This window comes from Bacillus rossius, chromosome 13 (genome assembly GCF_032445375.1).
Source record: "Bacillus rossius redtenbacheri isolate Brsri chromosome 13, Brsri_v3, whole genome shotgun sequence".
Classification (NCBI taxonomy): domain Eukaryota; kingdom Metazoa; phylum Arthropoda; class Insecta; order Phasmatodea; family Bacillidae; genus Bacillus; species Bacillus rossius.
The window spans coordinates 1,510,922-1,655,100 of record NC_086340.1 but is presented as its reverse complement, the minus strand read 5'-3'; the positions used below and the strand labels follow the sequence as shown (position 1 = coordinate 1,655,100).

Sequence of the window (144,179 nt, the reverse complement as noted above, 5' to 3'; positions counted from 1 at the left end):
TGTGTGCAATCGAAGCGTTCCTCCAACGAACTGCTCAGGCTAGACCTCGCTCGTGAAGGTTTCAGAAGGGCGCTGAAACAAGACTGAGTCGAGGAACTCCCTAGGTGCAGGGCTGCCTTGTTAACCAGGAACAGGTGTCGGTGATTGATGATGATGAAGATGAACCACTAACTACTGGTCAGAGCGGCCCCGAGCAACGCCGCGGTAATGGAAACCACACTTTCAGCGCGCCCAGGGCTCTTGGCCTGGTGGGGGGGAGGGGGGGTAATGGTAATGCGGTCCGATGCCCGCGTGGTAACGCCGCGATCAAACCGGGTTACAAGCGCCGTGAGGAGAAGCTAGGAGGTTACTGACGTCAGTTGCTCCTTTTTCAGGGTTCTGAACCAGGTACGAACATGACTTGATGTAAGTTTTTGGACATACGCCATTGCTAAGAACTTTTTCTGTTGAAGAAAAACTAATAAATAAAATAAATAAAAATACACAAGAAAGACAAAAAAAATACAATAGTTTTACCAAAACAGAAACAAGCTTGTTTCTGTTTTGGTAAAACTATTGTTTTTTTTTTTGTTTTTTTTTTTTGTCGCGTTTCAACTGCTGTGCTGAATTATTTTGGTTTCAATATTTTTGTGTTGTCATCATTTGTGTGTTTTTTTTGTTCACTTAGTACTTTTTTCTTTGTTTTTTCTTTGTTTGTTGACCATATTTCTGTTTCGGAATATTTTGTGGTGTTTATATTCTTGTTGACAACAATTGTTTGCTTAATTTTGTGTTTTTTTTGTCTTTCTTGTGTATTTTTATTTATTTTATTTATTAGTTTTTCTTCAACAGAAAAAGTTCTTAGCAATGGCGTATGTCCAAAAACTTACATCAAGTCATGCACTCCCATTGCACAAATCTTTTAAAGATAACAGGTTCGAACATGTACCGATCTGCTTCAAGAAAATAAAATGCAGAGCAAATACTTTTAATCCTGTGATCACTTAGCACGTAATGTCCGTGGCCACAAATTAAAAAAAAAGTAATAATATCACTTTGTATGATACATAGGGACCGGAAAAATTCGCGGGTTCAATGACCTGTAGGATGAACATCATAGTTCTACGTACACTCGGTCAAATGCCACCCACTCATTGGCTGCTGTCTTGTGAGACGTTCCAGCGTAGCAGCCTGTGATTCGATAAAGCTTTGGTCGGGTGTTTCTCATTGGCCCAGAGTCATCCAGGTGAGTTGTGAACCAATAGCAGATGCAGCACTGAGGTAATAACGATTTGTATTTTAACCTATCGCGAAATGAATTCGCGAATTTTTCCGGTCTCTACTTTGTAGCATTGTCAGTGCCTCGTGGTTGGCTGGGGTTACTCCTAGCACATGTCTGCTGTCAACCCACCAATCACAGCCAGCCTGTGTCCTGAATGGCCCGGCTAGACAGCGCAATGACTAGAGACCTGCAAAATTCGCGGTTTCGATGGCCTTCAGGATAGACTGCACATACCCCAGTACACTCGGGCAAATAACGCCAGTTCATTGGCTGCCGACTTGTAAGTCGTCTCTGCTGGTTTGTCTGTGATTCGATCCTTCTTTGGTTGAGGGTTTATAACTGGTTTAGATTCGTCCAGATGAACAGTAAGCCAATAGCAAAATCATCTAAGTGGTATATGTGTTTGAATTCTAGCCTATCACTGACTGAATCCGCGAATTTTGCAGGTCTCTAGCAATGACTTCTAGCGCGTGCATGCCTTATTGCAGTCTAACTAGCGATCAGGTTGTTTTCGCGAGAGGAAATGAAACATGTAGGCTAGCCTGACAGTGAACAAACCGGGCTGCCTGTATGTGAGAGCCCGAGGCGGGGACGGGAACACCCTGTATAACCGGAGCACAGCTACGCGCGCACCTGCCTCGCGGCCAACAGGTGAACTAGCCGCGGGGCGCTGGTCACGTGCCTCTGGCAGCTGCCCGCCTATTGGCCGCCGCAGCGCCGCAGCTCTTGCCAGGCCTACACGCACCAACCAGCTCCGTGCTCGAGCGACCAGCGACTGTTATTGTCTGTAAAGTCGGTTTACGGACGATAATTTTACGCGATAACATCATAAGAAAACATTGATGAAAAATTGCATACTTTTTTATTTTCAAATATTATTTACAAATAATTTGTTTAAAAATAATCACGAACAATTAGTTAATACGCCCGCCTTAACATGTTTGATATTATAGAAGATTTTCTCGCACGGTGGTTTGGCCGGTTCTTTGCACGCTCGGCTCAGGCTCAACGTGACAATTTTTCGTGCGTGCAGCCGATGTTCATCGATTTATAAGACGTTATCACGTTAAAAAAAAAACAACTTATTTTTATACCTTAAATATTTGATGGGTTGTAAAGCTATTTAATTTTATTGCATCAAAATTATCACCTTCATTTTGCTTTTGTGACATAGTCTATGTCTTATTCAAGTGAATTTATTTTTTTATTTTTGTTGATAGATAACTTGAGTATTATATTTGAATTCGTTTCAAAAATCAAAAATGGGCCGAAAATGATGTTGGGTGCTAGTTATAAACAAAAACATCCCCTAAACGAAAAAAAAATTAAATAAAAATATGACCTATATAAGGAAAAAAATAAAGGAAAATGCCGACCTGTATAGCCGTAGAAATAAATTTTTTGAGTATATAGATATAAAATATTTTTTTTAAAGAAAGGCACTAAATATTTAGCACGAATATACTAGTTATGGCCATGAGTAGGGGTGCCATTTTTTGCAAAATTATGTGAACACCAATTAGCCGGCATTAAGGCATTCCCTTGCAAGAGAAGCCATCGCCCTGTCTGGCCGGGCCATTTACGACACTGGCTGGCTGTGATTGGTGCGCTGACAGTAGACATGAGCCTGGAATAAACCCAGCCAACCACGAGGCACGGACATTGCTACAAAGTTTTATCACACTGCTGGTCTGGAAGTCTTCTCGCGAGAAGTACACGAGTGGTTAAGACCTTCATAGTTGGGGGCATGCATATTTCGCGAAAAGATTCCGAGACTATTTGAAAGTTAAAACACTATAGCAATGTCTGTGTTTCGTGATTGGGTGATTTTATTTCAGATAACCTACATGTAGATTCTTAAATCATTAGTCACAGTAACTCAGTGGAAATAATTTTTTTTTAAATTAAATGTTACTGAATTATATAAATTGTGCCTTAAGCAATTAATACTAAGTAGTTATTTAATTAAATTTATTACAAATAGCCTAGTGTATTAAATCAAAAATAAATATAACTTCTAACGCTCATACATAAACACACACGCTTTTTTTGTATTTGTTTGTAATAATTCTTTTTCATTATTTGGATAGCATATTGAATATACTGCACGTAGCACAAAGATAGTAGTAGCACGCACGCATAAGTTAGATTTTGTGTTAATTTAAAAAAAAAAAAAAAGTAGTGTGTATAAATATGTAAATGTATAAGAAATAAAAAATAAATTATTATAATGTGCGTGAAGGGAATTATACTACAGATGTTCCAGTGAGCAGATACAACTCCTGGCCAATAAGCAGGCAGTTCCAGCAGAAGCTGTTTCCGCCATGGTTAGAGACCGGAAAAATTCGCGGGTTCATTTCACGATATGCTATAATCCAAACAACTGTATCTTTATATTGCTTCTGTGCTTGACTCACAGTTTATCTGAAGATCTCTGAGCCAATGAAAATCCTTCAACCGAAAGAGTATCGAATAGCAAGCGTCCCAGCTGACAGGTGTCACGAGTCAATAGCCAATGAGCAGGTAGCATTTGCCCGAGTGTGTAGGGGATTGCGGAGTCTATTCTAGAGGTCATCCAACTCGCTATTTTTATCCAGTCTCTAGCCATTGTTGTCGTCACGTGATGAACACAGCTCAGCAGATGGCTGGGATGTTAATGTCGTCACCCTCTTACTGCAGGAGTCGAGTCGACGCCTTGATCACAGTCTTCGCAGCGCAGATGCGGATCGAAAGGCCCATTTGACGCAATTACTCGCAGGCTTGAATTACTGCGGCGAGGCACGTTGAAAGATCTTCTTCGCGCTCCACCCGAGAATCGCCTGTTTAACTGTGTAAACTTCCGCGCCTGGGGCGAGGTCAGTTTCGGGCGGCAGTTCCAGAAACACCCCCTGGCGCAGGTGTCGAGGTAATTTCCCTTTCAAACGAGCGCGATGTGCCAAGCGGAGCTCGCCGGACAGACAGAGCGAGCCACTTACACGCCCGGGCTGACGCTATCGCAGCAGATGTGGAGATACCGAACAGCTGGTATGTTCCCGCGACAGCTATCAGCAACGTTAAAAACTCGTACATACAACCGCAAAGAAATTATACGACATTCACTTCTATTCTAAAACTAATCGCAGTACACTTTATCCAAGTCAGATTAAGGTCTATACAGGTTATAACATGTACCCCATATTCCCATATAATTATTTTTAATAAATAAAAGACAGATATTTGCTGTGATATCATACTAAAAATAATTTTTTTTTTGTGAAACTAAAACATTTGCGAAAAACAGCTTTCTTAAGATATTTATTGAAACGAAAGTACGAATCGTCTGATGGTATACCTGATTTTCTCCGAATTAAATAAAAACTAAAAGAAAACCTAATTACAGTTCTATTCATTTTTTGGATATACATACGATACATTTTGATACATCCTGTTGTCATTTTACTTACAAAAAATTTACCTGGCTTTTGTTACGAAAATTTATTTTAAAATAAGTTTATAGAAATTTCGGAAAAGGTTAATTTCATTAAAACAAACATTATCTTGGATCAAACTTTCTTATCTTCCAAGATGATTAATGGCATTAACGTGAATCATTATTCAGATGTTAAAGTTTGCTTTAGTAAAAGAATTATCTTAAAATATTTCATCTAAATTACTCTGGTAGAATGTATAGGAATTTCACATTTAATTACAGGTTTGTCAAAGATTCTTAAATATTCGTGTCTGTATGTTGCTCGAAAATAATAGGTATTGGGTTACCACATTGTTTATTATTTCATCAATGTTTTGTTATGACGTCACGTTAAACTATCGTCCGTAAACCGACTTTACAGACAACCAATTTGTTTTTGTTTAGATGGATGAAGTCTCGAGGCCAGCCAAGTGACGAAGTGGAACTAGAGTTGCAACAAGTTGTTGTTGTTGACGCCTACCATCCAGCGACGTGTCTGCGCCCCCTCGTTCAACCCCGGGAGCCGGCTAAGTGCCGCGACACGGCCTCGTGGCTGTATTAATGGCGGCGGTCCACCCGGGTGCCGTCGAAGGCCGCTGTCTGGTGGTCGTCTATCGCGCGGTGCATCGTCGCGCGGGATGTCTCCTGTGTGCGCCCTCGGCCTGCGGCGTGCTTGCAACACTGGTCGCCGCAGTCGCGCTGTTCCCCGGCCCTCCTGTGTCTGCGCTCTTTCGGGAGTCGTATTGCGGATCTCACTAATCCAGAGCCCAGCATCTGGACTAGCCTCGGAAGACAGGTCCACTCCGCTGTGTGCTACTTGCGGACCGCCGACTGCCAACTCTTGCCAACCATGCTGTGATTGTGTAATTGTGGAAAACGCTGAAAATTATTGGAATTTGATTGGAAAATTGTTAAAACTGCTCCTTTGGTAAACCTGTTCCTTAGCAGACTTGACAGATTTGCAGTAGCTAGAGTTTCGTGACAAGAGTCCAGGCACTACCCGACCAGTACGTACCGACTTCGGGAAACTGGTGACCACCGGTGTCTAACCACCGCAGACAGGCTCTTTTTAACTTTCATCTTTATATAACGAATGCAAAGTTTCTTAGGTTGTATTTTATATATTTGTTCCTCAGTTATTATACATTTACATATGTTTACAATCGTCAAAATACCGCATGTAATTTGAAGTGACTTGATGCACTCATATGCAAGTTTGCTTTCGTGAGTGCTAAATTTCCTGGTTGATTAAGTGAACATTGTTAACAAAGTGTAAAAAAATGTGAAATATATTATTATTATTATTATTATAACCAACTAACTTTGCCACCGGGAATGAGCCAGTCCGGGTAGGAAACCAACACCGACCCCCCAGAGATGAATGTAGTCACAGCTCGCTGCGCAACGTGTATAAATTTAGAATTTAGCCTAAAAGAGTTTAAATCGAGTGTCTGAAGCGCGAGGCCTCTGGTCCGCTCGCCGAAGAACCGCGGGCGAGTGTTTGTGTACACCCTGTGGGCGTCGGCTGCCCGAGACCAGCACAGCACCGCCCGTCGCCCGGCAAACGTATTTTAAACACATCATATCATACCGCGACTTACATTTTTCAAGTTATACCTAGGGACCGGAAAAATTCGCGGGTTCAATGACCTGTAGGATGAACTCCATAGTTCTACGTACACTCGGTCAAAATGCCACCCACTCATTGGCTGCTGTCTTGCGAGACGTCCCAACGTAGCAGCCTGTGATTCGATAAAGCTTTGGTCGGGCGTTTCTCACAGGCCCAGAGTCATCCAGGTGAGTTGTGAACCAATAGCAGAGACAGCACTGAGGTATAACGATTTGTATTTTAGCCTATCGCGAAATGAATTTGCGAATTTTTCCGGTCTCTAGTTATACCTCTTAAGGCGCGTTATTCAAAATAATTATGAGAGTGAATTTTTACGATGCGCGCGCAGCATGCAAGGAAATTTTCACAGGATGGAAAAAAAAGCGATGTACATACCAAATAAAGGCCTCATACAAATAAAAAAATAATATGTATGTTTCCAAATTTTATACTTAAATGACTGAGAATGAATATAATTAAGAACATTTATTTATCGTGAATATTAGTGATGCGAATTGTGTTTAAAAACTTCTTGCATTGTATCTATATAAGTGAGATTAGGTTGTATTTCTTTAGGCGCGTTCTGAAAAAAAAATGTTGAGAGTGAATTTTTACGATGTGCAACAAAATTGACAAGACGAAAAAAAAAGGCTGCATTCAAATAAAAATTACATATGTGAATTTTAAACTTATACTTTAGTGATTGATGTTTAATACTGGTACATGTCGTAAAAATTTGTATTTATTGTGACTATTAGTGATATAAATTGTGTTCATAAAGCTTTTTCTAGTGTTTTTGTATAAGTGAGGTTATGTTCCCGTATGTATAATTTATTTGCATTATAAGTTATAAATTATAAAATATTATCTTTTTAACAAAAGATAAATATTAACAATGTGTAATAAATATTTTGATATTTATTGACTTTCATCTTTAATTAAAATTGCTCTGGATTATTTACTAAATTAAATTTTTTTTTTATAAATGTTGTCCTTTCTTTCCTACCAAAGGTTGATAATGCTTCACTCCTCCCACAACTGTGGTTATTCGCAGATACGCAACTCTTGCCAAACATGTTGTGATTGTGTAATTGTGGAAAACGCTGAAAATTATTGTAATTTGATTGGAAAAGTTGTTAAAACGGCTCCATTGGTGAGCCTGTTCCTTAGCAGACTTGACAGACTTGCAGTAGCTAGAGTTTCGTGACAAGAGTCCAGGCACTACCCGACAGTCAGCCTTGCACGTATATGAGATATGTTTTTTTTTTTTTTTTTTTTTTAAGGAAAAAAACATCCCAGCGAATTACGTTTCTGAGTTGAGACGGGTTAAATGGCAGGAAACAGAAACTGGCGCGTGATAAAGCAAATTAACTTCCTCGGGGGTGGAAAAGTAATTAATTTACGTACGCTTCGTCTGCGTCCAGATAGCATCACGTGAGCAGACAGGTCTGTGCCGGCGGCCGGAGCCAGGCTCGCCTCGTGTCTGCGACACTATCTGCGGAAACGCTACTCCGCATGCCGAGAGACGTTTTTATAATATTCCGAGACAGGCGGCGGGGGAACCGCTGCTCGTGGCCGTGTGAGTAATGGCGTCCTGGGGAGCAGCTCTGAGTGTTTCTCTTGTGTCCACATGGGCCCAGGTGACCATGCGTGCGGGCATTCCCCATGTGCGTGACTGCGTGCTGACCTGGTGGGGCATGTTCTTTCGGCTCATGTTCTGACGTCCAAAACATTGGCTCAAGTCTTAAACGCCGCATTTCATTAGAAGTGACTGTTCAACGACGGAGGTTTTAATTCATACTTAGTAATCATCATCAGGACATTTAAGAGGTATCTATATCTTGAATATAATTAAATAAGAATATCAAATATTTAAAAGTTGTCTAATATTTAGATTGCTTAGCAACATAAAATTTATAAACAATTTTTTTTTTTTTTTTTTTTGATACGTAAAAATACCGAAATCGGGAACTATTTTAATAAAAGGCGCCCTGCGCGAGGCTAGAAAACTGTTTCATCGCGTAGCGGACGTTTCGCAACCAGCGATACAATTGAAACTGCAAAAAAATACTACAGATAGCAGCACCATCGCACAAAAAGAGAACCTCCTTTCTAATTTTTGTAAAGTGATTTTAAGTTACGATTATTTCTTGTTATGAATATTAAAGTGTATGTACATAATGTATCCCACGATACTTTCTCTACCATAAGTTTTCATGTGGCACACCAACACGCACGGTGTGTTACCCCCCCCCCCCCCCTTTCCGGTGTTCACAAAAACTACTATATACGAGTTAGTGTCTGGACGAAATCAACGAAAAAGTGAGCTCTGCGCATGTGCGGAGTTCGGGCAACAGTTAGGTCATGGATAGCACACGGATAGGACACGGATAGGACACCGAAATCCCTTCCCTAAAAACAAGGGACTGGCCGTGTCCTACCGTGCGCTAGGAATACGGTTAGGGTACAAGTGTAGCATATTCAACACCTAAACCTTTATTATTGTGTCTTGTAATACCGGCCTTGGAGTCTGTTCAGTCACCATTCCTGAGCCTACTTTCACATAAATGTTAGTATCTCGGACCTTTGCGTTGGTTGGTTAGAACCTACTGTAATTTTATTTTATTTTTTGCAAAATCTGTGTCTGGACACCTCCCGAGCGCTGTCTGTTTACTTACAACTGTTTTGTTACAGCTACCTTCAGCACGAGTTCTCATTTCATTGCTTCAACCACATGTCTGAACTCATTCGTTTATTTGAAAGTAACATTCACGTAACTATTTTATATCATGCAAATTAAGGTACGGTACAATTTACTACCCAGATATTGTGACCGATAATTGTAGTTTTAATATTATTTGTATTTTATGTAGGTGATTTAGTCTTTACATCACTTATTTAATATATAATATTTAAGTTACAAAATATTACAACAATTGGTTATGATTAGAGCCACGGAATTTTCGAGCATTCATTTAGTCGCAAGCTAGAATGCAAACCTCCACACTGTCGCACTGTGTACATGATTGGACCGCAGTTATCTGGACACGCCCCTCTACGACAGTGAGCCAACGATGTCCAGCTAGGAGAGAAGTAAACGAATCAGGTAGTGCCAAATAACAAGGATAAAAAATGTCCTCACTAAGAAATCAACCAATGGGAAAGTAAACATGGGTTGAGCACACCTATAACTTTTAATTCTATCCTGAGGCCAGAGGAATCCGCGAAATTTCCGGGACTCTAGTTATGATTAGAGACCGGAAAAATTCGCGGGTACAATGACCTCCAGGATAGATTCCAATATCCTCTGCACACTCGGGCAAATGCCAACTGTTTATTGGCTGCTGACTTGTGAGTCGTCTCGACTGGGTGGCCTGTGATTCGACACTTCTATGAGTGAGGGTCTCTAATTGGCCCTCAGTCCTCCAGATTAACAGTGAACCAATGACAGAAGCAGCACTAAGGTATAATTATTTGAATTTTAGCATAACACGAAATGAAGCCGCGAATTTTTCAGGTCTCTAGTTATGATGTTCTAAGCGTGTTACGTAATAAATTAGTATTTAGTATTAGTGATAGTATTCGTGATAATTGAATAAATAATTCGTGACTCGAGTACTTAGTGTGTTACTAACAGTTCAAGCCTGGGGTGCGCTGCTGTCGAAGCAACGGCAGGTACCAGCGCAGGTCGGACTATGAGTCACGGGTGGAGGGGGGGGGATTGGGGGGGTGACTGGCGTGGTGATGGAGCAGCCAGCCGAGTGGACCGCTGCAACACCGCGCCTCACTGGGCCGTCAGCACCAATAGGACAGCTCCTCTCTCCTCGCCTAGGGCCGCACAAACCCGGAGCAGTCTGCCTGAGTGCAAGCCCAGGTCTTTCCTAGGCACTCCACTGTGTCATAGTTAGGGACCGGAAAAATTCGCGGATTCAATGACCTCTAGGATAGCCTCCATTATCCTCTGCACTTCTCAAGTAAACACGCGTGTTCATTGGTTACTAAATTGTGAGGCGTCTCCACTGGGCAGCTTGTGATTCGACGCTTCTTTGGTCGATAGTCTCTCATTGGCTCAGAGAGCTCCAGTTAAACCGCGATCCAATAGCAGAACCAGCAGAATTATACACATGTTTGAATTTCAGCCTATCACTAAATGAATCCGCGAATTTTTCCGGTCTCTAGTCATAGTTGTTGTTCTACTGAATTAATGTGTACTTAAAACACTATGAAAATTTAGAGATATTAATTAATTAAAGTGATGATAAATTTGATTAAACGTAAATTAAGTTTACGTTCAAAATATTAGGTAATTTAATACGTTTGTATCAAAATTAATTTAATGAACTTTTCAAACAATATCTCATGACGTTAATTATTATGATGAATATTTTTTTTTATTTCATCCTGATGTGTTGCTCTGGCTGAAATGTTGCCGGAAACCACAGGGATATCAAGAAGCAGATGTCTTGCGATTGCGTTTTGTGTATCGTCGGTAATTTACAGTTTGATCGTCAGACTCATTGGACGGGTCGCTAACTGCCTGGAAGGTAGGCAACGGGCAGCTCACCTGTGAGAGACTTGTTGCGTAGCGTCAGCCTGGCTGTCCGCTGAATCGAGACAATCCTGCAGCAGAATGTTGGAAGGTGAGTTAATTATCACCGTGTTATTCGATTAGTTATGTATTCGAAACAAAATTAATAATTATCTGTTACTGTATCAATCCCTAAATATTATTTGTTTATTAATTATTAGTCCCATAATTTATTCTAACGAGAAAAAATTATTTTTAATAGTAAACAAACAAGTTTACCACTAAAGTGTCTTAACATTATCATTGTAAGTCTGGAAACATTTATTTGTAGTTATTAAGTCCGTACATTTTTCAAGCTATATATACTCTAATATTTTAACAGAATAGTCCATGCTATTCTTTTATATTTTTGTCAGTACACCATTGTTTTGAGACGATTTTATCACCGCTGATAGTAAGTTTTAATTCAAATCAGTTTGATTTACCTAAGCTGTTGTAGGTTCAAAATTTTTCTTGAATTGATTTTAAGTAATTAAACATGACTTATCATCAACAACACTTAGCCATAAATGATTTTTTTAAGTATAATTTCGTTTTAAATTATAGGTTTGTGTTGCACGACAATCAAATTTCGTGGTTTATTAAAAAAATGTCCCAAGATGATGTTTGACGCAGAAGTATCATATCATCACATGCGACCACTGTAAGTGATCTCATCTCGTAGGTAGTAAAAATATGACAATTTTGCGAGCGAAAAGTATTCTGAAGTAGAAAAAATTAAATTATTAAAAAATCCTCGTTTTGTTAATACATATATCAGGCATTTCATCATTTTAGCCTGCTTGTGACAATTTCTTTTATGAATTGTTAAAACCATAAATGTTTACCCTTGCAACAATTTTTCTTACAAAATGTATAACTGAAGTATAACCTAAATCCACAGATTTAAAACTTTACCTTGAGACAGGCAGCTGGAGTGCATGTATGTAATAATATGGTCCTGGAAATTAGAACGCCAGCCCTCTTACTGATTACGGGAATACTTCATCCGCAATCAGTGCAGTGACTCATCAACGCATAGCGGTTCCGCGGTTCATTCGACTCGATGAAACTGGTGCGAGATTGCGTCAGAGTGCCAGGCGCATAGTCCTAGTGCGGAACTGTCACAGAGCTGATGCGCCTCGGCGCACCTAGCGCAGGTCTGAAGGCGTCTCTGCAGCGAGGCAGTGCAAGGCATGCTGGGTAAACCCGACAACCCCCCCTCCCTCCGTCCAAAGTCTGCCGTCTCCTCGGAGTCCATCTTCAAGTCCCTCCCCCCTTGTCGTATAAGTGTCCAGGTAGCGTCGAATGCACTGCCGAGCTACATTTCAACAAGATATCTCTTTCAGGCCGCCCGTGGGTCGCTGGGTAGTCAACTTGACGGAACACTAGCTGTCGATGATCTTGCTCGAGTTGCGTTATTTTAAAATAATATCATTTCGATATTGTTTATGCCTTAGGATTAGATTATAGCACTCTTAAATAATATCCGATTATTTTTTAATGTTCCTTTTTTTTTTACTAAGTTTCATAAAAAATATTCGGCAAGAGTGTAAGTTTAAATCGCCATGTAAGAAGAGTAAATGTTCTCGTATTTTGGTGAAAATTCTAAAAATTCATCAATTATACCCAATGTTAAGAAATAACTTTGCAATTCTGTGACTTCTCCGGCAATATGTAGTTGTTACAAACATTCGATTTTTATGACATTACCTTGTATAATTTATCACGATTGTCTATAGCATTTTATGTTTCGTTACAAGTCATCTAGTAAGCGATATAAGTCTTCCAAGTGCTCATTACAATGTCGGTCTACCCTTTGTCACAATTATATACATCTCGAAAAAAATACTTAGTGGATAACTTGTGATGATTCAGGACTAAAAGTTAAATTCAAGAGCGCTATCGAAGTCAGGTGTGTATGTGTGTTCGTGAGGCGGGATGATAGGTGCGACGCTCGGTGGTGCTTCTAGCGCGGTGTCGCCTCTATGCGCAAGGCTGCAGATTGGCGCGCAGTCTTCTCGCCGTGCACAAAGCAACCGTGAGACTTGGGCGGTGATAAAATCATGATATGGCTGAAAAATTAAGATAAAGGTGTTATGCAAATCTATTGAGTGATTTCAAGAATCTGTCCCGGATGTTTTATGGGTAAAAATTATCCTGGAAAAAAACGCGTTTTGACCATTTTCACTCTTATAAAATTGCAGATTTAAAAAAATTAATCCATTTTCAGTGTATTCTTAAATGCTTTGGGTATAAAGACACCACTTGCATTCTTGAGCAGTATTTATTTTTCAACTCGTTTGTTTTATCTGAAACTCTGCGCACCGTGTGTGTGCCCACGTAGTAACAACAATGACACGATAAATGAAACACCCAAGATGACGCGAGAGGCAGCCTGGCGTGACCTCATACAACTGCGACTCCTACACTAATTGCTGCTTAATGTTGTTTTGTAATAAAAAAAAAAGTAATTTTTACATCGACGAGTAGGATATGCAAACAAATTGCTGGTTTGCCACCCCACAAATTAATGGCTACCGAAATAGAGCGAATTATTTTCATCGGTTTTGCTTGCCTGATAATAGCCTATGCTTTACTTCTCACAATCAATGCAGCTGCGTTAACAACGCATTATGAAAGCTGCTATCTAGCGGACGGGCCCGACACTACTTCGGGAAGCTGGGTCTCAAGTTGAGCGCCGCCGGACCTTGGCTGGGCGCAGGGCATGCTGGGGCGGCCCAGCGCGCCGATAAAAAAAACAAAAGGCTGACGACGTGGGATTGTTGAGGGGAGGGGGAGGCAGAGTCGGCAAGACGGATGGACCGTGTGAACTCGCGGCCGACCGGAGACCTCGCGCCTCTGTTCCATTCAGCGTCTCCCCGTGACCTCGGTGACCTCGCCATCTTCAGTTCCGTTCCCCGCCGACAGAGCGAGAGCGCGCGGCCGCCATCTTTGGTTCCGTTACCTGCGGTTACGCAGTCAGCGTTGTATTTAGTATATAGTTTCCTTGTGGGCAGAGAACAATAATATACCTATGCTTGTTAAATTCATTCCTGGTTAATGGGTAGAGACCGGGAAAGTTCGCGGATTCATTTCGTTATAGACTAGAATCCAAAAACGTTTGCCTTTTTCCTGCATCAGTGATTGGGCCACAGTTTATCTGAATGACAATTGGCCTTAAACAAAAGAAGCATCGAATCACTTGCGTCCCAGTTAACAGGTGCCAAGAGTCAGTAGCCAATGAGCAAATGTAATTTTCCCGCGTGCATAAAGAATCATGGAGTACATCCTACAAGTCATTGGACTCGCGAATTTTTCCGGTCTCTATTAACGGGTCGTTAATTAACTGTGAACCTTCCGACTATAAATTAAATTGCTACACGTGACGAGAAAATTCGAGCATGTACTGGACACACAGAGTTTTAGTAAAGTAGCACACGCATATCTAACATATCACGCACACTTTCACCGTCACCCGTAAACTTGAAAAACATGCGTTTCGTAGGAATCTTTATACGCATTACTTAACAATCTTTCAACAAAAATATAGGATTAAATTTTATGTTTTTTTTTAATTACGTGGGAGTTTAAAAGGAATCTTCATCTTTGAAGTTAATTTCCATTCAATGTCGTATTGATTAAACATTTTAAAATCTGTACTTTAGAAATTAACGAATTACAACAAGTACAAAACAAACAATTTCCAATGCTAAATCGAAACGATTGTGTAATTGTTTTTCAATTACAGGGATGGGTAATTCAAGAGCAGAATACCTGCGAAACTGGACGACTCACTCACTTCTTGTTAATAGTCGCGCATACGTCTGCCGGCGTTAGCAACATCTTCAAGTAACGTAATGCAGTAGCTTGGCTTCTGGGTTGTAGCCGTGTATCCTTGGCGAATGATTCGCCGACGTTTCGGTCGAGATTGCATTCGCCATCATCAGGGAGCGGTCACCTGCTCAGTAGGTAGGATAACTGGCTACACGGCTACAACCCAGAAGCCAAGCTACTTCAGACAATGGCCGTGAAAGCCTGCGAACATTATTAACGTAATGTAGATTTACTTTCAAAGTTATCGATAGGGACCGGAAAAAATTCGCGGGTTCAATGACCTGCAGGATGAACTCCATAGTTCTACGTACACTCGGTCAAATGCCACCCACTCATTGGGCTGCTGTCTTGTGAGACGTTCCAGCGTAGCAGCCTGTGATTCGATAAAAGCTTTGGTTGGGTGTTTCTCATTTGGCCCAGAGTCATCCAGGTGAGTTGTGAACCAATAGCAGAGGCAGCACTGAGGTATAACGATTTGTATTTTAGCCTATCGCGAAATGAATTCGCGAATTTTTCCGGTCTCTAGTTATCGAGGGATTTAAAAAAAAAAAAACAATTGAAGAACCTATTGTATTTCAAATGTTTGGTTTTGAAAATCTTTTTTTTTTTTTTTTTGTGAGTTGCGTGGCGCGTCCTTCCTTTGTCGCGGTGACTCGGGGCTTCTCGGCTCCCATGATGCCCTGCGGCGGGCTCCTAACCACAGGGCGCGCCGCGGCGGGAACACGCCATGACGCGGCGATGTGGGGCCTCGCTGGGCCCAGAGTCCCGGGCCCGGCCTGTGATTGGCCGTCCGTCTGGAGGGCCCTGCCCCCGGCCAGTAGTCCCTGCCGCACTGTCCATGCGAGGGGAACAACATAACCTCTAATATGTAGAGACCGGAAAAATTCGCGGGTTCATTTCATGATATGCTATAATCCAAACAACTGTATCTTTATATTGCTTATGTGATTGACTCACAGTTTATCTGAAGGACTCTGAGCCAACGAAAATCCTTCAAACAAACGAGTATCGAATCGCAAGCGTCCCAGTCGACAGGTGTCACGAGTCAATAGCCAATGAGCAGGTGGCATTTGCCTGAGTGTGTAGGGGGTTGTGGAGTCTATCCTAGAGGTCACCCAAATCGCGAATTTTTCCAGTCTCTACTACTATGTTTTAAATCGTGTCACAGTAGCAAAGTTTATTTTTGGTCTGAGTTATCTCAAACTTTTCAATTTTTTTTTCTCCTCAATTTTTGAAATTAAATAACACATCAAATGCTGAGCGAAAATTTTTAACTTGTTGTTATGTTTGTACATTTTTTAAAAAAATTATTATGAACATTTGTAAATTATAATCACAATAATATTAGTTACATAACGAAACTAATGTTCAGGTTTTTTAAAGCAATTTTTTACGCATTTTATATTTTTCGCATACGGCATTCGTATTAACATAATTTTAGTTATTTAATTTTCATAACCTCTTTAATCGGCCATGTGCTATCGTTGAGACGAGAAAATGATTTTTTTTTTTTCCGTTTTCGCCAGGCACGATTTTGATTGGCCGATCGCACACGACGTACGACGTTATCATGGAACCAATCCTATTTGCAGGATTCTTGTTGGGCATCCCAGTCGCCCAACTCGTCAAACGAGCACGGCTGCGCTGGTGACGTCACAACAGCCACGACATGTCGGAAGGTGCTGGAAGCGAAGGTGTGTCAGCGGGACAAGTTATATCCGGGCAAAGCATAGCCTGGCCTCACCACCACCGCCTCCTAGAGCTGAACCCGCCATGGTGTGCCAGGAGCACTACTTTAGTTCTTGAAATCCATCCTGACACACCTCTTGCTGAGGTGAACCAGGAAGGGAGTTTGGCCTTTGGTTGTTCCATGTTTCCATGAATGGTATAGCCCATCATACCTAGGGACTGGAAAAATTCGCGGTTTCAATGACCACTAGGATAGACTCCACGATTCTCTATGTACTCGGGCGACTATCACCTGGTCATTGGCTACCGACTCGGGACACCTGTTTTACTGCGATTCTTACGATTCGATACTTCTTCTGTTGGGTGTTTGCCATTGGCCCAAGAGTCTTCCAGGTAATTTGCGGTCCAATCACAGACGCAGCATTAAGGGGCCCGCCTACCCGGGCACACATACGGTGTGCAGAGCTTCAGGAAAAACAACGCGATTTCAAAACTACTCAAGATATCCGAGTGGGGCCTATTTACGAAAAGCATTTAAGAGTTCGCTGAGGCCCGAAAAGTACTTTTTATTTTGGATCATGTTTTTAAACTGTATTTCTAGAAGAGTTAAAATGGATGAAACGCATGTTTTCAGAGTAATTTTTAGGTGTAAAACAAGTGGTACAGATTCTTGAAAGCACTTAAGGGACTTGCATTATCTTCATTTCCCCGTAGTACAAAAATACGGTCACCGCTCAAATTTCACAGTTGTCCTGTGACGACGAGAAGACAGTGCGCCAGTCCAGAGGAGACACCGCGCTAGAAGCACCAGCGAGCGTCGCGCTTATAATCCCGCCTCACTGACACACATACACCCCTGACGAAGCGGGCCCCTTAAGCTAAATTTTTCCGATCTGTAATCATACTATTCAGAGGGCCTCTACCAGAAAGTGACTTATCCGTTCTTGTCCTCACCCGCGGTGCCAGCAGCCACGATGAAGAGGGACAGCGGCTGTCGGCAGGGCGGCTCATGCAGTAGTTGTGTCCTCACAGGTCGAGTCACCGCCGGCGGTAATTAATGACGCGGCGCTCAGGGTCGCCCCCCCCCCCCCCCCAGGTACCACGACCCTCGTCCAGAGATAACGTCCTCTCAACCCTCTGAGGGGGGAACCTAACCTCCGCTTATCTGCGCCGAGCAAGTCTCCGTGTTCCTAAAGTCGAGGCGGGCCTATAATTTCCAGTTGGCGCGTTGTCGGTGGTTCTGCTGTGATAGTTTTTATTGAGTCGTCCGCCGACAGATCCTGGGTCGTGGGAGAGCGAGGGAGGGATGCTGTGTTTCCTGAAAATGGTTTCGGATCGTGAAGAAGAAAACAAAAAAAAAAAGGAGGGGAGGAATTTTAGGGGCTGCGTGACAACTCGGCGCATTGGCTTTCATTTCCCCACCTCCCCTTTCCACCGAGCGGGGCCCTAGATAGTCGCTGTCACCGGGAGACTCCAATTCCGCTGCGCAGCTCAGTCACGTCCTTGCAGTAGAAGCGTCTCAGCTCCTAATCGACGAGAACACAGTTTCACTACAAGGCTTCTGTTGCAAGCATTCTTGCCTAATATAAGGCTTGAGCTTCATAAACAATTTCAAAAATAACAATTCGTGTGTAGACTATTAAAAACAATCAGCATTTGTTAAAACTTTGGCAGTGAGAGTATTTTTTAGTGCTAACACCTCCAATGACTTGACCTGAATTCTATACTGGGCAGTTTTATTTTTTTCGTATTATGTACCATCATATTACGATATTTTGGACTTTTAATTTTTAAAGCAAAAAGAAACCATATCAATAAAAATATTTATGTTGCTTATTTAATTGTTTTATAAGGTTGCCCAATTATAAATTAAATTTATTTTTGGTTCGGCCTATAGATAAGCGTGCTTTATTAATTAACTGAAAAATAGTGCTGTTTTTAGATTTATGAACCCGTGTGCATAGAACATTAAAAAAAATAATGTACAGAGCATCCTATATATTCTATAATATCTTAAAATGAAAGCTAGGACTTTTTTCTTATTTAAGCAGCCAAAATATGTTTAATGTTTTCTATTCACTGCATCCAGTATTTCGTATAATTTCTACATAAGAATTATATTATATAAGAATATATATTGTATAAAAATGACATAGCCATGAGGCTTGCAATGGCCCTGCGCAGGTATGTTCTGTGCTGTGCCGCTAGGGAGACTGCCATAATGTCAACATACATGTTTACTCCCTCGAAAAAATTATTTATTAAACAAATTTATTCGCCCCTTACGCTATTAACAGACGTTTCAAAAATATTTAAGTGATATTTGGAAGGTTTGCAATAACTTTTAATGGGCTTGATATTGAGTGTTTTGCGAACTCTTTTTGACCACTTCTTACTGTAAGGGTTGGACGTATCAAAAATTGTTTCAGACAGAATATTTACATAAGAATTTAAGTTTTTCAATATGTAACTTCCAACGGATTTGTTACTGCACCTAATAAGTGAGTTATGTTTTTTTTTTTGTCATTAAAACTTTTTTTTTTGGCCTTTGTGCTAAAGGTTGGCGTAAATTAAAAAAAACTTTCAAACAAAAGTTTCTTATCACTAGGAACTTCAAACGGATGCAATATATTTTATATTAAGGATTTTATAATTTATTGTTCAGTTTTCGAACAAACCTTTTCCATTATTATCCCCTTGGTCCTATTTTTCCTATTAGCAAATTCGATCGTAATTTTACATCTCAATATTTATGTAACAGTCTGGCAGTTATTTGTGAAAAATTTCGTTAGTTACAGTATCTTAATAAAAAGTGATTTATTTACACAAATTTTAGAGATTATATATTAACTTTAGAGTAGGGACCAAGAATCAAAAAAAACTATGAACAAATCTTACTTAGGTCACTACACGCTAGACTCCTATAAGTAGTCTGACCTGTGAAGTGGTTAGCTATAGTCTACTGAGAATAAAAGTTAATAGCTTCTCATCAAATGCATGACATTCGTTGTGTACCCATGCTAAGACAAAATGTTTAGTGGTTACAACTATGAAAATTATTTCACGTAATGAGTTTAAGACAACTATATTTTAATACCGTGTTTTGGCTTAGGCTTCAGTAATGTTCTGACACACTAAACTTGGCTAAATAACGAGTCCATGCAGGAACCATCGATAATGTTTTTTTTTTCTTTAGTATGAGCATAAATGTTCGTAATGTCTTCTTCAAATGAGAAAATTATGATGTTATCTCTATGAACGCGAAGTTTTCCATTAAGATAAACATACCTACTCTATATTTAAATCTACAGCATAGAAAATTAATGATAACCATATATCTATGTATATATATATATATATATATATATATATATATATATATATTAATAGAATACAATTCCCGGACGTAGTGGCAGCCAGCATCTTCGTGGGAACAACAGACAACCACATTCCTCGTCGAAGCTGTCGAGCGACCACCCCCCCCCCCCCCTTCTCACCCCCACGAACCAGAACATCGGCGATACTCGGTGCTGCCCCTGGCGACAGAGACTTCGGCGACCTTAACCTCCCCCCCCCCCTCCCCCTTCTCTTACCTAAACACAACCCACCCATTTTCGCTGACATCCCGCCCTTAGGGCGACAGCAGAAAAACAACAGATCGCATCGGGAGGACTGTATGGGGGTAGGGTTGAGGGGGGGGGGGAGGAGGCGTCAGGGAAAAAAAAAGCCAATCGACTATTTCCCCGCCGCGTCTTTATGGCCGCCGTCAGTTGTAAAGGCGGCGGTGTACGACTCAATCGGAGCAGTTTCTCACGAACCCAGGACCGTAAAAGTTCGGCTTTCCTTCCCCTTACCCCCTTTTCTCGTTTTATCAACCCATCCCCGCGTCGAACCCTACAGTCGGCGTCGTCGGCCATTGGTCTGGAAGAGCTTCCCTCCCCTCCCGCTCCAACCAGGACCGCGGTGTCTCGGCAGTGTGTTTTACTACGTCGATGACCTTGAGGTCGGTGCGATCCAGGGCCGGACATGTGTCCGTGTGCCCGGACTGCGGCCGGACAGCCCCTGTGGCCGGCTGCCGCTCGGGACAGTGGTTCCCCGCTGCCTTCTGCTGGCCTCGCGAGTCCTGGTGCGAGGACCGACCAGAGTCACTCCTGCGACTTGTCTTCCGCCCGGCGTCAGCGGTTACTGTCTCCCGCGATGTGTCAATTACACATCAAAACCTCAACTGGTTTGGACGATTTGGCAAGCCATTCCGTACGTCACGTCATACTAAAAAAAAAAAATATTTGTAATAAATGCAGGAAAACTGCTATCGATATGTCCAAGTCATTGGAAATAGGCCTATTCAGAAAAAAAACTTACCAACATTTCTCTTTTTTTCCTTCAAATAACTTTCAACGAGTTTCTGATGTTACGACGACAGTGATGTTTTACACCTTCTGTCTGTATTTCATTTTTTTTTTTTTTCAGGATGTATGTGAGTGCATTCGACACGCTAATTCGTGCTAATTATCCGATGTAGCTAACACCGAACTATTTCCAAGTAGTTTTAATGTCTCGAGAATTAACTACGTATACTATAGAGACCGGAAAAATTCGCGGATTCCTTTCGAGACAGGCTGGAATCCAAACTCGTTTAGCTTAATGCTGCGTCAGTGATTGGACCGCAATTTACCTGAAGGACTCTGGGCCAATGGCAAACACTCAACAGAAGAAGTATCGAATCACAAGAATCGCAGTAAACTGGTGTCCCGAGTCGGTAGCCAATGACCAGGTGATAGTTGCCCCGAGTACATAGAGAATCGTGGAGTCTATCCTAGTGGTCATTGAAACCGCGAATTTTTCCAGTCACTAACTATACTATAAGTATATTTCTTTCAATGTAATTTTTTTAAAGATGAGTCCGCAGCAAGGGTTGTTACAGTTTACGGTCGATGCTGCAGGGTTTGCCGGACCCGAAACACGGGGAGGTGGTTGTAAACCGGGTGCAGGGGGGGGGTGGCGGGGGAGGGAGGGGGAGTCCTGGCAGTCGCCGCGCAGTGCAGGCTTCGCACCTGATGTATAATTCCCTAATGAATGTCATTAGGCGGCGCGCCGCGAGACAAATTGCCACGTACGCCGCGGGACGCGCAGCCCGCACTTAGCCGGACGTCACGCCGCGACGCGCCGTCATTTCCTCCCGGGTCGAGATAAATTACTATCGTCGCCCGCCGAGTCGATACTTTCTGCCCCCTCCCAGGGTCGCGATGACCCTCCCCCCACCCCTCTCCCCCAGGAACCGCGAGTAAGCACACGTGATGCCGCGCGGGAGTATTATTTCAAACGGACTCGCTAATTACACGGGCCGGCCGCTGACAAAAACAAAACGGTAGGAAATTGCTGAGGTCTTTTATTACACGACCCTGTTCCCTACTTATTTATTATTTTTTTTGTTTTAAAGACGGGTCCACTTTTCTCGTGGCGCTGTTCAAATACTTCTCCGCCGGACTCTGCTACTACTGGCGCGGTGGTGGGGGCAGAACAGGCGATAATAACACCAACTGCAACCGTCAGAACTTCTCTTTCACTGAACTTGTGCCTTCGGTGGTATCTTAAGGCCCCCGCCTACACGCGGTGCGCACAGCTTCAGGAAAAAACAACGCTGTTTGAAAACTACTCAAGATATCCGAGTAGTGTTTGTTTACGAAAAGAAATTAAGAATTTGCTGACGGCCGAAAAGTAATTTTGATTCCGGATTAAGTTTTTAAACTTTATTTTTAGAAGAGTTAAAATGGCTAAGAATAATTTTTAGCCATAAATCAACCGGTACAGAGTCTTGAAAGCATTACACCATTGTTTTTATTTCTTCGCAGTATAATGTAACTGTCACAACCCTGTGCGCGCCAGTCCAGAGCCTTGCGCTTAGAGGCGATACTGCGCTAGAAGCACCAGCGAGCGTCGCGCTTATCATCCCGCCTCGCCGACACTGATACACCCCTGTGACTAGGCGGGTCCCTTAAGTCGTTCAAACACCGACATCATTTATTACTGGTGGGAGTTTGGTTTTCGTATCGTCGAACAACGCGTTGGAGACTATCATTTGTGTATCAAACAATATTAAATTAAATACATAAATAATTTATCAAAAGATATAATTTTGTCATTTGTCAAAATACGTACGTGATGATAGGTATACTTCATGAATTTTTGTCAATGTCATTGTAATTTTATAAAACTATTTTCGAAGTGTCCAAATTCAACACATGAGACACACGCGGTCAAAGTGTAATAACTTTTCAAAATACCAATTATGTTCATCCCAACGATGTTCCTAGGACACCATGGTTTATCTACAGACATTATAACTTCCAAAATACTGGACTATTGTTCTTTGAAAACCACAAATTAAAAACAAAAATTGTAAGCTAGTCGTTCAGTACTCGCCAGTAATGAGCAAATTCACGTGTTTGCGTGTTGTTCACGTTGCAAATAAACTTAAAATACGTAACTCGGACACCCAATTTAAAGCAGAATTATTTTTTACCTTGCCGAGGTGATAAATAGAGACCGGAAAAATTCGAGATTTCAATGACCTCTAGGATGGACTACATGATCCTCTATGCACTCGGGCGAATTGCATCTGCTCATTGGTTACTGACTCGTAGCACCTGTTAACTGGGATGCTCGTGATTCGCTACTTCTTATGTTAACATTTTTTTTTCATTGGCCCAAAGTCCTTTAGATATACTGTGGCCCAATCACCGAAGCAGCAAAAATGCAAACTTTTTGGATTCTAGCCTATCGTGAAATGAATGCGCGAATTTTTCAGGTCTCTAGTGATAAACGTACTGATCAATAAAATATTTGCTTTTCAAAGTACTTACCAAAATTTCTAGACACGAATCACACACGTACTTTCTGCGCCCGCCGTATGAATTCGCTGCCTGAATCGTAACCGTTGCTTGCCGCCATCACCCGCAGATGGCAGCACGAAACAAACTGAGTTTTTAAACTAATATAAACGGCTCCGATAAAAGGAAAAAAACACTTGAAAAAATTCTAATTTCCGGCTTTGGACTTGATATTCAACAAGGAATTTTATTAAAATACTGTACATCTTGACTTGATGTAAGCTTTCGAGCATACGCCATTGCTAAGAACTTTTTCTGTAGAAGAAAACTAAAAAAATACCCAAAAGACAAAAACACAAATCAAGCAAAAAATTGCTGTTGTCAACAGGATATAAACACCACATAATATTCCATAACCGGAATATGGTCAAAAAACAAAGAGAAATAAAGAAAAATGGACTGAGAGAACGAAAAAAAAACCCACAAATTATGACAGCACAAAAATATTAAACCCAAAAAAAAATTCAGCACATCAGTTGAAACGAGACAAAAAAACACGACAAAACGAAAAGACGAAACAAACACAAAAGTTTTTCCAAAACAGAAACAAGCGACGTTTCGGGAACTGCTATCTGCTCCCGTCCTCAGGCAGAGACGCAGATGGTAGGAAAACACAGTTGTGACATCTTGTTAGAATTCATAAACTGGTGTTAATACTATAAATTTTCTGCATATGTTAGAAGTTATATGTCTATGGAATTACTTAAATATTAACCTGAAATTTTTTTAACACATATTATAACACTAAGTATATGTTTACATATTTTTTTGCTTAAACAACTGAAATCACTCTGTTAATAATTACTACAAACATACCTATCGTATTCAGCTGATTCAACATTTTTATTATAAAATATTATATTATAATTGTGTTAAAAAAAAAATATTTTCCAGTGACGAAGTTTGAAACACCTCCCTTAAGGTTAACAGGTTAACAAGCGTGCTCTACCGCCATGCTACCGAGCTCGCAGAATATGTAATAATAATAATTGTAATGCCAGATTTCTTAGGTATTTCAAAACTTGAGATTACCTTTTTACTGTGACTATTTTAGTTCACAAATATACTCCGGGGTAATTTCACTATTATAAAGTTTCATTTGACAAACCAATACGTTTGGCATTTACCCTTATGTTTACGAAAGTGACTATATACGGGTTTATATTGCTACACTTACATCGACTTTTCGCGAAATTATTCCTACCAAACGCCGTATACCGAAAGCTATGATGTTTAACCATAAAAAAAATTATTTAAAATAACAATAAAGGAAGTGACGAATAAACCTGCAAGAAAAAGGCAGTTTAAATGTTTTCTCGCTCCTTTATAGTTATTGACCATGCCCGGCTATTGGGCCTTTCACAGGCCGTCAAAACGATTCGCCACTTTCTTTACGACCAGATGAGGTCGTGCTCTGCCATCAAAAAAATAATCAATATTCGCCGGGCAGTGTGTTTTGATACTTACTCCTTGCCTCCCATTTACGACGCGAACATTTCAGCCGATAAAAAAATAAGCGCACCGCATCTAAATCGAGCGCCCATTTCTCGATGCGGCAAAAAAAAAAAATTTGGCGTATATTTTAATTTTATGGGCGATCTCGCGGCCGCCTCGCTGATTGTGACGCAATTATTATCACTCGGCCGCTCGCGAGCAGATTTACTGCCCGTCCGTCAAGAGCGCCTCGGGGTAACGACCCGCGCACCTGAGCCGCCAGAATGCGCTGCGGTCGGCGGGCGGTCGAGTGTGGCGACAGTCGCGTGCAGGTGTGCGCGTCTCTTCTCTCTGTTGCTCTTTGTTCCATAGACTACACCACTCTGTCTTCTGCGACTACTGTCATAGACTAGTGGTTATACAGACACACTCTGTCTTCTGCACCTAGTGCCATAGACTAGTGGTTATACAGACACACTCTGTCTTCTGCACCTAGTGCCATAGACTAGTGGTCCTTTAGACACACACCGTCTGTTGCTCTTTGTTCCATAGAATAGTGGTTATACAGACACGCTCTGTCTTCTGCGCCTAGTGCCAAAGACTAGTGGTTATATAGACACACTCTTTTCTTCATTGCCATGTTTCATAGACAAATGATTATTAAGACACACTCTTGCCATCGGCGCCACTAGAGATTATATAAACACAATATGTCTTCTGCGCATTGTTAAAAAATAGACTAATTTTATTTCCTAACATTTTTCTCACAGTCGGTGCATTTGATGCACTTCGTATAGTATCTCATTTCGTGCACTGATGAAGGCAGACTGGCTTGAAAGACAAATAAAAAAAGTAATAAAATGGGTGCGTGTACTTAGGTACGCGCATGAGAAGTTATACTTCTTTGGCATCATTAAAAAATAGTTTTTAATTACATGCAAAAATATTGCGTGGAGTCCCTCCACGTGGAAGAAGTGAAACTTCATAATGTGGAAATGAAAATAGGATGGGGTAGAAATTGATTTTTAATGAAATCATATTGTATCAAATCAAACTAAAAAAATAAAGGAAATAAATTTGTAACGATTCATAGATTGATCTTCAGAGAGAGAGAGAGAGAGAGAGAGAGAGAGAGAGACCTATTGAATGTCTATAAAACTAACTTTTTTATGAGAGCAGATTTTCATGAAATAAATCATGAAATCATTCAACGATAAAAGCTGTTTATTTAATTAAGCGGACGGGTTCGCCCCAAGGAGAAAATTGACGCGGCGAGACCTCGTGGACATAGAGAAATGACACACACTCACTATTTATGTGTCTATGAAACATGATTTTTTTCTGCAATTTAAATTGTAATATACAAAAAGGGTATTGAAAATTGAAACAAATATGGCGAAACTACAAACTGTCAGGATCTTTATTTGTTTCTTACTCTCTACTTAGTTCCTTACAATACATTCACTCTCGCTCTCTCTCTTTCTATTCCCCCTCCCCAGGAGCGTTAAACGTTTAACGCAACCTTGTTGGAAGTCGCATTAGAAGTATGACTTCAAAAAAATTACGAGAACTTAATGTTTTATCACATCTACTACGACGGACCCAAAAAGCTCAGCCGTCCCGCACAGTTACGACACCGCAAGTATCAGGCAGTCATGACAAGCAAAGAGGTTGCCTGGCCGTCCCCTTGCAACTAACTAACTACCTTCACTCCTGCTTATAAGCGCCTAGTACTTCCTGCTACTTGGGCATCGCCGGCTAATGGCGGCGGTCGCTTTTCGTCGCCGGGCTTTATTTAACACGCTCTTTTGTCACCGGGTGTATGTCATACTTTTACACTACGAATCCTAGGGTGCAGTGTGGCCAGAAACGTGACTTAATTTCCGGTACGCCCGTTGCGTGAGGTGGCTCGCGGCGACACACCGCTGCCACTCCGCTCTGGTATCAGGCGAACATGTAGCACGAGGAGGTTGGTTCGTTTCCCTCCGTACCAGCAGCTACTTACTGCATACGTGCAAGGAACAATTTTATTATTGTACGAATGCAATATTTATGCTACACGTCCACCAGTAGTAAGAGGTGATGTAGAAAGTAGCCAGTCAAGTACCTTGTTACGTTCAGAAGGGTAACTAGCTACCACAAGGCCTTATCACTTTAATGATTGAAAGTAAGCATAAAATAATTACTTTGTATCTATACGGTTTTAAAGATTATGTAATGGAATTTTATTTTAAAAAAATTTGTTTTAGCCACTAAATTAAAAAAAAAGGGGGGGGGGTTGTTTGTAAAGTCGGTTTACGGATGATAATTTTACGTTTTAACGTCATATCAAATTTTTTAAATTGCTGTTTTTAAAAAGCCCGCCTTAACCTGTTTGATATTATAGAAGATTTTCTCGCACGGAGTTAGTCGGTTCTTGCACGCTCGGCTCAGGCGGAACGTGACTTTTCGTGCGTGCAGCCGGCGTTCATCAATTTATAAGACGTTATCACGTCAAAAAAATCGGATATCCTTAGAAAGCTAGTTTCTCAATGAATGCGGCCTTATAACTAAAAAAAGATCCTTTGGTTAAAGCTGCCGCGGTAAAGTACACATCCGTAATATTTGATAGAAACAATAGTAAATGTTACGGTACCAGTAAAATTGCAGTAGTGGTGTGTTTGTAAATGAATCCAATGCAATACCCCTCTACATATTTCGTAGAGACAAAATTTGAAAATGCGTTTTACTGCGAATTTGAGTAACTTCAAAACAATAAATTAGACTTCTTGGAAAGTCATATGTCTTGCTAGCTTGAAACTTGTTTTCTTTATATGAAGATAAATTGTTAATATGTGGAGAGAAAAAAGGGGGTTGTCTGTAAAGTCGGTTTACAGACGATAATTTTACGTGATAACATAATAATAAAACATTGATGAAAAATTGCATACTTTATAATTTTCAAATATTATTTGCAGTTTTTGAAAATTTAATTTAAATAATTTGTTTATATATACTCATGAACAATTAGTTAAAAAGCCGGCCTTAACTTGTTTTATATTATAGAAGATTTTCTCGTACGGTGGTTGGCCGGTTCTTGCACGCTCGGCTCAGGCGGAACGTGACAATTTTTCGTGTTTGCAGCCGGCGTTCATCGATTTATAAGACGTTATCACGTCAAAAAGTTATATTAAATATGAGTTTTTGTGGCTATAATTAAAGGAGATTTTAAGCAACCGGGAAACTCTGGCAGTTGTATGTACATAGTCCCTATACCTCTTTGTCGTTTATGAGTTCCTGGTACATTCCGCCGTCGAAGACTGTAAGAAAGCGCGTGAAACCTTCCTTCCTTCCTTCCTACGCCTAGTTTGTGAAGAAAGAGTAAGTAATTAGTTATATTTTTTTGCATTTGTAATTTTGTATTTTTGTCGGTGATTTAAATAACTGATAGCTTATAAATAAAAGTTTTTTTTTCTAGATTACTATTATTTTATGTATACATTTATTTATATGACCATTTTACTTCATGATGTCATTCTGGACGAGAGGGTAGTGGCGTAATTTTAGTTTGGAGTATTATCAAAGTGTATCACCATCACGTTCTGGCAACTTCTTATCCCCTGCCTTGGCGTGTCTCGTCGGCTAGTGAAGCCTGCGGCGGCCTGCGAACTAACGGCGATAGTAGTAGTTCAACTCATCATTGACATTGGATTAAATTATAGTTATGTATAAAAGTAGGTATATTAAAAAAAATTGTTTCGTTTTAAACGTCGGGTAAATTTGAATTTTTTTTATTTTAAATTTATTTATTTGGAAGCTTTGAAGGTTTGAATACATGACAAGTAGGTACTTGACTCTTTGACGCAATTCCATATATTATGTAGGGACCGTTAATCTGCAGGCTCCGGTTCGATGCCCGCGAAATTTCTATGCTTTTTACATTTTCATTTTAATATTTATCGTAAAATTAAACTATTTATTTCAGAAATTAAATATGTTCAAACAGTTAAATTACATAATCAGGTGAGATTCAGAATAAAATAAACGTTTACGAAAATTCTACTCTGCTTTATATTTATTATCAGAAGAAACATTACATTGTTTTTTTTTTTTTTTCAATTTTACAATTATAATCATACGTTTTTAACAGAAATTAAATACATTCAAAGAATTCCACGCAGACGCAGCTCCGTGGTCACGCATTTCCGTTTCACGCGCACGCAGTTACTCCTGCCAAATGGCGTTTACCGAGAGCTGAGATAACCTCGCTGGCTCCTGTGCGCACAACGTCCTGCGTGTTATTACAGTTTACGGAGCACATGGTCTGACGCAAGAGAGTTGCGTTAAGTTGTAACGTCTTGCGTAGTGGACAAACCGGGCCTCCGGGCTGCGTGAGGAATAGGGCCTAAGAAACTGAAGGCACTTGGCCGCGAGATGACATTCCTTCTCGACACACAGCTCTAAATATTGATATTTAATGCCCTTGCGGCCGAGAGAGCTGTATTTGATGACGTCGTGCGACTCGCATCACACGTCAGCGGCGCAAAGCCGAGCTTCACGAGCTCTGACGTCATCATCCACCCCCCACCCCCCTCACAGCCCGCGCCCAGTAGCCGCGATGCACATTCAGGTACATCCATGCCACCGAAAATTATTTTACTTCATATATTTCTGCGCATAAGTTAATCATTATCATGAATGATTAACACGTCACTTAAAGTGAAACGAACATATCAATTTCAATAAAATAAACAGGTATTTTTCTTTTCTTTTTAAGCAATTACAAGGTTTTTGACGCACGGGTTTCGCTGCGTCCGGTGCGTACGGCAGGGGAAAATTTTGAAAGAAATTTCCCTCCATCGGGGAAATATACCTGCGTGTTATGCGTGACCGAGCGGCGCCTTTCTGCGCATGCGCATTGCTGTGTCGACGCCGAACCCTTCCCCTTCCCCCCCCCTAAGGTCAGCCTCTGAGGCTCTGACGGCATACATGCACCGTTTACTTTTTTTTTTGTAAATGGAACTGTAACAATCTGGGAAAAATACCAGCAATTTATAATTTTTTTTAGATTTACTAAAGCAATTGTACCGCTAAAAAGAAAACTTGGCGCGCGTTACAAAACTTACTTGAATTTTCCATGCAAATAATTAGTAGGATTAAAATAATGAAAGTAATGGAGTGATATTGTACATACGGTTGGTAGAATATAAATTTAACAATTTAAATTTTTTAAATAAATATTCAGCAAGTGTGATTTAATTTATTAAAATAGTAGAAATAATATTTTAATGAAAATAAAAATTTATTATTAAATTTATTTATTTATTATTATTTATTAAATAATGCAATAATTTGTAATTCATAATGCAAATAAATCATACATGCGGGAAAATAACTTCGCTTATATAAATACACTAGAAAAAGTTTATAAACACATTTTCTATCACTAATATTAACAATAAATAAATGTTTGTAACTATGGACCGTATTCTATTAATCAATATCAATCACCAAAGTATAAAATTTAAAAGCGCAAACACACACACACACACACACACACACATATATATATATATATATATATATATATATATATATATATATATATATATATAGTTATTTGTATGGAGTTTTTTAATTATATGAAAATTTTCATTGCTTGTGCTCACGCATCTTAAATATGCACTCTCATCATTTTTTTTTCATAACGCTCTTAAATAGGTATAACTTCAAAAAAAAATATATTCGCAGAGTTACTGGGTTTGTATTCTTGCCTGGGCCAGTACCTGCATTGGTTAAAAGTTATTTGTAAACTGTTCCTTCACTTGCTTTTCAATACTAACTGCGCGCGTTAATACACATGATGAAACCACAAATTGTTGAATATTAGATTTTTTTTTTTTTCGTGGTATAGAAATTTATGCTTGTATAAAATAATAATCGTAATTTAAAATTATGCGCCAATTTTCGTATGCCCGACAAGCACAATTCAGTAGCCTATGTATTGTTTCCAAAAACGTATTTCATATATTACGAATAATAATCCTAGCAATATGTTGTGAAAATTATAGTATTTTTCTTAAAAGTATTACAAACTTTTTTTTTTTTTGGAAACTGATTTTGCAAATTAGTCCTTTTTAAAAGTACCGGGAAAAAAATATGTGCACCTGCTCTGAATACTCGTGGAATAATGTCAACATTAGTAATCTGCAGTCGCTCACATTAGGCAGGCCTACATTCTCCCAGGGAGGTCACTGCGGTTGAAGGAGCATGTTGATTAGTAGAGACTCAGAAATTTCGCGGGTATTTATAACGGCCTTACAATTTTAAAATAATAAAAGTTTCGTAACGTGGCTGCTTTTCTAGTACCAACCGGTCATCACAAGAGTCTTAGTCTCAGCGTTCGGCGCATACCGTACCATCTAGCGATTACATTGGGTACTATAACTTCAGTCTCCGGTTTCCCCGCTAGGTGTCGTTATCTGTGCGTTTCACGTGCGCAACACCTGCCGAAATAAACTATTCTTTGATATTTAAAAATAAAGGAAAAATTATTATAATTTCAACCTACTAATACCTTATTTGTAATGCAATTTTTTGCTATACACCCTTCTAAAATGTTACGGAATGTATTTCCTTTACAATTCTTGCCATGGTCAGTATCGGTTTCTCACACAGTAACTCTTTCCTCTACAATGTAATTATCGTTATGTATGTAGCAAAATTTTCTTTCTCTCCCCATTTGGTTATAATTTATTGTCATTTGTCAATAGTAATATTAAATTAAATTTGAATTGAATTATCCAATACCGTAATACAACAATATGGGAAACACTGGTCTAATAATCATTGGCGAAGCACGAATTAATTTACTGAATTGCTTTCAAGATATGTTCACTCCGCGCACTTAAACAATTTGTCAAAAAATAATTGTAGTTAACACCTTAAACCGCCAGTTTTGATGACATCCGTTTTCCCGCGTATTTCTTTTAAGTTTCCTATATTATCCCTATATTAATATTAGTTCTTATAAAACGTTAACAAATTACACGGTCATAATTATTTTATCGGAGCATGATTAATGTAATTGGAGCCGACCGTTATAGGAACAGTCAGCCTATCTCGATATAATATGAAAGGTAACAGTTATACTGCGTAACGAAAACAGCTGAGTAATTGTATATATACACAAAATTTATACTTCCGTCAAGAGTAAAATCAATTTAATTAGTTTTTTTAGTATATTAATTGAAAATATAAATTAATTTTTAAGTAAATTGAAAACAAGTATATATGATCTACACAAATTATTTTCATTTATATATTTTTCATAAGATGTTTGTATGATAAATGGCATTTTCTTTACATAAAGTTTATTCCAAAGTACTAAATATAGCTTCCAATAGATAGCGTTGTCTTATTGTGTTTGTTCCATTACACATGGTAGAGCGCAGCACCAGACATAGTACGGCAACGAATTTGCAGCGACACTTTTAATGCTATCTGCCAAAAAAATAAATATAACTACCTAATTTGAACGTTTGGTTTTAAACCTATTGTTCAGCAAGAATAAAGGGTATTTAATATTTACCACACACATTCATAAATAACATTACAAATAATTCACACATTCATAATGGAAGCAATGGCCTCTTCAATTCTGTATCTCAACTCGGCACTCTGCGGAACATAGAAGTGATCTTGATCTTAAATATAGCCCAAAAAGAAAAAGAATAGCGTGGCATTATGTTAGGTGAACGTACAGGCCAGCGAAAAAGAACTCTGTCGTCTCGACCATTACGACCAATCCAACCACTGTCGCACAAACGAAATGCACGTGGAACTGAAACTACAGATTTACTCTCAGCAAATTGTGGGACACAAAACGCTTTACTCTCAGTATTCGCCATTTTGTGCAGGTGGCGCTGCAAGCGAGAAAAACAACAAAGCAGACTAGCGCATGCGTGTATCTAAAACTTTGAGTTAGGTACTCTTTAATTGTGACCTTGAACGAAGACTCTACAACGCTTACAGTTGATACTATTAAAATTTATAACTGAGATATTCTTTTATGGACATAATGTAATTTTGTTTGTAGTTCATATATTTATAATATAATCTAAAGAAATAGTTAACTCAAGCTTCTGAGTGCAGCTGGGGGCCTATCAAGAGAAAAATTCTTATTACTTAATGAGTTAATGCAGTGGTGCCCACAAGGGGGGGGGGGGGGGGGGTAACGACGCAGACTGCGTCATTAAAATTTCAGGGGGGGGGGGGGTGGTTAAAAGACGAGAAAAATGTATATATTATTTACATAATTATAACTTATAATGTGAAAATACGTTTCTGGTGCTTTGCTAATTGAAAGGGATCTTGTAAATCAAATTGGCAACCCCGCACTTTCCTCAACAAAAGCAGTTTGGCATCTGTCGGTTCAGGATGGAAATATTACCTGATATGACCAAAATTATTATTAGAAAATCAATTTTAATTAATGCAAAATGTGTTAAAATATAATACTAAAAAAGTATAATATTATAAAATAATTGAGTAAATCATTGAGAAAACGGCATAAAAAATTTCGGGGGGGGGGGGGGGGGAGGGCGCATCATTAGGTTAGGGGTGGAGGTGAGTCATAGTGTTTGGGGGGGGGGCATTTTGGTTAATGAGTTAATGAGCTACAGAATGAAGCATGCAAAGTAAACTACAATGGCATGTTGCAAGGATGGAGACACCATGTTAAACGTCTTAAATAATTGGAAGAAAAAAAAACAGTACATATTAAAAGTATGTTTGAAAACAACAAAGTCACCACCAGATGCTATCACAAAAAAAAATTTATGTATTTAGAACGAAAGCAAATCAAAACTTATATTTTTTATGACGATATGTTCCTAAACTAAGGGGGTAGGAACTAAACTTCTATCCTATTCGTGACCATGATGCTAGAAGTGCAATGCAGCGTTTCAGAATCCCTTTCGCCATTTTTACGTCAGGTTTGGAAAACGAACGTACCTTCACTTTAAGTTTTATGCTAGTTTGAGGAACAATTAACTAACTTCCACGTGTAGTTTCCGTGGTATTTGCTAGTGGTGTCGCATGCGCCCGTCATACTGCGAGGCCTGAGCTGCGTGTACGACGCTCGCGGTATCAACACGAGATGCGCTGTATGTCAGTAGTGGGGCGCGGTGGTATCTGCAGCAGAAGAGAAACACCAGGAGAACAAGAGAATACGAACGCGCGCTGGCGTGTTCGCGCGCAGAGGACACGCCATTGTTCCCGGGTTGTCGCTGCGACCGGAGGGCGTAACGCCCTCGTGTGCGTGACGTCACTCACTGTCGACACGAGCTCGCGAGGAGAGAGTCCAGAGCTCTTGTCTCCCTGTCCACGTCACACACACACACACACACGAGTCATCCGAGACCACACATTATCTTCGAATGACCTTGAACACCTCTATGCACAACTTTAATATTAAATTATTCGTATGCGTGTATTATTATAATTTTCGCTCTTTTACCACCGTTCGTGGTTGGGGAATTTGACGACTAAGTATGGCGTACTGATCTTCAGTTCTTCAAACCTGCTTCACAAAAATGTAAAAATGTTCAGTGAGTCGAGAATATCAAGCGGACAAGGTAGGCCTACAACAGACATTATATGCGTACATGTATGTATACATATACACACAATGTAAAACTGATGCCGTTTATATTTATGATTAGTATAAGAAGTCAGTAGCGGTCGCACGGGGGATTTATCCCCCCCCCCCTTTTCTCAAACCTGGGACGTTATGGGGGGAAAATGCAAGATCTCGGTGAATGCAGTATGTTATTTTATTTTTGAGTGATGCGATTTGACTGTTACAACACCTGGAATCACAAACCACAAAGGCAGTGATGCATGTGAAGAATGATAATGTAACTGTCCAAACCATTTGTGGTAGATGTAAAATTTTTGAAAAAAAAAATAAAATTAAACCGCCACCTGAAATAATTTTTTTTTATTCACTATCGTTCCCGTCAGATCAGCTACTACAGCTTCGTCAGAAGCCCCAAGAGAATATTACGTGGAATGTTACTTCCCACAATTTATGACGCTCAGTTGGGCAATTATTTCTGAGAGAAACTTTTGATGTAATGACAGTTTCTTCGGATTTTACTAACAAACGGTTCTTGAGAATCGTGACTCATGACCAACACGCGGTCTCCATCAATCAGTAGATAACACCGAGCAGCAGCGATACGAGCGATACGAGCGAGGAGTATAAGTACCTCCGTGGTGGGGACAGGTCAGTACTCCTCTCTCTCTCTCTCTCTCTCTCTCGCCATGGCAGCCAAGTTCGTGCTTCTGCTGGCCTCTGCGGCCCTCTTCGCTGCGTGCTGCGGTAAGAACACACTTCCACATATTCATCTTTGAATATATATACTGTATAGAAGTCGCGAGTGGATAGGATTTACTCTACGTTTTTCAGGAGCGTATGATGAGCAGCTTGGGAACTTCACCGCTGCAGTGCGCTGCCGTAACGCCCTGTATCGTCTTAGTTGTTATTTACACGTTAGAGCGCAGCAATGTCGCCCGCTGTCATTCCCCACACCCCCCATCTACCATTCACTGCAGCTTAAGGTCGTTCAGAGGGAGGGGGAAGGGGTGTTTGAAGAGTTCGACACTTGTCCGCTAGGGACCACCACGAGTCGATGCCCTAGAGATGGTGGCGATTGCGGCGGTGAATTAACCAACTACCTCAAAACCGTATTAGAAATTTTAACCTGGGCTGGCGACTTCTATACAGTATATATATTCAAAGTATTCATGCTCAGCAGAGTTTTTTTCTCGCAAGAATGGTGATTCTTCAGTTCTTAGGCTCACGCAGGGGCTGGGGGGACCCCTAGGTCCAGGGCCCGTTTATTTTTATCTCAGTGTATGAAATAAAAAATAAATACTCGCTTGTGGTTATTTTAAAGTAAAATAATTTTATAAATAAAGCTTAGTTTGGACTTATAAAATAGTAACCGTAATTATACCCTGTATTTTCAGGTTAAATAACATTCTGAAAAGAGTGTATGAAAGAAATAACCTTGTAATTATAATGTAGCACGTGACTGTAAAATTGTGGGGGAGGGGGACGTCTCCGATCCTGGTTCCAGGGCCCGTGATCGAATGTGGGGGGCATGGGCTCATGTATCTGTGAGTGCAGTTTCTAAGATCCGCGAATGTTGTTGGAAAACTCTTGTCTCAGTGTTCAAATGTAGATTTAAAACAATTGACAATAATCACTGCGACTTAGAAGCTGCTACTCACTACCTACTACTCGCGCAGCAGCGCTCTACTTGGGTAGAGTGTGTTTTCATTATTTACCATGCAGGAGAGGTAGCATGCATCATGTGCTAGGAGGGGGATTAGCCAGCCACGGCAACTTTTAGCCATGACTAACTCCCCTCACTGACTATTCTAGACTAAAACTAGATAAGTTGGGCCCAAGTAAAACTTGCATATACACATGGGCGCAAGCAGTTTGGTCACGGGAAACAGAGGGATGGTCCACGAAGAAGAGTTGGACAGGGCAGAAAGCAGCTACTAAGCAAAGGGGGCGGGAACTTGGACATTTATGTCCGCATTATAGTTTTGGGTGGCACTGGTTTTTCAGGGGACGACTTTCCGTCGTTTCCCTCCAGGTTGCCAGCCGGCGAATGAACAAGGGCCTCATGCACCATCTTTGGAAGCCCGTCGAGATACTTAGTTACCTGTCGAGTGCGTTGCATCAGCAGGGCGACCACGGAAACTCTTCTAGTCTCATACCGGCGTCTCGTGATTTACTGAATTGAATTTGCTTTCAAGATAGTCTCACTCCACGCACTTAAATACATTATATACACTCCAAACCGCCAGATTCGATGCCAACATTTATCCCGCGTATTTCTTACAAGTTTCCTTTTTTTATCCCTAATTTACTACTTGTTCTTAAAGATTGTAATTAATTTGTGTACCATTAATATTTATGGGGCCGACCGTTATAGGAACTCATACTGGCGTCACAAGCGAGCCACGGGGCAGACATGGCGGGGGTTGGCGTCGCGCATGCTAGATGCGTGGCGGTGAGGTCTGGTGGACGAGCCACAGGCCGCTGCGATGGGGAGTGTTACCTCCCGGAGGGCCAGGTAGCACTGGTGCAGCATGACCACAGCAGGTAGCACTGGTGCTGCTTGTCCGCAGCAGGTAGCACTGGCGCAGCATGTCCACAGCATGTAGCACTGGGGCAGCATGTCCACAGCAGGTAGCACTGGTGCTGCTTGTCAGCAGCAGGTAGCACTGGCGCAGCATGTCCCCAGCAGGTAGCACTGGGGCAGCATGTCCACAGCAGGTAGCACTGGTGCTGCTTGTCCGCAGCAGGTAGCACTGGCGCAGCATGTCCACAGCAGGTAGCACTGGGGCTGCATGTCCACAGCAGGTAGCACTGGGGCTGCATGTCCACAGCAGGTAGCACTGGGGCAGAATGACCACAGCAGGTAGCACTGGGGCTGCATGTCCACAGCAGGTAGCACTGGGGCAGCATGTCCACAGCAGGTAGCACTGGGGCTGCATGTCCACAGCAGGTAGCACTGGTGCAGCATGTCCACAGCAGGTAGCACTGGGGCTGCATGTCCACAGCAGGTAGCACTGGGGCTGCATGTCCACAGCAGGTAGCACTGGTGCAGCATGTCCACAGCAGGTAGCACTGGGGCTGCATGTCCACAGCAGGTAGCACTGGGGCTGCATGTCCACAGCAGGTAGCACTGGTGCTGCTTGTCCCCAGGTGCCAGTGTCCGCGACTACGTGAACTGCAAGTCGCAGCCCGGAGACTTGCTGCTGTACCAGGACAGCGTGTACAAGTCCTCCAAGTACCTGCAGAAGGTCACCCAGGAGCTGGCCCTGTCCACGGGGAACGCCGTCATTCACTGCATCACCGTCATCAACTCCAAGCCCTCCACGCCGGCCGCTGACGTGAACATCCTCGGCGGCGGAGTTGGGTTCAACTACGTCCAGCTGCAGTTCGTGTCCCAGCGGAGCCACGGCATCCACTACAACGTCTCTGTCGCCGGCAAGTGAGGCCCGGTGAGTGTCTCAGTCCTTCATTCCTGCGTTACTCTGTTAGCTACCCTGTCTCGGCGGAGAATACGTCACCGGTTGGCACTAGATATTTGAAAACATTGCATAGCTCATTACTAAGGGCAGGCATTTTTCGCGAAAAGATCTGAACACTTATTAGACTGGAACAAGGTATACCCGCAACCTGTGGTTTCTTCCTCGTGATTGGCGGCCGTCTGGCGAGAACAAGTCGTTGCCTTATTTGACCGAGCCACTCAGGACGCGTTTGCTTCCGCACTGAATCACTGTAACTGGTGATCTAACAATCGACATGTACTTACCTGGAAGACAACTAGCCCAATCACAAAAACACAGACGATGCTATAGTGTTTTAACCTTCATCTAGTCTCGAAATCTTTTCGCGAAATCTGAATGCCCCTACTCATTACCTAAGATTTCCTTCTTCTTTTTTTTTGACATGGTACATGATATGGCAGTATTTCTGATATTGATAGTAATTGGCAACACCTATTAATTTTTCTTGTGAAGTAATTGGCGTATTTTTAAGAAAGATTGTATGTATAGTTATATTATTAACATTTACTGTTTTACAAGCTCAGAAAATCTTTTTTGTTGTTGCCCCTGCTATCTGAAGGCAAAATTTCACAAGTAAATAATGAAATTTTTTTATTTAGTTTCTAGACCTTTTCGGAAAAAGGGGGGGGGGAGGGGAATGATAGTGTCCGATTTAAATCTATTTGTTTTCTATTCTTCCGCAATTTGCATTGCGCACTTTGCATTCCTTTCGCCGCTCAAGACAACATTTGTGGACTAGGGAGCCTATCATCTCTATTGAAGTCGCCCAATTAACATGGGCGATTATTCCACTCCGACGATCAAGTAAATTAATTTTTTTTTTGTTAATGTCAATTTATAGAAATTTCAGGATATTTAGGAATTTGATTTGTGATAACGAAATTTAAGTTTGTAACCAAAATGAGATATGCAAACGGGATACAAAGCAGTCATAGGTTCCAGATGCAGTAATTAAGGTCTTGTCTTGGAAACTACATGTACTTAAACTTTTTTTATTGATACTTTTTTTAACACAGCGTTTATTTATACTAATTATTGTGTATTTTATTTTTTCAGGAACAGCCACTACCGAGCATAACTTCTCCATTTTCCCCCCACTTACAACGAAGAGCCATATTATTGGACTGAGTTGAGCTCTTTGTGTTTGTATTGTAATGAAATTAAAATAAACATTGTTTACCTAAACTATTTGTACCTTATTTTTATAAGTATACTAAAATACAGAATGTGATAAATGAAGGTAACCATAACTTGTGTTGACAACACAATACGGCATTGTAAACAACTGTGATTCCTCTCTAGACATTAGGTACTTATGGGAACAGTTTACCTAGCTTTGAAACGATACACTTACAAATATTTTTAAAAAAATAGAAAAAAAATTGTGTACTCTCTTTGTATATACGTATACATATAATTAAATAAAAATAATAAGAACAAAAATGCAGTAATTTTCCAATTATATAAATGGTATAATAGCAAAAGGCGAGAGTACTAAATATTTTTATAATGTTCTAATAAAATCAATGCATTATACACCAGATCTTGTGGTAAGAGTCATCAGAGTTGTAAACATTATACCTATGAAAAAAATTTTATATATGAAGCGCAAAAATTCCAAATGTATGTGGTCGCATATTAAGTCTTTGGATATAAGTAGTATATGGTACTACTTTTGATAACGCCATGAATGTCTGTGAAATAGTACAGTCCAATCTAAGATACGTTTTAAGAACGCTTCTTGTTTTAAAGTCTTTTCCACACATATGTTTGTTCTTGGAAGATAAGCGTATTCCACAACATGGTTATCAAGGAAGAAGAATATTGATAAAAGTTATTTTAGTCGGCAACTTATATCTATGTATACTGGGAAATTACGAGGGTTGACTGAAAATTTTGCGATCTCAACATAAAAATGGCAGCACTCGTCAACAAAACTGCGAAGTGGGAATCAGCTCCAAAGAATGCAAATACTGTTCCTTTGGCCGGGAAATTGAGGAAGACTGTTTTCTAGGATAGTCATGAAACTATCTTAGGCCTAATAAGCTATCTTGAAAAAAAAAACATGACAGGAGCATACTACGCATCATTACTTGACAAGCTGCAGGAAGAAATTGCAGAAAAGGAATTATATTTGCATAAAAAAAATGTTTCACCAAGACAATGCACCAGCTCGCACCTCAACGGCTGCCATGGCCAGTGGCGTAGCCAGGATTTGTGTATGGGGGGTGTTAAAAAGCATGGGCTTTAAATATTTGTAATGGTAAAATTTGTATTAATTTTAATATGAAATTTGTTTGAGTGATGAATAAGAAATTAATTACAGATTTGGAGCTAAGGGGGGGCTGGGGTTGAACCCATAACCCCCCCCCCCCCCACCCTGGCTACGCCCCTGGCCATGGCGAATATCTTCGAACTGCGGTCTGAACTCCTTGACCACCCTCCCTACTCACCAGATCTAAACCCAATTTTGACTTTTTTCCCCTATGCTAAAAGTTGCGCTCGGATGACAGATTTCTGTCGAGTGAGGAGGCCATCACGTTCGTAAACAACTATTTCGCAGAGACTCACGCAAACGATTACTAAAAAACAACTGCACGTCCAAAATTGATTAAATCTCAGAGAATATATTCCAAAGTATACGCAAACACATTCCAAATTTTCATTGGCGAGTGCTGCCATCTTCATGCCGAGGTCGGATAATTTCCAGACAACCCTCGAACATTCGCAGAATTTCACTTGAATCGCACAATCCAGCAAATATTTTAATAACTCGCATTTATTCAAGTATAACCGAGTTATGTTGTTCGCTAGTACAGCGAGAGCTCTTCAGTCCGTTATTCTATAGTTCGGCACATTCCGTTATCCGGGATGTGGTACTAATTGAACCACACACGTTCAGATTTATTTTCCCGGGGGTACTTAATCTTGGTCTCCTGGTCTCCTCACAGCGCTGACCGCTGCTACACTTCGCTCAGGGTTCATCCTTACATTCCAGTCTACATTCCAGCACAGCGTTTCCTGGTTTGAGCGGGTTGCAGAGCACATTTTAACACTTGGTAATCGATACACAGAAAACATTTTTATGCACTTTTTTCAAAAGATTCCTTCGGAAACAATTTGCCATGAACTAATAATAATTTGTAATATTACAAGAAAACTAATTTAAATTGTTACAACACATAGCTATGGTTATATTTTCATGTATTAAATACGGTTTTTTTGGAAACAATTTATATAAAGTCGCACTTACGAAAAAATTTTAAATATTGTTTGAAGTTTAAAACAATCACAATTTTTTTTTTTTTAACCGTGGGAAAGGTAATCGCATATGTAACAATTGGCCTTTTAATTTTTTTTATCATGCTTATAAATGCGCGAACGGTTTGAAAAAATAAATTTTAACCATTGGAGGTACTGGGACAACACAGAGCATAAATGCTCGGGTAATAATCCGAATCCAGTAAGTATTTTGTAGCGGTGCAGTTGTTTTCCCTCCCAAGCTCGCTAGTCCGGCACGGCGTGGTCCCGGTGGAGTGAGGAGGGGGGAAGAAAGGCGCCCAGCGAGCGTGCACGCGACAATGGCGGGGAAAGGCGACGCGACAGCCGCGACAGGCGCGACAGCCGCGACAGCCCGCGACGAGCTGCTATAAAGCCCCGTCGCTCGCCCTCCGTCGCTGCATCGCCAGGAGTCGTCCGCCACGTCCTCCAGGCCAGGTGAGCCAGAGCAGAGATGCCGCCGTGACTCCACGTTGCCTTCCGCGACCGCTCGCCTGAGACCACGAAGACAGTCCTGACCGCGACAACTGCTTTGTGGTGTCCCATAACTCAACGTCAAGTCGATAACAGCTGATAGCCCAGTAAATTGCTGTTCTGAATTTTAAAAAAAAAAAATGTTGTTTTCGAATTAAAGGGCAATTTTTTTAAATTATTAAATACCCACCCGGCACCAAATTATCAGATACTGAGACTAAACATTTTTGCTACGTGATCATAAAAATAAAATCCCACATGTTAATTAAAGCAAACGTGTTAGTTGTTACTGTGTCAATGAACGATGCTGGGTTGCAGCCGTGTGAGACGACCTTGCAGCGCGTGTCCCGGACATGGCGGCTCCCAGCGCCCTGCTGGCGCTACTAGCGCTCCTGGCGGCCGCGAGCCTCACCGCCGCTCGACTGGACGACAGCGCGCCGTCCCAGCCTCTGGCGCGGGTATGTAGTCCTCTATGACCAGCTCTGTCGAGTGCAGCGGCGAATACAATACTGCCTGGCACACGTCTTACAACATGTGCAAGGTTTACTTTGATAGTGTAACGCCCCTCGTGCCGAAAAAATTATATTATTTCAAATTAATTAAAAACACATTGGAAAGTGCTGGGCAAAGTATTAAGAAAATTAAAGTTAATTACTAGAGGGGACACGAGGCGGCGAACAAGACAAAATTTACACTCCCTGCACACTAGTAACTTGGGAGTTCGTGGATCGTTATGTAGAAGAAGGTATATGATAAATAAATACGCTATATAAACAGCTTGGTCTATAGGTTTCCCTGGTTTATTTTTACGAGGTTTTGTTTTAGCATTTTTTCGACATGATAATAAAAATCTTAGTAATTAACAAAGTTAAGGGGGCGCCCCTACATTATTTAAAACAATACATATTACACCTTAACAAACAAATGATTACATTAACAAAATTTCAAGTAAAGCACCAAAATTTGACTCTCCCAACGATTACATATATTATTAGTTTCCTTGATTTTACGTGTTCTTGAGGATTACGTTCTTAAAGCTCTGCTCGCTGGTATATTTTAATAAATTTAGTTCCTTCTATGGGCGCTAGGACAACAAATATAGAATCAAACAATTCATTTTTTTGGAAAATATAATAATTTAATAAAGTAACCAGAAGCATATATATTTTTTAATATAAAAAAGTTTAAAAATTTTAACTTCTACATTAAGTTTTCCTTGTGGGAAGACCTACATGTTATGTTGAAACGTTCCTTTGGTAGTTAGCTAAATGTTTATACCTATATTTTTACCAAAAAAAATTCAGTGTATTTGGTAGAAAGGACAGAGAGCCACGGAGGCAGGACCTGTGTCCTCAGGAGCGGCGCCAAGGAGCGGCGGTGTCCTTCGTGCAGGCGGGCCGCAGGAGGCGTCCCGCCCCCTACAGGCCGCCCTCGCCGCCCCCGCCGCCGCCCGCCGCCTCCGACCGTTCGGGCCGTTGTGAGTAGCCGAGTGCCCTCTTCACTGGTACCCGCCGCGGACCACCCTGTCCCGGTGGTTGAAGCATTACTACTGCCAGCCACGCATATTCCCACACACTGGCTTATATAAGTGTGTGTCTAATCGAATTGCATCGAGTCATGTACAATTGAAAATTCCGAAGTATAAGCACTGTTTGTAGAAATTTTTTTTTTCTCTTAAAGGTGAGGCTTTAAACCACCTGCACAGGGTGAAGAATATAAATAACATAAATAAGAACAAATAAATAAGAAAATAAGAATATAAATAACATTCATAAAAAAAATTGGTTGTCTGTAAAGTCGGTTTACGGACGATAGTTTAACGTGACAACGTCATAACAAAACATTGATGAAATGATTGATCCAGAAGAAAAGGAAATATCATATTCGGTCTGAGACTGAGCCGTAATAGGCTTCTGCAACCAAACCATTTAGGCATTAAAAATATTATATCTATTCTTTGAGGAAGTAATTTTTTTTAATTTGAATCATTTTTATTGCGACGCTGACCGCAAGACCACGAGGCCATACATGATAATAAGTAGTTTAAAATGACATATATATATATTTATTTATAAAAATTTTGTTCACGGTAGGGGAATAATATTATTTCTTTTTAATAACTCGATTTTATAACAAATACGCATCCCAAATACACCAAACTTATTTATAAGGTGTTACAATATTTTTTAAAACATTGTGCAAAAGATTCCGGTTGTAATTTGAATTATTATGTGTAACTGTAAAACACCATTGTTGGTTCAAAACGTATTTGAATTTTCAACATTACTTTTAAATAACCGTACCGATTGTGCTGAAAATCGGTGGACGATCGTTAAATTACATAATATTAATAATTCAAACGACGAAACTATGATTAAAAAGTCAAATCGATGGTTGTTCCAATCGAGTGGAAGAGAGATGCCACGCATGCGTACAATGAGCAAATAGGACACATCCGTAGTGGGACATCCGTAGTGGGACACTTTTTCGTGCGTGCAGCCGGCGTTCATCGATTTATTAGACGTTGTCACGTCAAAAAAAAAAGTTAAACTCACGTGAGGCGGGGCACACGCCTCAAAGCAGTCGCCAAGAGAGTGAAAGAGGACTGGTCCGCTACTCGGTGGCTGGGGGCAGAGCGAGGCAGCTGGGCTAGTACAGGGTGTTGTTGCAGTCCTGCCGCTGTTCACGGTGGTGCAGTTCGCCAACCAGGGCTGCGCCGCGGCCTCGGGAGACAACGGCACCTGCCTCACGGCGGCAGAGTGCGACAGTCGCGGCGGCACAGCCAGCGGCCCCTGCGCCGGCGGCTACGGCATCTGCTGCGTGTGTGAGTGTCATCTGCTGCGTGTGTGAGTGTCGTCTGCTGCGTGTGTGAGTGTCGTCTGCTGCGTGTGTGAGTTTCGTCTGCTGCGTGTGTGAGTGTCGTCTGCTGCGTGTGTGAGTGTCGTCTGCTGCGTGTGTGAGTGTCGTCTGCTGCGTGTGTGAGTGTCGTCTGCTGCGTGTGTGAGTGTCGTCTGCTGCGTGTGTGAGTGTCGTCTGCTGCGTGTGTGAGTGTCGTCTGCTGCGTGTGTGAGTGTCGTCTGCTGCGTGTGTGAGTGTCGTCTGCTGCGTGTGTGAGTGTCGTCTGCTGCGTGTGTGAGTGTCGTCTGCTGCGTGTGTGAGTGTCGTCTGCTGCGTGTGTAAGTGTCACCGGTCACTGTCCAGACGACAACACACCACCGGCCCGAGGCATGGTTCATTGCCTAGGTGCAGCAGAGTCACACACTTGATAACACTGACTGACAGACAGCACAGAGCCTAACCCGGAGCGTCTAGAAGCGTGACATTTCGCAAAGCAGTCCCTTATGCGATGCTGGTCAGCACTAAGGAAATATATATATTTTTTTTTTTAAATTCACCCCCTCAGGGATGGAAGTTTGTCACTTTTGAAGTTATAAATATGGAAGTTGGTGTTTTAGACTTCTGTTTATAAATACAAGTATTTTGTATCAGAGTTTTTTTTTTTTTTTTGTAATTCTTCAGAAATGAGGAGCAAATACATTCCCATCGGAAACACGGCTTGATTTCCAAATAAAATTATTTTGATTAGTCTTTTACAAAAAACTTTTCTCAAGTTAAAAAATTATTGGCAGGCTCAGCAAAAAAAATTTGAAAAAAAAAAACAAATTGGTAGCTAAAAAATATTATTTTTTCTTTGGTCACTAAAAATTGTTTATCACAATTTGTTGGATGACTGTTGAATCAATGGAATGTATGTACTGTAAACTACTGCTTTAGGCAGCTAAGCTCAACACAAAATCATTTTCAACCCCAGCAAAAGTGCACCGCACGGAGCAAAGAGCTGAATTAATGGCCCGGGAGGCAAAAATTTATTTAGTTAGTTTTGCAGTCATTTTTCACGTATTTGTAATAGTTTCACCTTTTTCGTATTTTGAGTAATTTCTGTGTTCTTTCACCTCACCGAAATCTTAAAATTTACTTAGTATTTATTATAAACATCGGTAATATACTGTAAACTGTAACTTAAAAATATTCATTAAAAAAATTTTATTTAATTTTTTTATTAGTATTACACATTCCCACAGTTAAATGTAAGCAATTAGCAGTGTCTTGTGATATGTAGTTATGTTCTAGTTCTTATTTTCACCATGCATATTTAGAGGTTTACAAATATAGAATATATAATCATTTTAATCAGTAAGCTCAATTTTAAATGGTATTAGTATGAACTACATATGAAATAACAACCTGTGAACTCGTCCCAGCAATAAGTTAGAACTACAGAGTGAGGAGGAGGGAAATGATGCAGTGCTGGTGGTGGGTTGGCAGTCCTGGCGACCTGCGGACAGATGACCAGCCAGAACTGCACCTACTTCGTGAACAGGGGCTTCCCCTCGCCCCAGACCGCCACCGGCTCCTGCCAGCTCACCATCAACAAGGCGCACCCCGACATCTGCCAGTACAGGTCGGTACTGCCAGTCCGTGTGGGTGCTGTCAGCTCATGTAGGTACTGTCAGGTCATGTGGGTGCTGCCATTCAGCTCATGTGGGTACTGTCAGATCATGTAGGTACTGTCAGCCCATGTGGGTGCTGCCATTCAGCTCATGTGGGTACTGTCAGATCATGTAGGTACTGTCAGCCCATGTGGGTGCTGCCATTCAGCTCATGTGGGTACTGTCAGATCATGTAGGTACTGTCAGCCCATGTGGGTGCTGCCATTCAGCTCATGTGGGTACTGTCAGATCATGTAGGTACTGTCAGCCCATGTGGGTGCTGCCATTCAGCTCATGTGGGTGCTGTCAGCTCATGTAGGTACTGTCAGGTCATGTGGGTGCTGCCATTCAGCTCATGTGGGTGCTGTCAGATCATGTAGGTACTGTCAGCCCATGTGGGTGCTGCCATTCAGCTCATGTGGGTACTGTCAGATCATGTAGGTACTGTCAGCCCATGTGGGTGCTGCCATTCAGCTCATGTGGGTACTGTCAGATCATGTAGGTACTGTCAGCCCATGTGGGTGCTGCCATTCAGCTCATGTGGGTGCTGCCAGCTCATGTGGGTACTACCATTCAGCTCATGTGGGTGCTGCCATTCAGCTCATGTGGGTGCTGCCAGCTCATGTGGGTACTGCCAGCCCATGTGGGTGCTGCCATTTAGCTCATGTGGGTGCTGCCAGGTCATGTGGGTACTACTATTAAAAAAATAACCGCCCAGACAAACACAGTGGGTTAAAAAACAACGAAACAGTTTCAAGAATAACAGTAATTGCAGATAACCCTGAGCGCACTGTAAACACAGGCGGCGCAGTGCTACGACCTGGGGGGCCAGGTTCAAAAACTGGAGTAACACCTGGAAGAACCTGGTGGGTGCCGGATCACACAATGTGCCTAACCATATAATTTCTGATGCCGGATTACAGACCTGCCGCTGTCCCTGTAAGTGGGAGGAACGCTCGGTTGAAAGGCCGCTGCGGGTCCCCCCCCCCCCTTTTATCCTTCCCAGTTTCCAACTGTGCAACTTTACAAACCTCACTATTTAGAAACCATCAAAAGATAGGGGCAGGCAATTTTCGCAAAAAATCCTGAACGCCTATTAGACTGCAACATGGTATATCCGCACCAGAGGTTTATCCCTCGTGATTGGCAGCCGTCTGCGAGAGAAGTTGCTTACGAGTTTGCTTCCTCACTGAGTTCCTGTGATTGGTGTTGTGACAACCGACATTCACTTGAAGAAACTCGCCCCTTAACGAAAAAATTGACGATGGTATAGTGTTTTAATTTTCAGCTGGTCTCGGAAACTTTCCGCAAAATTTGCACGGTCCTATCCAAAGATTGTAAGTGTTGCTGTGGCCGTACGCCCCGTTGTGCGTGCCGCGTAGCTTGTGAGACCCGCAAAGTGGACTGCCAACATGTATGTGTGGACTCTCCCTCCCTCGACTGTAGGCCAATCAGTAGATACCTGAAAAAGTTCGCGGGTTCATTTCTGTTTTGCTAAAATTCAAATAATTATACCTTAGTGCTGCTTCTGTCATTGGTTCACTGTTAATCTGGAGGACTGAGGGCCAATTAGAGACCCTCACTCATAGAAGTGTCGAATCACAGGCCACCCAGTCGAGACGACTCACAAGTCAGCAGCCAATGAACAGTTGGCATTTGCCCGAGTGTCTAGAGGATATTGTAGTCTATCCTAAAGGTCATTGAACCCGCGAAATTTTCAGGTCTCTAACAATCAGCCAGCAGCCAGCAGCAGCGCCGAGCCTCTCTGGACGTGGAAGTGGAGGGTGAACAGCGGTAGTCTCGCCCCCTGAGGTCCGGCCTTGTTGCAGGCTGGACTTTGACCAGTTCGTGGTAGCCGGACCCGAGGCGGTGAACCACGTGTGCAGCAGCGACCAGTTCATCGTGTCTGGCGGCGGCCGCGCGCCCGCCATCTGCGGCACCAACACGGGCAACCACAGTGAGTACCAACACGGGCAACCACAGTGAGTACCAACACGGGCAACCACAGTGAGTACCAACACGGGCAACCACAGTGAGTACCAACACGGGCAACCACAGTGAGTACCAACACGGGCAACCACAGTGAGTACCAACACGGGCAACCATAGTGAGTACCAACACGGGCAACCACAGTGAGTACCAACACGGGCAACCACAGTGAGTACCAACACGGGCAACCACAGTGAGTACCAACACGGGCAACCACAGTGAGTACCAACACGGGCAACCACAGTGAGTACCAACACGGGCAACCACAGTGAGTGCCTCGCCGCGCATGAAGAGGGAGCAAGCTCACACCAGACCATGTCAGAAAAAAAAGGGGGTTGTCTGTAAAGTCAGTTTACGGACGATAATTTTACGCGATAACTAGAGACCTGTAAAATTCGCGGATTCATTTCGCGATAGGAGAGAGTCCAAATACTATTGACATTACTTTGCTTCAGTGATTATGCCACAGTTTATCTGAAGGACTCTGGGCCAATGAAAAATCTTTAACAGAAGAATTAGCGGATCACGATCATTCCAGTCAACAGGTGTTACGAGTCGGTAACCAGTGAGCAGATGTAATTTGCACGGGTGCATATAGGATCATGGAGTCTATCCTTTAGGGATTTGAAATCGCGAATTTTACAGGTCTCTAGTGATAACGTGATAAGAAAACATTGATGAAAAATTGCATACTTTTTTTTCAATTTAAACAATCTGTTTAAATATAAACACAAACAATTAGTTTAATAAAAGCCCCGCCTTAACCTGTTTGATATTATAGAAGATTTTCTCGCACGGTGGTTGGCCGGTTCTCGCACGCTCGGCTCAGGCGGAACGTGACAATTTTTTCGTGCGTGCAGCCGGCGTTCATCGATTTATAAGACGTTATCACTAGAGACCTGCAAAATTCGCGGTTTCGATGGCCTTCAGGATAGACTGCACATACCCCTGTACACTCGGGAAAATAACGCAAGTTCATTCGGCTGCCGACTTGTAAGTCGCCTCAGCTGGTTTGTCTGTGATTCGATCCTTCTTTGGTTGAGGGTTTATAACTGGTTGAGATTCGTCCAGATGAACAGTAAACCAATAGCAAAATTATCTAAGAGGTATATGTGTTTGAATTCTAGCCCTTCACCGAATGGATCCGCGAATTTTGCAGGTGTCTAGTTATCACTTCAAAAAAAAGCCTAGTTATTCGTGTGTACGGCAACAAGAGTCCCTGAGACGCGGCCGCCATGTTGCAGTGTACGTGGACGCGGGAGCCGGCCCCAGCAACCCCGTGACCTTGACGATGGTCACCAGCGGACCCTCGCTGGCGCGCACCTGGAAGATCAAGGTCTGCCAGATTCCCTGCAGCGCGCTGTACCGCGGTGAGCCAGCCGCGCCGTCACTGCAGTGCTGTGGACAAGAGGGTGTTTCTGAACCACAAAATAAAATGTACTAATAGGTAGGGACACCTGTATTTCGCGAATACATTTCGTGTCAAGATATTTCACAAAATATTGTAGCTTTTCTCCTGTGGTTATTGGCTGAGGTCGGTGAGAGGTGTCGTCCCGCTCTTGACGGGGCCGATGAGAATGTGGTCACCGTACTGCTGCACCCTCACAATTTGCCATGACTCTTAGAAAAAGCTACAGTGTTTTGTGAAATACCTTTACATGAAATGAAATCGCGAAATACAGGTGTCCCTACTAATAGGGGATTAGGCCTGCGTATGGCAATTCTAAATATTTGGGTACCGTTTTGGTTTCACATGACACAACACTTAGCTCCGGCTACTTGTAGGAGTCAACACCTGTGAACTTGTGTAGTCCTCGCGTGAAATAATAAATTATTTCCCCGCGGCGCTTACAGACCAGAGTCTGGAAGATTTGGTTTATGTCTAGACATGCCAAATATTAGGATAAATAGTTCAAAATTAGTATTGTATCAAAAATATGGGAGAAACCAACATCGCGGGGCCTAATTCCCTCGCGACGTATGTTTGGACGTGCGCCATTGCTGTTACAATGAACGTAATAGAGAAACCAAAAAAAAAATTACAAGAAAAAAAACATCATCATGGTCTGTTTAAGCCTGAGGACGGGAACAGATCTCTCAGTCACTTCACAGGAAGTCTGCTGTGTTCATCTGTTCTGTCCCATCGCCGGGTTCGCCTGCGCGTCTCTGTGTTGTCGTGTTGTCAGCCACGATACGTCACAGAGAAAAAGGTTTGTTTGAATCAAACAAATATTTGTTTACATATGGCGAAACAAATATTTACTTGTTGCAACAAAATATTTTGTTAGCTAAACCAAACATGGTAAGTAACAAAATTGATTTGTTACACCTAACCAAATAAACAGTTCAGTTGACAAAATCATTTTGTTGAGTCAACGGAATCTTTCTCACTACAAAATATTTGTTTGAATTAACAAAATATATTTATTTCGCCATATACAGACAAATATTATGTTGAGGCAAACAAACCTTTCTCTCAGTGGATGGGTACGTCCATCCGCGGAATGTAACGTGCAGTCTACGTGTATAACTGTTTGTGTTCCCCGTGACGCGGTGTGCAGCTGACGACGGCTGCACGCAGTTCTTCACGGGCGTGTCGGGCCAGATCAAGTCCTACAACTACGACCCGGGGGCGGGGCTGCAGCTGTCCAACCAGGACTACTCCTCCTGCGTCAGGGCGGAGAGGAACTTCTGCGGCATCCAGTACTCGTCCTGTCCGGACCCCGGTGAGCGACAACAATCCCTGGGGGGCACTCGATCTCGTGCCTAAAAGGGGTTGTCTGTAAAGTCGGTTTACGGACGATAATTATACGTGATAACGTCCTTTATAAACAGTTGACAAAACAGTTCACGTGTATCTTTGAATATATATACTGTATAGAAGTCGCCAGCCCAGGTTAAAAATTCTAATACGGTTTTGAGGTAGTTGGTTAATTCACCGCAAGCAATCGCCACCATCTCTAGGGCATCGACTTGTGATGGTCCCTAGCGGACAAGTGTCGAACTCTTCAAACACCCCTTCCCCCTCCCGTTGAACGACCTTGAGCTGCAGTGAATGATAGGTGGGGGGGTGCGGGGAATGACAGCGGGCGACAGTGCTGCGCTCTGTCGTGGTTGGCACCCCCTGTGTCACACCACCACAAGTCAGACACCCGTCTGGGAACAGCCTTAAACACTACACGTAAATTCTTAATCTTTTTCAAATTATTATTTTGCGGGCTGCTCCAATAAACGGGTGCCCCAAAATTCTTAAGGAAATTATTCAAAGACCTTTTGGAAAAGGAAGAGAAAAGAGTAATAGTATTTAAAACGAAAAACACGTAATTACTTAAAATGCCAAAAACTTTAATAGGACTACTTGCGCATGAACATGGCAGGCAATTTAATTGAAGACAAAATCTCAAAAAGATTACAATAATACCTATAACCTTTTGCCCTATAGAACTACAGAGGCTTTTAATAGAGCCACGTTTTAGTATATACCAATAAATAAATACTGTAATAAACCCATAAATAAAATCAGACATTGATGAAAAGCTGCTCCAAAAATATATATATATATATGTATATAAATAATGAATTACAATTCTTTTTAAATAAAAGTTAATAAAAATAAATGTCACTCTAAAATGTCTTAATTACACCCGGGTGATTTTTTTTAATTTTCGACGCTTCGCGGCAAGCATGATACAAGGTTCGTTAAAATTGGTACCACGATGGAACATACACTCGAAGTTGTGGGCAGGGTCTTTTTGCAAAAGTTATTTTTGAATTATTCACTCTTATTTTGGCAAAGTCCAAATCAACGACCCGGGATTACAGGGGCAAAAGTTCTGGGCCGGAATCACTTACTTGGACGAACGATGTACGTTGAATCACACCCCGGACCTCCTGGCCTGGAGTTTAGCGGGCTGTAATTTAGCAGAGGTGCTAAATGCTTCATATTAACTCTGCAATCAACGGAAAATGTAGCGTGAACTCTTCTTCTTCTTGGCGGCACCCGTGACGACGTAAGTATTCCCCAATGCTCAATACACGTCAGCTGATTTTATTAAAAAAGTATTCGCGAGCTTGCCCAGGCCCAATACCACGAGCCATCATCGCGCCCGTTACGCCCGAAGCGCACACACGCCACACGGCGATCAGCTGACGACACTCCGCCTACAGCTCATTCTGTCTTTTTTCTTGACGTATTTCCCCCACCACCTTATAGCCTTGGAACAGTCCATTTGCATGCTCACAGCGGGGAAGCGTCGCACACAGTATTTTGATTGAAAGTCCAAAGCGTTATTATTAAATATTAAGAAACTAAACCATTAACATAAAAAATAACATAATATAAAAACATATTTAAAAATAAGATTTACAAAACTTATAACAAACCAAAAAAAGAAAGGGGCAAATATTAAAACTAAAATTACGTAACAGCCATAATTCAAAATTAATTAAAATAAATCTAAAATCAAGTGGCCATGCCGCCTATGGCCACAGCTCTAACGTGTAAATAACAACTAAGACGATACAGGGCGTTACGGCAGCGCACTGCAGCGGTGAAGTTTCCAAGCTGCTCATCATATGCTTCTGAAAAACGTAGAGTAAATCCTATCCACTCACGACTTCTATACAGTATATATATTCAAAGCGTGTATGTAGGTTGTGTGCTGCCGCTGTCTCTCTTCTACTCGGAAGCATCGGCCGATGGAGTGGAAGAGAGACAGATGCGTCACAAGCCGATCGTGCTTCTCTATCGCTTGTTCCGCGCTCTCGCTTGCACGCTCGGCTCAGGCGGAACGTAACAATGAGTCATGATTTTTTCGTGCTTGCAGCCGGCGTTCATAGATTTATAAGACGTTGTCACGTCAAAAAAAAGTTATATTATGTGCAAAAAAACAAGAAATATTAAAACCAAAATAACTTAGTCTGCAACCCCATCAAGTGCCATGTTGAGGCTTCCATCACAGCAGCCGGCGTGGCCATAAGGTCGTCCTGCACGCTAGCACTGGGTTCTTTCTCGCCTCTATGGCTGGAGCGAACAGGCATGCCAACTGCAGCTCTTCGCGATTAGGTGGAGGGAAATAATATGCATCAGAAAACAACGACAACAAACACATTTCTTGGTCCACGCCTATCTCCTCTAGTTTTGCCAATGAAACTTTACACTTACATCACAGCCGCATCAAATTGCTTGATTATTTTTCATATTTATTCCTATTTCCAAAGTAATTAACAAGTGGTCTTTCGCGCCCTGCGTCACGAATAACTTCTTGGCTTCTGGATTGCGTGTCTCAGAGTGCCTCATTGCATCCATCAAGGACACTTACCAACTGGAGTTGGTCACCCTTGATGATGACGCTCTAGAACACGAGGCACTTCATCACTTACAACAATGTGACCACAGTCCAGAAGCCAAGAAGTCGTTAGTAATTGTTTAGTAGTGTTCAATTTTCAACTAAAATCAAGATTTTTGAAAATCTAAGTTGGTTTCTGTTTCCGTAAGAGCACCCATTTTTTTTTTTTTTTAAATTATATATGTGACTTGAAGTAAACAAGGGTAATGTCTTCTATTTTTTTTCCCTACGCTGATGATTGAAAAAAAAATTGCCAAGAAATATATTTCTAGCAATTAAAAATGTTTAAGCACTTATATATAAATCTTAGTTGCGTACCCCCCTGGTGGATACCATCATACTCTTCTGCTGTAACAAGGACAAGGCGTCTCAATGAGCGCGCGGGCCTGGTTCGCCCGTGTTGCAGTGAACAACCGCACGCAGGCCTTCACGCTGACGGGCAACACGCGCCAGGGCCCAGTGGCGGCCAGTGTGGGCACGCTGGGGCCCAACTCGTGCACCTCGGACTGGCTCATCATCCCCTGCGCCTCTAACGTGGGCCGCGTGCAGCCTGCGGGCTCCAGCACGTGTGTGGACCGGCTGTGTGGCGGCACCTTCAACACCGAGGCGGGCAGCCTCACGCCCTCGGCCGTCGTCAGTGAGTGCTGACTCCTGGTGTCTCTAGCACGGGAGCAACACTTAGTAGCTGCGGTAGCTCTAGCACGGGAGATAGACCTGGTATCTGCAGCTCTTACACGGGAGATAGACCTGGTAGCTAGTTGTAGTGTCTTACACGGGAAATAGACCTGGTAGCTGCAGCTCTTACAAGGGAGATAGACCTGGTATCTGCAGCTCTCACACGGGAGATAGACCTGGTATCTGCAGCTCTCACACGGGAGATAGACCTGGTAGCTGCAGCTCTCACACGGGAGATAGACCTGGTAGCTAGTTGTAGTGTCTTACACGGGAAATAGACCTGGTAGCTGCAGCTCTTACAAGGGAGATAGACCTGGTATCTGCAGCTCTCACACGGGAGATAGACCTGGTAGCTGCAGCTCTCACACGGGAGATAGACCTGGTAGCTGCAGCTCTCACACGGGAGATAGACCTGGTAGCTAGTTGTAGTGTCTTACACGGGAAATAGACCTGGTAGCTGCAGCTCTTACAAGGGAGATAGACCTGGTATCTGCAGCTCTCACACGGGAGATAGACCTGGTAGCTGCAGCTCTCACACGGGAGATAGACCTGGTAGCTGCAGCTCTCACACGGGAGATAGACCTGGTAGCTGCAGCTCTCACACGGGAGATAGACCTGGTAGCTGCAGCTCTCACACGGGAGATAGACCTGGTATCTGCAGCTCTCACACGGGAGATAGACCTGGTAGCTGCAGCTCTCACACGGGAGATAGACCTGGTAGCTGCAGCTCTCATACGGGAGATAGACCTGGTAGCTGCAGCTCTCACACGGGAGATAGACCTGGTAGCTGCAGCTCTCACACGGGAGATAGACCTGGTAGCTAGTTGTAGTGTCTTACACGGGAAATAGACCTGGTAGCTGCAGCTCTTACAAGGGAGATAGACCTGGTATCTGCAGCTCTCACACGGGAGATAGACCTGGTATCTGCAGCTCTCACACGGGAGATAGACCTGGTAGCTGCAGCTCTCACACGGGAGATAGACCTGGTAGCTAGTTGTAGTGTCTTACACGGGAAATAGACCTGGTAGCTGCAGCTCTTACAAGGGAGATAGACCTGGTATCTGCAGCTCTCACACGGGAGATAGACCTGGTAGCTGCAGCTCTCACACGGGAGATAGACCTGGTAGCTGCAGCTCTCACACGGGAGATAGACCTGGTAGCTAGTTGTAGTGTCTTACACGGGAAATAGACCTGGTAGCTGCAGCTCTTACAAGGGAGATAGACCTGGTATCTGCAGCTCTCACACGGGAGATAGACCTGGTAGCTGCAGCTCTCACACGGGAGATAGACCTGGTAGCTGCAGCTCTCACACGGGAGATAGACCTGGTAGCTGCAGCTCTCACACGGGAGATAGACCTGGTAGCTGCAGCTCTCACACGGGAGATAGACCTGGTATCTGCAGCTCTCACACGGGAGATAGACCTGGTAGCTGCAGCTCTCACACGGCAGATAGACCTGGTAGCTGCAGCTCTCACACGGGAGATAGACCTGGTATCTGCAGCTCTCACACGGGAGATAGACCTGGTAGCTGCAGCTCTCACACGGGAGATAGACCTGGTAGCTGCAGCTCTCACACGGGAGATAGACCTGGTATCTGCAGCTCTCACACGGGAGATAGACCTGGTAGCTGCAGCTCTCACACGGGAGATAGACCTGGTAGCTGCAGCTCTCACACGGGAGATAGACCTGGTAGCTGCAGCTCTCACACGGGAGATAGACCTGGTAGCTGCAGCTCTCACACGGGAGATAGACCTGGTATCTGCAGCTCTCACACGGGAGATAGACCTGGTAGCTGCAGCTCTCACACGGGAGATAGACCTGGTAGCTGCAGCTCTCATACGGGAGATAGACCTGGTAGCTGCAGCTCTCACACGGGAGATAGACCTGGTAGCTGCAGCTCTCACACGGGAGATAGACCTGGTAGCTGCAGCTCTCACACGGGAGATAGACCTGGTAGCTGCAGCTCTCATACGGGAGATAGACCTGGTAGCTGCAGCTCTCACACGGGAGATAGACCTGGTAGCTGCAGCTCTCATACGGGAGATAGACCTGGTAGCTGCAGCTCTCACACGGGAGATAGACCTGGTAGCTGCAGCTCTCACACGGGAGATAGACCTGGTAGCTGCAGCTCTCACACGGGAGATAGACCTGGTAGCTGCAGCTCTCACACGGGAGATAGACCTGGTAGCTGCAGCTCTCACACGGGAGATAGACCTGGTATCTGCAGCTCTCACACGGGAGATAGACCTGGTAGCTGCAGCTCTCATACGGGAGATAGACCTGGTATCTGCAGCTCTCACACGGGAGATAGACCTGGTAGCTGCAGCTCTCACACGGGAGATAGACCTGGTAGCTGCAGCTCTCACACGGGAGATAGACCTGGTAGCTGCAGCTCTCACACGGGAGATAGACCTGGTAGCTGCAGCTCTCATACGGGAGATAGACCTGGTAGCTGCAGCTCTCACACGGGAGATAGACCTGGTAGCTGCAGCTCTCACACGGGAGATAGACCTGGTATCTGCAGCTCTCACACGGGAGATAGACCTGGTAGCTGCAGCTCTCACACGGGAGATAGACCTGGTAGCTGCAGCTCTCACACGGGAGATAGACCTGGTATCTGCAGCTCTCACACGGGAGATAGACCTGGTAGCTGCAGCTCTCACACGGGAGATAGACCTGGTAGCTGCAGCTCTCACACGGGAGATAGACCTGGTAGCTGCCGCTCTCACACGGGAGATAGACCTGGTAGCTGCAGCTCTCACACGGGAGATAGACCTGGTAGCTGCAGCTCTCACACGGGAGATAGACCTGGTATCTGCAGCTCTCACACGGGAGATAGACCTGGTAGCTGCAGCTCTCACACGGGAGATAGACCTGGTAGCTGCAGCTCTCACACGGGAGATAGACCTGGTAGCTGCAGCTCTCACACGGGAGATAGACCTGGTAGCTGCAGCTCTCACACGGGAGATAGACCTGGTATCTGCAGCTCTCACACGGGAGATAGACCTGGTAGCTGCAGCTCTCACACGGGAGATAGACCTGGTAGCTGCAGCTCTCATACGGGAGATAGACCTGGTAGCTGCAGCTCTCACACGGGAGATAGACCTGGTAGCTGCAGCTCTCACACGGGAGATAGACCTGGTATCTGCAGCTCTCACACGGGAGATAGACCTGGTAGCTGCAGCTCTCACACGGGAGATAGACCTGGTAGCTGCAGCTCTCACACGGGAGATAGACCTGGTAGCTGCAGCTCTCACACGGGAGATAGACCTGGTAGCTGCAGCTCTCACACGGGAGATAGACCTGGTATCTGCAGCTCTCACACGGGAGATAGACCTGGTAGCTGCAGCTCTCATACGGGAGATAGACCTGGTAGCTGCAGCTCTCACACGGGAGATAGACCTGGTAGCTGCAGCTCTCATACGGGAGATAGACCTGGTAGCTGCAGCTCTCACACGGGAGATAGACCTGGTAGCTGCAGCTCTCATACGGGAGATAGACCTGGTAGCTGCAGCTCTCATACGGGAGATAGACCTGGTAGCTGCAGCTCTCATACGGGAGATAGACCTGGTAGCTGCAGCTCTCACACGGGAGATAGACCTGGTAGCTGCAGCTCTCATACGGGAGATAGACCTGGTAGCTGCAGCTCTCACACGGGAGATAGACCTGGTAGCTGCAGCTCTCATACGGGAGATAGACCTGGTAGCTGCAGCTCTCATACGGGAGATAGACCTGGTAGCTGCAGCTCTCATACGGGAGATAGACCTGGTAGCTGCAGCTCTCATACGGGAGATAGACCTGGTAGCTGCAGCTCTCATACGGGAGATAGACCTGGTAGCTGCAGCTCTCATACGGGAGATAGACCTGGTAGCTGCAGCTCTCACACGGGAGATAGACCTGGTAGCTGCAGCTCTCATACGGGAGATAGACCTGGTAGCTGCAGCTCTCACACGGGAGATAGACCTGGTAGCTGCAGCTCTCATACGGGAGATAGACCTGGTAGCTGCAGCTCTCATACGGGAGATAGACCTGGTAGCTGCAGCTCTCACACGGGAGATAGACCTGGTAGCTGCAGCTCTCATACGGGAGATAGACCTGGTAGCTGCAGCTCTCATACGGGAGATAGACCTGGTAGCTGCAGCTCTCACACGGGAGATAGACCTGGTAGCTGCAGCTCTCATACGGGAGATAGACCTGGTAGCTGCAGCTCTCACACGGGAGATAGACCTGGTAGCTAGTTGTAGTGTCTTACACGGGAAATAGACCTGGTAGCTGCAGCTCTTACAAGGGAGATAGACCTGGTATCTGCAGCTCTCACACGGGAGATAGACCTGGTAGCTGCAGCTCTCATACGGGAGATAGACCTGGTAGCTGCAGCTCTCACACGGGAGATAGAACTGGTAGCTGCAGCTCTCATACGGGAGATAGACCTGGTAGCTGCAGCTCTCATACGGGAGATAGACCTGGTAGCTGCAGCTCTCATACGGGAGATAGACCTGGTAGCTGCAGCTCTCATACGGGAGATAGACCTGGTAGCTGCAGCTCTCACACGGGAGATAGACCTGGTAGCTGCAGCTCTCATACGGGAGATAGACCTGGTAGCTGCAGCTCTCACACGGGAGATAGACCTGGTAGCTAGTTGTAGTGTCTTACACGGGAAATAGACCTGGTAGCTGCAGCTCTTACAAGGGAGATAGACCTGGTATCTGCAGCTCTCACACGGGAGATAGACCTGGTAGCTGCAGCTCTCATACGGGAGATAGACCTGGTAGCTGCAGCTCTCATACGGGAGATAGACCTGGTAGCTGCAGCTCTCACACGGGAGATAGACCTGGTAGCTGCAGCTCTCATACGGGAGATAGACCTGGTAGCTGCAGCTCTCACACGGGAGATAGACCTGGTAGCTGCAGCTCTCATACGGGAGATAGACCTGGTAGCTGCAGCTCTCATACGGGAGATAGACCTGGTAGCTGCAGCTCTCATACGGGAGATAGACCTGGTAGCTGCAGCTCTCATACGGGAGATAGACCTGGTAGCTGCAGCTCTCATACGGGAGATAGACCTGGTAGCTGCAGCTCTCATACGGGAGATAGACCTGGTAGCTGCAGCTCTCACACGGGAGATAGACCTGGTAGCTGCAGCTCTCATACGGGAGATAGACCTGGTAGCTGCAGCTCTCACACGGGAGATAGACCTGGTAGCTGCAGCTCTCATACGGGAGATAGACCTGGTAGCTGCAGCTCTCATACGGGAGATAGACCTGGTAGCTGCAGCTCTCACACGGGAGATAGACCTGGTAGCTGCAGCTCTCATACGGGAGATAGACCTGGTAGCTGCAGCTCTCATACGGGAGATAGACCTGGTAGCTGCAGCTCTCACACGGGAGATAGACCTGGTAGCTGCAGCTCTCATACGGGAGATAGACCTGGTAGCTGCAGCTCTCACACGGGAGATAGACCTGGTAGCTAGTTGTAGTGTCTTACACGGGAAATAGACCTGGTAGCTGCAGCTCTTACAAGGGAGATAGACCTGGTATCTGCAGCTCTCACACGGGAGATAGACCTGGTAGCTGCAGCTCTCATACGGGAGATAGACCTGGTAGCTGCAGCTCTCACACGGGAGATAGACCTGGTATCTGCAGCTCTCACACGGGAGATAGACCTGGTAGCTGCAGCTCTCACACGGGAGATAGACCTGGTAGCTGCAGCTCTCACACGGGAGATAGACCTGGTAGCTGCAGCTCTCACACGGGAAATAGACCTGGTAGCTGCAGCTCTTACAAGGGAGATAGACCTGGTATCTGCAGCTCTCACACGGGAGATAGACCTGGTAGCTGCAGCTCTCATACGGGAGATAGACCTGGTAGCTGCAGCTCTCACACGGGAGATAGACCTGGTATCTGCAGCTCTCACACGGGAGATAGACCTGGTAGCTGCAGCTCTCACACGGGAGATAGACCTGGTAGCTGCAGCTCTCACACGGGAGATAGACCTGGTAGCTGCAGCTCTCACACGGGAGATAGACCTGGTAGCTGCAGCTCTCACACGGGAGATAGACCTGGTAGCTGCAGCTCTCACACGGGAGATAGACCTGGTAGCTGCAGCTCTCACACGGGAGATAGACCTGGTATCTGCAGCTCTCACACGGGAGATAGAACTGGTAGCTGCAGCTCTCATACGGGAGATAGACCTGGTAGCTGCAGCTCTCACACGGGAGATAGACCTGGTAGCTGCAGCTCTCACACGGGAGATAGACCTGGTAGCTGCAGCTCTCACACGGGAGATAGACCTGGTAGCTGCAGCTCTCACACGGGAGATAGACCTGGTAGCTGCAGCTCTCACACGGGAGATAGACCTGGTATCTGCAGCTCTCACACGGGAGATAGACCTGGTAGCTGCAGCTCTCACACGGGAGATAGACCTGGTAGCTGCAGCTCTCACACGGGAGATAGACCTGGTAGCTGCAGCTCTCACACGGGAGATAGACCTGGTAGCTGCAGCTCTCACACGGGAAATAGACCTGGTAGCTGCAGCTCTTACAAGGGAGATAGACCTGGTATCTGCAGCTCTCACACGGGAGATAGACCTGGTAGCTGCAGCTCTCATACGGGAGATAGACCTGGTAGCTGCAGCTCTCACACGGGAGATAGACCTGGTATCTGCAGCTCTCACACGGGAGATAGACCTGGTAGCTGCAGCTCTCACACGGGAGATAGACCTGGTAGCTGCAGCTCTCACACGGGAGATAGACCTGGTAGCTGCAGCTCTCACACGGGAGATAGACCTGGTATCTGCAGCTCTCACACGGGAGATAGACCTGGTAGCTGCAGCTCTCACACGGGAGATAGACCTGGTAGCTGCAGCTCTCACACGGGAGATAGACCTGGTAGCTGCAGCTCTCACACGGGAGATAGACCTGGTATCTGCAGCTCTCACACGGGAGATAGACCTGGTAGCTGCAGCTCTCACACGGGAGATAGACCTGGTAGCTGCAGCTCTCATACGGGAGATAGACCTGGTAGCTGCAGCTCTCACACGGGAGATAGACCTGGTAGCTGCAGCTCTCACACGGGAGATAGACCTGGTAGCTGCAGCTCTCACACGGGAGATAGACCTGGTAGCTGCAGCTCTCATACGGGAGATAGACCTGGTAGCTGCAGCTCTCACACGGGAGATAGACCTGGTAGCTGCAGCTCTCATACGGGAGATAGACCTGGTAGCTGCAGCTCTCACACGGGAGATAGACCTGGTAGCTGCAGCTCTCACACGGGAGATAGACCTGGTAGCTGCAGCTCTCACACGGGAGATAGACCTGGTAGCTGCAGCTCTCACACGGGAGATAGACCTGGTAGCTGCAGCTCTCACACGGGAGATAGACCTGGTATCTGCAGCTCTCACACGGGAGATAGACCTGGTAGCTGCAGCTCTCATACGGGAGATAGACCTGGTATCTGCAGCTCTCACACGGGAGATAGACCTGGTAGCTGCAGCTCTCACACGGGAGATAGACCTGGTAGCTGCAGCTCTCACACGGGAGATAGACCTGGTAGCTGCAGCTCTCACACGGGAGATAGACCTGGTAGCTGCAGCTCTCATACGGGAGATAGACCTGGTAGCTGCAGCTCTCACACGGGAGATAGACCTGGTAGCTGCAGCTCTCACACGGGAGATAGACCTGGTATCTGCAGCTCTCACACGGGAGATAGACCTGGTAGCTGCAGCTCTCACACGGGAGATAGACCTGGTAGCTGCAGCTCTCACACGGGAGATAGACCTGGTATCTGCAGCTCTCACACGGGAGATAGACCTGGTAGCTGCAGCTCTCACACGGGAGATAGACCTGGTAGCTGCAGCTCTCACACGGGAGATAGACCTGGTAGCTGCAGCTCTCACACGGGAGATAGACCTGGTAGCTGCAGCTCTCACACGGGAGATAGACCTGGTAGCTGCAGCTCTCACACGGGAGATAGACCTGGTATCTGCAGCTCTCACACGGGAGATAGACCTGGTAGCTGCAGCTCTCACACGGGAGATAGACCTGGTAGCTGCAGCTCTCACACGGGAGATAGACCTGGTAGCTGCAGCTCTCACACGGGAGATAGACCTGGTAGCTGCAGCTCTCACACGGGAGATAGACCTGGTATCTGCAGCTCTCACACGGGAGATAGACCTGGTAGCTGCAGCTCTCACACGGGAGATAGACCTGGTAGCTGCAGCTCTCATACGGGAGATAGACCTGGTAGCTGCAGCTCTCACACGGGAGATAGACCTGGTAGCTGCAGCTCTCACACGGGAGATAGACCTGGTATCTGCAGCTCTCACACGGGAGATAGACCTGGTAGCTGCAGCTCTCACACGGGAGATAGACCTGGTAGCTGCAGCTCTCACACGGGAGATAGACCTGGTAGCTGCAGCTCTCACACGGGAGATAGACCTGGTAGCTGCAGCTCTCACACGGGAGATAGACCTGGTAGCTGCAGCTCTCACACGGGAGATAGACCTGGTATCTGCAGCTCTCACACGGGAGATAGACCTGGTAGCTGCAGCTCTCATACGGGAGATAGACCTGGTAGCTGCAGCTCTCACACGGGAGATAGACCTGGTAGCTGCAGCTCTCATACGGGAGATAGACCTGGTAGCTGCAGCTCTCACACGGGAGATAGACCTGGTAGCTGCAGCTCTCATACGGGAGATAGACCTGGTAGCTGCAGCTCTCATACGGGAGATAGACCTGGTAGCTGCAGCTCTCATACGGGAGATAGACCTGGTAGCTGCAGCTCTCACACGGGAGATAGACCTGGTAGCTGCAGCTCTCATACGGGAGATAGACCTGGTAGCTGCAGCTCTCACACGGGAGATAGACCTGGTAGCTGCAGCTCTCATACGGGAGATAGACCTGGTAGCTGCAGCTCTCACACGGGAGATAGACCTGGTAGCTGCAGCTCTCACACGGGAGATAGACCTGGTATCTGCAGCTCTCACACGGGAGATAGACCTGGTAGCTGCAGCTCTCACACGGGAGATAGACCTGGTAGCTGCAGCTCTCACACGGGAGATAGACCTGGTAGCTGCAGCTCTCACACGGGAGATAGACCTGGTAGCTGCAGCTCTCACACGGGAGATAGACCTGGTAGCTGCAGCTCTCACACGGGAGATAGACCTGGTATCTGCAGCTCTCACACGGGAGATAGACCTGGTAGCTGCAGCTCTCATACGGGAGATAGACCTGGTAGCTGCAGCTCTCACACGGGAGATAGACCTGGTAGCTGCAGCTCTCATACGGGAGATAGACCTGGTAGCTGCAGCTCTCACACGGGAGATAGACCTGGTAGCTGCAGCTCTCATACGGGAGATAGACCTGGTAGCTGCAGCTCTCATACGGGAGATAGACCTGGTAGCTGCAGCTCTCATACGGGAGATAGACCTGGTAGCTGCAGCTCTCACACGGGAGATAGACCTGGTAGCTGCAGCTCTCATACGGGAGATAGACCTGGTAGCTGCAGCTCTCACACGGGAGATAGACCTGGTAGCTGCAGCTCTCATACGGGAGATAGACCTGGTAGCTGCAGCTCTCATACGGGAGATAGACCTGGTAGCTGCAGCTCTCATACGGGAGATAGACCTGGTAGCTGCAGCTCTCATACGGGAGATAGACCTGGTAGCTGCAGCTCTCATACGGGAGATAGACCTGGTAGCTGCAGCTCTCATACGGGAGATAGACCTGGTAGCTGCAGCTCTCACACGGGAGATAGACCTGGTAGCTGCAGCTCTCATACGGGAGATAGACCTGGTAGCTGCAGCTCTCACACGGGAGATAGACCTGGTAGCTGCAGCTCTCATACGGGAGATAGACCTGGTAGCTGCAGCTCTCATACGGGAGATAGACCTGGTAGCTGCAGCTCTCACACGGGAGATAGACCTGGTAGCTGCAGCTCTCATACGGGAGATAGACCTGGTAGCTGCAGCTCTCATACGGGAGATAGACCTGGTAGCTGCAGCTCTCACACGGGAGATAGACCTGGTAGCTGCAGCTCTCATACGGGAGATAGACCTGGTAGCTGCAGCTCTCACACGGGAGATAGACCTGGTAGCTAGTTGTAGTGTCTTACACGGGAAATAGACCTGGTAGCTGCAGCTCTTACAAGGGAGATAGACCTGGTATCTGCAGCTCTCACACGGGAGATAGACCTGGTAGCTGCAGCTCTCATACGGGAGATAGACCTGGTAGCTGCAGCTCTCACACGGGAGATAGAACTGGTAGCTGCAGCTCTCATACGGGAGATAGACCTGGTAGCTGCAGCTCTCATACGGGAGATAGACCTGGTAGCTGCAGCTCTCATACGGGAGATAGACCTGGTAGCTGCAGCTCTCATACGGGAGATAGACCTGGTAGCTGCAGCTCTCACACGGGAGATAGACCTGGTAGCTGCAGCTCTCATACGGGAGATAGACCTGGTAGCTGCAGCTCTCACACGGGAGATAGACCTGGTAGCTAGTTGTAGTGTCTTACACGGGAAATAGACCTGGTAGCTGCAGCTCTTACAAGGGAGATAGACCTGGTATCTGCAGCTCTCACACGGGAGATAGACCTGGTAGCTGCAGCTCTCATACGGGAGATAGACCTGGTAGCTGCAGCTCTCATACGGGAGATAGACCTGGTAGCTGCAGCTCTCACACGGGAGATAGACCTGGTAGCTGCAGCTCTCATACGGGAGATAGACCTGGTAGCTGCAGCTCTCACACGGGAGATAGACCTGGTAGCTGCAGCTCTCATACGGGAGATAGACCTGGTAGCTGCAGCTCTCATACGGGAGATAGACCTGGTAGCTGCAGCTCTCATACGGGAGATAGACCTGGTAGCTGCAGCTCTCATACGGGAGATAGACCTGGTAGCTGCAGCTCTCATACGGGAGATAGACCTGGTAGCTGCAGCTCTCATACGGGAGATAGACCTGGTAGCTGCAGCTCTCACACGGGAGATAGACCTGGTAGCTGCAGCTCTCATACGGGAGATAGACCTGGTAGCTGCAGCTCTCACACGGGAGATAGACCTGGTAGCTGCAGCTCTCATACGGGAGATAGACCTGGTAGCTGCAGCTCTCATACGGGAGATAGACCTGGTAGCTGCAGCTCTCACACGGGAGATAGACCTGGTAGCTGCAGCTCTCATACGGGAGATAGACCTGGTAGCTGCAGCTCTCATACGGGAGATAGACCTGGTAGCTGCAGCTCTCACACGGGAGATATACCTGGTAGCTAGTTGTAGTGTCTTACACGGGAAATAGACCTGGTAGCTGCAGCTCTTACAAGGGAGATAGACCTGGTATCTGCAGCTCTCACACGGGAGATAGACCTGGTAGCTGCAGCTCTCATACGGGAGATAGACCTGGTAGCTGCAGCTCTCACACGGGAGATAGACCTGGTATCTGCAGCTCTCACACGGGAGATAGACCTGGTAGCTGCAGCTCTCACACGGGAGATAGACCTGGTAGCTGCAGCTCTCACACGGGAGATAGACCTGGTAGCTGCAGCTCTCACACGGGAAATAGACCTGGTAGCTGCAGCTCTTACAAGGGAGATAGACCTGGTATCTGCAGCTCTCACACGGGAGATAGACCTGGTAGCTGCAGCTCTCATACGGGAGATAGACCTGGTAGCTGCAGCTCTCACACGGGAGATAGACCTGGTATCTGCAGCTCTCACACGGGAGATAGACCTGGTAGCTGCAGCTCTCACACGGGAGATAGACCTGGTAGCTGCAGCTCTCACACGGGAGATAGACCTGGTAGCTGCAGCTCTCACACGGGAGATAGACCTGGTAGCTGCAGCTCTCACACGGGAGATAGACCTGGTAGCTGCAGCTCTCACACGGGAGATAGACCTGGTAGCTGCAGCTCTCACACGGGAGATAGACCTGGTATCTGCAGCTCTCACACGGGAGATAGACCTGGTAGCTGCAGCTCTCATACGGGAGATAGACCTGGTAGCTGCAGCTCTCACACGGGAGATAGACCTGGTAGCTGCAGCTCTCACACGGGAGATAGACCTGGTAGCTGCAGCTCTCACACGGGAGATAGACCTGGTAGCTGCAGCTCTCACACGGGAGATAGACCTGGTAGCTGCAGCTCTCACACGGGAGATAGACCTGGTATCTGCAGCTCTCACACGGGAGATAGACCTGGTAGCTGCAGCTCTCACACGGGAGATAGACCTGGTAGCTGCAGCTCTCACACGGGAGATAGACCTGGTAGCTGCAGCTCTCACACGGGAGATAGACCTGGTAGCTGCAGCTCTCACACGGGAAATAGACCTGGTAGCTGCAGCTCTTACAAGGGAGATAGACCTGGTATCTGCAGCTCTCACACGGGAGATAGACCTGGTAGCTGCAGCTCTCATACGGGAGATAGACCTGGTAGCTGCAGCTCTCACACGGGAGATAGACCTGGTATCTGCAGCTCTCACACGGGAGATAGACCTGGTAGCTGCAGCTCTCACACGGGAGATAGACCTGGTAGCTGCAGCTCTCACACGGGAGATAGACCTGGTAGCTGCAGCTCTCACACGGGAGATAGACCTGGTATCTGCAGCTCTCACACGGGAGATAGACCTGGTAGCTGCAGCTCTCACACGGGAGATAGACCTGGTAGCTGCAGCTCTCACACGGGAGATAGACCTGGTAGCTGCAGCTCTCACACGGGAGATAGACCTGGTATCTGCAGCTCTCACACGGGAGATAGACCTGGTAGCTGCAGCTCTCACACGGGAGATAGACCTGGTAGCTGCAGCTCTCATACGGGAGATAGACCTGGTAGCTGCAGCTCTCACACGGGAGATAGACCTGGTAGCTGCAGCTCTCACACGGGAGATAGACCTGGTAGCTGCAGCTCTCACACGGGAGATATACCTGGTAGCTGCAGCTCTCACACGGGAGATAGACCTGGTAGCTGCAGCTCTCACACGGGAGATAGACCTGGTAGCTGCAGCTCTCATACGGGAGATAGACCTGGTAGCTGCAGCTCTCACACGGGAGATAGACCTGGTAGCTGCAGCTCTCACACGGGAGATAGACCTGGTAGCTGCAGCTCTCACACGGGAGATAGACCTGGTAGCTGCAGCTCTCACACGGGAGATAGACCTGGTAGCTGCAGCTCTCACACGGGAGATAGACCTGGTATCTGCAGCTCTCACACGGGAGATAGACCTGGTAGCTGCAGCTCTCATACGGGAGATAGACCTGGTAGCTGCAGCTCTCACACGGGAGATAGACCTGGTAGCTGCAGCTCTCACACGGGAGATAGACCTGGTAGCTGCAGCTCTCACACGGGAGATAGACCTGGTAGCTGCAGCTCTCATACGGGAGATAGACCTGGTAGCTGCAGCTCTCACACGGGAGATAGACCTGGTAGCTGCAGCTCTCACACGGGAGATAGACCTGGTATCTGCAGCTCTCACACGGGAGATAGACCTGGTAGCTGCAGCTCTCACACGGGAGATAGACCTGGTAGCTGCAGCTCTCACACGGGAGATAGACCTGGTATCTGCAGCTCTCACACGGGAGATAGACCTGGTAGCTGCAGCTCTCACACGGGAGATAGACCTGGTAGCTGCAGCTCTCACACGGGAGATAGACCTGGTAGCTGCAGCTCTCACACGGGAGATAGACCTGGTAGCTGCAGCTCTCACACGGGAGATAGACCTGGTAGCTGCAGCTCTCACACGGGAGATAGACCTGGTAGCTGCAGCTCTCACACGGGAGATAGACCTGGTATCTGCAGCTCTCACACGGGAGATAGACCTGGTAGCTGCAGCTCTCACACGGGAGATAGACCTGGTAGCTGCAGCTCTCACACGGGAGATAGACCTGGTAGCTGCAGCTCTCACACGGGAGATAGACCTGGTAGCTGCAGCTCTCACACGGGAGATAGACCTGGTAGCTGCAGCTCTCACACGGGAGATAGACCTGGTAGCTGCAGCTCTCACACGGGAGATAGACCTGGTAGCTGCAGCTCTCATACGGGAGATAGACCTGGTAGCTGCAGCTCTCACACGGGAGATAGACCTGGTAGCTGCAGCTCTCACACGGGAGATAGACCTGGTATCTGCAGCTCTCACACGGGAGATAGACCTGGTAGCTGCAGCTCTCACACGGGAGATAGACCTGGTAGCTGCAGCTCTCACACGGGAGATAGACCTGGTAGCTGCAGCTCTCACACGGGAGATAGACCTGGTAGCTGCAGCTCTCACACGGGAGATAGACCTGGTAGCTGCAGCTCTCACACGGGAGATAGACCTGGTATCTGCAGCTCTCACACGGGAGATAGACCTGGTAGCTGCAGCTCTCATACGGGAGATAGACCTGGTAGCTGCAGCTCTCACACGGGAGATAGACCTGGTAGCTGCAGCTCTCATACGGGAGATAGACCTGGTAGCTGCAGCTCTCACACGGGAGATAGACCTGGTAGCTGCAGCTCTCATACGGGAGATAGACCTGGTAGCTGCAGCTCTCATACGGGAGATAGACCTGGTAGCTGCAGCTCTCACACGGGAGATAGACCTGGTAGCTGCAGCTCTCACACGGGAGATAGACCTGGTAGCTGCAGCTCTCATACGGGAGATAGACCTGGTAGCTGCAGCTCTCACACGGGAGATAGACCTGGTAGCTGCAGCTCTCATACGGGAGATAGACCTGGTAGCTGCAGCTCTCATACGGGAGATAGACCTGGTAGCTGCAGCTCTCATACGGGAGATAGACCTGGTAGCTGCAGCTCTCATACGGGAGATAGACCTGGTAGCTGCAGCTCTCATACGGGAGATAGACCTGGTAGCTGCAGCTCTCACACGGGAGATAGACCTGGTAGCTGCAGCTCTCACACGGGAGATAGACCTGGTAGCTGCAGCTCTCACACGGGAGATAGACCTGGTAGCTGCAGCTCTCACACGGGAGATAGACCTGGTAGCTGCAGCTCTCATACGGGAGATAGACCTGGTAGCTGCAGCTCTCACACGGGAGATAGACCTGGTAGCTGCAGCTCTCATACGGGAGATAGACCTGGTAGCTGCAGCTCTCATACGGGAGATAGACCTGGTAGCTGCAGCTCTCACACGGGAGATAGACCTGGTAGCTGCAGCTCTCATACGGGAGATAGACCTGGTAGCTGCAGCTCTCACACGGGAGATAGACCTGGTAGCTAGTTGTAGTGTCTTACACGGGAAATAGACCTGGTAGCTGCAGCTCTTACAAGGGAGATAGACCTGGTATCTGCAGCTCTCACACGGGAGATAGACCTGGTAGCTGCAGCTCTCATACGGGAGATAGACCTGGTAGCTGCAGCTCTCACACGGGAGATAGACCTGGTAGCTGCAGCTCTCATACGGGAGATAGACCTGGTAGCTGCAGCTCTCATACGGGAGATAGACCTGGTAGCTGCAGCTCTCATACGGGAGATAGACCTGGTAGCTGCAGCTCTCATACGGGAGATAGACCTGGTAGCTGCAGCTCTCACACGGGAGATAGACCTGGTAGCTGCAGCTCTCATACGGGAGATAGACCTGGTAGCTGCAGCTCTCACACGGGAGATAGACCTGGTAGCTAGTTGTAGTGTCTTACACGGGAAATAGACCTGGTAGCTGCAGCTCTTACAAGGGAGATAGACCTGGTATCTGCAGCTCTCACACGGGAGATAGACCTGGTAGCTGCAGCTCTCATACGGGAGATAGACCTGGTAGCTGCAGCTCTCATACGGGAGATAGACCTGGTAGCTGCAGCTCTCACACGGGAGATAGACCTGGTAGCTGCAGCTCTCATACGGGAGATAGACCTGGTAGCTGCAGCTCTCACACGGGAGATAGACCTGGTAGCTGCAGCTCTCATACGGGAGATAGACCTGGTAGCTGCAGCTCTCATACGGGAGATAGACCTGGTAGCTGCAGCTCTCATACGGGAGATAGACCTGGTAGCTGCAGCTCTCATACGGGAGATAGACCTGGTAGCTGCAGCTCTCATACGGGAGATAGACCTGGTAGCTGCAGCTCTCATACGGGAGATAGACCTGGTAGCTGCAGCTCTCACACGGGAGATAGACCTGGTAGCTGCAGCTCTCATACGGGAGATAGACCTGGTAGCTGCAGCTCTCACACGGGAGATAGACCTGGTAGCTGCAGCTCTCATACGGGAGATAGACCTGGTAGCTGCAGCTCTCATACGGGAGATAGACCTGGTAGCTGCAGCTCTCACACGGGAGATAGACCTGGTAGCTGCAGCTCTCATACGGGAGATAGACCTGGTAGCTGCAGCTCTCATACGGGAGATAGACCTGGTAGCTGCAGCTCTCACACGGGAGATAGACCTGGTAGCTGCAGCTCTCATACGGGAGATAGACCTGGTAGCTGCAGCTCTCACACGGGAGATAGACCTGGTAGCTAGTTGTAGTGTCTTACACGGGAAATAGACCTGGTAGCTGCAGCTCTTACAAGGGAGATAGACCTGGTATCTGCAGCTCTCACACGGGAGATAGACCTGGTAGCTGCAGCTCTCATACGGGAGATAGACCTGGTAGCTGCAGCTCTCACACGGGAGATAGACCTGGTATCTGCAGCTCTCACACGGGAGATAGACCTGGTAGCTGCAGCTCTCACACGGGAGATAGACCTGGTAGCTGCAGCTCTCACACGGGAGATAGACCTGGTAGCTGCAGCTCTCACACGGGAAATAGACCTGGTAGCTGCAGCTCTTACAAGGGAGATAGACCTGGTATCTGCAGCTCTCACACGGGAGATAGACCTGGTAGCTGCAGCTCTCATACGGGAGATAGACCTGGTAGCTGCAGCTCTCACACGGGAGATAGACCTGGTATCTGCAGCTCTCACACGGGAGATAGACCTGGTAGCTGCAGCTCTCACACGGGAGATAGACCTGGTAGCTGCAGCTCTCACACGGGAGATAGACCTGGTAGCTGCAGCTCTCACACGGGAGATAGACCTGGTAGCTGCAGCTCTCACACGGGAGATAGACCTGGTAGCTGCAGCTCTCACACGGGAGATAGACCTGGTAGCTGCAGCTCTCACACGGGAGATAGACCTGGTATCTGCAGCTCTCACACGGGAGATAGACCTGGTAGCTGCAGCTCTCATACGGGAGATAGACCTGGTAGCTGCAGCTCTCACACGGGAGATAGACCTGGTAGCTGCAGCTCTCACACGGGAGATAGACCTGGTAGCTGCAGCTCTCACACGGGAGATAGACCTGGTAGCTGCAGCTCTCACACGGGAGATAGACCTGGTAGCTGCAGCTCTCACACGGGAGATAGACCTGGTATCTGCAGCTCTCACACGGGAGATAGACCTGGTAGCTGCAGCTCTCACACGGGAGATAGACCTGGTAGCTGCAGCTCTCACACGGGAGATAGACCTGGTAGCTGCAGCTCTCACACGGGAGATAGACCTGGTAGCTGCAGCTCTCACACGGGAAATAGACCTGGTAGCTGCAGCTCTTACAAGGGAGATAGACCTGGTATCTGCAGCTCTCACACGGGAGATAGACCTGGTAGCTGCAGCTCTCATACGGGAGATAGACCTGGTAGCTGCAGCTCTCACACGGGAGATAGACCTGGTATCTGCAGCTCTCACACGGGAGATAGACCTGGTAGCTGCAGCTCTCACACGGGAGATAGACCTGGTAGCTGCAGCTCTCACACGGGAGATAGACCTGGTAGCTGCAGCTCTCACACGGGAGATAGACCTGGTATCTGCAGCTCTCACACGGGAGATAGACCTGGTAGCTGCAACTCTCACACGGGAGATAGACCTGGTAGCTGCAGCTCTCACACGGGAGATAGACCTGGTAGCTAGTTGTAGTGTCTTACACGGGAAATAGACCTGGTAGCTGCAGCTCTTACAAGGGAGATAGACCTGGTATCTGCAGCTCTCACACGGGAGATAGACCTGGTATCTGCAGCTCTCACACGGGAGATAGACCTGGTAGCTGCAGCTCTCACACGGGAGATAGACCTGGTAGCTAGTTGTAGTGTCTTACACGGGAAATAGACCTGGTAGCTGCAGCTCTTACAAGGGAGATAGACCTGGTATCTGCAGCTCTCACACGGGAGATAGACCTGGTAGCTGCAGCTCTCATACGGGAGATAGACCTGGTAGCTGCAGCTCTCACACGGGAGATAGACCTGGTATCTGCAGCTCTCACACGGGAGATAGACCTGGTAGCTGCAGCTCTCACACGGGAGATAGACCTGGTAGCTGCAGCTCTCACACGGGAGATAGACCTGGTAGCTGCAGCTCTCACACGGGAGATAGACCTGGTAGCTGCAGCTCTCACACGGGAGATAGACCTGGTATCTGCAGCTCTCACACGGGAGATAGACCTGGTAGCTGCAGCTCTCACACGGGAGATAGACCTGGTAGCTGCAGCTCTCACACGGGAGATAGACCTGGTATCTGCAGCTCTCACACGGGAGATAGACCTGGTAGCTGCAGCTCTCATACGGGAGATAGACCTGGTAGCTGCAGCTCTCATACGGGAGATAGACCTGGTAGCTGCAGCTCTCACACGGGAGATAGACCTGGTAGCTGCAGCTCTCACACGGGAGATAGACCTGGTAGCTGCAGCTCTCACACGGGAGATAGACCTGGTATCTGCAGCTCTCACACGGGAGATAGACCTGGTAGCTGCAGCTCTCACACGGGAGATAGACCTGGTAGCTGCAGCTCTCATACGGGAGATAGACCTGGTAGCTGCAGCTCTCACACGGGAGATAGACCTGGTAGCTGCAGCTCTCATACGGGAGATAGACCTGGTAGCTGCAGCTCTCATACGGGAGATAGACCTGGTAGCTGCAGCTCTCATACGGGAGATAGACCTGGTAGCTGCAGCTCTCACACGGGAGATAGACCTGGTAGCTGCAGCTCTCACACGGGAGATAGACCTGGTAGCTAGTTGTAGTGTCTTACACGGGAAATAGACCAGGTAGCTGCAGCTCTTACAAGGGAGATAGACCTGGTAGCTGCAGCTCTTACAAGGGAGATAGACCTGGTAGCTAGTTGTAGTGTCTTACACGGGAAATAGACCTGGTAGCTGCAGCTCTTACAAGGGAGATAGACCTGGTAGCTGCAGCTCTCACACGGGAGATAGACCTGGTAGCTGCAGCTCTCACACGGGAGATAGACCTGGTAGCTGCAGCTCTCATACGGGAGATAGACCTGGTATCTGCAGCTCTCACACGGGAGATAGACCTGGTAGCTGCAGCTCTCACACGGGAGATAGACCTGGTATCTGCAGCTCTCACACGGGAGATAGACCTGGTAGCTGCAGCTCTCACACGGGAGATAGACCTGGTAGCTGCAGCTCTCATACGGGAGATAGACCTGGTAGCTGCAGCTCTCACACGGGAGATAGACCTGGTATCTGCAGCTCTCACACGGGAGATAGACCTGGTAGCTGCAGCTCTCATACGGGAGATAGACCTGGTAGCTGCAGCTCTCACACGGGAGATAGACCTGGTAGCTGCAGCTCTCATACGGGAGATAGACCTGGTAGCTGCAGCTCTCACACGGGAGATAGACCTGGTAGCTGCAGCTCTCACACGGGAGATAGACCTGGTAGCTGCAGCTCTCACACGGGAGATAGACCTGGTATCTGCAGCTCTCACACGGGAGATAGACCTGGTAGCTGCAGCTCTCATACGGGAGATAGACCTGGTAGCTGCAGCTCTCACACGGGAGATAGACCTGGTAGCTGCAGCTCTCATACGGGAGATAGACCTGGTAGCTGCAGCTCTCACACGGGAGATAGACCTGGTAGCTGCAGCTCTCACACGGGAGATAGACCTGGTAGCTAGTTGTAGTGTCTTACACGGGAAATAGACCTGGTAGCTGCAGCTCTTACAAGGGAGATAGACCTGGTAGCTGCAGCTCTTACAAGGGAGATAGACCTGGTAGCTAGTTGTAGTGTCTTACACGGGAAATAGACCTGGTAGCTGCAGCTCTTACAAGGGAGATAGACCTGGTATCTGCAGCTCTCACACGGGAGATAGACCTGGTATCTGCAGCTCTCACACGGGAGATAGACCTGGTAGCTGCAGCTCTCACACGGGAGATAGACCTGGTAGCTAGTTGTAGTGTCTTACACGGGAAATAGACCTGGTAGCTGCAGCTCTTACAAGGGAGATAGACCTGGTATCTGCAGCTCTCACACGGGAGATAGACCTGGTAGCTGCAGCTCTCATACGGGAGATAGACCTGGTAGCTGCAGCTCTCACACGGGAGATAGACCTGGTAGCTGCAGCTCTCATACGGGAGATAGACATGGTAGCTGCAGCTCTCATACGGGAGATAGACCTGGTAGCTGCAGCTCTCACACGGGAGATAGACATGGTAGCTGCAGCTCTCATACGGGAGATAGACCTGGTAGCTGCAGCTCTCATACGGGAGATAGACCTGGTAGCTGCAGCTCTCATACGGGAGATAGACATGGTAGCTAGTTGTAGTGTCTTGCACGGGAGAAATACATTGTAGTTTTAGGTCTTACAAGAGAGAAAGACATGGTATGCATAAATGTTACATGGCAGAAAGACTAAGTAAGTTGTAGTAGTTGTAGCTCTAGCATGGGAGATATACCTGGTAGCTGCAGCTCTCACCCGGGAGATAGACCTAGTAGCTAGTTGTAGTGTCTTGCACGGTAGAAATACATAGTAGTTTTAGGTCCTACAAGGGAGAAAGACATGGTATGCATACATGTTACATGGCAGAAAGACTAAGTAAGTAGTAGTAGTTGTAGCTCTAGCATGGGAGAAATCCATAGTTGTGGTACCTCTTACATGGGAGAAATACATGTTATACATGTGCATTACACGGAATAAAGCTATATTAGTTGTGGCTCATACACGAGAGAATGTTAGTTGTAGCTCTTACATGGTAGAATTAAAGATAGTTGAAACACTTAAAAGGAGGAATTTATGATAAAAAAAAACAGAAAACAAAACCCAAATCAGCCGATGTTAAAACAAACATTTGACATCGGCAGTTTTGGTCTTGTGTTCAGTGTGTTCGTCTTTCTTTGTGCGTTGTCCAAAATAAATAATTTAAATAATTTCTTCACTAGACAAGAATAATTCAAAGCATGCATTTCATTTATAGCTGCGACGGCTAGCTTCACTGTTAGAGAATTTCACCTGCAATTTACGAAGAACGCTTGTTAATCCAGGGATCTTGGCAGATTCACGGCCTTTTTTTTTTCGTAAATTTACAGACACAGATTTTACTTACACTGATCATGATTTCAAAAGAATATTCTTGGTATGTGAACACGAAATTAATAAACTGGGGACGTCTACAGTAAGGTTGCTCTTCTCTTGTCGACGTGGGAGCAGAAACACAGTGTAGTTTCTACGGAAATTCCGTTATTTGAGATGACGAAGACCTCTTGGTTTATTTCAGTAACACTATTGATTGGCAAGTCCGTGAACTGAGCGTGACCTGAGAGAGTGTCGGGAGCGGGTGAGCAGCTGGTGTAACCGAGGCTGCGGTCGCTCCAGCTGGTGTAACTGTGTCCAGGGGCGTAGGAACCGGGGGGGACAGGGGGGACGTGTCCCCCTGAACTTTTTGGGTGGAGGGTACTGTCCCCCCCCCCCCCCCAACTTTCTAGACAGTGATATTTTTATTTTATAATATTATTCTGCCCAACTTTATTTGTAATTTCTTCACTCATCAAATTTTATCTTAAGGAAACAATAATAATTTTAACATCGATGCATCCAATGGTTAGATACAAAAACTGCTTACAATACGCTATTTTGCACTTTTAAAATAAAAATTTTCCGGTGGAGGACCCCCCCCCCCCCCACCCACCCCCCCGTCTTAGTAAGAGGGGAATGGGTTTAAATGACATCAAAATCATTATTTGTCCCCCCCCCCCCCCCCAACATTATGAACACAGCTACGCCAATGACTGTGTCCGCAGGCACGGTGAGGCCGTTCCGCCTGGTGTACCACACCAACAGCGTGGAGGCGCCCGCCGACGTGGGCAACCGCGGCTTCTGCCTCAACTACGTGCAGCAACCCTGCAGCAACAACCTCGCGTGAGCGGCCGGCGCGTTGCTGCACTCGGGGACCACTCGGGGACCACTCAGGCCACTCGGGCCACTCACGGCCGGGACTCTCTGCGGCACTCATCGGCAACCTGACAACCTGAACAGTCGGGAACTTTCCCAAACAAAATGTTGGCTACCTCGATTTTTTTTTTTATTGCTGCTGGGAATATTCACCATAAATGTTTCAGATTATCTAATTTCCGAAACAGAAAAAAAACTTAATACATTACGTTAAATGCTTTATCTTTTGTTTCAATAAAGCTTATAAAACTGCATAGCCTCAAAATCATGAGTTCCGTTTCAATTGAAAAAAATATATACACACGAGCACACGTCTGCACATAATTATGTCCATGGCAGCCGTGCTTAGGCCTATTTCTTTGCTACCAAGATAGTTTAAAAACATTGTCAATAATTTTCCCGAAGTAAAATAGTTTGCGATACACCACTCCGTTAATACACCGTTCCATAAAATCTGAATTAATAATGTCTGTAAAATTACTTTTTTTTATGTCATTATGTTGAAGAAATTTATGTTTTCTTTATATTTAAAACTTAATTTTTGATGTTGGCATTTCACAACCACACAAAAATTGTTAGTGATCATATTCCGGTGATACAGTTGCGCCCCACTGGTGCTTGGGGCGGCCAGTGGCAAAACTTGCTTCTAGTTGCAGGAGAGGCGAATGGGCGCTATGGAGCACCTCCCAACTGAACACTGAGTCCAAAATTTTCGAAAAAAAGAAAATTAACGGAAGTGTACACCTAGGCATATGTTATAAGTGATACTTGTATGGCATTACTAAAATATTAACCTCAAACATTTTAAAACACATATATTATAACACTAAGTATATGTTTGTATACATTTATTTTTGCTAAATCTATTTAAATCAGTCTGTAAATACTTCCCACATACAAACATTAACCTTATTGACCTGAGTCAACTAATAAGATTTTATTTTTCATGGCGTCGACTATATGTAGGCTAAAATTTGTTTGTGCCTCTAGAGTGTGATAAACGCTGCGCTACCTCTATATTTCAGTGTTAGCAAACTAGTATCTTGCTATTGGCTTTTTATGCAATGAGAAATACTGTTTTTATAGACTTATTATTAAAATAAAGATAACTATCAAACTGTGAATATTCCTTTAGCTTTGCTCCAGTAACAGCAGTGTGACAATGATCGAAATATTTCGTCATGATAAACACACAGATACGGGAATATTTTATTTTGTTGCTTAGGTTTACTTTTTTTTATTATTTGACTGTAAGTGATGAAAGTTGTTACTATGGAGAAATACAAATAATAATGCAATACGTTTGTGCCACAATTATATTTACATTTTTTTAGTAATTCTTAGCGTACAAAACTATCAACCTCACTGAAGCTGTAAGATAATCCCTAGATTCAAAAGTCTGGGGCTGAGAAAGTGTCCGATTTGCAATAATTACATTATGTCAGTCACTCTCTCGTTTACTCCTGTAGAGACTGAAAAATAGCTTTGAAACAGTGCAATATTAACACATGTCAGAAAAATTTGACTGTTATAGATTATTATTTTCATTATTTAAGTAGATCAAAAAGCTTGCATTGATTCATTTAATAAATCCAGCGTCACATTAAATCTTTTTAAAATTAAAATGATATAATTTGAAATATAATACAGTCTCAAAGTATGTTTCAGAAGTGTATTGATGAGCTTATAGTGAAAAAAAAACACTATTTTGTTGATGCAAACAATACAGGTAGGAACTCCAATCAAATGCAGAATATTTAACTTACATATTCATAGTTTTGTGAAGTGGTTTAGTTTTCAGGCCGTTGAGGCATTAACACTATAACACATACAAATCAAAACTGTTACATCTATGATTGTGTGCATTGTTTTTCTTAATTGTGCAATTTACTTACAACAAACATATTTTCTACCAGTTCTTATAATTTTGTACTAACTTATTATTTAGTCAATATTTCTGCGAATATTTTCAGGTCAAAGTTAAGATTAAACATATTAAACATAAATGTTTATTGGCTTATATGTTTGTAATGTTAATAAATTTTTAAAAAATGGAATAATAAGTACTGGTATAACACAATTAGGATTATTTGTATCCTACAGATGTAATAAATTTACCAAACGAACAACTAATATGTAGTTATATTTAGTTCTTTAACAACATGCAGTAAACACTAAAAACAAACAATAATCTGTAATTAAACTTGTAATTGGTAATATGTAATGAAACTTAATGAACATCAAAATAAAAAATTGCTGAATGATTTTTAATATAAAATGTAATCACAGAGTACTTTTTTTACAATTTTAAATAAAGATAAATACTGTAGCAATTTTTACTTTAAAATAAAATAAAATAGCTATAAATAGTATTTTAGTTTAATATATTATGGTAACTTATCACACAAGTACAAATATCATGTTTCAAAATACTAAGTAACTATTATTTATCTTATAAAAATATAAATACTGTGAATGATACTTGACACATGTCATTTATGAATTATGTAGTAACACACATGAAATTTTACAAATAATTTTAACATTGAGCAAAGTGCATACAAATAAAGTTCGTATTTTACTGCAGAAAATCAGACTTTGAAAACTTTACAAGCAGTTTAATGTGTAGTCTAAAGAAAGTACAAACTTGTACATTCATAAGATATTTTTAACATCAGCTTAATTAATAATGATTTAACTGTACCGTACCAAAAATATTGGAACCCAAAACTTATATTTATGACCCCAATGAAATCACTTTACTCCTATTTACTCTTCTAAGGCACCATGTTTAATTAACTTATTTCAGCAGTAAAACTGAAATTTATTTCGTGTACAATAGTAGGTGGGAAATGTTGCATTTTAACACATAGAAAATATTTAATTGATGGTTTTATCTTTTATGGTAACTTTATCACACATGACGAGCACTAATGTCACTTAGAATCCTAAGCTAATAACTAAAGAACATCACACTGACAAATAAAAGCTATTTGGAGCTACATCTGTCCTCCTCAGCTTCATCTGGAACTTAACGTGCAGTCGTTACAATTGGTTACACTGTTACACACACAGGACATGCATCCTAAATTTGGACAATTGCAACACTCTGCATCATCATCTTTGTGAAGTCCATGCTGTACTGATCCACACTCAAAAACATTTTCACCATAAAATGAATCTTATATTACACGTTTCTGTGCTTGATTATCAGGGCAGTGTCCGAATTCGCCTGAAGTGTTTACTTGTACGTACTTGTCCCAGGGAGGTTGTCCGAGATGCAAGTGCAGTTTCAATGCCACAAGTAGACCAATCCGTGTACTGCCCACGCACTTCCAGGATTAAAGAAAAGTCACAATTTTGGAAAGCTTTTTGTAGGTCATATTTAAGTAATTGAAAGAGACTTAAAATAATTTAAGCTTTATATTTTACTAGGAGTAATGTATGTTATGAAAAAAATATTTATTTTTTTAATATCAGGTTTGTAAAAAAATTTCAACACATACATGCAATATACACCGATCGTAATTTACAATGTATCTATAGGTAGAAACTTTCAGTGTTTGCAATTTAAAGTAAATAGTTTCTATTTTCAGATGATAATTTATTTATTGAATGCTGACCTGTTTAGGTGGCTAATATGGAGACCAAACATGATATCCGACCGAAGTGCTCTAGTAAGTACACAGCAAGGGCAAATGAAGTACGCATGATTGCAAGTACATAACTGTGTTCTTGAATTCGGGCACGGCCTAAAGGTGCAAGTACAAAAGCTTTACATATTTTTATTTGAATGCTGGTCCTGTTACAATACCAACATTTTAGTCTTAATCAACGACAGAACGCATTTATATTTACATACAACACACTTATTTAAATAACAGTGAGTAATTATAGGTGTTTTACCTCTGAGAACAAGAATTTTTTTAAGAATTTCTTTTTTAGATACAAATTAATTTGGAGGACAAAATAATTAGATAAGCCTTGACTAAAAGATACAACCGCTCTTTATGATCAGTTAAAAATGAAAACGTTTCCATAAATAAGGAAAAACAATTATAAAAGCACCTCAAAACAAAAATAAACTTTATTGAAAACATTGTAAAAACTATCACCGAGAGTTTAAAAAATTGCTAATTATTCTTTATGAGAAACATCTCCAATTTGTTTTATCGTGAAGGGAAGGGGGGGGGGGGGAGAGAGAGAGAGAGAAACCACTTTGCCTGCTGTTTGCTAAAAAAAAAATTCTTTCCTTTTAACGGTGTAAATGATAGATTTTTTTTTTTTTTTTTTAGGGTTTCGGGGGATGTATACCCCCTCCCCCTCCCTCGTTACACGAACAATCAGTTCCACTGCACCAAAGATACTGTGCACTTGCTTAGTATATAATTAGTAAAATTATCATCATCTAAATTAAATTTATTTAACTCATATTAATAATCACCCTCCAAAAGTATTTAATGTTCGCAAAACAAATTGGAGTAGTCTTATTATACAAGATTATTTTGGTAATTTCCCAAGTTAATTGCAGTGAAAAGTACTCAAAACTAAATAAAATCTTCACCATGACAAGATCGTAAAGATTAAAGTCTAACTAGTATCATGCAACTTATACCTGTAAAATATTTATTCGTAAATCTATATTTATTAATCAACTATCAAATCACATTAATTTTTTAACAATAAATAAATCCTAATGACTTAGAAGTTATGTTTCAAAAAAGTACCAAAAACTTTAATTCAGTTATAACTGTATACATTTTAAAATGTCAAAGAGTTTGCGTAATGTTATTCAAATACATAGTCAGGTAACTTAAATCTTCAGAGACTGCGACCTCCAAAGTGTTCCTCCAATTGATTAACCTGAAAAGTTTTTTGCTTAGATTTTACTTAGCTGACTCAGCAAGCTACCCTGAATAGTCAGATATTTCTCGAAAATTATAATTTGTGGTATACCTATATGAAATAAGAATTTTATGAAAATCACAGTACCTTACACATTATTTGCAACCCTTGACTAGTTCAAAATATACATTTTTTTTCGGAGCACATGTAAATTAAAATAATAAAAATTAAAGCAGTGTTTCTTTACTGTTGAAAACCTTTTACGATATGAAATATTGTCTTCATAAAAATACTCAATCTACTTATATCTTGGCAAGTACACCAAATTTGAAATGCGTGCTTCAGAGACAATTGTTGTGCACACACATACACACACATAGGTACATGCGTGTTGATATTGGAGGTACATTGTGAAGGAATACACGAACACTCGTTAAACAAACATTTAACTGGACCCATCCAGCTTTTTGCTATGCTTATTCATAAACAACCACTTATACACAACCTGGGTTTCGCCAAGATGAATATCGACAAGTCACGGTGCTACAAGACACAACTATCACAACTAACAACTATAGTAGACCAAGTGTTAGAAATGTTGTAGGATAGGGCACAGCGTGGCTATATCTACTCGGCCGTAACCACTGAGCACCAGCGGAAACAAATACGAAAATGTGTGAAGTGTGCATACCGTGATACAAATAATATATGTTGCTAATTTATTCACTATTTCTACAAAGATAAGACACTAAGATCATCGAAATTATGTACAGAATCAAAATAAAACAACCATGTTTTACAGTGACAGCAACCCTGATAGAATTCTCCTGTGGTGTTTAAGGACAAGAAATTATTCATATTCGTGGAATCTAATTCAAGTTTTCACTTAGGGCGTAAGAAAGTGCTAAATATTTACCCTTAAAAAATTTTCACGGGAGTTCAGTAAATTAGCGTACAATAGCATTGATCCCCCTTAAGAAATATGTTAATGATTTTAAAAAAACTTTAGAATAAACACTCAAAATGGGTGTCAGACCATGCAAGCAAGCAACAGTCTATGCTAAACCAAAATGTATGCCTTACGAAATATTTTTAGCAGCAGTCGGACAGGTTTATTCAATTGTATGGTTATTCACGTGTGTATCTATGTTTAAAAAAAAAGTGTCGATAGATTTACAGTCTGCCAGATTTATGTTGGAAAATTGAGTGGTATAAATCCATGAATATTTTACAATTTGGCAGTGAATTAGGGGCATATACAGTTAAAATAAAACATATTTTTGAAAATCAAAATAGCAGAATGGAGTTTTCTTGTTTTCTTGATCTCCATTAAGAGGGCCCTGCCTACCCGGGAACACACATGGTGTGGAGAGATTCAGAGCAACCCACGCGGCTATAAAACTGGTCGAGATATCAGAGTGGGGTTTAAGAATGGGCTGAGAGCCGATGAGAACTTCTCTTTCTGTGTTTTTTTGTTATCTTTATACTAAGAGTGAAAAGTGCTAAAAACACGTGTTTTCAGAATATTTGTTTAGGGTATGAAACAACCGGTACAGATTCTTGAAAGCATGCAATGGGACTTTCATTACACCTATCATCTTCGTTTCTCCGTCGTGCAGTGTCGAGGGTTACCGCTGAAACCATATTTTTGCCCTCTGTGCAAACGACGAGAAGACTGCTTAGAGGCGACGACGCGCTGGAAGCAGCAGCGGGCGTCGCCCTTATCGTCCCGCCGCGCCAAACACAGGTGCGCCTCTGGGGAAGGCTGGAGGTCTGTGAGAGAAACACCAACACAAGCTTGCGTGCGCGCGCGAGGCGGGAGAAGGTGCGGACAGCTGTGGCTGCGTGAAGCCTGCCAGGCGGCGAGACAGCCTGCCAGGCGGCCAGGCGGCACCAGGCGGCGCCCTCTAGGCCAGCTTGTTGCGGTCAGACGCCTCCTTGGCCTTCACGAAGTAGGTGAGCAGGTCGATGGGCAGCGGGAACACGATGGTGGAGTTCTTCTCAGCCGAGATGGTATTGAGAGTCTGCGGGCAAGACGGCACGCGTTCACTCACGCGCCTGACTGCTCTCAGAGCAAAAGTTGCGCGTTCAGTTAATTATGTCCATAAATGAATGTCCCTGCTTCCACGGTATATAATAACAGTTTATCTTAGACTGTTTACAACAGATCATACTGACATAGTAGACTAACCTGGTTTTTTCTTAACAGATGTTCAACATCCAACCTAACGTCCAATAATTCTTCCCACACTTTGGTTAGCAAGTCCGGAGTGATGGAAGCAATAAGCCTCTTCAATTCTGTGTCTCAACTCTGGTAAATCATTCAGTAGCGGCGGAATGTAGACACGATCTTTTATAAAGAGCCCCAAAGGAAAAAAAATCTGATGGCGTCATGTCAGGTGAACGTGGAGGCCAGCGAAACAGGAGCTCTGTGGTCTCGACCATTACGACCAATCCAACTGTCTGGGAATTCGAAAATTAAACTTTAAACGAAACGCAAATTGAAATGAAATAACATATTAACTATTAGCAAATTTCAGAACACAAAACGATTTACGCTCAGGAGTCGCCATTTTGCGTAGGTGGCGCTGCGAACGAGAAATCAAAAACAAAAAAAGTAGTATTTGCGCATTCACTTATCTCAAAATGTTCGAGTGACTGTTTAATTGTGATTTCGAACGAAGACTCTAAAACGGTCACAGTTGATACTATTAAAATTTATAACTGGGGCATTCTTTTATGGACACACTGTACTGTATAACGTAATGTTCTGCAACTGCATTCTTCCTTTCATTGGACGACAGCTCAACTCTTAATGTCTCACTGGAGCCGTCTTGCTGATTATAACCAAGCAGTCATAAAAGTGTTGCTACATTGCTGTTAACTTTCGGATTGAATGGACTTCTGAAAATAAATTCAATTTCAAATATGGAATATAACGTTATTTATCCAAATCTAAACTAAACTACATAAAGTCTGCAATGAGATCTTTTTTCCAGAAAAAAAAAATTGAATTATAGTATTTTTAAGGGTGATTGGAATTATAAAAAAAAGAATAAATGTGGCAAAATATTTTATAGAAACTAATATAAACAATTGTTTGTTTGTAGGTTGCATGGTCGCTACTGCAGTAGGTTACAGTAGTTCGTGTGTAGTTACCTGCAGGTAGCGCAGCTGCAGCGCGGCGGGAGAGTCGCCTATCACCTCCGAGGCCTCCCTCAGGGCGCGCGACGCCTTCTGCTCGCCCTCTGCGGCTATCACCTGCGACAACCATCCGTCTCAGCGCCTGCCCTGGAGGCCCTTCTCACTGCTCACCGCACACTGCACACTGCACACTGCTCGCCCTCCGCGGCTATCACCTGCGACAACCCTGCCCTCAGCGCCTGCCCTGGAGGCCCTTCTCTCTGTACACTGCACACTGCACACTGCTCGCCCTCTGCGGCTATCACCTGCGACAACCCTGCCCTCAGCGCCTGCCTGGAGGCCCTTCTCTCTGCACACTGCACACTGCACACTGCTCACTGCACACTGCTCGCCCTCTGCGGCTATCACCTGCAACAACCCTGCCCTCAGCACCTGCCCTGGAGGCCCTTCTCTCTGCACACTGCACACTGCACACTGCTCACTGCACACTGCTCGCCCTCTGCGGCTATCACCTGCGACAACCCTGCCCTCAGCGCCTGCCTGGAGGCCCTTCTCTCTGCACACTGCACACTGCACACTGCTCACTGCACACTGCTCGCCCTCTGCGGCTATCACCTGCAACAACCCTGCCCTCAGCACCTGCCCTGGAGGCCCTTCTCTCTGCACACTGCACACTGCACACTGCTCACTGCACACTGCTCGCCCTCTGCGGCTATCACCTGCGACAACCATGCCCTCAGCGCCTGCCCTGGAGGCCCTTCTCACTGCTCACTGCGCACTGCACACTGCACACTGCACACTGCACACTGCTCACTGCGCACTGCTCACTGCACACTGCACACTGCTCACTGCACACTGCTCACTGCACACTGCTCACTGCACACTGCTCACTGCGCACTGCACACTGCACACTGCTCACTGCACACTGCTCACTGCACACTGCACACTGCTCACTGCTCACTGCACACTGCTCGCCCTCTGCGGCTATCACCTGCGACAACCATCCGTCTCAGCGCCTGCCCTGGAGGCCCTTCTCACTGCTCACCGCACACTGCACACTGCACACTGCTCGCCCTCCGCGGCTATCACCTGCGACAACCCTGCCCTCAGCGCCTGCCCTGGAGGCCCTTCTCTCTGTACACTGCACACTGCACACTGCTCGCCCTCTGCGGCTATCACCTGCGACAACCCTGCCCTCAGCGCCTGCCTGGAGGCCCTTCTCTCTGTGCACCGCACACTGCTCACTGCACACTGCTCACTGCACACTGCACACTGCTCACTGCACACTGCTCACTGCACACTGCTCACTGCACACTGCTCACTGCACACTGCACACTGCACACTGCACACTGCACACTGCTAGCTGCACACTGCACACTGCTCACTGCTCACTGCTCACTGCTCACTGCTCACTGCACACTGCTCCCTGCACACTGCTCACTGCACACTGCACACTGCGCACTGCACACTGCTCACTGCACACTGCTCACTGCACACTGCTCACTGCACACTGCACACTGCACACTGCACACTGCTAGCTGCACACTGCTCACTGCTCACTGCTCACTGCTCACTGCACACTGCGCACTGCTCACTGCTCACTGCACACTGCTCACTGCACACTGCACACTGCTCACTGCACACTGCTCACTGCTCACTGCTCACTGCTCACTGCACACTGCTCACTGCACACTGCACACTGCACACTGCACACTGCTCACTGCTCACTGCTCACTGCTCACTGCACACTGCACGCTGCACGCTGCACGCTGCACACTGCTCACTGCTCACTGCACACTGCTCACTGCACACTGCTCACTGCACACTGCACACTGCTCACTGCACACTGCGCACTGCACACTGCGCGCTGCACACTGCGCGCTGCACACTGCGCACTGCGCACTGCACACTGCGCACTGCACACTGCGCACTGCGCACTGCACACTACTCACTGCTCACTGCGCACTGCACACTGCGCACTGCACAAAGCACACTGCACGCTGCACGCTGCACACTGCTCACTGCTCACTGCACACTGCTCACTGCACACTGCACACTGCTCACTGCACACTGCACACTGCACACTGCACACTGCTCACTGCACACTGCACACTGCGCACTGCTCACTGCACACTGCTCACTGCTCACTGCTCACTGCACACTGCACACTGCACACTGCGCACTGCACACTGCACACTGCACACTGCAATGCACACTGCACACTGCGCACTGCACACTGCACACTACACACTGCGCACTGCACACTGCACACTGCACACTGCGCACTGCACACTGCGCACTGCACACTGCACACTGCACACTGCTCACTGCACACTGCTCACTGCACACTGCTCACTGCGCACTGCGCACTGCACACTGCACACTGCACACTGCGCACTGCTCACTGCACACTGCTCACTGCTCACTGCACACTGCACACTGCACACTGCACACTGCACACTGCACACTGCACACTGCTCACTGCACACTGCGCACTGCGCACTGCACACTGCACACTGCGCACTGCTCACTGCACACTGCTCACTGCACACTGCACACTGCGCACTGCGCACTGCACACTGCACACTGCGCACTGCACACTGCACACTGCAGTGCACACTGCACACTGCGCACTGCACACTGCGCACTGCACACTGCACACTGCGCACTGCACACTGCACACTGCACACTGCGCACTGCGCACTGCGCACTGCACACTGCACACTGCACACTGCACACTGCTCACTGCACACTGCACACTGCTCACTGCACACTGCTCACTGCGCACTGCGCACTGCACACTGCACACTGCACACTGCACACTGCGCACTGCTCACTGCACACTGCACACTGCGCACTGCACACTGCACACTGCACACTGCACACTACACACTGCGCACTGCACACTGCTCACTGCTCACTGCACACTGCACACTGCACACTGCACGCTGCTCGCCCGAACACAGCTGCGAGGGACACACAGTGCCCTCACGGGGTGAGGTCCGCGCGAACAGGTGTCACTCCTTGTTGCTAATGAACACATGGGTTTGTTTCTGAATTTAATTTTAATTTCCACGGGGTTTTTCACTAGCGGCATAGTTCACAACCTAAATGATTGCGATGGTCCAATGTCAGGCTCTCTTGGCCATGAAATTATTATCTAGAATACACTAAAAATTCTATGAAAATGCGGGATGCATCGAAAAGAAGTAGTTTTGGGCCCACCTGATGGATAGTAGCTGTCATAATATATTACTGACATAGCTATATTGATTGTGAGAAGTAATGCATAAGTTATTATCAGGAAAATAAGCCAGTAAAAATTAATTCACATTATTTTGGTAGCCACGTAGTGGCATTCCAGAAAATTTTCATCATCTACTAATTTATCTAGAAAATTATTATTTATTTAAAAAAAAAAAAAATCGTGTTTCTCGCACAGTTTAAATCTCTGTTACTAAGCAATCAATCGTCAAATAATAAAAGTAACATTTAAACCTATATTTGGATTTGAACCCCCCCCCCCCCCCACACACACAATTTTTTTCAAACAGTTTTTTTTTGCTAGTAGTTATGGACCCGCCCCACAGATGCAAAACATGGTTTCATCTTCCACTGTCAGAGCAGAGATCAGGGAAATATACAGATGGAACATAAGGTTCTATTCCCGATGAGGGGAGTGAAGCCAAAATTGGAGGAGAATTTCAGTGTACTAAACGTACGAATATGGCGGCCGTTTGTTTACAAATGTATTGAAGGTTTAATTACAGAAAAATGTCAACACATATAAACATTTGTGTTATGAAGATTCTTTTTGGACTTTTGATATATATAAACATATTAACCAGTAATATTTTGATATAATTATCTTCCGAACAGCTTAACTACAGTCGATAGTAAACGCAGACTAGCACAGATGATACAAATATAAACGATATTCGCAGGCTTTCAAGGCCATTGTCTGAAGTAGCTTGGCTTCTGGGTTTTAGCCGTGTATTTGGCGAATAATTCACCGACGTTTCGGTCGACACTGCAGTCGTCCTCATCAGTGAGCAGTTACCTACAGAGGGTAATTGCTCCCTGAAGACGGCGACTGCAATGTCGACCCGAAACGTCGGTGAATTATTCGCCAAGGACACGGCTACAGCCCAGAAGCCAAGCTGCTTCACAAATATAAACAAGAAGAAAAGGTGTGAGGAAGGGGTAAGTGCTTCACGTGTGACGGCTAATGCTCCTGAGTCGCACCCGCGTGTTCTTGTTAGTGGCGGAGTGGCGAGGGTTCACTGACCTTCGCCCTGGCCTCCCTGGCTGCCTCCGCCTCGGCGGCCATGGCTCTCTGCAGTTGCACGGGCAGGCGCACGTCCTTGCTGCGACATGGCAACACCGCACAGCTCACCACACTCCCCCCCTACCCACACGCATCAATCTGTTTCAAAAATAAACTTGTTTAATGCATTGATCAAAATAGGTTATAAAAGCACGTCTCTAAAATTGTTAATTTTCTAAATACGTTATGTTATTATTTAAAAATTGTTTAATACATATTTAAAAAAATTAATGTTCACAATTGTTTTCTTAAACTAGTACATAAAACGATATTAACCTGTGTGTTTTCTATATAGATCATGAAGTTTTAAATGTGCTACAGACTGAAGAAAACATTTTTAATGAAAACAGTGTCATACACGTGAAATAATTTCGTAAAATAGTTCATGCAATAACCCAAAGTATATGCACACTGAGTTTCATGAAACCAAAATTTCTCATAGCGTTGCTTAACCATATTTTCATTAACTTTTTAATTGTGGTTTCATGCAACATAGTTTCGTCAGTTTTGTGTAGAAATTTCAAGTACCTGTTAGTATAATTGACAATGATTTTTTTTTTATAAATATTTATTTCATTTGTGTGTATTTAGTGCTTTCTTAATTTAATGAAGATGCCGAAACGATGTCGTGATTTTATATTTCAGACGTGCTGTCAAAACTTTGGAATCTCTCATCTGCACTTAATTTATTTGCAACTACAGAGATACTAAGCTGTCAGTCACTTAAAAAATGATGAACACAGGAACGTTTTCTTCTTTTTTTTTAGTTCGTAGCCACAAATACAGTTCATTAGCCCTCCCTCGTTTATGGATGACACTGTAAAAAAATTTTAGTTTAGTTTAATTGGTGTGTGATAAACATGAAACAAATTTAATGATTTTTTTTTCATGAAAACAATGGCGCTATCATGGCAGGGTGATTCCGCCGTGGTTTGGAATTGCCTTCCGCAGGTGTACGACAACACCACACCCAGTCCTGAGTCAGGAAGGGACCCAGCAGGGGATACAACCTGGGACCTTTGACTCGCGAACTAGAGATTCTGACTTATAAATTTATTTGTTACGATTTTTGGCTCGGTAATTTTGTTATTACCGATGAACCAACCATTTTCCCTTTGAAGACTTATTTTTGACAAGGTAGACATGGTTTTAATTTGAAAATTTGATGACTGTGTGACAGATGCGTGAATAATTAAGAACAATTCAAATATATGTACACTCGTAACTCGAACGTTTTCTATTTAAAACACGAATCAGTTTTGTGTCTAATGCATTTGCAAATATATCTGTGCAGTCCCTCACTGAATGTTAACATTTTTCAGTTCCGATTGCAAATATTCTGAAATGCCAAGTCTTACTCCGATATGACGACTTACATTTCAACTCGCTCCACCTTAATACCCCAGGCCTCGGTGGCTTCGTCCAAAGTCACCTGCAAAATAAACATTTTTAACCTCCTGAATCAGTTGTTTTGCCAAATAAAAAAATACAGAGAGAATATTTAAAAATAAAAATAAATCTACTTCATGTGGTTAAGTAGGTACTAAAACCGTATAAAAGACGGAAATAATTTAATTCACCAGACAGGTTTCATATAGAGTTACATAATGAATTCGACCGAAAAATATTAGCTGCAGATTCATCACGTAAAAATAAGTTGAATGCGCATAATGATATATGGTATTAATTCCTTCCAGAGACCAGTACACGTCTTTAAAGATGCATCTGGAACGGTAGTTTTATTTTTGAATAATACTGAAACTATTTGTGATGAAACGGAAAACATCTGGTAAATGACTGACCGAACAAAATTCTGCAAACACTTAAAAAAAATGTGATAACATTTCGAACTGTCATCAAAACATGTTACAATGATAACACTAATCTGACCCAACCCAGAATCGAGCACAGTTGCCACAGCAGGCGGCTGTCATGTTAACACTCTCTCTGCCATATGAGTGGTCTCCAGCCCAGTGTGTGCCCTCTCTCTGCCACACGAGTGGTCTCCGGCCCATTGTGTGCCCACCCTCTGCCACACGAGTGGTCTCCGGCCCAGTGTGTGCCCTCTCTCTGCCACATGAGTGGTCTCCAGCTCAGTGTGTGCCCTCTCTCTGCCACATGAGTGGTCTCCAGCCCAGTGTGTGCCCTCTCTCTGCCATATGAGTGGTCTCCAGCCCAGTGTGTGCCCTCTCTCTGCCACACGAGTGGTCTCCGGCCCAGTGTGTGCCCTCTCTCTGCCACACGAGTGGTCTCCGGCCCAGTGTGTGCCCTCTCTCTGCCATATGAGTGGTCTCCAGCCCAGTGTGTGCCCTCTCTCTGCCATATGAGTGGTCTCCAGCCCAGTGTGTGCCCTCTCTCTGCCACACGAGTGGTCTCCAGCCCAGTGTGTGCCCTCTCTCTGCCATATGAGTGGTCTCCAGCCCAGTGTGTGCCCTCTCTCTGCCACACGAGTGGTCTCCGGCCCAGTGTGTGCCCTCTCTCTGCCATATGAGTGGTCTCCAGCCCAGTGTGTGCCCACCCTCTGCCACACGAGTGGTCTCCGGCCCAGTGTGTGCCCTCTCTCTGCCACACGAGTGGTCTCCGGCCCAGTGTGTGCCCTCTCTCTGCCATATGAGTGGTCTCCAGCCCAGTGTGTGCCCACCCTCTGCCACACGAGTGGTCTCCGGCCCAGTGTGTGCCCTCTCTCTGCCACACGAGTGGTCTCCGGCCCAGTGTGTGCCCTCTCTCTGCCATATGAGTGGTCTCCAGCCCAGTGTGTGCCCACCCTCTGCCACACGAGTGGTCTCCGGCCCAGTGTGTGCCCTCTCTCTGCCACATGAGTGGTCTCCGGCCCAGTGTGTGCCCACTCTCTGCCACATGAGTGGTCTCCGGCCCAGTGTGTGCCCTCTCTCTGCCACATGAATGGTCTCCAGCCCAGTGTGTGCCCTCTCTCTGCCACATGAGTGGTCTCCAGCCCAGTGTGTGCCCTCTCTCTGCCATATGAGTGGTCTCCCGCCCAGTGTGTGCCCTCTCTCTGCCACACGAGTGGTCTCCGGCCCAGTGTGTGCCCACTCTCTGCCATATGAGTGGTCTCCAGCCCAGTGTGTGCCCTCTCTCTGCCACACGAGTGGTCTCCGGCCCAGTGTGTGCCCTCTCTCTGCCATATGAGTGGTCTCCGGCCCAGTGTGTGCCCTCTCTCTGCCATATGAGTGGTCTCCAGCCCAGTGTGTGCCCTCTCTCTGCCACACGAGTGGTCTCCGGCCCATTGTGTGCCCACCCTCTGCCACACGAGTGGTCTCCGGCCCAGTGTGTGCCCTCTCTCTGCCACATGAGTGGTCTCCAGCCCAGTGTGTGCCCACTCTCTGCCACATGAGTGGTCTCCGGCCCAGTGTGTGCCCTCTCTCTGCCATATGAGTGGTCTCCAGCCCAGTGTGTGCCCACCCTCTGCCACACGAGTGGTCTCCGGCCCATTGTGTGCCCACCCTCTGCCACACGAGTGGTCTCCGGCCCAGTGTGTGCCCTCTCTCTGCCACATGAGTGGTCTCCAGCCCAGTGTGTGCCCACTCTCTGCCACATGAGTGGTCTCCGGCCCAGTGTGTGCCCTCTCTCTGCCATATGAGTGGTCTCCAGCCCAGTGTGTGCCCACCCTCTGCCACACGAGTGGTCTCCGGCCCATTGTGTGCCCACCCTCTGCCACACGAGTGGTCTCCAGCCCAGTGTGTGCCCTCTCTCTGCCACACGAGTGGTCTCCAGCCCAGTGTGTGCCATATGAGTGGTCTCCAGCCCAGTGAGTGGTCTGAGGACGTGCCTGCATGGTGTTGGAGATGAGGTCTCGGTCGCTGAGGATCTCGTGCAGCGGCTTGGTGCCCATGATGTTCCTGAGGGTGGTCTGCGCCAGCAGCCGCGTCGAGTGGTGCGCGTTCTCCACGTTGGCCACCGAGATGGTGGCGTTGGACACCCGGTAGTACACCACGGCGTCCACCGACACCGTCACGCTGTCCTTGGTGAGCACCTGCTTGCACCACACCACACCACACCACACTCGGCGGCGAGCGAGGCGTTCCGCGCGCGGTGCGGCACCACGGCATTCAACACAGGACAGTAGGCTGCAGTTGGTAACATCACAGGAAATGAGGAAGGAAACAACTGAGATGAGAAGTGCGAACAGAAATGAATGAGGAGAGAAAGAAGAGTGAAATGATGACATGCATTAAGATATATAAAAGTGCAAGGATTGAAAATAAAAAATAAAAAATAAATAAGAACCTTATAAGTTGAGAAATTATGATAATGATGACAGAAGAGTTTTCTTGACAACTAAAAACAGAAGCGAGAATAGAGAAATAAGTTGTAATGAATTAAGAATGAAGATAAATAAAATGAAAGTAAGGACCTACGGAGATAGGGAGAAGAGCACAAGAAGAAGGTACAAAAATTACTAAATAAATAGGACTAAATAAATAGATATTCTGACAACCCTGCTATCGAATAATTTTAAATGTCTGTGTATATTTTTTCTTTATTTTTTTGAATAATTATAAAGAATAATTTAAAATCTAATTTTAAGTGAAAAATTCGAGACAAAAAAAGAGAATATATATACATATATAAATGTATTCAATACATACATATATATACCTATATACATAGCATGAAGACAGCTGCCTCTAGGAAAAAAACGGGTGCGTGTACTTATTTATGTACACGCGTGAGAAGTTATACTTATTTGGCATCATTAAAAAAACGTTTTTAATTGCATGCAAATAATTAATTACAATAAAATAATAAAAGGGCTGGAAAAAGATAGTCAACACAGTCAATAAAGTTCAGCTTAAATTTGAAAAATTAAATAAATAAAATTTAGAGAATAATAAATATATATAACATAATTTGTACTAAAATTATAAGATTCTTAATTTTAAATATTATATTGAAAATTTAATATTTTAAAAGAAAAAAATAAATTTAATAATAAATTCAAACATTTAATTTAAGTTTATTAATTTTTTGAATATTTATTATTTTCTTAATTTAATACTCACTTTTCATTTTTATCAAAAAGTTTTCATTAAATTTGTTCAAAAGTCAAGCAATGGAAAAGTCACAGAAAATCGCTGTGGAAATCATATCCTTGACTGACACACAGAAACATGCTACACAATCAACATGCAGGTTCTTGGAAAAATGATATGTGAAGTACGATTGTGACTTCAATGAAAGTAATTAGCTTGTCTTGACCTTCACACACGACGATCACTAGCAAAAGTCTTAACTTACCATTTGTTGAACCACAGTCGTCTTCGTGAGAAGGCATTTTGAATTTTTGGCCTTCACCTTGTTCTGATAAAAAAAAATGTATCTATTTCATTGACGTGTGATGTTATCTTTAGCTACAAGAAAATACAAATTTTAAAATGGTAGATTAACATGATGGGCTCGTTTTCGTTCTCCACTTTGTGCGATGATTCGTCCCCCACACAAAAAAAAATAGAAACGAGCGAGATAGATGAACGAAATAAAAAGATAAGAGAGTGTCCCCTGTTTCAGAAAATAGATATAGGTATCCTATACAGTCAGCGGTGAGTGCCTCGAATTGTATATTGCCACCAGAGCACTCACGTTCCTCCTTGTTCAACCAGCAGCGTAGAGAGCGCTGTTGAGACAGTCCCTGCATTTCTCGCACAGATAGCGCTACCTGTTATGAATTTCATATTTCGTTCAGAGAATTGGCATGTTCCAAATGGCAGAATTTTTTGAAGAAACAGTAACACGCAAAGTTTGAACCGCCAAAGAAGTTTCATTTCTATCACGTGCACTGAGTTACACGCATTCCTTTTTTTATCATTAACAATATCACGAAGCCACACATTGCGTATATAATTAAATGGATTGCATGCATACGTCAACGGGTAAGAAGAATAGAAGTCATGCATCTAAGTAAACATTTACTTACAACACTCAAAAAACTTTGAACAGAATCAAATTTAAAACTTATTTACATTGTATTGGAAATTGCTTGAATAAGTCGACATGTTGGGATTTTCTCGCCATTGCTACGAGGATTGTGTTTTTGACTGATTCTGCAATATTTGTTAGTCAGTAGCGCCGTCACACTACACATTCGTGAGGAAGGGGTGTTATTCCCATCTCTGTCATGTCTGATCATAAATAAATTTAAATTTCTGTAGTTAAGTATAAAGAACGACACATTATATGTATTATGAATATACATTCCAATGCGCACATGTACACTTGTACAAAGTAATGATTCATCTGTCTAATCGTTAGCAATTTTGCAAATATTTAATGCCAATTATCATCTGTTTAGTTCTCAATAGTTTGTGAGAAAGGCTCTAAATCCTTACTGTAAGTCACATGTGGATTAATTATTAAAACCAACTCAATAATGACACGGAATCAAACACTTATTTTTATTCTCATATTTACTTGGATTTATTTTTGTGTTTTAATTCCAAGCAGTGACAGTGTTTATCTTACGTGAGTAGTGAAGTGCGTTGGAAACGTGGTGAGAACTAAGAGTGTGAACTCACGAGTTGCACACAGAGTGCGTAGTGTGCATGCTGTTGTGCAGATGACGTCACGCGTGTAGGGCTTACCTCCTGTGGGGGCACGTCATATGTCCTTGTCCTGAGATCCACCCTAGCATAGCAGTCGATGCAAGGCAAGATAAAGAAAATTCCTGTTGACAGAGTGGCGTGGCAATTAATTTATCTTCGTGATTTGTGTTTATTTTATCTCACTATATAAGCTTGGCATTATACTTTATTTTAATATTTGGAAATTACATATTATAACATTTATAAGTGGTTTAACTAAAAAAACTATTAATTTATGGAATAACTATTGAATAATTACAATTTTTTGATGTTTTATAATATATTAAAGAGATAAACATGTGTTAAGACAGTTGAATTTTTTGTTTATATATCTGTTCTTCGATTTCAAACTGTTGAAGTTAAATTTTGGGAAATATATTTATGCATTAATGATAATTTATGTGGGAAAGTATTCGTTAGTAAAAGAATTAAAGTTATTTATGAAGCTTATTTATGAAAGAGCATATTCCAAACACCATTAACAAAAACAGCAATATCTACTTCCTAAGACACATGCAACAGACGGGTACACTTAAGAGACAGGTTTGTATAACTTTCTGAATTATGTTTTTATTAATACAAGGTTTTTAAGTGTCATGTTACTAAGCAGTGTAAATCCGTCACGCCCATGTTGTTAGTGTTACAACATACAAGTGAGCTTCACCAAAGACAACCAGGGTGTGACGAAAAATACGACTGCAAAAGCTGTATTTCAGTCATCTAATTGTTCGAAAATTCCACGTTCGTAAGTATCAGTCAGAAGATGCAATTTGTTAGTAATTTTGAAGGGCTTTGAAAAAAACTCTCACGAGGGGAGAGGGGAGTATCCTAGACTTTTATGAAACATGTTTTAATGTTTCTTGTTAAAAAAAAGTCATAAATTAGGTTATTATAAACATGAAACATACATGCCATGTTGGTATGAAAGACATGCTTATAATAACCCATGTGCAAACCAGCATTACACATTGATTTCTTGGAAAAACAATTCCCAGCGCTTTTGCGTATGAGTCATAACGGGCTATAATGGGGAGGAAATACATTATGTAGACCACTAAGGATTACAAAAGTACTTTCAAATAATATCCCTGTAACATAATGTCACTAGGTTGCTTTAATGTTCTCATTATGTTTTGGCGTGTTTAGTTTGTTTTTAATCGCGGAAGGAAGGAGTTACCGACCCCTTGGCTATGTTCTGGGAGGGTGATGAAGAGTAAAGGGGAGGAAACAGAAGAAGCTAATGCCTGTCTAAGAGGAAGGTCACACTACTTGCCCCTTGACGACGAATGTCGAAGTCACAAAAGCATGTGGCGATCTTTGTATGAGTCGACATAACAGCAGGACAAAGACGATACCTGCGGCACAAGATCCTCGGCAAGAACAATAACTTGAACGGAACGCGCGTCCAGTTGCAAAATATGTTCAGGCACGCAAGATCACGAAATAAAAATCAAACTACACACTTAGGATCACAAAAGGTACCATACCGTATGTAGTTAAATTAAAATATATGTAAACTAATATTTAACTAATAGTGAAGTAAATAAGTAGGCCTACACAAGGATTACATCATTTATATTATATCAGTTAAAAGTACAATTATAGGTAATCGGTATAGTTTTAAGTCACTAGAGGTAGTGGTTTGTAAACAGTAATATGAGTTTGAGTGAGAGTGTAAGAACGTAGTCGAGGACATTTATTGAGATTTACCTTGAATTCTTAACTATTATACTTTGCAATGCCTATGTAAGTGTGCAGCACTGTAGGGAGCAGCAGTGTGTGCGCAGGTAATGTTGGCATACCTGGTCCCTTGGCGCCCCCGGACAACAGCCGCCCGAGCCGGAAGATGACGGCTCTCTCGTACTCCTGAACCACCTGAGGTCACAACCAGACAGGTGTCACACTTCACGGCTCTGTCCCAGACTACAGGTTACACGAGGTCACAACCAGACAGGTGTCACACTTCACGGCTCTGTCGCCCGGACTACAGGTTACACGAGGTCACAACCAGACAGGTGTCACACTTCACGGCTCTGTCGCCCGGACTACAGGTTACACGAGGTCACAACCAGACAGGTGTCACACTTCACGGCTCTGTCGCCCGGACTACAGGTTACACGAGGTCACAACCAGACAGGTGTCACACTTCACGGCTCTGTCGCCCGGACTACAGGTTACACGAGGTCACAACCAGACAGGTGTCACACTTCACGGCTCTGTCGCCCGGACTACAGGTTACACGAGGTCACAACCAGACAGGTGTCACACTTCACGGCTCTGTCCCAGACTACAGGTTACACGAGGTCACAACCAGACAGGTGTCACACTTCACGGCTCTGTCCCAGACTACAGGTTACACGAGGTCACAACCAGACAGGTGTCACACTTCACGGCTCTGTCGCCCGGACTACAGGTTACACGAGGTCACAACCAGACAGGTGTCACACTTCACGGCTCTGTCGCCCGGACTACAGGTTACACGAGGTCACAACCAGACAGGTGTCACACTTCACGGCTCTGTCGCCCGGACTACAGGTTACACGAGGTCACAACCAGACAGGTGTCACACTTCACGGCTCTGTCCCAGACTACAGGTTACACGAGGTCACAACCAGACAGGTGTCACACTTCACGGCTCTGTCCCAGACTACAGGTTACACGAGGTCACAACCAGACAGGTGTCACACTTCACGGCTCTGTCGCCCGGACTACAGGTTACACGAGGTCACAACCAGACAGGTGTCACACTTCACGGCTCTGTCGCCCGGACTACAGGTTACACGAGGTCACAACCAGACAGGTGTCACACTTCACGGCTCTGTCGCCCGGACTACAGGTTACACGAGGTCACAACCAGACAGGTGTCACACTTCACGGCTCTGTCGCCCGGACTACAGGTTACACGAGGTCACAACCAGACAGGTGTCACACTTCACGGCTCTGTCGCCCGGACTACAGGTTACACGAGGTCACAACCAGACAGGTGTCACACTTCACGGCTCTGTCGCCCGGACTACAGGTTACACGAGGTCACAACCAGACAGGTGTCACACTTCACGGCTCTGTCGCCCGGACTACAGGTTACACGAGGTCACAACCAGACAGGTGTCACACTTCACGGCTCTGTCCCAGACTACAGGTTACACGAGGTCACAACCAGACAGGTGTCACACTTCACGGCTCTGTCGCCCGGACTACAGGTTACACGATGTCACAACCAGACAGGTGTCACACTTCACGGCTCTGTCGCCCGGACTACAGGTTACACGAGGTCACAACCAGACATGTGTCACACTTCACGGCTCTGTCGCCCGGACTACAGGTTACACGAGGTCACAACCAGACAGCTGTCACACTTCACGGCCCTGTCGCCCGGACTACAGGTTACACGAGGTCACAACCAGACAGGTGTCACACTTCACGGCCCTGTCGCCCAGACTACAGGTTACACGAGGTCACAACCAGACAGGTGTCACACTTCACGGCCCTGTCGCCCGGACTACAGGTTACACGAGGTCACAACCAGACAGCTGTCACACTTCACGGCCCTGTCGCCCGGACTACAGGTTACACGAGGTCACAACCAGACAGGTGTCACACTTCACGGCCCTGTCGCCCGGACTACAGGTTACACGAGGTCACAACCAGACAGGTGTCACACTTCACGGCTCTGTCCCAGGACTACACGTTACACGAGGTCACAACCAGACAGTTGTCACACTTCACGGCTCTTTCGCCAGACAACAGGTTACAAGAGGACATGTGTTCTGTTACTGCAAAAAGTGTGAAACATAAGGCGAGTAGAAAGTATATATATTTACTCAATATACGGATGCCACGTGGTATCTGATAGAATTTACCTCCACTGAAAAATCACAATTCGACCGCAGTGTAAAAAAGAAACTAATAATTCACAAAAAAATAATATTTCTAGCTGCTGTGATTCTCAAACACGCATTAATATTTGGAGAGAAAATAATTGGTGCACAATGTTTTCTGTGAAATATTCTAACCATTCTTCAATACTACATGAATTCGAAGTCACCAACTCAGAAGGTTGTATTTGAACTCCCCAATTTCGGAAATAAATAGGAGTTGTCCACCCGACCAAGCACGGATGCTCCAAGAAACCAATATTTTGTTTTTATGTGCTCTTTATCAATGATCACGCTTAGTCAAAGGAGATGTTTGTAGTGCGTAGTTTGTAGGTTGTGACTGCGCAGAGCCGAGGAGGACAGAGGAATGCAGGTGGGGTAGCTGCCATCCAGATCGAGGGGGAGAGGGTAGACGAAGGCTCTGACTGGACAGAGCGAGTGTGGAGGTCAGACATCAGACTCCACACAACACTGTGCTGCGTGTGGGTTACTGGAATTGCCGCTCAGAATTTAATCCAAAATTTTAATTGGTTTAGTTATCACCAGTATTTAAAAATAAAAAGCCACCAGGAGGGTAAAACCGGAAGAGAACTTGAGCAAGGGGAAAAGGAGGCTCGGCGGATTACGACACACGAAAGACACGGGTGCCTGGTACGGAAGGGGCAGGGACAGGCGAAGGGCAGGGAAGTACGGCTCCGCCCCTGGATGTCGTCGGCGCGGACTGACCTTGAAGCAGACGCACAGCGAGAAGGGCATGGTGAGCACCACCAGCACCCAGGACAGCACCACCAGGATGGTGCCGCACACTCCCGAGTCGCCCTGCGTCTCCTCGGCTGCAACACGCGCGTCCTCGTGCACACAGCAGCTCACGTGCCTGGCCCAGGGTGGCCACAAGGATGGTCATCAGGATGGTCACCAGGATGGACACTAGTATGGACACCAGGATGGCCACCAGGATGGACACCAGGATGGTCACAAGGATGGACACCAGGCTGGTCACAAGGATGGACACCAGGATGGATACCAGGATGGTCACAAGGATGGCCACCAGGATGGACACCAGGATGGTCACAAGGATGGACACCAGGCTGGTCACAAGGATGGACACCAGGATGGTCACAAGGATGGACACCAGGATGGACACCAGGATGGACACCAGGATGGACACCAGGATGGACACCAGGATGGACACTAGGATGGACACCAGGATGGTCACAAGGATGGACACCAGGATGGACACCAGGATGGACACCAGGATGGACACCAGGATGGACACCAGGATGGACACCAGGATGGACACCAGGATGGACACTAGGATGGACACCAGGATGGTCACAAGGATGGACACCAGGATGGACACCAGGATGGACACCAGGATGGACACCAGGATGGACACCAGGATGGACACCAGGATGGTCACAAGGATGGACACCAGGATGGACACCAGGATGGACACCAGGATGGACACCAGGATGGACACCAGGATGGACACCAAGATGGACACCAGCACTTTTTGTAAAACGATTGAAATCAGATTGTATAGTTAGTTGGGGACTGCTATAATCAGTGGAGGTTGTCATATCCAACCGGGGTGCTAATGTCGTGGGGAGCTGACATAGTCAGTGGTATCGAACATTGTGCAGAGGTAAAATTTAGTTACTTATTTATTTTATTACAATACTGAATGTATATTCTAATACATTAATTTTATATTAATATTCAATACTGAGTATTTTTTTTATACTTGGAATAATTGTAAATGTAATGCAAACAAATTATATCTACGGGAACATAACCTCACCTAAATAAATACTGGGTTGGACACTTACTTAGCGTAATAAAAATACTAACTTTAATATTACATTCGAATAATTAACAGAAATAAAATAATAAAATGCCTGGAGTTATCTTATAAACACAGTTGGTATAGCATAAATTAAATTAAATTATTTTGTTTTAATAAATACCCAGTATTCAATATTAATATATGAACACGTGTTTGATAATACTTACTTATTAATTTTATTACAATAGTTAAAATAAATTTTTTTAATAATTAAAATCAATAAATATACTGAATGTTTATTCTAATATATTAATTTTATATTTTTATTGCAATGCAAACAAATTATATCTACGGAAACATAACCTCACTTAAATAAATACAGTTTTAAAAGTAGGTATATAAACTCAATTTCAATCACTAATATTCAACATAAATAAAAAATTTAATTATATGGACCAGTATTCCATATCAATCACTTAATTACATGATTTAAAAACATGTATAATTTTTATTTGTGTGTAATATTTTTTTTCATCCTGTTAATATTTGTTGCATGTTGCGCGGGATTCGTAAATATTCATTCTCATAATTTTTTTTTTTTTTCATAAGGCGCCTAAAGAAGTATAACTTCAGAAAATTATACATAAAGAATGATCTACTACATGGCTTTGATAACGAATTTCCAAAAGTGGTAAATGCGTATTATTTGTCAACATCTCGCAGTCCGCCCACGGCGGGCAGAGGCGCTCGTGGCAGCTTCTCACGAGCTGGTCGCCGAGTTCGGCAGCTCTCATTAATAGCCAACGACTCGCGCCACAAATAGCCTCGCGCCACGCGCCGCCCCGCCATTGGCCCAAAACGTTTCCCCGGCAACCAATCGATTGTTGTGACAGCTGCATAATGCATGTCCCCGCCGGCTCGCGGCCTGCGGGGAGACAGGCTGATCCGCCTCCGTGTGACGTCACAGAGTCGCCGGCCTCTCCCCGTGACGTCAGGGAGAAGTCAGTCTCCGATGTTACTTCAAGGATTTTCCCAACTACGCAGTTAATGTCAATCCTATATTATTACAGTCCAGGTTAGACTAGTTACAACACTCATACATCAAATCGAAGGTAAACCAACCTAGTTTTTCTTACAAATGTCGGGGGAAAATAACACAGCGTCCTATAAAATACGTTTAAACGTTTTACAAGAATATTTTTTTTTTCGGAACTATTGGCTAAAATATTTTTATTTTCGTAAGATTTCAAGTAAAAAAACAATGTAGTACATTTCTCGACATAATTTCTGAAAATAAATACCTCCAATAGTTTGTACCGTTTATTCAGGTTCAAGATGAAATTCGGAAACTGCAGTAACTCCTTCGCTTAAGAAACAAGACGCCCAAGTAACATTTTTTTAAATTGGAAACGTAAGCATTTAGCGTTTTCTCACGAGCTCAATGCGCTGCTGTGGTATTTTTTTTACTAACAGCCGCACAAAGTTGTTAGGCTCTCCTGTAGTTCCTGTAGCGACGCCGGTGTCACGTGATGACGTCTTACCTTCCGCCTCCATGCTGCCTGGCGCGTCGCGACGCCAACTCGGCCGCTCCTCGTGTGTGGCGGCGCGCGGCGTCGCTCTGACCCCCCCCCCCCCCCCCAAACACAACCATCACCCCACCACGCGGCCCGGGGAAGGGGGTGGGCGTGGCCTCCACCGGGCCACGTCATTGGGCGCGGGCATTTCTGCCTTTAACATGGACAATCTTGCAGACTCTTGGAGTGACCGAACTTCTACAAGTGCAAACTTTCTGCATAATTATCTGGCAAAATCGAATTTTTTTTAAATTTTTTTTTTGTGCAGTATTGATAAGGTGAACCAAATGGAATAAATAACTGCACAATTATTGGGATTAAAGACAATGAATGCTAGTGGCTACTGCGTAGAATGGTTTTAAATTTATTTCAAAAATATATATATTTATTTAACTTTTTATAATCTCAAAAATTCTGAGGATGTGAATACGCTAGCTCAAATATAATATTTTTTTTTCCCCGAAAGAAACTAAACCGTATCACTTTGTAGCCAGTTAAATTTGACTTTAAACCTAAAATGTTCCAGTTTCATATTCTCGCTAACCATACTGCACACAAACGTTTAAAATTCAACTTTACTAGCTAATCAAGCAAACATTATGCGTCAAACTAATCTCGTTGGAAATCTTCTGTGTTTACCAGTGCTATTGTTGTTGTGTTGTCCATAGTACTTGTTTATCTTCATCGCTGTGTTTATAAGTTTGCTGCGTTGTCCATGTTTGTTGTCTGCGTGCGTTTAATCTGTCTCGTCGTTGTTAGTCCACTGTGTTCGTCTGTGTTGTTGTATTATTATTTTTTCCATGACCAAATTCCTTCAACGGAATTCCTGTGCTGTCTGATGTTTATATGGTTGAACATTTTTTGTCCGTGCTGTCGTCGTTGTGTTTTCCATAATACTTGTTTAGTTTCATTGTTGGTTCCATTTGTCCGACATCAGCTCATTTAGTCTTGATTTTGTGTATTTTTATCTTTTTTTTTTTCGGAATTTTTCCATGACAAACAGTGTAAAACTGCAATTTCGTGTGTCCAAAAAAACTGCATCAGATCAAAATTCCGCATGGCACGAATCATTGAAAGAACGCAAGTGACGCGCGCCTGGCAGGTGGCGCTAGAGGGCAGCACCGCAGCCGTGCGTCTCCTGGGCCGCGTGACCCCCAACCAATCAACCAATCAACCAATCAACCAATCAACCAATCAGTGCCGCGGGATAGATGCGCGTGTCTAGTGACTCCTGATGTGAAAAACCCGACACTGCTTTAATCACGTGAAGTATTTATTTACGAGTCAGGCTTTCTGATTGCGCTCACACGTGTTGGTCTTCGGAAACTTCTAGAAACTTGGTTATTTGCACTCGAAGACATATATCACAAATAATATTCGAAATACTTTAAAATACAAGAAAATCGCCAAAGCTAATAACTTTATACGTGTATTTTTTTTGTAATGAATTCATTATGGAAGATAACACTTTAATGAAATTATCATCAAAATTAATTATTTTTGTACTTATGTGTTTGGTTGAACCCTTGTGATCCAGAAGGAAAGACCTAACCTTAATAACCATCCGTGCCGTCTTGCGACAAGGTCGGGAAAGCGTGCGAAATGCCAGGAAATGTCGACCTTATCCACTTCGCCACACTAAAGCTCTTATTCTGATGACACGTACAACGTAAGCTGTATTATAATGATCTGGGTATCTGTCGTTTCTATCTTCCTACAATAAAAAATCAGTGCCTTAAGAGGCCTGCTTACCCGCACGTATATTAGTACTACTTTTATTTTCACAGAAACAGGGAAGCTAAGGACGACACCACCACACACATCAAATGCACAGTCGCCTCTACAAACAAGTCAGAGCGGGAAGTGTGAAACAGACTTCAGTGCAAGCGGCGTGAGAGGTCGCCCTCACTATTCAACAATGAATGTTTCGCTCGAGATGTCAACTCGTCCCAAGGAAATGTGAGGGGGCCAAACCCCCCCCCCCTTTTCCTCATTCGAAAGTATCCATGGGCTAGATTGTATTATAGCCCCCGTGGAAGCCTCCCTAAAATTAGAGGTAATTTTCGCAGCTGTATAGGGAAAACAATTCATAAGGATTTGGAATATTTTTCACTTTTTTTTTTTTTTTTTTTTTGACGTCGTTCTCCGAAGTGTTTGTGGCTACAGAAAAAATTCTGCACATTGAATTTTCTGGAGGTTTTTGGCCAACGCCGGACCTTTCCGGGGAAAGGAGAGGGATCCAAGCCCCAATTTTCGCAGCAGAAACGTTAAGGACAGTTGTGGTGTTTGTCTTCTGAGAGCGGTTCTCACCTTTATGGCTTCGAGATGTTCAGGAACAATATTACTTTTAAGACATGCCGTGCATGCATTTAAGACATGCATTTTTCGAACTCTAAACGTTTTTAAAGTGGACATCCCACGTGGTCGGAATATTTGTATTATTTTCGATCAAAACACGGGACGTTAATGAAGTCAGTACTTCCTGTAGAAGCGTGTCTTTGAAACCTCCCACAGCGCGACTTCGTGCTGGTTGAAACCGTGGTCTGATGCAGTTGCTATCGCGACAGTAGCTCGTGTGCCTCAGGTCAGCATCTCAAAACAGGACTGTGTTGTCGTTTATGTTAATTTAATGAAATGAAGTCATTCACGTTTTACAATTTAGTGTGTTTTAAAGTCTACATCAATGATAAATAATAATTTGAAAAATATTTTTTTTCAATATATCGCGTTTATAAAATGGACTAAAATGTATAAACTATTTCTCATAGCCCCATACAGATTCCTAACCCCATAACAGATTGTCCTAAAAATTTGTTATTATGAATTTTTAAAAGCTATGAAAATACTTGTAAATTTTAAAATAGAAAAAAAACGCGGAGTGCCTATTATGTAATATGAATAGTTCACTTAGGTCACTAACAATCGTGTTCACTGCAAATGCAATCTTAAATATATGACTCACTTTTATGGTGTGTGATTTCCTAGTTGTCGCATAGGAGAAATTATTTTTTTTTTTACATTTTGTAAAATCTTTAATACAGAGAAAATATATAGAATTGTGTTTGCTCAGGCTGTGAAATTTAGGGTTAACTGTGTTAATTAATTGGTTAAAAGCATCAAATAACATAGCTGAAGAATTTACAAACAAATTAGATTAAATGTTACATCATGTTTGAGAAGTTATTACGATCTCAGTCCTATTGAAAACTTTAAATGCCTGGAGCAGTCGGTGATGTAGGCACCGCCTGTGAAGTGCTGAGTTATGCATCACGCAACACTTTACTGTTCTGCTCGTAGCCTAACGTCACGAATCCGGGGGCTTTGCTAAATAAAAAAAAAAATGTATCGAACAGACAAACAAACAAACAGACAGACATGAAACCGAGTTAATAAAAACATGGTAAATAGGGCCACATTATTATTTTTTTTTTTCGTACAAGCTGAGTTGCTAGGTTACATTTTCAAATATTGTGTACTACAAACACTTAAAGCTAACCTTTATTTAGGTCGCCGCTGGAGCTGATTTAGATAGTATTGACCGGGCGAGCATGTGACGTCAGCACTGTTTGTTGACACGATAGCGCGCGTCACTTCTCTCCCGAAATACAACGCAATACAATACCTAGTTGTTTATTTTTAAACTTGCCAAGAAAATTAAATTATACGTACACTTTCCGAAACATTATAGTTATTTATTAAAAATAGCACATATTTTTTTTAAAACCGAAGAATCACTTTCACTATGAGACATCATTGAAATATTTGTAAAAAATTTTGTAGTTTAATTTCTTAATAAGAGCCTACAACTAATAAGAGCCGGAACGGACCAATCAGGACTCGTTCAGAAAATAAAAGTAATTAAAATGCTGATTTCGACTCTCGGATACCAGCTAATATCCTATACGGGGTGGATCTGAATTCTACCAACTAACGTCTGCTGCAGGTTTATCACGATAAAGTGAGTTGAAACATGTATCTACGAAGTATGGTCTAATGTGCTTCCCAATGTCTTTGAAGTTGGTGAGCGGGTAATGACCTCTCAGAATAAACAAAAATAATATACAAATAATTTTATATGTATAAAACTATGTAAACATGTGTTAAAGACTGAAATAAGTTAATTCAATGACATTGTGATACCTAGTTATAAAGCTTTGGGACCATTTCATAGCAGCAGTAATACAAACAGCCTGCAAAGACTATTATTTTAACTTTAATTCACATAGTTGTCTATGCAATTTCATATTATTTTCTCAATGCACATGTTAACTGTTTTAATATTACCATTGTATTTAGTATTTATTTAGTTATAAGTGTTTCTCCTTATTTTAAGCTTCATGGTAACTATGACCTCAGGTCATAGAAAAATTTGCTTGACCAGTATGATTTGAATTGTTGAAAAATGGTTTGGAATCATGTCAATCAGAATATGTAATACTGAATTAAGACATCAAGATGGAATTAAATGATTGCAATGATATTTGTGAAGAATATAATGCTTATTATGAGAAAATTGAGGTGCATAAAACTAGAACTGAGGTGAGCTGATTATCTTCACTATTTCCGAATATCGGTTTGACTGAATATATTGGATGGCCACAGAAATTGACGCTATGGAAAGAATCATCAATATTCAATATTTTTTCCTTACCATAACTTGTGTTAAAACCAGGAGTCTTGTAGACTTTACGAGTATCTGAATCTACCGAACTGAAGTCGAGGCAACATTGATATACGAGAATATTTCTAGTTCAAATTGTTTCTTAATAATTATCATAAACAATAATATTCGATTAGATCTGGACTTTTGATAAAAGCTGGACCCCACATAACTTCCTGCTAGTATACCTACAAAATATAATTTAAAACATGTGTTTGGTTCCTTATATTAGGTACATGATTTGTGTATTGGGCATTCCAAAACAGTAATATATACCAATCACCTTTACTATTTACATATTTGACAGACCCGTAATAAAACTCAATATATGTATATATCATATAAATAAATAATGATTATGTAATAGTAAATTTAAATAGATACTGTATAGTAATGGCACACCACCATAATACACCCTTACATTGGAGACGAACAAAATTGTTATCGTTAATAGTAGAGAACGTCTGGATTATGTTTAATTGAACGATGTTCTACAACCATTGCGTATTAGGTCACTGTCGCAAAATTGTTTCCTTGAAATAATTGTGACGTGTTACTGCCCCAAATTATTTCAAGGAATAATTTTTCAGCGGTGTTTGTAGAACTTCATTCAATTAAACATTAACCAGAAACTCAGTGATCCATCTTAAATACTTTCTATATTATTTACAATTATTATTCACAGCAGCGGCGTAACTCCATAGAGAGAATTATGGATGGACAGGAACGGAAAATCGTCATCTTGGATTCAATAATTTCTTAGGCTTTAACGATTTTCTACCCTTTAATTTTCAAAGTTGGGTTTAGTTAAAGCATAGTTTCTGATTTTAAGGGATACCCGAAGCGAATAGTGTTTAGTGTTGAATTCATATTTTTTAAATGACTGCAACTGTGATAATGATGTCAAGGGGCAATATGCTATTATCTTTGAAAATCCATCGATGTGTTACATCTGCTTATCGAAGGCCAATTTCCAATACTAAACGATGAAAAATTGAAATGTAATTGAAACTGTTGAAGCCAACATGGCGTCCGGCTACCGCTAAAGACTCGAGTGAATGACACCCGACTGGATCCCAACCACGGACACGTCGAAGCGCTGGTATCAGGGAGCATCTGGGCCCACCTCTGACCAATCTCAAGTTAAACGTCATATTATCCTACTTTCTATAAAAAGGCGCTCAGCTGGGTCAAGCCCCTCCCAACCACCACTGGTATCCGGTGGTCTGTCGACCGGAAGTACCGTGTTTGTGACGCAGGCGGAAGTGTGGTCGTCGATAAAGGATCGATGAGTCGCCAAGCGGGCGCAGGGCCAAGATGGCGGCGCCCAGGAACGCCACGTGCCGCGACAGTCGGGAACACGTGACTCGAGGGCTTATCCCGGCCGGGTGGTCAGGGGGGAGGCAGCTGTCAGACTTACCAAGTGCTACATAAATAAAACAATTTGTAACTAACACTCATAAACTATTGTTTACTATTTTTTATATATGTTTTCCTTGGGTTTTTTGTTTATTGTTGTACGGCACCATTGACTCTCCTGCCACGTGAAAGAGTTTGAACCTCGAAAAATTACCTCCTTCAGTTTAAGTCCAATAAATACACCCCCTACCCCTACCCTTTTCTGTTTTGGGGTGGCAACGTCCTTGACATATGAGCTGATAAACTTAAAGCATGCAGGCTCATCTGTGCGCAAGGGCAACGACTGTGAACATGGGGCTACTGCGAGTCCGGCTGAACGTAGGTTCGGTTCCCAGCCAAGCCGGCCTCGTCAGGCGAGTGTCTGTGTCGGCGAGGCGGGACGACAAGTGCAATATCCGAGCAGCAACCGTGACATTACACAACGGAGAAATGAATACAAAGGTGTAACGCAAGGCCCTTGGGTGTTTTCAAGAATACGTACATGTTTTTTTATGCCTTAAAAATTACTCTGAACACACGCAAAATTTCTAAAAATAAAGTTTAAAAAACTTAAACCTGAAACCGAACTGCATGTCGGCCCTCAGCGAATTCTTGAATGCTTTTCCTAAACAGACCCCGCTCTGATATGTTGAGTAGTTTCCAAATCGCGTTGTTTTTCCTGAGGCTCTGCGCACCGCGTGTGTGCCCGGGTAGGCAGGGGCCTTAAGGGCCACTGGAGCGTGGCCTGCTGACGTGTGGGCCGCTTCGCGCAGTTACGCCCGCCGGCGACCCGGGCTGCAAACAACGCGCGCCTCTTCGCACTCCTTCAAAGCCCGTCTCCGAACGCCATCGTCCGGGCATCGCGCAGTGGATGAACGAGAGAAAACGCTGCGAGTGGTAACCGTCATCCGCTAGGACGAGTCACGCTAATGACCGTTCAGCAGGTGTCCGGTCGACTAGGCAGACCTCCACAAGAACTCGCGTGATCTGAACACTGCTTGACGTATCCGAGAAACTCTGAGGGTGGTTTAAGGCATGGACACGCGGTGCACATTGTTGGAAGCACTGGAGGGACCAGCACAGGTGACGCTGGACGCCCCGACGAGACGCCAGGCTCTCACCCTGGCTGTACATGGAGCGGGCGTCGGCGGGCGTCGCTCTCTGCGGCGGCGGGCGACGCAGCTTGACGGGGTCGGCGCCGATGCGCGGCATGCCCGGCGTCCAGACGCTCGATACTGAGGCGGACCTGCCAGCGCCGTGGCCGACTGCCCCCCCCCCCAGGAGCCCCTGGCACGCGACGACACGCGACGACACGCACAACACGTGCCCTGTCCCCCGCTCCGAACACCACAAGGTGTGGTTACAGTTCCCGGATCCAGTTTATATCATCACGACTTATTGTGGGGAGAACTGGGTTCGAAAGGGACAGCCCAATTAAGTTTTATTACAGTTTTATTAACTAACTTACTAATATTTACATTACTTAAAAATGTCTGTTCGAAAATCTCTCCCACTTAAAAACCGTTTTTTCGCAAATCACTAAGTATCTGTCCAGTTCCGCAGTTCACACTCCTGACTGGAGCTAGTCTCAACAGTTGTTCGCCCCTCACCTCGCGCCTGTCCACACACAGTCTCGCGCCACTCAGTCGCACTCTCTCGATCCCGTCACTCCGCGTCGCGCCACTCTCGAGGGGGTCTCTCACCCTCTCCGCCGAACTCGCGGAGGCCAGCGTCGCTGCTTATTGTACCTGTGGCGCCCTTCTAGTATCGACGAGAGCGGACGTGACGAGTCGCGTCGTCCCGGGCCGATCCGACGCCCGAAAAGTCCAGAAAGGCGGTGTTTATTCACGCCACTCCGCGCGGCGGCCTCGGCCGCTAAACGGGTAGTTGACAGTGGCCTGAGGAGGATCGGTGCGGGGTGGCGGAGGGGCTGGGTAGCGAGGACGGCTGTACTGGGCGCGGTCAGGTTAAGTTATTACCATCTTGTTAAACAGAATTATAGTTAGGTTTTAAAAAGGGAAAAATACTTTACAGTTTTTTTCCTATAATGAATACTTTTCGTATATTTATCACGCTCGGGATTATTTTAAAGAATTCTAAATTAAACTTCATGTCCGAGTATCGTATTATAAGTTTATTTGCAACATGAGAACACGTGAATTTGCTCGGTTCCAGGGAGGATATAGCCTATGTTTACACATCACTGGCAAGGTACTGAATGACTCGCTCACTTTATTTTTACTGTAATGAAGTTTAATGCTAGTTCCTTGCTGATGTGTTAACATATCTGTTCAACAATACTCACTTTATAGTTAAATGTTTACGGATTTTTCCTACAGGTTCCTTTCAAGTTATTAAACAAACCTCTAGCATAAGGATTTATAAAACTGCGGTTGGTTTTGCAAGCCAGAGAGACTTTTTAACTGCAGAACATTGACCCGCGCCATGTAAAAGTTCTTCCTTGGTTCAAAAAGTACCGAACCAATCAAACAAGCTTGGTCTGAGAGCATATTTTTCTGCCTTAACAGAAAAATGTTGGCTTAGTATATTCTGACTCGGCAAAATTCATAATTTGTGTAACTGACGTGTTTTGCTGTATCAGCAATATAACATGTTCTTGATACAATTCAAACAAGTATTTTGTTGATTCCAACAATCCTTTTTTCTCAGTGGAAGAAAAGCAACTTAAAAAAAACTGAAGGCAGCCTACAGCATAACAATCTGACATACTAGATTTTTACTATAGGCTACATCATATTTTCAATCAGCAACCACAAAATATGTCAAACCGATGGATTTTTTTTTAAACATTACAAATAATCTTGTTGACCTTTACTTAATTTGATAGAAGTAACCCCTGTGATATGGTCGGTCCTAATTAAACCAAACTGTGTCACACCAAACATTCCTTCCTCCCTTAGCACCAGCTGTGACTCAGGAACCACGTCATTTCTTGGTAAAAGTGCTTCGGAAGGTTTCCAAACGCCAATTATGTGGAAACTGGACAAGTCGCATGCGCACCTTCATTTTGATCGTGAACTCGGAAAACAGCCTCACTTACCGCAGTAATGGCAGGGCGTCATTCCACAATCAGATACAAAACACGGCCGTAATGCACTGGGGAAACTGCCCACTGAAACAAAAAGGCTAGCTTCCCAAGCTTCAGACGATCAATAGCACACGGATGTGCCCTAATTGGAGTCACAATTGTTGTGGCAATTTTCTTTTGTGTACGAGTTTATTCCGTCCGTCCGAAAGTATGTCCGTCCATAAACTAGCCGAGCCACTCACAACCATCCAGCTAACTATTCAGGCTTGAATGTTCGAGAAACATTTGCCTTGTAAAAGTTTACCAGTCTGACGATCATGTACGCTAAGCACTTATAAATGATTTAACAAACTTCTAAATCTTTATTTAAATATATTTTGGAGTTACCGTGCATTATTGATTACTTTTGCGTCACGGACAATATGAAACTTAAAACTTGTTCGTAGGTAAGTTAAAAACACGAAACGGAAGCAGCTAAACAAATAAACAAACTTTTAAAAAATTTAAAATAAAGGCAATGTCTTTCAGATATTTTGAGGTTGTAATTCCACCCGTCTGTCTTGGAAAGGTTTTGAAAGACGGACGGATGGAATTGATCAGGCCATCTGATTGGCTTCAGGCCACGTGATCGATGGACGGATGATTGCGAGTCCAGCTTGGTCCGTGAAGTGGAGGTGACGCGAGTACCAACCCTGGCGAGTAAACGCTGACTGTGAACTGGGGTATTCCGCGGTGTGGCCTTGAGCCTTGATCCTTGATTGAGAAGGCCTACCCGCTCGGTCACCGACGAAATGTAGATGACATTTCTCGCTTCCAGACAAATTTTGTTTTAAAAATTTAAACCACACTGTTTCCCCAGTTGTCAAAACACATAGGATCCAGAGTTATCCTCATTGAACGTTGTTTTCGGCCTGCGAGTATTGGTAGCACTGACGCAGCGCCACATTGGCGTACACACACAGACTCCAAATGAAAATGAAACATCCCAAGCACATCAGTGGTACCAAAGCCACAATGCTATGTGGCCACTCAGGCGGTTCTGAGATCTGAGGCCAGATGAAAGTGGTAGCCATGCAAAGTGGCCTTTGAACTGACAACGCGTTCGACGCAAGAATAGGTCCGGTGAAATAATGAACAGGTCAGAATCATTTTCTTCGTGGACGCACTAACACAGATGGAACGAATGACTACATCTACGTTCCCTGTTTTATGACAAATGTATGCTGGTATGGTTTTACACATCGGCAGCAACCATTATACAGAGTTTCCGTAAAAGAAGCGTTGTAGAGTGTTAGTTCAAGGTCACAATTAGAGAGTAACTCAAAACATTTTAGATAAGCGCATGAGCGAGTACTGCTTTGTTGTTTTCTCGCTTGCAGCGCCACCTGCACAAAGTTGCGACTCCTGAGCGCGAAATGTTTTATGTTCTGCAATTTGCTAAGAGTGAATATTTAATTTAAGTTCAACGTGCGTTTCGTTTAAAGTTTAATTGTGATCCCATCATGTGGCAAAACTACCCGCCGATTGTATAGGCAATTCGATACGACATAGCTCTTTTTCGCTGGCCTGCAAGTTCACCTGACATAAAACCATTCGATTATCTTCCTTTTGGGCTTTATAAAAGATCGTGTCTATGTTCCGCCGCTACCTAATGATTTGCCAGAGTTGAGACAGAGAATCGAAGAGGTTATTGCTTCCATTACTCCGGACTTGTTAACCAATGTGTGGGAAAAATTTGATTTTAGGTTCTACGCGTGCCATATACCTAAAGTTGCACATATTGAACATTTTTTTAAGAAAAAAAAAGTTAGTTTACCTTTAATTCGGTGTATGATTTGTTGTAAATAGTCTAAATGAAACTGTTATAATATAACACAGAAACTGTAACATTATTTTATGGACACCCTGTAGTTGATGCCCCAGTAGCAACACTACAGGAAACCCACCAAGGCAACTCACGGCAACAGGCACCAGAAATGGTGCTTAGTGTATTAGCTGCGCTCGCAGATGCTATCGGGCGCCAATAAGCTTTCAGCTGTGCGTCCACTTTCCACGCGACCACGGAGCAGTCGCGGCTAAGCACAAACAAACAGTGTTTTTTTTTTCGATCGATTCTCTTTTACTATCTTCTGAATTATTTATTTACTTTTTAATTTTTTAGCTCCGCAACGGGTCAAAATTTAAAATGTTCGTTTCCTTTTATTTTTTTCCATGAGTCTAATATGCATGTTTTAAAAAATACCGTTCTACATCGCGCATTATTATAATATTATTATTACCAGTAGGACTTAACGTATCGTTGGTAGCTAGTTCATAGAGACTGTAACACAGCCACGCAGCGCAAGAAGCGGTCAGGTCCCGTGTTAAGGATGCCTCAAGGCGTGGTAGTATTGGAGAGGGCGCTAGAGTCTCACTCTTCGTTTGGAGTACCGTGTAGCTATGACACTGCCGAAAGATAATATTTTCCTTGATTATGTATGGTATTTGTTTGTGAACAATGACTGCAAAATTCGGAACACAGTCCACCGAAAAACTCTATGACACAGGAAAATACCATCTACAAGTGTACCTTCTCTATGGCTTTGATCCGTTTACCTTTTAGTAGCCGGAAAATGCTAAAATTTTAAAATTACAATCCTATCATTTATAAATTATATTTTTATTATATATATATATCAGAAATTTCATGTGTTTTGAATTATTTAGGAATTTATGGACTAGTATGACGAACATTAAAACAAGGTGTGATAATATTTGATGTTCGTTTAAGAGCGCGCCGTTTGAGTTTGACTGGTTGTTCCGTCGCTGACGGTTGGGAGGGTACAGAGGCCTCACCTCCGATGATCTTGTTGCGGTAGTCCTCACGGTGGTTGCTCAGGTTGATCATGGCAACCTGCGAGCGGGCCGGCGCGGGGGGAGGGGGGTTGCCCGCGGTGCTGCTGATGGTCAGGTTGCCCGCCGCCTGCAACACACAGCAACACCCCCCCGCCTCACACCTCGCCCTGCACTCGTGGAACTGAACCTCTGCTAACGGTTTGGTGTGTCTATACATATATATTCAACTAGCTGCAGTACCCGGCGTTGCCCGGGCTGAACACATGGAGCTTTATTGTCTGCGAGCTAAAGCAAACTGGATAGCGCTATATGACCAGTGTGTTGGACATAGAGAAATGTCACACAATTACTGTTTGTATGTTTATGATCTATGATTTTTTTGTTTACCCATGGCGATCGGTTATTTATTATTTATTATTAATTATAAATTATTAAGACCATTAATCGAAATAAAAACTATCCTATCTCTCAGGTTGGAAAAAATTACACATAAATGCCAATTTTCATCGAAAAATCGGTTGACTTGGTGAAGAGTTCACTGGAAACAAACATCAGGACACTGGATTTATATATTGTATATTATATATATATGCATAATCTATTAATGAACGTGTACGGGGGCGCAAATCTGTGGGATTCGCCCGCGCGAATCCGCGCGGCCCGAGAGTTTTGCGAGTCGGGTTGACCGACGAGTCTTCCCTGGGCGGGGTGCTTGTATGTTGTATATTGCCCACGTGCCGGCCTGCCTGCATATATACGATAAGCAGGAAACTAAAATACACAGAAAGTTGCCAATGAATAAAACATAGTTTTGACGTTTATGTTTATCAACTCCGTTTCGCAATCGCAAGCGAGTTCCCTCAGTGAGGGACTTCTTAGGTCCAGGGGGGAGGGCACCTACCCCCCCCCCCCCCCGGGACATACGTCCATGAAGGTGTAAAGCCAATAAATACAACACAGTAGAAACGTGATCAACGAAGGTATAAGCTTGCTTTATTCTAAATTTTGGTAAAAGTTCTTATTACTGAAGTAGCTTGGCTTCTGGGTTGTAGCTGCGTCCTTCATGGCGGATAATTCACCCGACGTTTCGGTAGATTTTTCAGTCGCCATCGTCAGGGAGCAGCTACCTGCAATAGGTAACTGCTTCCTGATGATGGCGACTGCAATGTCGACCGAAACCTACAGTAGGTAACTGCTCCTCGATGATGGCGACTGCAATGTCGACCGAAACGTCGGATGAATTATTCGCCAAGGACTCGCAGCTACAACTCAGAAGCCAAGCTACTTCAGACAATAATGGCCGTGAGAGCCTGCGAACATTGTTAGTTCTCATTACTGTTGGATAAAAGATCCATCAAGATTGATTACGTGGCAAAATTATAATCACAGTAGTAAAAGTTACATCTGCGGTCAGTAGCGGATCCATAGGTTTACCTCGGAGGGTGCACTCTAGGATTTCAGAGTAGCCAGAGAAAAAATGTGTTATAATTACTAAATTTGTATTTAATCTACTCACACTACACATACCATCCAACCACCAGAGTTTATGATTCTACAAGAAATTCATTAATTATATTAAAATATTTTATTGGTTTCAGAAACAATCGTTTTTGTCGACAATATTAATATAGCAGACAACTGGTTTTTCGGGGGGGGGGGGGGGGGGGGCACTTGCCCCTGGTGGGCCCCCCCCCCTTGAATCCGCCACTGTCTGCGGTACGTGTCTTCAATTGTTTGCTCGAGTGTCCGCCTAGACGGCTTGCAGAGGTCTGTGTGGCAGCGTCCGTCCGTCTGTCCGTCAGCTAACTGACCATACACAACACTCCGCAGGGCCGTCGTTATATTCCTCCACCGGATGCCACCGATCAGCTGTAAGGCTTGCATCTTGAAGGGAAATTCTCTTGTTAAGATAAAGTAGTTCCACGGACATGTACGCTAAACACATATATAAATAAATATATTTAAGAGTTGCTGTACGTTATTAATTACTCTTCTTTGTCTCGGTCGATTTCTGTTTTAAAATATGAAACTTTACAAACGTGTTCGAAAGCAACATAAAAAACATTATAGGTAAGCAAGCTAAAAAAAATAAATGAATAAACTGTCGAACCTTTTAAGTAAAGTTGCAAACATTTTGGAGGTTGACTTGATGAAAGCTTTTGGACATACGCCATTGCTAAGCACATGTATGTCTGTAGAAGAAAACTACAAAAATCCCAATAGACAAAAACACAAATTAAGCAAAAAATTGCTGTTGTCAACAGGATATTATGGAATATTATGTGGTGTTTATATCCTGTCGACAACAGCAATTTTTTTACTTAATTAGTGTTTTTGTCTTTTGGGTTTTTTTGTAGTTTTCTTCTACAGACATACATGTGCTTAGCAATGGCGTATGTCCAAAAGCTTACATCAAGTCATGCACTCCCACTGCACAAATCTTTCAAAGATAATATTCTGGAGGTTGTAACTCCATCGGTCCGTCGACAGTGGAGGCTCGGGAAGCTATTGGCGGACGGAAGAACAGGAGGTCACGTGACTCACTCGGGGCATGAAGGAATGCCGCGGTCACTTCTCCGCGAGACCACCGTAAGGGTCAGTGTCGCGTGCAGGCGGGACTCACAGCTGAGCAAACATCAGTCACGGAAACAGTGTATTCGAACCTACCGACACGGGCGCACGAAGCAGCAGCCAATGACAGCACAGCTGGGAACTGATTATAATTATTCATCAAATGGTGATAGAAAATTATCGCTCCATGAATTTTCTCGAGTAATGCTTCCTTAAAAAAAAAAAAATACCATAATTATTTAGACGAGTGGCTCGTGATCCATGTACATAAAAATTACAATTTTATTTTCAGATTTATTAAATTTTGTGTTTGCTAACATGATTGCTTGCCCTATCGTTACCTAATACAATTTATGTGATGAAGAATAGTGTTTACAACTGCCGGCCAGATGTCTCAGAAAAATCCATGTTTGAAATATGAATTTCCTAACACAGCGCGCGCGCGCTTGGTCCATAGGCTGGCGTGTTTGGCTGGTGGGCCAAGAGCGGGGGGTTCGATGTTCTCAAGCCTTCAGGACCGGGTGTTTGTGACGTTCCTCTCCCCCTCTTCCCGCGGGAGGCGATGGCGAACCACCGCGGAATCATCCTGCCTCAGTGTTGCTTGGCTCACGACTCCAGAAATAGGTACAAAGACTCATCATTATAAACTATTTCCTCGGCTATAATTGAAAGCATTATAAGTTGCGAACAAGAAGTGCGCCGGCGAGAGAGTGCAGTGCTGGGAGGTTGGCCCGACTGGCAGCAGGCTCAGACTCACTTTGAGGGGGTTGGCGACCCTGGGCAGAGCCGGTCCGCGCACAGACACCGGCGTGAGACCCGGCGCCATGACGCCTCTGGACGCCCTTCGTGGTCGGCGTCACGCGGCTGTTTGCCGCGGCGGCGACCCGTGTCGCGTCGGCGGGCGTCTCTCTCTGCGCACCCACCCCCTTCCCCTCCCTTCTCCACCCTCCCTCCTTCCCTCCCCTCGTCCAGGCGAGCCTGGAGCCAGTACTTCTTCTTTCTGAGGTTATAATATAATAATGTATACATCACCTGCAATAGCACCCTCGTTTATATTTTTTCCTGTTTTACATTTTACAACTCAAAAAAAATCTGTATAATTTTGGGCAGTTGGGAACCATTCATTCCGAAAACCCATATTATCCTTTTGTAACTGTACAATATAGCGATGTTCACGATACCATGACGAAGCTAGGCATAACGGGAGGGAAGACCTTAAGCACGAAACAACACTCGGTTCTCCCACTCGGTTCTTGTCGAGTGGCGTGTGGCGCCCAGGCCGTGATCACGTGCTACTTACCTCGCTATCCGGGCCCCATAGAGCGTCCCTACAGTCGTAGAGGGGACATACCTGCAGCTGCACATCCTCTGTGTCGGGTATAGCGTCCATGAGCCGCAGTCTCTGACCCTCCAGCCCTCCCAGCATGACGGCGTAGCGGCGTGTGGCGTCCAGGCCGTGATGGCATGTAGCGCGTGATCACGTGCTACTTACCTCGCTATCAGGGCCCTGTAGAGCGTCCCTACAGTCGTGGAGGGGACATACCTGCAGTTGCACATCCTCTGTGTCGGGCAGAGCCTCCATGAGCCGCAGTCTCTGACCCTCCAGCCCTCCCAGCATGACGGCGTAGCGGCATGTGGCGCCCAGGCCATGATCACGTGCTACTTACCTCGCTATCCGGCCCCTGTAGAGTGTCCCTACAGTCGTGGAGGGGACATACCTGCAGTTGCACATCCTCTGTGTCGGGCAGAGCCTCCATGAGCCGCAGTCTCTGACCCTCCAGCCCTCCCAGCATGACGGCGTAGCGGCGTGTGGCGCCCAGGCCGTGATCACGTGCTACTTACCTCGCTATCCGGCCCCTGTAGAGTGTCCCTACAGTCGTGGAGGGGACATACCTGCAGTTGCACATCCTCTGTGTCGGGCAGAGCCTCCATGAGCCGCAGTCTCTGACCCTCCAGCCCTCCCAGCATGACGGCGTAGCGGCGTGTGGCGCCCAGGCCGTGATCACGTGCTACTTACCTCGCTATCCGGCCCCTGTAGAGTGTCCCTACAGTCGTGGAGGGGACATACCTGCAGCTGCACATCCTCTGTGTCAGGCAGAGCGTCCATGAGCCGCAGTCTCTGACCCTCCAGCCCTCCCAGCATGACGGCGTAGCGGCGTGTGGCGCCCAGGCCATGATCACGTGCTACTTACCTCGCTATCCGGCCCCTGTAGAGTGTCCCTACAGTCGTGGAGGGGACATACCTGCAGTTGCACATCCTCTGTGTCGGGCAGAGCCTCCATGAGCCGCAGTCTCTGACCCTCCAGCCCTCCCAGCATGACGGCGTAGCGGCGTGTGGCGCCCAGGCCGTGATCACGTGCTACTTACCTCGCTATCCGGCCCCTGTAGAGTGTCCCTACAGTCGTGGAGGGGACATACCTGCAGTTGCACATCCTCTGTGTCGGGCAGAGCCTCCATGAGCCGCAGTCTCTGACCCTCCAGCCCTCCCAGCATGACGGCGTAGCGGCGTGTGGCGCCCAGGCCGTGATCACGTGCTACTTACCTCGCTATCCGGCCCCTGTAGAGTGTCCCTACAGTCGTGGAGGGGACATACCTGCAGCTGCACATCCTCTGTGTCAGGCAGAGCGTCCATGAGCCGCAGTCTCTGACCCTCCAGCCCTCCCAGCATGACGGCGTAGCGGCGTGTGGCGCCCAGGCCATGATCACGTGCTACTTACCTCGCTATCCGGCCCCTGTAGAGTGTCCCTACAGTCGTGGAGGGGACATACCTGCAGTTGCACATCCTCTGTGTCGGGCAGAGCCTCCATGAGCCGCAGTCTCTGACCCTCCAGCCCTCCCAGCATGACGGCGTAGCGGCGTGTGGCGCCCAGGCCATGATCACGTGCTACTTACCTCGCTATCCGGCCCCTGTAGAGTGTCCCTACAGTCGTGGAGGGGACATACCTGCAGTTGCACATCCTCTGTGTCGGGCAGAGCCTCCATGAGCCGCAGTCTCTGACCCTCCAGCCCTCCCAGCATGACGGCGTAGCGGCGTGTGGCGCCCAGGCCATGATCACGTGCTACTTACCTCGCTATCCGGCCCCTGTAGAGTGTCCCTACAGTCGTGGAGGGGACATACCTGCAGTTGCACATCCTCTGTGTCGGGCAGAGCCTCCATGAGCCGCAGTCTCTGACCCTCCAGCCCTCCCAGCATGACGGAGTAGCGGCGTGTGGCGCCCAGGCCGTGATCACGTGCTACTTACCTCGCTATCCGGCCCCTGTAGAGTGTCCCTACAGTCGTGGAGGGGACATACCTGCAGCTGCACATCCTCTGTGTCAGGCAGAGCGTCCATGAGCCGCAGTCTCTGACCCTCCAGCCCTCCCAGCATGACGGCGAAGCGGCGAGTGGCGCCCAGGGCTGCCCACGCCCCGGACACGCAGTGCGCGCGCGGCGGGCACAACAGGCAGGGGGCGGGTCGATGTGGCCGTGAACCCCGTCGAGGGCCCGACACCTCCCATCCTCACTCAGCCCCACAACTGCCCCGCTGCTCACTCATCTGCGATGTCCGCTCCTCGCGTGGTCCAACTCATTCGTTTACCAGTCACCAAGAACTCTTTGGCAAACTGTTCGGTCATTTGTGGTTCGCCTTTATGGAATCAAATTCTTTTTTTCCCGCGTCTGTGTGAAATTCAAGTCGTTCCGCGGTGACATGCCTCATACGTTAGGGCCATGCCCTGTTCGCGAAATGATTCCGAGACTAGCCGAAAGTTAAAACACTGCAGCATCGTCTGTGTTTCGTGATTGGGTGAGTTCCTTTCAGGTACATGTCTACTGTCAGTGCCTACAACCAATCACAGCAGTCCAACACGGAAGCAAACCCTGAGTGGCTCGGTCAAATAAAAGCAACGACTTCTCTCGCAGACGGCCGCCAATCACAAGGAAGAAACCGCTGATGCGGATATACCATGTTGCAGTATAATAGGCGTTCAGATTTTTTTTCCCGAAAAATGCCTGCCCCTACTCATACGATAGCAGAGTGGACATGAAACACTTATACCAAAACACCCTGGATATTTCTTGGATTCTTTCGTCGCAAGGTAGACTGCAAAAATGTGTACCTTTCCATTGGTTTACTGATTGGATCTTAATTGTTTAGCCACTCCCCTCTACGACTGTGGGCCAGTCAACTACCAGCTTCAGAATAAGGGTCGAACCGCCTCGACCAAAGAAGGCGAGGTTCTTCAGTGAGGAATCAGCCAATAGGAAAGCATGCATGGGTAACATCTATACAGAACTGTGAACTGTAGCCTGACATAAATTCAATTAGTGAAATTCCCTGGCCCCTACACTATTAGAAATTACAGTATATTTATGGATTTTCAAACGAATTCTTCGTTATTTCAAACAAGTGAATCTTCATAGAAACTACACATTGTTTCGCTCCAGACAAATGTGAACAAAAGATGAGTGTACTTATTGTATAATTAGAGACCTGCAAAATTCGCGGGTTCAATGACCTCCAGGATAGACTCTACTACACTCTACACACTCGGGCAAATGCCACCTGTTCATTGGCTGCTGACTTGTGAGTCGTCTCGACCGAGTGTCTGTGATTCGACACTTCTATGAGTGAGGGTCTCTAATTGGCCCTCATTAAACCAGATTAACAGTGAACTAGTGGTAGAAAAATCGCTAAGGTATATTTGAATTGTAGCATATCACGAAATGAATCCGCGAATTTTGCAGGTCTCTATGTATAATTAATAAGTTTTTAAATGATTTGTCAAAATACCAAGACTATTCTTTGGATTCATCATATTCATATTCATACGTAATTTTACGGAGATTCCTGGATAAATTTTATCTTGCGTTCTTCGAGGCTCTCAGAGGTTTTTAGGCTATTGTCACAAACTTCATTTTTTTATTCCAAAGAACCTAAAACGTTTCCGCGAAATCTGATGCATAGGTACCTTCCTACATGTGTTTACTATAAATTAAATATTTTTTAGCGAGACAACCACCCTACAGTGTGCACCTTCCAATATGTTGTGTCAAATAAAGTTGGGGGTTTATGACTCACGGAAAACATCCTCAACACGGCCATGTTTGTTTGACATGTTGGATTACTTGAGTTTATATCAAATATTTTGCAAATAGGACGGGTTGTAAATTTGTTGAATGATGGGTGCAGTCAGCCAATCAGAATCGTGTCTAGCGAAAACGGAACTGACATCCGTGTCCGTCGCAAAGATTATTTAAAATGGAGAATGATCACATGGTCAATCAAAGAAGTTATAAAAGTTAAAAATTTAAAAATATTGTTAGCATAATGTCGTATCCGAAAACATTTTATGCGTAAAAAAATGGAATATTATTTATATAATAATGTTCGCAGGCTTTCACGGCCATTGTCTGAAGTAGCTTGGCTTGTGGGTTGTAGCCCTGTCCTTGGCAAATAATTCACCGAAGTTTCGGTCGACATTGCAGTCGCCATCATCAGGGAGCAGTTACCTACTGCTCCCTGATGATGGCGACTGGAATGTCGACTGAAATTCGGCGAATTATTTGCCAAGGACAGGGCTACAACCCAAAAGCCAAGCTACTTATTATTTCTATAACTTTTAAAATCACTGAACGTTTATTTCATTATGTAACTAATATTATTGTGATATATAAATTTTCAAAATATTTAAAAATGTAGCACTGTGATGCATTATTTAATTTGAAAATGGAGATTATAATCGAAAACTTCGAGATGGTTCAGACAAAAAAAAGTTGATGATAGTGTGACACGATATAAAACATATTTGAGGTTATGTGTCCACGTATATTAGACGGGGCAAATTGTAAGCCATGTTCCCTCCAAGTCTACTGGCAGATGTGTCGGACAGCGAGGCAGGGTCTGCAGCGGAGAGAACAGGGCGCCACAGACAGCTCTGGCCGGGTGGACTAGAGTTCTGCGCGGGTTGGTCGATGTCGGAACGAGACCTGGATCGATTCCCGGCGAGGACACGTGACACGCCGGCCCGCCCCCCCCCCCCTCCCCCCTCCCCCCGGCCAACATTTTACTTAATTATGTTAAGAATATCATTTCGATTTAAATTTACACATGTTCGAAATCACAAATGTAATAACAAGATAAGAAATTCCAAGCAGCAATGTGATGACATTATTTTAATTTCAAAATTGAGATTTAAAAAAAAGGCAGTGGTGGCTCTGGGTTTTTCAATTTTATTGAGAACCCTTCACCCCCCCCCCCTTTTTTTTTCCACCGAGAAATTAAAAAATATATATATATATGCACTTTCAAACAACATTACTAACCCTACATGGAACTGAAATTTCGACGATAGTTTTGCTAATTTATTTTAGGGAATGTTGATATTCTTTCCCGATAAATTTATCTTCGGGTTCAGTTTTATAAATGCTTATGATCGAATTGCGGTGGAATCGCGGAATTATACGTGGCAATAAAATGTTTGACAATTTTTTTCCCAATACGAAAACATGAATTTGAAATTTTTATTGATCCTCACTTTATTTTACATGTTAATTAAATTTTTTTTTCCCATTAATGTCCATTTCAAAAAGAACACAAGACAAACAAAAGGTGTGTGTACTTACGTACGCTCGTTAGAAGTATATACTTCTTATTGATTTAAGACGATTTTTTTTTTAATTTACTTAAACAAAAATTAGTAAAATAAATACTCAGTATTCAATATTAATATAAACATGAGTATAAAATAATACTTTAGCGATACGATAAACAAATAAAGTGTATTAATATATATTTGCTTAAAGCATAATTTCTTTAATTCAGTAATCTGTAATTTAAAAAAGTAAATTAAAACATCCTCCAGCGGGATTCGTACCACTGGCCACTATCTTACTTCCCGCGCACTGTAACAACTGCGCTACAAAGCCCAACCGAAAATTGTAAGGAGAATGTGTAATTTAATGTTTGTAATACCAGTATCCCTAAGCTTTCCTTAAAAACTAGAAAATACTCTTTACTAGAACTATTTTTAGTTGACCAGGGTAGTTTTCGCTAACATCTAAAGTTCGACACACCATCAAGACGTTTGGTATGTCCCCTAATTTTTTTTTAATGAAAGTGATTATATATATATATATATATGGGTTTTTTCATACACGTGAGACCCGCCATCTTCCTGTGAAAATTTCGTTGCGTGGTGCGCGCGCAACGTAAAAAGCCTGGAGAAGCACAACCTCAAAAACCAAAAAGAAAAATTTAAAAATGAAAGAAGAAAAAATTGGTTGTCTGTAAAGTCGGTTTACGGACGATAGTTTAACGTGACAACGTCATAACAAAACATTGATGAAATGATTGCATACTTTTATGAATAAAATTGAATCATTATTATTGAATTATCACTACCTTGTATGGTTACAAAGAAGGAGCGAAATGAAATCTACAATTTAATTGATAAATTTACTTTTATTTGCACTCATTAATTCAAATATGTTTATTACTTTAACGAAGAGATTATTTTAACTATAACTTTTATACATGTTTGCTATTTAACTTCTTCCAATCTGTGTTATTCTGTTAAGGATAGGACGATGATAGGAAAAGTAGGAAACGAATGGGAGTGTTTCAAGTTTAATGTGGCTCGAAAAAGTCAAACCGATGGTTGTTCCAATCGGGTGGAAGAGAGATAGATGCGGCGCAAGCGTACAATGAGCGTAACGGGACACAGCGTAACGGGACACTTTTTCGTGCGTGCAGCTGGTGTTCATCGATTTATTAGACGTTGTCACGTCAAAAAGAAATGTTCGGCCCTGGCTCCGAGACTACGGCGGTGCGGTGACGGTGGAGGGGGGAGTGAGGAGGGGGGAGGGGGGAGGGGGCACGTCGCGAGGCGAGGCGATGACGTGGTTGTCGGCGAAGACGACCGGCGCTCCTGGCGCGTGAATAACACATGAGCCAGGGGGGCGAGTGCCGGGGAGAATATCCTCGCTGCCCCAGTACCGATGCCAGCCCCGCCGCCGCTAGGAGACCTTCTTCAATAACGGACGAGTCCCTCTGCCGCCACGCCCACCGCTGGCCGAGGGAATAACAGCTGCGGTCATACCCGTTAACCCCCCACCCCCCTCGGGTCAGGACATCAACCCCCCCCCCCCCCTGGCGTGACCTCGACCTCCACGTCACAGCCCCCAGAGCCGCGGGTCGATACCCACGTGTGTATTATTCCCGTCGCCGATTGGCGCGCTCCGGGAGTTGTGGTGGGGGGTGGATGAAGGTGCGCTTGTCGGCTCCGCGGGGGTCGCTTCCCGCGCAGTGTGTCTCAGGGATGCCGATCTCGAGGGAAATGAGTCGATTTATCGAATCGATTATAAATCGAAGTAGACAAGATCGATTCGCATAAAAAAATCTTTGTCCCGGTGACTCGCTGAGCCGAGACCAAACCATTCGATCCCTTGCGGCCGGGTGGCAGGTCCGCTGCAACCACTAATCGATTTTTACGAGTAATTTTTCTTTTTATAATTTGAATTTTTTTTTTAAAGAAATGTTAGTGGCACGCAAAAAATTTCTGTGACTTTTCAGAACCTCTACGTTTTTACACTTAGGAATTTAAGTATGATAATTTTGCTTGAGAAAAGAAAATTTAAAATTTTACACTTCGGTTTTTAATTATAAAAAATTTTCTAATGTTTTAGTCCCTCAGTCAACTGTTTGATAACTTCGTTTCAACAAATCATAAAAACTTGTTATATTAATGTTTTTTTTTTAATACATGAAACACATGTCAAGTTTGTATGGAAGACATGCTTGCAGTAACACGTGTGCAAACCGGTAATAAATATAGACTTCTTGGAAACACAACTGCCATCATCAGGGTGCCTACAGTTACTAAAGGTACCCCTGACGATAGCGACTGCAACGTCGACCGAAACGTCGGTGATATCTTCGCTTTTCGACGTGGCTGCAATCCAGAATCCAAGCAACTCTAATCTCACTATAACCTAATGTAGTTGTGTTTTACTTATCCTGTCTTCGCTGGGTATTTTTTTTTTTTTAATCCTGGGAGGTGTTGTGTCCAAACCCAGTCTTCATCCCGTCTGAACCCTGGCTGCTTAGGCCTCACAAGTATTTGCAGGAAGCTGTATTGAGAACAGTGAGTGTCAAAGCATTCTCCTGTAATCCTTGGCACCGTGTTAGTTCCTTATTCTTGACCTCAGCACTAACTGCGCACGGAGTGGTCCAATAGGAGAGGCGATAAGGGCCTACCCCCTAAACACAAACACACCCCAAAAAAAAAAGGCGGGAGGGATGACAAAAAAAAATATCTACTCCAGTCCGCAATTTACCTAAAAAGTAGGTTCGGTTTTATTTAATGTATTATTTTACTTTCTTTGGTGCTACTGTTGTGGAACCTTTTCTTAACTTCACTGATGTACGTAAATAAGTTAAAATAATATTATGTTTAATTAATTTAATTTAAAATACGTTATAAATGAGTTCACATGACCTGATGTTACAATATCCCGACGCGCCACTTGATTGGCAGACGGAGGCAGGCCTGGCTCGCCAGAACAGACGCGCTAGTTAATAAGTGTTGCGGGGGAGGGGGGGTTGAAACAAGACCAACTATCTCAACGACCATAATGTAGCGCCGAGTCACCGCTTGTCGCATTTCGCTCGACGACGCTCTCCATCCATGGTAAACTACCTACGGTTATCAACCATGGTCAACTAACAGTGTGTAAACAACTATTGTTAACTAACCATTTTTAAACAACCATGTTTAACCCATTATGGTTAAGTTACCACAGTTAACTAACAACGGCTAATTAACCATTGACAACTAACCATTATTTAACCAAACAGTTGAATAACCATGGTTAACCAACCATGGTTAACTAAACATTATTTAACTATTCACAGTTAAATAGCCCTGGTTAAACAACCATTGTTAAACAACCATGGTTAACTAATATGGTTAGTCAATTTATTTATACAACCACAGTTAACCAACCACAGTTAACATACACATTTAAATAACCATTGTTAAAACCAAAGTTAACTAACCATGGCTAACTAACAGCAGTTAACTAGCCGTAGTGAACTAACCGGTTAACTAACCGACAGTAGTCAGTCAGCGGGATGACGTCACGTGGGCACGAAGGCCACCTCTGCGATGGAAAAAAAAAGGGGGGGGGGATGAAGATTGTCTCCTTTGTTAAACGAAGAGCCCAAAATTAAAAAAAAAAAGTCTACATTAACGTATTTTTGGCGTCTTGGATAATCATTATTATAATTGTAGTTTTAATCTGATTCTTAAGAGTAATAAAGTTTACAAAAATTACACACAGTACAGTAGCACTATAAAATAATAAATTAAAAAAAAATTCTAACCAACTCCAAATGTTAGATTATATTCGGAGAATAAATTTTCTACTATAAAACCAAACCTACCCTATTTTTACCCCTTTACATTTGGAATTTGGTAATGATATACATGGCCTATTGGTAAAGTTTGAAAGAAAAAAAAGTTGGTACCAATAATATAAGTTTCATAGGAATACATTGAACAGTTTATGCGTGATAACAGATCGGACACATGAACAGACAAACGATTTCAAAAACTATTCGTTTTAACTATAAATATTTTAAATAGCGGTTTCATATAGGTTTTTTTTTTCCTTCTTAAATGTATGTACTTCACAGACGTTTCACCAAACAATTTTATTATTAGTATACATAACGATATGAAACAATGTCATTAAGTACTAGATATGTAAAATTATGAGATGACCGATATATTATTCTATAAAAACATGTATTTAAATTATCTCACACCTCTTTTTTTAATATAAATATAAAACCCAAAAACATAACCAAATTGTGGTTCAAAAAAAAAATAATTACTAGAAACTATAGTGCATGGTACCAAAAAAAGAGGAAATTGATAATCGATTACATATAATTTAATTATGTATAATTTGCGTACCTACCTAATATTTGGATGTTAGGTACTTGATTCTCCGGCAAGGTGGTAGGTAATATTTAGCTACTCTATAAATGTCATGATACCTAATTTATAATTCTCTGCAAAACATAGCAAAAACGAATAAGATGGAGTGTTATGTTCAATTTAATTGCATGATTTTTAACGTTCCTAGTGTTAATATTAATAAACGAATATAACGTTTTCTATTCAAAATTTGGCGCCACATGAAGTATATTTTGTTGAATGTATAGAATCAGTGGTAATTAAATTTAATCATAATATATTGAAATCAATATATTTACAGTAAACAGTCAGGAATATTTCAAGTGAATCTGCTTACCGCTTTGTAGCTCGCAGCCTCGTGATTTTCCCTAGCAACTATGTAGTCCGCATGTGAAAGCCACAGGTCGCTCGAAAAATTAACTTGTACTTTAGACAGACGTAGTTTCCATTCCTACCACCGTGGTCAAGCTAGCGCTGCGGAATTCGCGGTAACGTTTCATGCTTCCGCACTCTCCTCACAGAGAGCACTGCATTCTCTTTATGGAAAGCGATGATTGTATACACTAAATTTAAAAATAAGAAACATGTTTTACAAAGGTACTATACACTATGTCTGATAATGTTAATAATGGTTACTATTACAGCGTGATATGTTTTAACACGTGTTTAATTTACTGCCACAAAACGTAGCACGAATTTATTTTTTATAATTTTGGTAAAAATAAAAAGGAAAAAAATCAATCAACTTTGAATCATGTTCTCCTCTGCATAATTAGGCCGTTAAATAAAAACCTGTTCATTCTTAACAGATACCTATGTAAAAGTATCCGTAATAACCTGTGAGAAAATATTAAAAGTAACAGGTATTCTAAATAGCACAGTAGCCCAATACTGCTGTTCAAGGCCGTAAACAGGCTGAGGGACATATATCCCCTCCCCTTCCCCCCCCCCCAAGCTTTTCCCCCCAACAAAACAATAATAAAACGGATGGCGAAAGAAATTCTTAAAAAAAAAAAAAAAAAAAAAAAACTATAATTTTTACCAACAAAAGGAAATTAATTTGAAGCAAAACAGTGGTCAAAGGGGTAGTGATACCACCACCCTTCCCCTGCGCGAAAAACTAAATTAATTCGGCATATTGTGCGCTTGCTGCTATTACCACTTAACGTAATCATTGTATAAAATTTTCACAGCACCTTAAAAATTAATTCATTGTGCACAAACCTGCTACTTAAGCCTGCCCCACACGACACCCATTTCCTTAGCAGTTTTCATGTAATTTTTATGCTAGCGCGCCTGCTCCCGTGTGGGTAACATTTCAGCACCCTTCCAAGGGGTCTGGCTCTGGGTATAAAAGTTTTCATAACAGAAGTCTTAGCCAAAACCGTAATAGAACGTGTTCTATTTTTCTGCTATACCCACGAGCTGGAGCCGTCAAGATGGCGGACCCACGTGTTGCAATATAACCCCGTATAGAGTCTGTATTGTCAACATTAAGGGACGTAACAAATGTAATGGTATGCCAAATGAAACTTTATAATAGTAAAACTACTATGGAATATATTTGTTAAGCTGAAATTGCCACAGAAAGAAGTAATCGAAAATTTTAAAATACGTTATGAAAATACATTACACTCTATATTACCCATTATCTCCTATCACATCCGTAGAAGTTGCGGTAGCGTAGTGGCGAAGGGCACGATGGCAGAGATAGAAAGGTGACTTTTGAATGTGGTTCGAATCCTCATCAATCTTATTTTTTTTTTAGTTTTTTTTTAAATAACAGATAATTAAATTGTACATACTGTGCTTTCTGCAAATATAAATTATTAGAATTAATTTATGATATAATATTATTAACTACATTTAGGTGTCTCAGTCCATTGATTTTATTCATAGTACTACGTACCTAGATTTATTTTTACTTTTAAAAAAGTAAAGTAAAATCACATGTTCACAAATAATTTAAACCAAAAGTTAATTTTATAATTAAAACGCCAACGTTTATTAAGAAACGAGTGTCCATAAATTAATAATGAATAAACTGATACTTCATAGCGACACACCTGTGAGGGTAAAAAAAAAAACATGCAAAATGTTTTTCTTCACCGAAGATTTAAATTTATTACGCGGTATGTGCGTGTTTATTTGTCTCACTGGGTTACAAAAAATATTAGTTACAATTCCTCTAATTATGTAGTTAAATATATAAGTAATCAATAAATCTTATATATAACATATATGAATCGGTAGCATTTTTTTTACTATTACAATGAAATTAGCTTGATTAACTGTATAATTAAATTAAAATTAGAATTTAAACCGTACATAAACTACATTTAGTAAACCCAATGTCCCTTGTATCATTTAAATTTATATATTTTTAGATTTTGAAATTAACCTACAACTTAAAAATATATTTGTAATTCCAAAATTGCTCTTAATTTGTTTTTAAATACTAAACCAATTTTGTTATTTATTTGCAAATGAAAAATATAAGATAAAATATCAAATAATATTTCCGCAAGTTACATAATTTTTAACACAAACAGGTGTTTTTTTTTTTTCAGTATTTTGATAAGTTGACTACGACAGGTTTATCCTCCCCTGATATGTTTGCTTTGGTCGGCAACTGCGTTGGCTGGTTTTCTGTTAGCATTCTAGGTATCGTGTGTATGGAGTTAAGAAATCTTTCTGCGGTTCTGCTATACAAATTTTTATGAAAATTTTTATACCCATGGGTATAACAGAAGTTATAGCAGAAAATGGGCATCGTGTGGGGTGGGCTTTAGTATCAGCAACACTGAAGAGCTAGCTATTGCAAAATTAAACCGATAAGTATGTGCTCATTCGAGTAACAGTTCTATTTAACTAGGCGATGAAAGAGCTATCATTAATAATGCACTATCGAATGGAAACCAAATATCCATAAAATTTTAAATATGAAGATTAGAATATATAGTTGACCTTTCGAGATAAAATAAGAAAAGTAAAAGTTGTTAGCTGTTATAAATGTTAGAAATTCAATACTTTATATAGAATAACATAAATATATAGTCTGTGATAAATATAGACATTAAGCATACAAGATCATTTAAATATTTTCATAAATCATATGCTTTACTTTTTTCTATTAAGATAAAATACAAATATTACGAATTTTATAATACTTTAACTTTTATGTTAATACTAAACAAAAATATAAAAATATATATATAAATTGTAAATTAAAATTTAAACTTATTTCTTCTTAAAATAGTTTGTACAAAATATCTAGATAGCACTGCAAACACTTTCTGTGATTGCCCATAAAGTATGATTCTCGAACACCGCTGAAATAGTACTTGATTTACTCTATTGTCCTGACTTACCTGTGAGCAGTTATCAGCGTTTTAAGGTTGCTCATAATTACTTTTTGATCAATTTAATCCATCAGCTTTTTAAAAGTATAGAGAGTCTAATTTAGATGTCTGTACTGAAACAGTTACTAGAAATTAAGAATAAAGAACTAGTAAAACCAAAAGACGCCATCTTTGTTTCATGTGATTTTTAGGACATATATTTTTTTAGTGTTTATTTTTCAAAATATAGTGTAGTTAATAGTGATTGGTTGTTAAAAAATATCTCCCTTGCAAAACCATTGGTGTTTAAAAGGGTATTGAATTTATTTTAGGGAATAACTATAACAGGCAGTTTATTTTATTACCTATCGATACAAGTCCTTTGAGCAATAGATATTAACATTCAAATCTTGCAGTGACTTTAACATATTACGGGGGTTTGAGTGTATGGGAATAATAATGGAAAGAACAAGAAAGCAAAAATAATACAGAAACTATATACTACAATACCATTTTTATATACGGTGTTATTACTTTCTTATCTATTACAACACCCAGAGCAACTGACAGCTCAGGATGTCTTTGCCAAGATTCGAATTTGCAGCCCCCATGGTTCGTGACGATGAACTACACCCTGAAAAGTCTTGTGTACTAGCGCCAAACCACTCCCCACTAATTGGCACCAGGGAAAACACCCTTTGCGTACCACAGAGCAGGCTCCAGAACAATGCTGTGTCATTGTAGAATGAGCCAAAGAAACAAGGTCTTAAAGTTGTGCTATAATATGCTATGACAATGTGCCTTTAACTGTTTCACTGTAGGCCATGTTTCAACAATTTTTTATATTATTGTCATGGAGTTGCGACTGAATTGAGAAACGATCATTTGAAATAGATGAGAACAATTTCAATCATGCCTGCAACTCATTATACTTTTATTAGAAAAAGGCAGATGAATTTTATAAATTATAGATTATAAATCCACCATTGTATTGTGTCAGAAGGAAATGTGTATTTAATATTCATATATCATTGATATATTACTGTATCATCCACATTGTCCAAAATCCTGCTCTTTGTATCCTCAGTCAGGGTAGTCAAAAGAAAGGTGCCAGAAGGACCAAATCCCAGGACCTGAATACCAGGAGAACCCTGGATGAGTATCAAGTTTATTTTAATGCTTGGGTTTACCCTGTGATATTGTACCTCTTATGATAGTAAAGCTCGGTCTCCAGGAAAACCCCACCTCCCGCCCATCACCAAGTACCAGTCCCCGCTGACGGAACGCACCCTTGCATCACATCCGCACGAGTCAAGTTAGTGATTGTGTCCGCAACTAAGAAAGTGCTACGTGTCATGTGTTAGGCACCTGTATGTGTACCGGTGTATTTAATTCCAGTAAGAATTTATGTAAAATCATAATATTCACAATTAGAAACTGTATTGTTAAGTACGCGTTGACGTCGTACCGACCATGGCCGTTAAGCCCATGCTCCGCACCGCCAGTACCGTATCCCGTTTTCGGAGTGCGCCCCTTGCCCAGCCGGATTGAGTCAAGCGAGCGCCCCAGGCGTGACCTCAATTAACTGAATTAAACATCAGGACACGAAACCCCGGGGGCTCGACTACGGAAAACAATTCCCAAACGATGCACTAGGACGAAATTAATTAATCACAAGCAGTGAGAAAGTGCGTCGTAGAGACTCCGTGCATGCGCGGCGCGCACGGAACAGAAAACAATCCTCGTTACTAGCCACAGCGGCTACTGGCCTTGATTAATTGGCCTATGATAGTGGTCTAGCCAAACTAAGGGAATTCAAACCCAAACAGTGCACATTGAGACAATTTGTAGTTAAATTTACAGTCGCCAACTTGGTGCCGCATTTAAATTAATAAATCCATTAAAACAACTGTTAAGCCTTAGGCAACCATTTACCAGGTGCAAAGTTTTAATCAAGCACCTGGAGTATGTTTTTTGCTCATCATATAACAAATTAAATTATTATAAGTTTTTGGTGCCGACTCACAAAGAAGAGAAAGTTTCTCTTCCTTGCGAGGCGGCCATGTTCGGCAGTCTCCAACCACTCCGCGTCGGGAACAGACGTGTGTCCGTGGGCAGCATTCAAGTTAGTTTCATTCTGCACTACATCTTCAAATTTAAATCCTTTTATTAATTCACCGCTGCCCACGTCGAATCGGCGCGTATTTTGCGGAACCGGGCCTATCCCGACCGTATTCATTGTGATACCGTTCTGCATATCGTATCACTCACGTAAGTGTTTCTCCGAACTTAGGAGCCCGCTCATCGAGCCCCCCCTGCACCCGTTAACTTTCGGCGCTGGCCGTCTCCAGCGAGCATCGACCCACGTCCCGCGAGACTGCCGCGGTAACCATTTCAGTGTCACATAGTGTTGTGTTTTTTTGTTAATTGTGTAACCGCTAGACGTCGCCAAGTGTTGGTGAGAATTTTTGTAGCGGGACTGAACCGCGGAGTGGACTTGTAGAGCGTACCGTGTACCCACGCGGACCCCCGGTGAAACTCCTAAATTAAATGTAACTCTCATCAACTTGTGTACAATCATTTTTTGTAGTCTCCCGTCCTCCACACGGCCGAGCGGCCTTCACAGCCAAGGGAGAACCATTCAGGTTAGATTCGAGCCGTGTACCTGGCGAGGCACGCGGGGGCAGAGTACCCACGACCCAACATCAACGGCCCAGCAGTCCGCTAGCCTGGCGCCCCTCCAGACAACAACAGCATCGCGACGCCCGTAGCGCCCGTCAGGTACCCCCCGGGCCTTTCACAGAGGTCGGGTGACGGCAGCGTGAACCCTTAATAGTACATTGGTTTGACGAACACCTTAAAATCTTTTGCGGCCCCAAGCCAGATTTGACATGTAACGCTCACTGAGTGTATTTAATAATATATAAATAGTCTTGCTCCAAGCGACGAACAGTCTGTGGTGTGACTGGTGTTTTTCAAATAAAAAATCACCATATAGATAATACGCACATAATTAGACCTGACGGTCGTTTCCCATGCAAGTAATGTAACTAAATAAATTGTAAGATGTTTAGATGTTAAATTTTAGGTGAAGTATTTATTAGTGCTTTAAGGGTGTGGCATGTGAGGGTGCTCCTCCCCTCTCACACCACTCCCCTCTTGCAGCAGTCTTCAGGAGTTCCCGATACCAGGCGGACATGACAATAACATGTGGAAACTGTGGGGTTAGGGGGTAGCCTCGGAAAAATGGAAAAAATTAACTCTTAAAAAAAAAACAGTTTTAAACCAAACCGGAACTTAAATTTAGAAAATGATTTTGCTTAAGAAATTTTTATATTCTTTCCTGGTAAATTATTAATGGGTAAGTTTCATAAATACTAACAGTCAAAATTGGTGTAATTGCATAATAACTTGTGCCAATAAAATCCTCGAAAGTTTTTAATATACGAATTCAAGAAAACTTAACTGAAATAGAAGTGTATCGAACAGAACTTTGAATTACATAGTAATAACAATTTAATACTTTTTTTTTCCATTAATGTCAATATTTGTTAACACATAAAGCTAGACAAATGGGCAGCGCGGGGCCCGGGACAGTTTCCCGGCTTTCCCGGACCTCGGGCAGTCCCTGGAACAGAAAACACTAAACTGGACTCAGCATTACCATTAATCTATACATAGAGCCAAAATAAGTAGCATAAAAATATGTTTTAAAGTTTAAAAATTAAAGCTCTTGGTGTATTGAAGTGTGAATGAGAAATATTTACAAGCATATATTTATAACTAGCTGCCCGACTCGGCTTCGCACGGCTATACTAATGGAAAAAAAATTAAGCCACATCTCCCATTTACAGTAATAGTAAATAAAAAAAAAATTCTGTGAAAATTTATTGCAATGCTGTATAATGTACCGGAGAGAAAATGAATAGCACCTATGGTTTCCCGACTCGTGCACGCAACGTACAACTGATGTACCCGTCCTTCGCTACGGCAGTCTACAGGCAGATCACTCTTGCGCCGCTCATTATACATGCCCCTCCTTGTGGGTACGCCACTGCCGCGCGATGCCCGTTGCCATGGAGACGCAGAAGGCAGGAACAATGCAAAATCCTGTTCTCATGCAGACAAAGTACCCACTGTTGCCTGGTTTTAACCACCCATGGGATCTAATTTTCGGAAAATGTCATCCTGCGTAGCATAAGGTACATTACTGTGAAGTTTCAAGTCTGTAAAATATATATACTTGAAAAAAAGGGCAATTTTTGATATTTAAAGTACCCGCCAAAATTTCAACGGTGATGAGGACTGCACTAACAATGAAATAGTCGTTGCCATAGAGACGAATGAATTATCAACAAAGCAACAGCCGTTGCCATGGTGATTTCCTACCAAAAACTGGAAATTTTGATATATTACGCCCCCGAAACTCCCCTAGGGATCGGATTTCCGCAGAATCCTTTCTTAGTGAGCATCTACATCACAAAATGAGTAACTATGCTAAATTTCAAGTCAATCGGCTGTATAGTTTTAGAGATCTCGTGATGAGTGAGTCAGTGAGTGGTATTTTATCCCCTTGGGGGTAGAATTAATCAAAATCCTTTCTTAGCAGATGCCTACGTCATAACATCTACCTGCATGCCAAATTTCATCCCGATCGGTCCAGTGGTTTGGGCTGTGCGTTGATAGATCACTATGTCAGTCAGTCAGTCACCTTAGAGTTATATATATTTAGATAAAGCACTTCTGCAGTCAACATCTCGTTAATTTATTTTTATAAATATATGTGACAATGGTAATATTTATCCTGCAGTCTTAAAATAACAGGTCGAAATTTTAGTTCAGGAATTCTCCTTATCACTTGTAGTAAATGTTTGTTTGAAAAATATATAATTTAATGCGGAACAGGAGTGTAAGCAGAAAAGGAGGGTGGACAGAAGATAAAACAACTTTGCCAACTGTTTGCTTTAAAATTCTTTCCTTTTGTTGGTAGGAATGACAGATTTTTATTGGAATATGACATACCTACTGTTAATGAAACAACTTTTAAGTAAAAATGTGGTTGGTTTTCGCAAACCACTTGAAATGGAAAGTTATTTTATCACTACAAATCCAGAAAAGATAACTGAAAATAAGTTACAGTGCTAAAAATAAATAAATAAAATAATAACTTAATGTTTTCCTTAGTTGGAGAAAATAACACCAAAGTACCAGAATTTGTATGATCATTTATTTCTTTATTTATTTATTTCCTTCTTAAAAACAGATTATTCTTTTTAATAAATATTCTTACTATGACAATAAAATAACTCAGTCTACTTATGGCCATTTTACATCAAACATTTTGTGACAGACATCAGAAAATTTAGTGCAATAAAAAAAAGCATGAGTACTTTATCACGGAAACAGGTAGATTATTAAATGCATTCACTGGAGTATGTACACTACAGTTGCTAGACACTATCTTGCCTTTTGCACATAAAGATTTCAAAATATTTCTAAATATATAGGTATATATCTCTCTTGTAAGTACATCTCACACCTGAGCAAATAAACTCTTATTTCTAATATATTCAATAAATTTGGCAACTTTTAAACCTGAATATTATGATACTTTATTACAAAATGCACTTTCTTTTCACTACACATACCTAATCACATTGTCTTGTAATCCCAACTCACATTTCCAATTTACACATGAGTATTAGCAACTTGATATAACTGACTCCACTTAATGTGTCTACTCTCTGAAAAACTATATTCAAATAGCCATTACTGGAACACTAACAAGTTTTCTGTTTTATCACAGCAGTCGGTGGCAAGGTCTTGGGGCAATGAAGCTATCAACTATCACTCATGGCTCCGTAGTTATCGATCGCTAGAAAACTACGTTTGTAAATGTTACCGGAAGTGTAGCCGACAAAGTTAAACTTCTGAGTATTCCCATACCTGCCTGTGCATTTAAAATATATATATATTTTTTGGCACAGCCATGATTTTAAAACTGATCACCAGGAAATATAAAAATAAACTTACATGAGTAATTAGAGACTGTACTGTAACATAAGTTACGTAAATGATAAAAAAAACCCAAACACTATTAATTAGGTACAACTGAACTAACTAACTTGAAAACAAACGAGAGAAAAAACACACAAAAATTAAGTACAACCACAGAAAAGCACACACTTTGTTCATCTGAAGGTTACTCTGCATATAAAATAATGAATTTAATTTCAACGAAACCATGTAGGCCTACCCCAAATTAGCTAATGAAGCACTTATGCTACTGGTTAACTTCAAAACCCATTAATATATTATTTGAAGTTTGGAAATGTGAAATGGAATGCGAATGACTAATTTTGGACCCCTCGTTAGCAAAAAAAAAATTCTTAATATTAATTTTAATTCAATAATTAAAATAACATAAATTTCCATTGTTTTGCACAAAAAGTGTTGCTATGAGCAAGTGATTCTAACATACGAATTATCCAGTCTCTTGATGTGATGAACCGTTTATTAAGTTTTGGCACTGGTGTTTAAAGTCCAGAAGAATGCAACACAATACTGTGCCCACAAACTTGTAAGTGATTGCCGGCACTTCTCATGCACTCGCTTGCTACCCTAGGGCAGCTGATACAGTGTTCTGTTATCAGTTCCTTGGAGCGGATGGAACACATGTCACCAGTAGCAAAGACTCTTCCTGTGGCATGGAACAACTTGCAGGGTTTTCTCCGATGGAAAGACAGGCTGAGACGGACACGCAAACACACCGGCAAGACACGCGTTCTAACACTACCGTCAACACACACAATCTAACGTTTTGTTTTGTAAATGCTGCAACGAAAAATGTTGCGAGGACTATGCAACTGCTTACTCCAAACACGAAACACATAAGACATTCATAACGGTAAAATTTTGATATACTCTCCAAGAATGTTTTGTGATGAAGAGGATGCCGCAAGGTAAGCTTACTGTATCCTCAACACATTACTGAAGTTTCATAGCTCAGGTAAGCACTGACTAGATTGGCTGTAGCACTTCTTAACGTTGTTGTTTGAATGAATAAATGGAACATATATGTGAGGATCAGTCATGGAGCACTTACACCTTATATCACTGACTGGTTACAGTTATTCTGATTTCTGGCTAATTTAAACAACAAGAAATTAAATATTCCCTTAAAATGTAAATGATTACAAAGATTATTTAATTTAATCTGTGTATCATAGTAATACTGTACTTGAATATCAGAAGCTCAGACAAGCTTATTATATGAATATACTAGCCCTCATATAAACATACAGACTCACAGAGGTCAAAATACCTTCAAATTTCCAGCAATAATATATGTAACTCAAAAGGTTTTTGTACCTTCAAATTGTGTGCATACCTTAATCTCAACTATACACAGTTAACTTTATAAAATTCTACTAACCCAAACAAAACATAAGTATGTTTTCATTAAACTGAAATTTTTTTTAAAAGCTAATGTGTAAGGACAAGATTTTATGGTTTTATTTTTGAGCTAATTTTTTGAAGAAAAAAAATTAGATTTTTGTTGTTTTTTTTATTTTTTATGAACTCTTTATTGATAAATATAGCATATTATTAAACAAATATGATAAATGTTTCATAGTTCTTAATTCACCCAAAATGTTTAATGTGATTGACACATGATGCTCTTTTCCAATATAATAATTTGCAATAAGCATTTCTTAACTACTTGGAACAATAAAAAAATTAATCTGCAAGTAATTTGTTTGTTTGAAAAATGTACCAATGTCATAATGTAAAAATGAGTTAATAATAACAGTTAAAATATTTAAAAAGTAACAAAAATCAATATATTTATCATTACAGCAATTTGGACCAACCTTTATAGAAAATATGTTACATTCCTCAAGTTTAATAAACAAAAAAAAAAATTTTTTGTAAATTTAGTTAAATTTTTTCATTAAAATGCTGATTATTGAGTGATTTCAGTTGCTTTACGGTACTTTATGGTTTATTGACATGCTGTACAGTGTTATTTTGGTTTTATCACAATTCACCATATAATATTGTCCCTACAAATGCGTAAATATTAAGATAAAGTAATACAAATTTGACAGAAAAATTAAATGTATTAGAGAAAATTTGGTATTCATATATTATATTATATCACAAATGGACTAACATTTCTAGTCATCAAAAATAACCCAAGTTTGTACAAAAAAAATTTTTTTAAATGTTCACTTTTTATACTTAACACTGCTCTATTTATAAATAACTGTGCATAAAATCCTAAATAAATTTTAATTTTACATAATTGACATTAAAATAACTTAAAAAAAAAAAAGAATTTAAGAATAAGAATGCCTACAATTAAAGTCTTGACAATGAGAAGCCCTAGTAAATATTATAATCGCTTTTCCATCAAAAACAATACACAGAAGAAGCTTGCCATAAATCTGGTATCACTTGGGAATAAGACAAAATACTGCACTTTGAACAGTTCATTCTTGTGTCCATGGCTGTTACGGTCATGTGGCAAGGTTAGTGGGTTGAATTCCGGCCCCTAGCATCCGTGCACCACTCATATTGGTACCTACCTATTTATCAGTTTACCTTAATGTTAAAATGTTAATGTCCTTATAGTGTGTTTAGCATGAGACAAATTTGGTGTATTAATTTACAAGTTATGCTTTCCCACAAAAGTAGGTATAAAGTGTGTTTTTACAACTTATCACTTTTTTATTTGTATTATTATATATTTTCATGTCTTCTACAGTTATGTTGAGTTCAGTCTGATGTGAAAAATTAGTAAATTAGAGATTTTTTTTTTTTTTTTTTTATATTTTATGAATACCCTATGCAATTGGTTGAAGGACCTGACAAAACAATAAAAATAGTTGGTATACACAAGGAACATTATTATTCTGCTTCAAAAGTGATTGTTTAGTAATGCTGTAAAACTATCATATATTGTGCCAAGGTAGGTTTCAAAACACTGTGGCTCTTTCTCACTATTATAATTTGTAGTACAGTTTTTAAAAGTCTTATTTTGAGACAAATCACAAACTTTCAATAGTACAGCAACAGTCAAACTTATTTACCAAGCCAATTGTGGTACAGGAGTTCTCTGCCAGTAACTGACAAAGAAAATAACTGCAAACATGAACATAGTGTTTTGAAGGGTAAAAGTTTTGTATCACATATCCAAGTTCATCCCTTGATCCTGATGGCATTGATCCTGTGATACACTATCCTTGCCGCTTTAATTTAGTACGTTAAAAATATCCCAGACACAACAATAATTGTGATGTTATGAATTATGATCGTACGTTGAATAAGAATGAAAAAAAAAATTCTTTAAGAACTGACAGTATTTGTTTTTACTGTGACATCTGAGATTTTCTATGGCCAGGATCTTTCGACAAACTAAATTAAAACAGCAAACATCATGTACCACAGAATAAAGGGATGAACTTGGATATGTGATACAGAACAGTTACTTTACGAAGTATACCAAGCAGCCAATTTTTATTTTTCTCTCTGTTAAACAAATCAGTCTCTAGTAATCAACTTTTGAAATAGTCAATATGTGTTTTATTACTTTTCAGGTCGGCAAATACTCCCATCACTAAAAACATTTTTGTCATAGTTAAGGTAAACAAACAGAGGCTTATTGTGACAGGTTCTGAGCTCCACGCCCTTGTCTTCCGACTGCATTCTGCGCTCTTACACTTGATTCGTGCCAGGGTTTGAATCAAACCCACAACTTTTGTCACATGAAAATGACAATTTACCTATTGGCCATGTCAACATGACATGTTACCTCTCACAGCCATGTCAGCAGGACATGTTACCAATCACAGTCACTTATGACTTTCATTAGGTGACAGAGCAAACACAATTTCTTTATAACACAAGCAAAAATATATGACTTCACACCCAATCACATTTTCATTCAACCATTGTAAGTAATGTTAAAGGGAACTTTTCAATGTGAGAAGTGGCTATTTGTGATTGAGAAAACCAGTTAAACAAAATTATCATGAGATCAATGCTTGTTTATAAAAGAAACTTAAACTAAACCACAATTTTTTTTGTAGACAAAGAAATAAAGTAGTATTTAATAGCTTTGCCAGAATGTCTTATCTATACTCACTTCATTGTTTTGTGTATAACAGAAATGTTCCAAATTAATTTTAATATGATTTTCTCCTGTAAATATTTCTAACTGTTGCTCTCTAGATGTCAAACATGTTAATTTTTTTTTTAATTTGGACATACAAAATAGGCATTATTTCACAACTGCCGGGATTGCAAAGGTTTGTACAATTATTTGACATGCACTGAAGGACTAGAAGCAATCATTCAAAAATCCAACAGAATCATGACATGTAGAAGTCAATGGACAGATGATACTTGATACATGTGAGTCCGTGACACAAAAAAAAAAAAAGTAATTTTTTGGAGATTCCTACACATCAACACACTTCCATGTGAGTCTCTTCATGAGTATTGATATTTTCTGCTGAATCAAGCAAGATTCCGAAATAAATTTTCTTAATGTTTAGTTCCAACTGAAAAATTAAGACCAGATTTATTGGAATGGAATATTTGGGGGAAACTCGACAGCCGCACAGTCCGGCTGCAAACACGCGGGAAGTGTTGGCCCCTCCGGCGCGGAGGCAGGGGGTCCCGGGGCGAAGGCACAGGCGCTCAGCGGGCCGCGAGGGGCCGTCACGACTCCCCGGACACCGCCCCCCACAGCCGGTACAGGGTCGCCAGCTCGAGGTTGGGCGCGCCGAACAGGAAGCGGCCCACGGCGGCCAGGCTGCCGCTCTGCTCGACGGCGGACACCTGGTCCGGGGTCAGCGCCAGCGAGCCCACGTCGGTCTGGGTGAGGTTGGCGCGCGAGGCCAGAGTGCCCGTCACGTGCACGTCGTCGATCCAGAAGTAGCGCGCGCGCTGCGCCTCGCGGTACAGCAGGAACACCACGTCGGGCGAGTACAGCACGGCCCAGCCCGCGCAGTAGGGCGGGTACACGCGGCTGGGGTACTCGGCCGGCGAGACCCGCCACTTGGAGCGGTACGAGCGCTTCACGAAGGAGCGCGGGAAGGGCGCGCACATGATGAGGCGCCGCGCGCCCCAGGGGGACAGCTCCTGCGACAGGAAGTCCAGGAGAGCCGGCGTGTTGACGAACACGTCGTCGTCCGTCTTGAGCAGGTAGCGCGCGCCGGGGCAGAAGTAGGCGGTCCACTTGAGCGACATGACGTGCTTGTAGGTCATGTTGCGGTAGGAGTCGCGGAAGCTGCCCTGCACGAGGTCGCCGTGCGCGAGGTCTTCTCGCTCGAGCGCGAGCTGCGCCGCGCCGGAGTCCACCTCGCCGAGCAGGAAGAGGAGACGCAGGGCGTCGCGACGCGCGCCCCACGTGTCGCGGATGGCGCGCCGCTTGTCGGCGTTGGCCGGCGCCGAGTGCACCAGCACCAGCAGCAGCGGCGCCGACTCGTTGCAGGGGTAGTTGTTGAGGCGGAAGGCGAAGGGCAGGTCGACGAGGCGCCCCGGGTCGCCGGCGGGCAGCCGGTGCAGCGGGTAGGGCGAGGGCAGCGAGGTGGCGTTGCCGGGCAGCAGCAGCAGGTAGGCGGGCGCCACGAGGGGCGCGGCGGGGGCGGCGGGGCAGCGGGACAGCTGCCACAGCGAGAGGCAGGCGGCGGCGGTCAGCGCCGCCGCCAGCAGGGGCGACGCGAGGGAGGCGGCGCCGTGGCGTCTCTTCTCCAGCATGGCTAGCCGGAAGTCATCGCGCACCTGCGGACAACCACCACGTGAACACCTGACAACCCTCTACGACCTAGCACGGCCAGTACATGCGTCACTGGCACGAGCTCCACACAACAATGCACAATAGTACTGATGTTTCAGAGACCTAAGATGCACATAAAGTTCTGCCATTCCCGATCACACCCGAACAATTCACCTTCGGCCAACCTCGGGTTTATTTATATATATTTATATTTCTCTGTTTACTTTAATGTAGCTATACTAACCTAACTAACTGTTCATATTGTTTTAAAGTGTTTTAATGTAGCTAACCTAACCGACCACTTTTAATATTTGAATTCATTTTTCCTGCGCAAAAATAAAACAAATCCCGAAGTTGGACGAAGGTGAATTGTTCGGGTGTAATCGGGAATGGCAGAACTTTATGTGCATATTAAGCTTCACCTGATCCCTGATGTTTACATTCCATAGAGGCTACGAATAATACACATTAGGTAAACTTTAAGTGTTTTTGCGGGAGTTGTTCGAACTAAGTTAGAGTTATCTTTGCAAACGTTTTACTTAAAAATCAAACGAGATCTTTACGTCCTGGTACGTCAGTAAACGCAATAAAATACAGTCAGTTTATTCCCTAAATACTGTCGTGTTTGGTCCCATCAGACGTACTAGCACTTGAACACATCACATGTTCTCGCAAGCGCACACACCTCAACTGCGTTTTTTTCTCAGAAACTGTGGTTTCTAAAGCCCCGCAGGATGTTTTTGTTCGTTAGAGAAACTAAGTGAAGATACTCGCTGTAAGGGAGCGTGGTTGGCAGTCCTGTGGGACTGTGTACACCGCGCCAGGCTATCAGACCAAGTGCCACCGTCATCTGAGTTACGGTCCCCCGGTCTGGGGAAATAAACACGACGGATTTATGGCTGCGAGCTTCTTCTCCCGGCCACGCTGTGTGAGAGAGTCTGTCTGCTCACGTGAGTGGCTGCTACCTCGCTGAACACGCAGCCGTAGCCACGGTGAAGTACATTTTCTTTATAATTGAATTTTTTAAAAATGGCTATAACGCTAATATCTCGGGGAATAATAGTAAACTTTTAGAACCCCGTTTACAGTAAACTGTACTTTTTATATTTTGGCTTGTATTTAATGGTTTTTAGTGCTTTGATCTTAAGTAAATTGTTCTATCATTTCGTTAAAACAAGTCA

General features: G+C 43.6%; 4 protein-coding genes across 9 annotated transcripts; 2 read left to right on the top strand and 2 right to left on the bottom strand.

The window, feature by feature from the left end:
- The first annotated feature begins 35,001 nt into the window (after window positions 1-35,001).
- Window positions 35,002-39,060, top strand: LOC134538629 (uncharacterized). Its single transcript, XM_063380064.1, has 3 exons — window positions 35,002-35,101; window positions 37,508-37,806; window positions 38,932-39,060. Exons 1-2 carry the CDS (start codon window positions 35,044-35,046, stop codon window positions 37,798-37,800), a joined length of 351 nt encoding a protein of 116 aa, XP_063236134.1. The 5' UTR covers window positions 35,002-35,043; the 3' UTR covers window positions 37,801-37,806; window positions 38,932-39,060.
- A 2,921-nt stretch (window positions 39,061-41,981) lies between these two features.
- LOC134538576 (uncharacterized) lies at window positions 41,982-76,218 on the top strand. The gene is made up of 9 exons (XM_063380000.1): window positions 41,982-42,086; window positions 42,985-43,105; window positions 44,300-44,452; window positions 45,955-46,090; window positions 47,948-48,075; window positions 49,352-49,477; window positions 50,669-50,833; window positions 53,862-54,092; window positions 76,097-76,218. Exons 1-9 carry the CDS (start codon window positions 41,982-41,984, stop codon window positions 76,216-76,218), a joined length of 1,287 nt encoding a protein of 428 aa, XP_063236070.1.
- Window positions 76,219-77,549: 1,331 nt separating this feature from the next.
- On the bottom strand, window positions 77,550-128,269 carry LOC134538084 (band 7 protein AGAP004871). 6 transcript variants are annotated; one of them, XM_063379089.1, is made up of 10 exons: window positions 128,207-128,269; window positions 114,337-114,463; window positions 99,761-99,867; window positions 96,962-97,034; window positions 95,160-95,242; window positions 92,351-92,554; window positions 89,940-89,995; window positions 88,525-88,603; window positions 84,252-84,353; window positions 77,550-83,116 (listed from the first exon to the last, which is right to left on the bottom strand). In XM_063379089.1, exons 2-10 carry the CDS (start codon window positions 114,386-114,388, stop codon window positions 83,000-83,002), a joined length of 873 nt encoding a protein of 290 aa, XP_063235159.1. In that variant the 5' UTR covers window positions 114,389-114,463; window positions 128,207-128,269; the 3' UTR covers window positions 77,550-82,999. The 6 variants fall into 6 exon arrangements, with proteins under 6 accessions (XP_063235159.1, XP_063235155.1, XP_063235158.1 ...); XM_063379085.1 differs by lacking the exon at window positions 128,207-128,269 and adding an exon at window positions 120,201-120,287; XM_063379088.1 differs by lacking the exon at window positions 128,207-128,269 and adding an exon at window positions 118,976-119,025.
- Window positions 128,270-136,416: 8,147 nt separating this feature from the next.
- Window positions 136,417-143,001, bottom strand: LOC134538083 (beta-1,3-galactosyltransferase 5). Its single transcript, XM_063379084.1, has one exon. It carries the CDS (start codon window positions 142,977-142,979, stop codon window positions 141,939-141,941), a length of 1,041 nt encoding a protein of 346 aa, XP_063235154.1. The 5' UTR covers window positions 142,980-143,001; the 3' UTR covers window positions 136,417-141,938.
- Window positions 143,002-144,179: the final 1,178 nt, after the last annotated feature.

What these genes read in the sequence shown, in the direction of transcription:
- LOC134538629 (XM_063380064.1), top strand. Translation starts at nt 35,044, where the DNA reads ATGGCAGCCAAGTTCGTGCTTCTGCTGGCCTCTGCGGCCCTCTTCGCT. An exon ending in CCTCTTCGCTGCGTGCTGCG is followed by an intron (nt 35,102 to 37,507) that starts GTAAGAACACAC and finishes GCTTGTCCCCAG; the next exon opens with GTGCCAGTGTCCGCGACTAC.
- LOC134538576 (XM_063380000.1), top strand. Translation starts at nt 41,982, where the DNA reads ATGGCGGCTCCCAGCGCCCTGCTGGCGCTACTAGCGCTCCTGGCGGCC. An exon ending in CGTCCCAGCCTCTGGCGCGG is followed by an intron (nt 42,087 to 42,984) that starts GTATGTAGTCCT and finishes CTGTGTCCTCAG; the next exon opens with GAGCGGCGCCAAGGAGCGGC. An exon ending in CACGCCCTCGGCCGTCGTCA is followed by an intron (nt 54,093 to 76,096) that starts GTGAGTGCTGAC and finishes CTGTGTCCGCAG; the next exon opens with GCACGGTGAGGCCGTTCCGC.
- LOC134538084 (XM_063379085.1), bottom strand. Translation starts at nt 120,275, where the DNA reads ATGCTGGGAGGGCTGGAGGGTCAGAGACTGCGGCTCATGGACGCTCTG. An exon ending in CGGGGGCGCCAAGGGACCAG is followed by an intron (nt 95,243 to 96,961) that starts GTATGCCAACAT and finishes CTCTGTCAACAG; the next exon opens with GAATTTTCTTTATCTTGCCT. An exon ending in CCAGGGAGGCCAGGGCGAAG is followed by an intron (nt 84,354 to 88,524) that starts GTCAGTGAACCC and finishes TGGTTGTCGCAG; the next exon opens with GTGATAGCCGCAGAGGGCGA.
- LOC134538083 (XM_063379084.1), bottom strand. Translation starts at nt 142,979, where the DNA reads ATGCTGGAGAAGAGACGCCACGGCGCCGCCTCCCTCGCGTCGCCCCTG.